This window comes from Eubalaena glacialis, chromosome 9 (genome assembly GCF_028564815.1).
Source record: "Eubalaena glacialis isolate mEubGla1 chromosome 9, mEubGla1.1.hap2.+ XY, whole genome shotgun sequence".
NCBI classification, from domain to species: Eukaryota; Metazoa; Chordata; class Mammalia; order Artiodactyla; family Balaenidae; genus Eubalaena; species Eubalaena glacialis.
In genome coordinates, this window is record NC_083724.1 from 109,285,048 (window position 1) to 109,406,943 (window position 121,896).

General features: G+C 53.5%; 5 protein-coding genes across 20 annotated transcripts; 4 read left to right on the forward strand and 1 right to left on the reverse strand.

Annotated features, from left to right (window-relative positions):
* The first annotated feature begins 7,845 nt into the window (after nt 1–7,845).
* SORBS3 (sorbin and SH3 domain containing 3) lies at nt 7,846–30,918 on the forward strand. Of its 3 annotated transcripts, XM_061200681.1 has the most exons (21): nt 7,846–8,160; nt 12,039–12,195; nt 12,456–12,573; nt 14,031–14,224; nt 15,140–15,203; nt 17,396–17,434; nt 17,885–17,978; nt 19,699–19,789; nt 20,076–20,162; nt 20,260–20,313; nt 21,075–21,161; nt 21,839–21,885; nt 22,340–22,473; nt 22,685–22,737; nt 22,865–22,911; nt 23,083–23,197; nt 25,155–25,280; nt 26,318–26,626; nt 27,433–27,536; nt 28,135–28,241; nt 30,075–30,918. In XM_061200681.1, exons 2-21 carry the CDS (start codon nt 12,094–12,096, stop codon nt 30,134–30,136), a joined length of 2,034 nt encoding a protein of 677 aa, XP_061056664.1. In that variant the 5' UTR covers nt 7,846–8,160; nt 12,039–12,093; the 3' UTR covers nt 30,137–30,918. The 3 variants fall into 3 exon arrangements, with proteins under 3 accessions (XP_061056664.1, XP_061056665.1, XP_061056666.1); XM_061200682.1 differs by lacking the exons at nt 7,846–8,160; nt 12,039–12,195; nt 12,456–12,573 and adding an exon at nt 13,014–13,064; XM_061200683.1 differs by lacking the exons at nt 7,846–8,160; nt 12,039–12,195; nt 12,456–12,573; ... (7 more) ...; nt 21,075–21,161; nt 21,839–21,885 and adding an exon at nt 21,971–22,176.
* A 3,111-nt stretch (nt 30,919–34,029) lies between these two features.
* Nucleotides 34,030–46,925, forward strand: PDLIM2 (PDZ and LIM domain 2). The gene is given in 12 exon segments (XM_061200684.1): nt 34,030–34,290; nt 34,292–34,650; nt 34,652–34,677; nt 35,794–35,888; nt 36,594–36,745; nt 38,772–38,841; nt 38,944–39,095; nt 39,250–39,328; nt 43,135–43,229; nt 43,461–43,606; nt 45,173–45,290; nt 46,340–46,925. Coding segments are annotated over 12 exon segments (1,716 nt in total). The 5' UTR covers nt 34,030–34,044; the 3' UTR covers nt 46,518–46,925.
* A 4,444-nt stretch (nt 46,926–51,369) lies between these two features.
* On the forward strand, nt 51,370–55,959 carry C9H8orf58 (chromosome 9 C8orf58 homolog). Of its 6 annotated transcripts, none has more exons than XM_061199411.1 (7): nt 51,377–51,621; nt 52,758–53,266; nt 53,579–53,719; nt 53,867–53,978; nt 54,107–54,219; nt 54,419–54,525; nt 55,053–55,959. In XM_061199411.1, exons 1-7 carry the CDS (start codon nt 51,573–51,575, stop codon nt 55,162–55,164), a joined length of 1,143 nt encoding a protein of 380 aa, XP_061055394.1. In that variant the 5' UTR covers nt 51,377–51,572; the 3' UTR covers nt 55,165–55,959. The 6 variants fall into 6 exon arrangements, with proteins under 6 accessions (XP_061055393.1, XP_061055391.1, XP_061055390.1 ...); XM_061199412.1 differs by having other exon boundaries at nt 51,378–51,621; nt 54,443–54,525; XM_061199410.1 differs by having other exon boundaries at nt 51,370–51,621; nt 53,579–53,978; nt 54,107–54,132.
* Nucleotides 55,960–56,815: 856 nt separating this feature from the next.
* Nucleotides 56,816–71,783, forward strand: CCAR2 (cell cycle and apoptosis regulator 2). 7 transcript variants are annotated; one of them, XM_061200692.1, is made up of 21 exons: nt 56,819–56,937; nt 57,811–57,906; nt 58,177–58,268; nt 58,714–58,805; nt 59,010–59,124; nt 59,267–59,396; nt 59,581–59,677; nt 64,039–64,158; nt 65,864–66,086; nt 66,173–66,286; nt 66,583–66,746; nt 67,210–67,381; nt 67,470–67,700; nt 67,806–68,024; nt 68,667–68,811; nt 68,937–69,016; nt 69,686–69,832; nt 69,995–70,106; nt 70,197–70,385; nt 70,538–70,743; nt 70,971–71,782. In XM_061200692.1, exons 2-21 carry the CDS (start codon nt 57,849–57,851, stop codon nt 71,013–71,015), a joined length of 2,751 nt encoding a protein of 916 aa, XP_061056675.1. In that variant the 5' UTR covers nt 56,819–56,937; nt 57,811–57,848; the 3' UTR covers nt 71,016–71,782. The 7 variants fall into 7 exon arrangements, with proteins under 7 accessions (XP_061056673.1, XP_061056671.1, XP_061056672.1 ...); XM_061200691.1 differs by having other exon boundaries at nt 56,820–56,937; nt 68,934–69,016; nt 70,971–71,781; XM_061200690.1 differs by having other exon boundaries at nt 56,816–56,937; nt 67,806–67,982; nt 69,995–70,385; nt 70,971–71,783.
* A 206-nt stretch (nt 71,784–71,989) lies between these two features.
* BIN3 (bridging integrator 3) lies at nt 71,990–118,639 on the reverse strand. Of its 3 annotated transcripts, XR_009702103.1 has the most exons (10): nt 118,562–118,639; nt 94,081–94,129; nt 86,556–86,596; nt 86,130–86,191; nt 83,426–83,562; nt 82,491–82,531; nt 75,685–75,826; nt 75,338–75,472; nt 72,505–72,869; nt 71,990–72,320 (listed from the first exon to the last, which is right to left on the reverse strand). XR_009702103.1 is itself a non-coding variant. In XM_061200693.1 (9 exons), the coding sequence occupies exons 1-9, from the start codon at nt 118,567–118,569 to the stop codon at nt 72,723–72,725; spliced, it is 762 nt and encodes a 253-aa protein (XP_061056676.1). In that variant the 5' UTR covers nt 118,570–118,639; the 3' UTR covers nt 71,990–72,722. The 3 variants fall into 3 exon arrangements, 2 of the variants coding, with proteins under 2 accessions (XP_061056676.1, XP_061056677.1); XM_061200693.1 differs by having other exon boundaries at nt 71,990–72,869; XM_061200694.1 differs by lacking the exons at nt 86,130–86,191; nt 86,556–86,596 and having other exon boundaries at nt 71,990–72,869; nt 118,562–118,576.
* Between the last annotated feature and the right edge of the window lie 3,257 nt (nt 118,640–121,896).

Here is a 121,896-nt window from a genome sequence, read left to right on the forward strand (position 1 = left end):
TTCCTACAGAACATTTGCAGTTCCATGAATCAAGTTTTTCTCAATAGCAAAGATTTGCTTTCTTATCCTGATAACAGGATAACTGACTTCGTGACACTATTCAAAATAGGAAAAGAAAAGCTCTTAATTGTTTTGTAAACAGATTATTATTATTTAATGTCATTATGGAGCAAGGGTGGGATTTCTTCAAATTGGATAACTTGGGGCCTTGGCATTGTCCCTTAGATCCTCTTCTGAGTAATTTTAAAACACAAAGTTTGGGACTTTCCTGGTGGTCCAGTGGTTAAGACTCCACACTTCCAACACAGGGGACGTGGGTTCGATCCCTGGTCGGGGAACTAAGATCCCACATGCCTTGGGGTGCGGCCAAAAGATTAAAAAACAAAACAAAACAAAAAAGTTTGAGGCAGCTGCTCTCTGTAAGAAAAATATTGCAAACCATGCCTACATGAGATACAGCCAGACTTATTGCTCATGGTCATTACTCAATAGTCCCTCTAGCCTCTTGGAGTAAGTAAGGCTGAAATCTGTTCCCTCTGCCCTCCCTTGTTTTATGTAAATATTGTAGCTGATCTCCAGAAGTTCTGACTGTACCATACCTATAAACATAAAACTCAAGCTCTTGAGAGTTACGTTCATCCTAACCAATCTGGGTGACCAGTCAGTTAAAATGGTTGAGGAAGAGCTTGTACCAGATTGACTGATTCATAGTATTTCTTTGTATTAATTATCAGGTTTTTTTCCTCCAGTTTTTGTATTGAAAATTACTTTCGTACCCAGAAAGACTTGTTGAGATATCATTCTAGAATCTCCAATATTTATTATAGTTGTTATAGTAACAGTGGAACCCAAGTGTTTTTCAAAGCATTATTCAGCTTTCCCTACCCCGGGAGAAAAGACTTCAGAGGGAGCGTGAACCCAGAGCCCCAGTTGTGGGAATGAGGCTCCAATTTCCTAAATCACTTGTGGTCATAAACATGGATACCACCTTGTCTGGCATCCAGGTCCATATCTTTTCTGAAATCTGCTATAGCAGAGAGTAAAGGGCAGTCTAGGGAGCCCAGCAATAGCTGGAGGAGGGTTTGGATTACCTGGAGGACACCTCCGAAGCATTGTAATGCCACAGTCCCTCTTCAGCACTGCTGTGATCAAACACTCATAGGAAAGCCATAAGAAAGGGCAGATGCGCATAGAGCAAGAAAGTTGTGTAGTCGAAAAACAGGGTTGTTACTCTTATCTTGAGTCCAGCAGAGAACTGTATTCACAGTAGAGCTTTGTGCCACTGATTGAGTGTGAAAGAGGAAACCTATATTACTTTGAGACTTGTGACCTGACCTGCCTATGTCTAGCCAGCCAAAGTGAATGGGGTCAGGGTTAGCTGCCTTCATCTATGCAGTCACAAAGGTAAAGATGATACTGGAGACTATATTCCCTCCCAGGAGGCCGTGGCCTCACGCCCCATCAACCTTGGCAAGACTTGCTAAATAACACCTTTGTCCAAGCCGGGGTTATGCATCTTCTCGTCTTCTACACCCTCATGACAAGCCGAGGTGGTGTAAGATCAAGAAGTGAGGACGTGGATGTGGATCATCCCTCTGAGCAGCTCTAAAGGAGGGCCACGTACACTGCCTTCCTGTAAGTTCTTGCCCAAATTCCCTTCACTCCCTTAACATAGCTGTCTCCAAATAACTTTTGTGTGTGTGTGTGTGTGTTCATGTTAAAGTGAAGTGCATGTAGTAAGAAGGAGCTCTACTGTAGATTTTGATTTGTGGCAATAAAGATGCGGGTTTTGTCTGTCAAAGAAACTTTTTGAAGATACCATCATGAACGCCCCACTTTTCCTTTCTCAGTGCACTGTGACCAATAGCTCTGTTTCCTAATAGAAATGTCAGCAGGCATTTTCCAAGAAAGGATCCTGGTTTTGCTTCCTAAATGAGGGGGTCAGACACATGAGACTAGCTAGTGGTGTAATTTTTTAAAGGCTTTTCTGAATGATGAATTATTTGCTTGTGCTTAGAGGTTACTGGCTTTTTCTTGCTTTTGGTTATGTTAAGGCAAATGGTGGAAATGTTATTTATTGGCAGAAACCATAAGTCTTTTGTGTGAACAAGAAATTAACTTGTTAAAACTTTCTTACTGTACATTGGAAGTCATCTTGAAAAAAAGAAGAAATTAAATGATAACTTTATTGGCTCCCTGTGTCTTTCCTTTATTTCCTTGTGGAACACACTTGTATTTGGCTCTTACCCATTCAGTAATTCCAGAAGTCAAGGGAAAGCCTGATGTTTGATGTCTGGTCTGGTCTCTGACAATGCCGAGGAATTCTCCCCTCAAGGAAAGGAATCCCATCATGATAAAAGGAACCTCTTTTCTTCACCTCTTCAGCTCCCTAGTTTCAATCTGCTTTGCTGGCTGCGGTGGTGGTTCTGTTTCTCTCACTCAGAACCCATTCCCTTGCCCTGGCCTTGTTCCTGGCACTTTGCCCACCACAAACTCACGCTCAAGTCCCAGCTCCTTCTGTGGTTTCTCCGGCAGAGGCCGCTACTTGAAGAAAAGGAAGAAAGACATTCCAGAAAATGTACAGTCTTTACAAAAGATAAAAATAAATTTTATTATAGCAATTTAATAACTTTGCACATGGTCCTAATAATAGACACAGATAAATTCCATCTTGGGAGAAGCTGAAGAAGAAGAAGAAGCCAGAGAGGAATTGAATGTGGAGTTGAACCCCCCAAGAAAGGAAGTGTCAGACCAGCCTTTGATTCCTCTGGAAAGTAGAAATACCATGAGGTGCTGTGGACTCACAAGGAAAAATAACTCCTCTGGGCAGGTGGGGGTTAGGGGATAGGCTCTTTAGAGAGGAAAATGCATCAGTGAGGGGATTCTATGAGCTATGGCAGTAGAGGCAGAAAGTCTAAATCAGGACCAGCCAGGCTTAAGTAAGGCAATTTCACCATTGGTACAGACACACCAAGGGCCACATGCGGGCTCGAAAACGAGCCCAGATTTCTCATTCCAAATGAGTTAAGTGTGCATTTTGGGATCTTTGTTTATCCCAATAGCATCCTAACTTAGTAATGTCCTTATACCTCAGCTAAACCTTCAGTAAAACGAGGTCATATTTGCCCTTATTTCAGAGTCGTGAAAAAAAAAAATTTAAGCCTGGAAATTAAGAACTCAAATGCAAATTCATATTTACCTCTCACTACATCTAGATCCAATCCCTACTTTCTTGCCGGCTATGTGTAATCGCCTGGTCTTTTTGTTTTTTTATCACAACTTTCAGGTTTTAGAAAGAAAGTCGGTTCAATTTTGCTACAGTGGATTAATAATGGTAAATTATCCTTTTTAATGTTGCTGCAGTTCAGGAGAAGGTTCATTTTAGAATTCAAGGAGGTGGGAAGACAAGGTCATTCTTTGTTTGGAGGCCAGACCTCGTGGTGTCCACTGGCCAGCAAATCAAGCCGTCTTATCTTCCTTATCTCAGTTCACCTGCTAGGAAACGGTGATGCAGACCTAGTTTTCCAGCTCCTGGTCTGTGTGCCCTTCTTTGTGGCTGAGTTAACTTGGCTGGGTTTTCCCTCTGAGGTCATCGCTTATTTATCTTTCCCTTATAAAATCTGCTTTCTGAAGAGCTGACAGCCACTTGCTCTTTCTTTCTCTCCTGAGAAAAAGAGGTTCATCCAGCTCAGTTCTTCTCAGAGACACCCCATCTGCACATTGCGCTTGTTTGCTCATCTATAAAAGGAGGGAGAGAGAGAACAGTCGGTGGTGTGATGTCAGTGTAAAGGCCTCCTTGAAGATAGACTAGATAATTGGACCAAAGGCTGAGTTCTCTCCCAGCCTTCGGGGTTTGGATGTTGCTGACTCTGAGAACCTTGAATAGACTGCTGTTACATCATGTGTGTGCTATGGAAAGATCTGTGTGCCAGGCAGGCCTGAAGGCCTCATCCTGTAATCCATGGGGATCCACTCACCCTGGCTGCCAGGCTCCAGCACTGACCATCCGTGACCTGTAATGGGTATTTTTTCACTCACAGAGATCCCTTGCTTTACAGCAACTATACCAAAACACTTGGGTTAGGCCATGCCATTGTCAGCTTCAGAAGGTCTTCCAAGACCCACAGTGGGTCCCTTGTGTTCCCCTTCTCTTGCTCCTGTTCCCATGAGTGTTTGGCCTGATGAGGACCTTGGGTAGAACTTGGCTGGCAACATTAGCAAGAGCTGGAATCAGGAGTGGACCCAGGAGAAAGGGATGGAGCCCAGGGGATGAAACAGTCCAGATCTGTACTCATGTCTCTGATGTGACTTGGTTTCAGTTCGTCACTAATGGGTCACTGTGGTCTTCCCCTGTAGAGAAGTCCAAAATCCTCAAAAGGGACTTTTGCTTTTTTAATTTGTGCTTTCTTTGCTAATCCATTCGGGTCTGCTTTGCTCAGTATCCCTGGTGGGAAGAAAACACTCTTCTGAGAGCACAAATTAAACACCTGCTCATAGCTTAACTAAAGAATATACGAGAGTTCGCTCATTCCTGTGGAGGAGAAAAGAAGGAATAGCAGATGCTCTTCCTTTGTCTAACGGGGGTGGGGGGGGTGGGGGGGGTGGGGACTGAGGCACAGAGCCTGGGAGCCACTTGCCTGCTCAGTGTCGATCTGAGTGTGACATTCGAACGCCAGACTCCCAGCACCAGACACAGACACTCCTCAAGAACTGAGAGTTCAGGTTTACGTCTTCTGGGATCCCTGGCTTCCTTTTTCCCATTGGAGAAATGAAACTGAATTCTCTGCTCACCCTACTCACGTAAATAAAAAGCTACCTAAGTGCTCTTTCCATTCATCCTTCCTCTTGGTGACGGAGGCTGGTGTTCAGAGCGACCCGCATTCCTGTATGAACAGCCAACCCTTCTCTCCCCCTCCGTGTGAAGAGCCACAACATCTATTGGTAGTCCCTGGGCTAATCATCCTGGAGTGTGGTGGGCATGGACGGACCTGAGTTGACACGGGGGCCACTGGGGGATAATCCGTGGAACAAAAGGTGGCGGCCTCAAGGAGCAGGGTGAGGGTAGGACCCGCTGCGACCAGTATCAGATAGCTAGAAAAAAACCACAGCGGTTATATAACAGTGTTTACTATGGCTCAGGTGGCCCTGAGAAGGCAGAGGCAGTCCCCTGACAAAAGACTGTGCCAGAGATGGGGAAGAGTCACAGGGACAGAGGTCCCTGTCAGGCGATAAGGGAGTTGGCCAGAGGAGATAGTGCATTGGGATGAAAGGAATCTGCTCTGTTGTTGACAACAGCTAGGTCACCTAGCACGGCCTTCCCTATCCTCAGCTTCTCCCTAAGCCATGCCAGCTCTCTGCCCGGTCAGGCCAGCAGCAAGCAGAGCTGAGGCTGGAGGGAGGAGCAGAGAAATCAGACACCTGGTTTTTGGCTGAATCTCTGGATTTCGCTACTCTTTTTCCTTTAATCTCCCACTTTTCAAAGAGGAGGGATTCTTCTCCCTAAACATGGGCAGAAAAGGAGGAGTCGGTACAGGTTCCTTAAGCTCTGTGCTCCCACCAATCTCTCATCCTCTCTCCTGTGAGGCTGTGTGTTGGAGGGATCCTGTTATAGCTCCTCCTTGGTCCAAGCACACAGCCTGTGACTCTTGAGAGGGAGAGTTATTTCCAGTGGTGCCAGGGCAAAGCAGGTTCTGACCTGAGAGAGAAGTTGATAAGCCCAGCAGGGCCTAAGCGGACGGGAAGAAGTCAAAGCAGCTTAGGAGGAAGGCTCAGGTCTCCAGCGGGGCCTACCCCACCTCCTCCTACAAAGCTGTTTACCGCGCTCCCCATTCCCATAGAGATGAGGCTGGTAGGCAGTCCCCAGCTCCTCGCCCACGGCTGCCACCACCCCTTGTGAGAAACAGGAAGTCGGGACCTTTGTCGGCTCAGCTGCACCCTCTACATTAAATATTTATCTTGGAGTCCAGGTCAGAGCCCTAGAGAATAAGAGAAGCTCACTGCTGGTGAGAGGGGGTATGGCCAGGATTCCTGGAGTTGGAAGATTGTCAGCTTCACCATCTTTGGAGAACAAGGAAGAACATGAAAGAGATGTGGCCCTTAATCGCGAGGATCCTGACAGGTGGGGAAAAAAACTGGTGACAGGGGAGGCAGGCACATACTTTGTCCCTGAGGGAGGGAAGAGGATGGCGCCTAGGGGTGGGCAGGTATCCAAGCTTTAGGAGAGGGGAGATGCACTGCTGCCTGCCCTCAGGTGGTCCCAGAGCTCCTCCCTCCTTTCTGATGCTGACTTCTGTGGGCAGGGGCTACCCATCCCATCCCCATCCCTTCAGCTTTCCTGGTGAATCAGAGATTCTTGGAAGGGGCCTTAAAGGGGATCTGGTTCAGTTCCCTTACTCAGTGCAATAGTTGCCTTTACGAAGATGCCCCACAAGTGGCAGACTTGGAACCTCTGAAATCTCTTTCTTGGAGACCTTGGATCTACTTCGGAGTATGCAGCCAGTCTGTTGCCACACTGACAGCCCTGCAGACACTGGAAGCTAGGCGGCATGCCTCTCTCTCTCAAGCCTCTTCTCAACCTAAGCCTCTCCTTCCGCTTTTCGCATGTGAGATTGTTTCAAGCTGGTTCACCACAACCCGGATAGCTCTTTTACCTGAACTGGGGAAAGATATAGCTGATAACATCAGTGATGGTAGGGATTTAAAAATATGGTTTCATCTTTCTTCATTCCCTTTCTTCTCAACTTTTGAGTTGAATGATGTGCTTGGGAAACACTCTGAAGTGCATGGTGACCTTAGGGCACCAATCTAACTCCTGGTAGATCTGCGATAAATGTTTTCATATTTTCATAATCTATAATTGATCACTCCCAAAATAAATCTGAGATTGTCCAGCAGGTATTTGCTATCTGGTTGGCTTGGGGTCCCAGAGCCAAGCCAGGGGCTAAGAAGTGGTACCCCAGAGTCTGTCCACTAGCAGTAAGCATTCATTAAGTACCCTCGCTGTAACAGGCCCTATGCCAGCACAGAGGCTTGGGGGAGAAGGGGAAGATGGGATGGCCAGAGGGGTTGGGAGCCAACTGGCGCGCGCGGGCTCTTGGGACCCGTTGTCAGAGCGGCGGGAACAGCGGAAAAGCAGCAAGATCAAAACAAGGACGGTGTATGGGAACACCAAGACCCTGGTAACCCCATCACCGCCAAAGGGACCCCGCCCTCGTCCTCTTCAGGGGCGCGGCACGCCCAGCGGGTCGCTGCTTTAGGCCGATTTCCACCCGCGCTGTCCTCCGCGGGCCTTGCACGTGTGTGAGCATCCGCCCGTTTGCCAGTGCACGCGCGCATGTGTGTGTGTTTGCACTCGCCCGGACGCGCGCTCACGCAATCACAAACTCTCTCCCCAAGTGGGCAGAGAGGCGGCAGGGCCTAAACTCGGCCCGCTAGGCCACTCTGCCTGTGCGGCGCCTTTATCTCGGCCCCAGCCTGTCTGCATCCCGGTCCCGTTTCCGAGGCCGCCGGCTCCGTATCAGTTGCTGGCTCACCCGGGTTCTTTAATCATTCCTGCCCTCTGTCCTGGCTCCGCCGTGCAGCGGCTCCCTTCCCACCCGCTGGAAATGTCGCTGGAAACTCTGAGTGGCGCTCGCCGGCCCCCGCCCTGCGGTGGGGGCCGGGGAAGCAGCTGGGAAACCGGAGAGGGCTCCCCGGGGACCCTGGGCGGTTCCTCCCGGCGCCGCCTCGCGGCCGGCCCGGCCCCCGGCAGGGCCCACGCCGTCCCCGTGGCCCGCCCGCCCGCGCCCCGACGGGGAGCACTTGCCCGCCCCGGACCGGCCGGCCCGAGCCCCCGCCCTCCACCCCAGCCCGGCCCACTGACCAGATCGCAGGGAGACACATTCCGCCGCGCGCGCGCCTCTCACGGTCCTTCCCCCCAGCGCGCGCCCTCGCCCCCCTCCCCCAACTCCGGCTCCGTCGATCCCCCTCTTCCTCCTCTGGGGCCCGGCCTCGCGGAGCCCGTCCTGACCCGGTCACGAGGGCGGACGGCACAGCCCGGACTTCTCCCTGCCCGCCCTCCCTCCCCGAGGGCCCGTCGCGGCTGCGCCAGGCAGGAGCCGCGCGGAGATGCTCCTGTCCTCTCGGGCGTCCGCAGTCCCCGCCACCTGCTCGACTGGGAAGGTAGGTGCCGGGAAGGCGAGGCGGTGGAGAGGAGACGCGGCGGGGGGGCGCAGTCGAGGAGGGACCCGCATCCAACACGAGGGGAAGGCAAGGAGCCCCTCCCCCGGGGTCCTGGTCCCAAACTCCGGGGAGGAAAGAGGTGAGAAGTCCCCCCTCAATCCAGATAAGGTGAAATTCGAGAAAACCTGTCCTTGTCCACGTGGACTTGTAGCTGGAAAATACCCCGGAATGCGCCTAGGGCCAGGCCCCCAAGGTCAGGGCAGTACTTAGAGGGAGGAAGGAGTCTGCCAACTACAGCAGGGCTACTTCACCTCTTCTAGCCCTTTGGAGCTGGCTGCTAGGGTGAAAGGCTGCCTGAATTCTGGGAGGACCCCAGGAATTTCCTGGCACCCCTGTCCTCTGCCAGATGCTGGACCCATTGACCCCCATGCCTCCATCTTCCCTGCAAGAAGTCCTCCTTATCGTCTCCTGGTACAGCCGCCAGGAGGAAAACTCAGCCCACCCTTCCCCACCCACCCCTGCATATCCTGAGACGTGCGCCCCCGGGAGCTGTGTTGGGGAGGGTCAGGCTGGGCCACCAAGGATCAGCAGCCCCTGGAAAATCAGGTGGTGTGGGCAGAGCTCCTGCCCGCCCCTTCCTACTGGAGGGCCCTTCTCAGTGAACACAGCAGGGTGGGCCGCAGGGAGAGGAAAGCAGGCTGGGTCAGCTGATGGGCAGGACTGCCAGTGCTGACCTCGCAACTTGGCCTCCGGTGGCCAGCTGGCGGGGGAGGGGTTGCGGCTAGGAACCAGCCTGGTCCAGCCCTCGGATCTCCCACTCTCCCCCGCCTCAATTTCCCCCGCAAAGGGCGGGAGAGCAGCGGGAACAGGGGTGTGTCTGCCTGTTTCGCTTTTGGTAGGAGTCCTAATTGGATCCAGCTGGTGAGCGGCCCCTCCTCCAGCCGCAGCCCTCTACTCCCCTCACAGCCAGAGGTGGGCGCGGAAAAGCTGTGTCCCCAGCAGGTCTTTTCGAATGTCAGAGGGAATCCCCACTCAGACTAGAGTCAGGGAGCTGCCCCCAGCCTAGTCTGTACCCTGCAGCACCGCACCCCGCCCATGGCTGAGCAGGCACTGGGTACAGCGGTAATCACAGCCCCCATTTCACCTTCATCCCCTCTGGCCTCCACACTTGTGCTGCTCATATGAGCCCCCCACTGCACACACACACCTCCACTGCACACACACACCCACTGCACACACACCTCCACTGCGCACACACACACACTGCACACACACCTCCACTGCACACACACACACACCCGCACTGCACACACACACCCCCACTGCACACCCCCACCCACTGCGCACACACACCCACTACACACACACCCCCCCACTGCACACACATACACCCCCACTACACACACACCTCCACTGCACACACACACCCACTGCACACATACCTCCACTGCACACACACCTCCACTGCACACACACCCGCACTGCACACACACACACTGCACACACACACCCACTGCACACACACCCACTACACACACACCCCCACTGCACACACACACACTGCACACACACCTCCACTGCACACACACACCCCCACTACACACACACCTCCACTGCACACACACACACCCACTACACACACACCTCCACTGCACACACACACACCTCCACTGCACACACACACCCACTGCACACACACCCACTACACACACACACCTGCACTGCACACACACCCCCACTGCACACACACACCCACTACACACACACACACCCACTGCACACACACACCCACTACACACACACACCTCCACTGCACACACACCCCCACTGCACACACACACCCCCACTACACACACACACCTCCACTGCACACACACACCTCCACTGCACACACCCCCCACTACACACACACACCTCCACTGCACACACACACACCCACTACACACACACCTCCACTGCACACACACACCCCCACTACACACACACACCTCCACTGCACACAAACACACCGACTACACACACACACCTCCACTGCACACACACACACCCACTACACACACACCCCCCGCTACACACACCCCCCTCCGCTGCACACACACACACCCCCGCTACACACACACACCTGCACTGCACACCCCCCCCACTGCACACACACACCCGCACTGCACACACACCCCCACTGCACACACACCCCTCCACTGCACACACACCCCCACTACACACACACACCTGCACTGCACACACACCCCCACTGCACACACACCCCTCCGCTACACACACACTCCTCCGCTGCACACACCCACCCACTGCACACACACACCCCCACTACACACACACACCTGCACTGCACACACACACCTGCACTGCACACACCCCCCCACTACACACACACACCTGCACTGCACACACCCCCCCACTACACACACACACCTGCACTGCACACACACCCCCACTGCACACACACCCCTCCGCTACACACACACTCCTCCGCTGCACACACCCACCCACTGCACACACACACCCCCACTACACACACACACCTGCACTGCACACACACACCTGCACTGCACACACACCCCTCCACTGCACACACACACACACTGCACACACACACCTGCACTGCACACACACCCCCACTGCACACACACCTCCACTGCACACCCCCGCCTACTATTCAGCTGACCCCCCTCTGTACCCACACCACCCATGCTGCTCACATGACCCCCCCCATGGTACCCCCTGCACAAGTCACATTCGGAGCACTGTGCTTACACTCCACCCTGCACACACAGCACCTCACAAGGCCCTCGCTGCCCTCCCGTGAGTCCCCAGACCCCACAGGCACGCGCAAGCCTTAACTCTCAACAAAAGTGCCAGAATTGGTCCAGCGCCGGAAGTTGGCAGAGGTTGGCTCAGCCTCTGGCCATGTCCAATAGGACAGGTGAGGCGGGACAGGTGAGCTCTCTGGTGGAAAAGCCCCACCGGCTCCTCCACGGCTGCCGGGAGCCCTCTCCCCTGACCTAACCTTTGCCCGGGGCAGAAGAACCCAGCTGGCCAGTCAGGCATGGTACTCCCAGGAAGACCCTCTGTTCAAAAAACAGCCTGGAGGTGTAGGAGAAAGCGGGGCGTGTGCGCACATCTGTGCGTGTGCGTGCATGTGCGTGACACTCAGCACCGCCTGCCCGGGAGCAGGTCCACCTTCCTGCTCCCCTGCGGCTCGGCTCCCCGCCCCACCCCTCACGGGCACCCGGAGCCCTCTGAGGCTTCAGTCCGAGCAAAGAGGCCAAAGAAGAGAGCTGATACTCCTCTGAGCTCAGAAGGAATGGTTCCCGCGGCCTGGAAATGCCCAGCGCGCTCCACCTCCCCAGAACCTTGGCCCGGTTGGGCAGTGGGCGGGTGGCCTCACCGTGGTCCGGGGCCTCTCCCCCACGCCTGAGTAGCCCCTTGTGCCCGCTGGCAAGCAGATGCCCACACAGGGCCTGGGAGTGGCAGAGGAAACTGAAACAAAGTCCCAGTGCCCAGGCCCTTCCCTGCCAGCTGCCCCAGTTCCCTCTGCCTTCGCTCTGGGGGAGAGGGCCGCGCTGTGCACTGAGAGCCCCAGAGGGGCTGGCCAGCAGGCGCGCTCCGGGCCATCCTCCCCTCCTCCCGGCCCGGCCTCCCCTCCCCCACTCCCACCCGGAGCTCCTGCCCGCGGCCTAACAAGCGGCCCATTGTGCCTCTGGGAGCCGGCCCAGGCAGCCTGCAGGCGGGTGCCCGCAGTGGCCTTTCTCCCGGGTCCGTGAGCTCCCACCCAGCTGGCCCGACCCCGAGGTCGGGCCCAGAGGGCACAGACAGCCTGGACCCAGCAGGGCTCTCCCTTCCCCCTCCCTTCCCCACAGAGGACACGCAGAGGAGCAGCTGGTACACCCGGGGTCCCCCGGCCTTGACCCAAGCATGCAGGCCCCAGCCCGCAGCTTCCCAGCTGCGCTCAGCCTGGATGATTTCATCTCCAGCCACCTCCGGGCCCATGTAGGGTCATCCCCCCGGGGGACACGGGTGAGTGAAACAGCGAGGGAGAGGGTTACTGGGGGCCTGTAGTTGGTGGGGGGCTCTCAGGACAGGTGGGGGAGCGGGAGGGTTAAAGGGATGGAGGGAGGGAAGGAGGTAGGTGATAGCTCTAGAGAGCCTCACTGGTTTCCTGGAAAGGGTCAAGCCGTCCCCACGGGGTATGGCTGTGCCCTAGTAGCCATCCCTCCCACCCGTCTGCAGAGCCCTCTGGGCCTGAGCTGCCTGCTGCTCCCGGCCCCTCCCCACAGGTGCCCGTCATCCGGAATGGTGGCTCCAACACCCTTAATTTCCAGTTCCATGACCCTGCGCCCAGGACCGTGTGCAATGGGTACTTCCCACCGAGGAGAGATGCTTCCAGGCACCCAGGTGGGTCTGCTCAGGAAAACCTGCTCCAGGAGCGCCGTGGAGGTGGGGGTCAGAGCTTCCTGGGCCCTGCCTTCTGGCTCCACCCTGGGTCAGGCTGGAGGGGCAGGAGGTAGATGGAGGCCTCTCGAGGGCCTGGGGCCAGTTAGCTCAGCTAACTAACTGCCCCTCCCGTGTGAGCCCGCTGGCCTGTGAGAGGGAAACTGCTGTGGGAGAGACCAGGCTGACACATCCCTTCCCCTCCCTGCCCCACCCAGTGTCAGAGGAAGGCCATGTGCAGGGGACATAGCCTTAGGGGCCCGGGGGACCTCCAGATGGCCAGGAGATAGCTTGGACTGGGGATGGAGGGTGAAGGAATGCGAGTGTATGTTGGCTATGGAAGGGGTGGGGCTGAACTCAAGACAGGCCCCCTAAGGGCTGCTCCGGTCTGTACTCGGCAGCCCAGCAGAAGGCCGGAGAAGCAGCTCTGGGAGCCTGCCAGCTCCTGGGATCCTGTGAGTCAGCCCTGCCTGGGCCACGGGGTCTGGGAGATCCTGGGACCTCCTGGGTGCAGGCCCACCCCAAGGGCCCCTCTCCTGAGGAGGGTGGCAACCTTTACTGAGCATTCCCTTGAGGCAGGCCCTGTGTCAAGTAGTTCATTCATTTAACAAATAGCTGTTAAGCACGTAGAAAATTCTGGGCACTGTAAAGGCACTTTACAGGCCTTATCTCACGTCATCCCTTGATATCCTGACAAGGTAAGGTGTGATTATCAACATCTTCCCAGTGAAGAACCTGAGTCTCAGGGATGCTCAGTCACAGAGGCTGAACTGAGATTCAAACCCTCGTCCATCCTGCCCTGAAGCCCTTACGTTGTTACACCTGGGGGCTGAAAGTTCTGGTGAATGAGTTTCTGTCCCTTGCTCGTTGACTTGTGTGTCAGGCACTGTCCTGAATACAGTCATACACACTAGATCTCCCTACATCTCTGCCATGACTACCCTCATTTTACAGAAGTGGAAACAGGCACTGAGAGGTTGATTGCTGTGCCCATTGTCACACAGCCAGTAGGTGGCAGAGCCCAGGTCTGGTTTCAGTCTTCGCCCCCAGCCCCAGGGCCTTTTCTGCCACACCCCACTGCCTCCTCACCTGGATTGTCTCCCCCCAGCATCCTCTGCAAGTGACGATTCCGGCTCTCATTCTGAAAACTTTTAGGACATCCCCAGCAAAGCAGGGTGGGGTGGGGACGGGCACAGATTTCTCAAGATAAAATCCATTTTCATTCACTTTAACTACAAAATAAACAGAGGCCTGGGGTCCTGCTGGGGATGGGGACATTTGGAGAGTCGTCAACTCAGACGAACAAGGAGATGTTGAAACTTTTGAACCCACGGGGATCAGTGTTCTGAGGAGCTAAGGGACAAACAAGCCCAGGTGGGACCCCTGCCCTTTGCTAAAGCTCCCCTGTACGTGCCCCACAGACCCTGCCTGGTATCAGACCTGGCCAGGTCCTGGGAGCCGGCCTTCTGGGAACCAGAAGACCCCTGCCTCCCAGCATCCCCAGAACTGGTCAGCCACGTGGACCAAGGATAGCAAACGTCTGAACAAGCGCTGGGTCAAGTATGAGGGAATCGGGCCTGTGGATGAGAGCGGCATGCCTATTGCACCCCGATCTGTGAGTCCAGGGTTGGGGCCACTGATCGATGGGACCCAGGGACCCACGCTGAGCTCCACCTCTGACAACAAAGGCTGTACCCAAGCCGTGCCAGACTAAAGCAGGGGTTCAACCATGATGGGTTTGGGGGATCATGAGCCCCATAAAATTTCAGGCACTCTTGCATGTCTGAGTTGCACAGTGGTTTTTTGGTGGGGTTCTAGACTGCCCGCCAGATTCTCAGTGGTAGAGCGCCACTAGTGTAAGGGTTGACCCTGGCAGGGACCCACCCCCCTCATTTTCACGGTCCCAGGACCTGGCACGGCACTCGTGAAACAGGTGCTGAGTAAGTTACCGGCTGAATGGGTGAACGGGAGAGTCCTGAGTGAGAAGGCCTCAAGGGGTGGCAGGCGTGGGAGGATCTGGGGGTGGGGTCCGGGCGCGGAGGACCTGCCCTTCCTCCACCCCCAGGCCTGTCCTGAGCCAGTCGCCCCTTCTAGTTCTCCACCTCCTCACCCTCAAGTGAAACTCAAGTTGGTAACATACCCTTCTGCCTCCCAGGGTTCTTTTGCGTCACAGGTGAGGCAGAGGATGTGAAATACCATTCCCACCCCATCCCCCCACCGATACTGTTGCCTTTATTTTTCATTACATAGAAACACATGTTCTGTGTGGAATCATCAGAAATACAGAAAAGCTAAGAGAAAAAAATGTAAACTACCCCAAATCTCACAGCTTAGGGACCATCACTGGTGGAGCTCCTTCCATATATCTTATTCAAACATAACATGCTACACGAAGTTATGGTTGTTAAAGATGTCACAACAGCCCACCCACTGGGGCTTCAAGGGTGGCCAGAGAAAGGACTCAGGGAGGAGAAAACTTCTGTGGTTTGATATTGGGAGGGTAGCCTGACTTTGCCTTCTCTGATCCCAGAGTGTTGACAGCCCCAGGGACTGGTACCGGAGAATGTTCCAGCAGATTCACCAGAAAATGCCGGGTGAGACACCCTTCCAGAGGCCTCTCTCTGCCTACGTGGGCTTGGACCCCTGGGGCTTGGGGAGTAAGGGGTAGAAAAGGGAACTTACCTGCCAAGGGAAGTCTCTCCACCCACCCCAGCCTCTATGATGAGTGGTTGCTAAAACAGGCCAAAGGAAGGAGCCGCCAATCTCCTCCCTGTACTCGGGGGAAAATGACCAGACACTGTCCCCGGTGTCCTCTGAGGGCCTGGGAAGCCACGAGGTCACGCATTTGTTCAGTCAGTCCCTTAACCAACTGTTGAGCGCTTGCTGTGTGCTGGGCACTATTCTAGGTGCTGAAGACAAAACAGGGAGCAAAAGAGAATGTCTCTGCCCTAGCGAAGCTTAAGGCAGAGGGGGGTCACAGAATAAACAGATAAGTATTTAACATGGCAGGTGGTGGTAAGGGCTAGGGAAAAAAAGCCGGGGGAGTGCCCAGTGCAGGGAGGCTGCCACCTCACGCAGGCTGGTCAGGAAAGGCCCCTGAGAAGTGGCATCTGAGCGGAGAGCTAAGGGTGTGAAGGAGTTGGCCCTGCAGGGCTGGGGGAGGAGCGTTGCCACTTGGGGAGCACCAGGGACCCAGAGGCAGAGCAGGCCGGGCATGTTCTGGAGCCGCAGGGAGGGGCTGGACCACAGTGAGAGGGGCACGTGTTAGGAGATGGATCACAGAGGTGCTGGGATCCGGTGGCCCAGAGCCTTTGGCTTTTACTCTGTGAGAACTGGGAGCCACCCAGAGGCTCTGAGCAGAAGAGTGAGTGACAGGCTCTGACAAGTGATGGCTGAAGAGGCTCCCTCTGGCTGCCAGGCGGGGAAGAGGTGGGGCTGGGCGGAGGTGGGGGACCAGTCAGGAGGCCTGGCTTGAATCCAGGCTAAAGAGTCTCAGACCAGGGCAGTAGCAGTGGGCCTGTCCGGAGACAGAGTCATGGGAATTTGCTGATGGATTGAAAGAGGCGAGTCAGGGATGACTTTAAACCTGAGTGAGTCGATGGAGTTGCCCTTTATAAATGCGCGTACACACAGGGGAGGCTGCGAGAGGTGCAGGTCTAAGGGGCGTTCAGTTTTCGATATGGTTCACCCAAAGTGGCAGCTGATATACAAGTCTGCAGTTCAGAGGCGAGGCCTAAGCTGCAGATGTTAATACACGGGACCCACTCAAAGAGATTTTGATTTCAAGGTTCCCCCAAGTAACTCCGATGTGCAGCTAAGGTTATGAGTCCGTGGAATAGACAGTGATCTTTAAGGTAGAAGACTAGACCAGATCACCCAGGGAGACAGAGAGACAGAGGCCCAGGGACTGAGCCCTGAAGCAGTTGGTTTGAGAGATGGGCAGGCATCAGCTGTGCAGCCTGGGAAGGGGCAGCCCGGGAGGCAGGAGGAAAACCAGAGTGGTCTCCCTGAAGCCAAGTGAAAAGGAATTTCAAAAGGAGGAAGTGATCCACTGTGACATGCTGTTGATGGTCAAGCCAGACTGCCCTTTGATCTGGTAAGGCGGAGGTCACTGGGGTCCTTGATGAGGGTGGCTCAGGCTGAAAGCCTGCTTATCGGGAACGGGAACTGGAGACACTGAGTTCCTTATGGCCGGCGGTTTGCTGCAAAGGAAAGCAGAAAACTCCAGGAGCTGGAGGAAGGTGTGGGATCCGGAGAGGGGCGTTTTGGTTTGCGTTTAAGGTCGGAACTGTGGTCGTGTGTCTGCGTGCCAAGGGGATCAAGTGGGTTGGCTGGTCAGTAGCTTTTCCTAGGAGGCCCCAGAAAGTCCTGAGCACCTTGAGGAGTGGGTCTGGGCAAAGGGGGAAGGACAGGCATTTAGAAGAGGGTGCAGAAAGGGAAAGAGGGCGAAGGGGAAGTGGGATTCCCCAAACTGACCTGCTGAGGGCAGGTCTGCAAAGGTCAGGGAGAGGGTGTGTGTGGGAACGCCGGGAGGGAGGGGCAGGAGGGTTTGGGCGAGGCCACTGACCCTGTTGGCTCGCTCAGGCCCTAAGTCAGCCAGAGGCATTTCAAGCCCTCCCAGAAACCTAATTCCTTCCCTCCCTCGGGACATTCTTCAGGCTCTGACTCAGCCCCTTGGCCCCTGCTCTCGGCAGGAGTGGTGCTGGGAGCCTCTGGGGCAGCCTCATGGGGCTCCCCATCCTCGCTTGTTGCCCCAGCCCTGACCTGGTCCTTTCTGCTCCCACAGACCTGCAGCTGGACCGGACCTTCGAGGAAGCACCCAAAGGTGAGGGGGTGAGGGTGTCCCACCCCAGCCCGGCGCCTGCGTCTGCCCCTCCCTGCAGCCACACCTGGCTTTGGGGCTCCCCAGTTGGCTGAGCTCAGCTTGAGAAGTTTGTATAGCCCATTTCCGAGAGCTCCAAATGCCCTGGTAGATGGTAATTAAGAGCCTCCGCTTCACTGTCCGGCGAATGCCTAGCCCTGGCCGTGATTTCTCTGGGCCTCTCTTTCCTCACGTGTAAAACGGGAACACCCCAGAGATGTTTTGAAGGTTCAGTAAAGAATGTAAAGCTCTTGGCCCCAAGCCCATATTTCATGGTCCAGACTATCACCCCCATTCCCGCCAGCCATCCAGGAGCACGGGTGGGTGTGGGCCAGAACCTTCAAGGGTCACCCAGGCGCCCTCAACCCCAGCTCTCACCTCCCACCACCCCTGCTTGTTTTCTCCCACTTTCAGTGGCTTCTTCCTGTGACACCTCAGCAGACTCAAGGCATCCAGGGCCCCAGCAAAGACCTGCTGCCAGGCCAGACCTGACGTCGTCTGTGAGCGGGTGAGCCAACGTGGGGAGGAGCTGCAGGAGGGCGCTGGCTTCCTTATGGGGACTGGCGCCCCCTGGTGGCCACGGCTGGCACAGTCTTGGAGCAGGGAGGCTGGCTCCCCTCCATGGCTCTGCCCCTTCTCAGGGTCCCCACTGCTCCAGATCCTCCCCTCCCCACCAGAGCCAAAGGGGAATGGAGGGCAGGGATGGACTTTGCGCCATTCCTGGTCAGGACCGCCTGTGATGCCTTTGTGGTTGGCAGCAGGAACTCATCACCCCAAAGATCCACTCATCATATGGGGTGGAGAGCAGGGCGGCCCATGACTAGGCGTGGACCTGGGACCTGTGGCCATCCACTCTGAAGCCTGGAAGAAAACAAGGGGCATAGAGGATCCCAAGCTTTCTCCCAGATGCCGCTGAGAGAGGAACCCTCCAGATAGGTCAAGGACGGAGTTCCTTTTCTCTGTGCAAACCACATGAGCCCAGCCCGGGCTGCAGGGCCCTGTAGGAGCTCAGCCCAACCTTAAGAATCAGGAGCTTCTCTGTCACAGAGTAATCAATGAGTTTCTGATTCCTTTATGGGGAGGGGGTGACCTCATCAGCATGGTCTTAACTGGGCTGTGGCTCTTGGCATCATCGATCAGGTAGAGACTAAGATTTGAACAAGATTTGGTCAAGATTTGGACCCAGAGTTCTGGATTAAAGCCGGTGTGCTGCCACTAGCCATGTGACCTTGACCGAGGTAACCAGTCTACGCCTCACTAGCCCCATCTTTTAAGTGGGCATCAGAGGGTGGTCGTGAAGATCAAGGTATATTGCAAGTCTCCACAAACATTATTATTATACAGGCTTAATTATGACTGGAGCTTCCTTAAATTAGGAACAATGTATTCCATTCTCATTATCAGTGTTATTACTGATGTTCTTTCTAAAATAGAGAATGGAGTCATAGTTACAGCCAACAAATACTGACCCTCCTGTCAGACATTCCATCATTTGATAAGCTTGGTACAATGGTTCCACTTGGTGGAAACATTCAAACTCAGCAGAGGCTGGAACATTTCAGCCAGCCAAGAAGGAAGCCCTGAAGGGGAACTAAGGCAAATGTGACAGATGACATCACTGATCCAGCACCCCAGGGAACTGAGGCCCATGGATCAGAAGTAACTTGCCCAGAGCTCCAGGGTCAGGCCTGCAGGCTCTTTGCCCTGTCCTGGGTTTTCCTGGGACTAAGACGTAGTCCCACACCGTTGGGCATTGGTGCAAGGCACTTAGTCATGGCGACCAGCTTCATCGAAGCTGCACAAACATATATACCCACAGTCACGGGGCCAGACAGAACACAAATGCGGGGTATTCCACCAAGGCCAGCAGGAAAGGGACTGGCCACTCCTGGAGCAGATGTGTGTGTCAGCCCTTCTCCTGGGTGTCTCACATATGTTCCCCCACCTAAGCTTTACCACACCCTTATGAAGGTGGGAATCATTCTCATATTATAGGTGTCGAATCAGAGACTCTGAGAATTCATTAACTTGCCAAAAGGTGACACAGCTAAGTGGTGGGGCCAGCTGGGATTCGAACTCGGAGCTTATAACGTTTTACAATTTAACACTGCTTCCACAGCCCGGAGGCAGGTGGGGAGGGGGTGCAGCTCCCTCCCCAGGATTGTGTGCTCACGCATGCCTCAGTTTCCCTAAAAGGAAACTGAAGAGATGTCCTTCCCTTTTTTTAGAAGAAGCTGGGATGTCTCTGAAGAGTTTCTTAGAAACACCTTCAATCGCAATGCTGGAGCATCCTCTTCCCTGCACCAGACCCCAAATCAGGTAGCTCGCCCAGCATCCCCCCACCACCCTCCCCGCCCCCTCCATCCCCACCCCCCGTTCCCCCCCGCCCCACTTCTCCCGCCACCACACTCTTTGGCCAGGCCCTCTGCTGCAATAGCACAGATAAGGCTTTTTTTTCAGCTTGGGGCCTGTGCAGCCAGAAGAGCCCAGAATCCTTAGGAGGGCACTGATGGGGTGGGACAGTGGCCTGAAAGCCTGCTTTTTGAGCCTGGCCAGTGTCCCAGTACCTCTCTACTCAAGTTGATGCCTACCCACCCCTATGCAGGTGTCCAGACACCGAGAGAAAGCAGACAATGTCTGGACGGAAGAATCTTGGAACCAGTTTCTGCAAGAACTAGAGACTGGGAAGAAGGTGAGTGTGGGCCTGGTTCTCTGGAATAGGATGCACCCTCAGCTGGTGCATTTGGGGAGCGAGTTCACCCCCTCTGACTCACTCGTCCCACTCTTAGCCCAAGAAACCACTGGTAGATGACCCTGTTGAGAAGCCTCCCCAGCCCATCGAGGTGAGTGCTGCGGGCAGGTGGGCAGGAGGGGAGACAGCATGTTGGGGGAACAACGAGGGAGATTATGGGTGGTGTTGGTCCCAGTGACCATGGGCAAAGGCCACAGACCCAAAGCTCTGACCCTCTCCAGTCCCATACAGTTTACCTCTATACCCCCAGCACCCAGGACAGTGCCTGGCATATAGTAGGCGCTCAGTAAACGTGTGTTGAAAATTGTGTGTTCATCAAAGCAGGAGCTGAGAAGGGAGTGATTAGTGTGGACTGGAATTGTCAGGAAGTGTTCTTGGAGGACAGGCAGAGAGAGGGGCTCAGGATGGGGGAGACACACGCAAAGGCTGGAGGGGCAGTGGGAGGGAAAGCAGGTTGGGTAGAGTGAAGCCAGGCTGTGGAAGGCCGTAGAAGACTTGATGGGCAAGGAAGTAGGGAGTCCTGTAGGCTCTTGAACAGAGAAGTAACACAACAGAAAATGGTACTGAGGCACATCAGGAAGTACTAAAGTATTACCATGGGAGTAGGGGATGGGTGAGCTGGGTCAGCGGGTAGGGCCCTCCTGACACCCTGAGACGCACCTCCTGGCAGGCCCAGAGGTAGGCAGCCTGGCCTGGCCCTGTGCCCTGAGCCTGCCCTTTACCCAAGCACCGTGTGCTTTGTCCCGCTGCCCACTGGGCTTCGCACATCTGACCTTTGACCAGCGCCCCCCACAGTGCACTGCCCCCCGCCCCTCCCCGCTGTCCAAGTCTCTCCCCATAACCCGCCGCCAGGTCCTGCTGGAGAGAGAGCTGGCCAAGCTGAGCGCCGAGCTGGACAAGGACCTGCGTGCCATTGAGACCGGGCAGCCGTCCCCCAAGGTACCGGCCTCCCAGTCCCCTCCTGGGGGGAGGCAGGAACCCGGAGCCGCGGCTGCCGGGCTTGGGTGGGAGGCGCAGGCCGACGAGAGGCGTCGCCTCCAGCCTCACTCGCGACCTTGGGAGACTTCATCCCTGTTTGCTCTCTCCTTCCTAAAATGCAGGGCGTTCACTGTCCCTAGTGACCCCTAACAACCCTCCCAGGCCGACTCCACGGCAGCCTGCCGTACTGGAGCCGGAGGCGTCCCCCGCCCCCGCCTCGCCTCGCCCCGCCCCGCCCCGCCCCCTAGACCTCAGCCCGCTGGGACGCCAACCCCAACCAGGCCCCGATTTCCCGGCCTCCCCTCCCTCTTCCGCACCCGCGGTTCCTCCCCCGGCTCCTCGCTCCTCCAGTTCCCAGCCCGCCGCCCGCGCGGGCGACTCTAGGACCCCTCCCCCCTCCCGCCCCTCCCCTCCCCCCTCCCGCCCCTCCCCTCCCCCCTCCCGCCCCTCCCCTCCCCCCTCCCGCCCCTCCCCTCCCCCTCCCGCCCCTCCCCTCCCCCTCCCGCCCCTCCCCTCCCCCTCCCCCTCCCCTTCCCCCTCCCGCTCCCTTACGAGCCGCAAACTTTTCCGGAGGCGGCGGCCTCGGCTGTGTAGGGGACCAGCGTCCCAGGCCCTGACCGCGCCCGTCTCCCGCACAGAGCTCGCAGGCGCCCCTACGGTCCCGGGAGCCGCGGCCCCCCGCGCGGTGAGTGGCGGCGGAGCGGAGCGGGGCGGGGCGGGAGGGCTGCCGGCGGGGACGTGGCGCGGGGAGGGGGCGAGTCCGGGACACTGACGGCGGGAGGAGGGGCCCGGAGCGCGGAAAGTGGCCGGCGGGGGCCCGATCCACAGCTCGCCGCCAGGGGGGCCATCCCTGGCCCGCAGAGGGAAGTCTGCCCCCAGCTCGGGACTCGGGTGGCGGCGGCGAGGGGATCCCGCCGCGCACTCCCGCTTCCCCCACCCCGGGCCGCAGCCTTTCCAGGCCTTTACCGCTCGGGAAGTAGGACATCCTGCTGAGAGCCCGGGACCTGGGAGACGCCTTGGGAGGAGGAGGCGGCGGGAGATGGGACAAGGGGGTGGGTGGGACATTTGGGCGGTCAGGGGTGAGCCGGGTAGGCTGTGAAGCTCCAGACAGGTGGCTCACTCGTGTGCCCCCCGCGCAGCCCGGCCTCCGCCTGGAGCTCCAGTTCCCCGAATGCACTTTACCAGGGTTCCTCCCTGAGCGCCCACAGGATGGCGGACGGAGGAAGCCCCTTCCTAGGTCGGAGGGACTTCGACTACCCTTCCTCAACCCGAGGTAAGAAGCAGATCCTGCTCTTGTTCTCACCCAGGCAGACGCCCACCACCACCACCAGGCACCAGATATGCTGGGGCCCCGGGGGAGGGGGCAGGAAGGTCATGGAGCCCCCTGCTTCCACTGGTCCTGGGCGGGGAGGGGGAGCAGAACCCCATCCCAGCCCTGCCCCCCAGACGTGGCCTTCCGAAGCTGAGGTAGTGCTTCTCCACAGACCCTAGTGCCTCTGAACCAGGGGGCAGCCCAGCCAGGAAGGAAGAGAAGAAGGTAAGGGGGGGTGGGAGCGTTAGGGTCAGGGTGCAAGGAGGGCCTGGGGTGGGTCCCGGTGACTGCTCTTCGCGACCTGCCAGCTGCTTGACTGAGGTCAGTCCCTCTGTCCTCTCCCCCTGCCCAGAGGAAGGCCGCCCGGCTCAAGTTTGACTTCCAGGCACAGTCCCCTAAGTAAGTGCCCTTCTCTTCCCTCTCCTTCCCTCTGGGGCAGTCTCTGGGAGGACAGAGCTGCAGTGGGCCCCCCAGAGGGTGGAGGGGACTCTGGGTGCGCTGGGCAGGGTCTGAAGGGAAGGAGGACCCGGAGGACCTCAGGTTGCTGGATGTCCTTGCTCTGGCCTTCAGGGAGCTGACTCTAAGGAAGGGTGACATCGTCTACATCCACAAGGAGGTGGATAGGAACTGGCTGGAGGGGGAGCACCACGGCCGGCTGGGCATCTTCCCCGCCAATTACGTGGAGGTGAGCAGGGCAGCAGCAAGCAGGGGCCTGGCTGGGCGGGCGCATGGGTTTGCAGGGAGTGCAGACCCCTTTAAGCATCCAGGGCCCCTCTCTCTGGAGCTGGCTGCTCCCTCACATCTGGCAAATTTCCTAAGACGTAAAACTGTGAGCTCCGGGCAGGGGCCAAGTCTCAGCCTCATTCATGCCCTCAGGAAATGTTTGTTAAATGAGGGCTAAAGGTGGAGTCCAGCCCAGGGGGGAAGAACCAAACAACTCAGTTCCTGTACCAGAGGCCACCAGCCCTGTCGGCCTCCCTCACTTTCACCACTCAGAATCCACCTCTCTCAAGCTGTCTTTGGGAAGAATTCTAATTGCAACTGACAAGAGTATGAATCGTGTGACAGTTCACAAATCACATATACTTGCGTCATCTTCTTCACGTGTATTACTTCCCTTGTTCCCCTCATTAACCTGGGAAAGTGATAAATCATCCCCCTTTTGCAGATGCACTTGCTAAGGTTCAGAGACAAGTCGTTAAGTAGAAGATCTAGAATCTGAATCCAGAGACAGGTTCTGGATTTGATAGATATAGGGCTACAGGTTATCTCTGATATTTGCATCTTTTAAGGAATTTTAAATTATCTAATGTATTGGCATAAAGTTGTTCATAATGTTTCCTGATTATCCTTTTTTTTTTTTTTTTAAATTTATTTTTGGCTGCCTTCCGTCTTCATTGCAGTGGCTTCTCTTGTTGCGGAGCACGGGCTCCAGTAGTTGTGGCACGTGGGCTCAGTAGTTGTGGCACGTGGGCTCTAAAGCACAGGCTCTGTAGTTGTGGTACACTGGCTTAGTTGCTCCGCGGCATGTGGGATCTTCCTGGACCAGGGATCGAACCTGTGTCCCCTGCATTGGCAGGCAGATTCTTAACCACTGTGCCACCAGGGAAGTCCCCTGATTATCCTTTTAATGTCAGTAAGATGCAGAGTGATGTCCTTTCTTTCATTCCTGATATTGGTAATCTGTATCTTTTCTTATTCTGGCTAGAGATTTGTTAATTTTATTGATCTTGTCAAAGAACCAACTTTTGATTTCACTGATTTTTCTCTATTTTTGTTTTCAGTTTCATTGATTTCTGCCACTTCGTTATTTCCTTCCTTCAGCTTGCATTAGGTTCTTTTTCTAGTTTTTTAGGGTGGTAGTTTAGATTATTGATTTGAAACCTTTTTCCCCTAATGTAAACATTTAATGCTATAAATTTTTCTCTAAGTACTACTTTAACTACATCCCACAGATTTTGATATTTTGTTTTTTTCACTCAACTCAAACTATTCTCATTTCCTTTGTGGCTTCCTTTTTGACTCATGGATTGGGTCATCTAATTCAGGCTCTTCATCTCATAGGCATCAATAGACCTCCCCTATCCTCAGAACGATGTCCCTGATCCTGAAGTTCCACAAAGTATGTATAGTATTCTATGTCATCAGTCATTTACATTTTAGTAGGAACTAGTTTATTAGTGTCTTGATTTTCTGGGTAGGGTGAAGCAGAGAGAGCGTGGGGACTCAGGGCACCTGGTGGGGTAGAAGGGGAGGAGGAGGAGGAGGGACACTTGGTTCTCAGCAGCAGTGAAATGGTAGATCCTCACTTTTAGGTAACCAGGAGTTCCCTGCTCCTTGGAACTCCTCATGTCCTTCTGTGCTCCAATTTAAACTCTCTCCTACTTGCACTGCTGTGGTCCACTCTAATAATGCCCACTCCACATACCTCTGATGGAAATTCTTCCTCCAGGAGCATTCTGGGACTGACCACCCCCTTGCCTGTGCTCACCCCTGGCCACCCGCAGTCTTGTGTCTGGTGTCTGTCTCCTCTCTGGTCTGGGGACAGATCTTGCCCATATTGCCTCACCCTCCCAGGAGCCCCAGGTCTGTGCCCAGATGATGCCCAAGGTGACTCTTTCTCATGCCCTTTCTTCCTACAGGTGCTGCCTGCAGATGAGATCCCCAAGCCCATCAAGCCTCCGACCTACCAGGTGCTAGAGTATGGAGAAGCCGTGGCCCAGTACAACTTCAAGGGGGATCTGGAGGTGGAGCTTTCCTTCCGAAAGGTACGGCCAGGCAGGGAGTGGGGGTGCAGGGCAGGGGCAGGTGAGGACACAGGTAAATATGTGCAGTAAAAACATTTAAAAAAAATATCAGGTGTACCCATCTTCAGTAGTATTTCAGATTTTTGTCCTCAGTCTCTTTGGATATATTTCCCTTAATTTTGCCCATTTATTAAATGTTCAAAACTTCTAGAGTAGTTGTGCTTTGTTCAAATTGCAGTTTGATAGGCTGTGAGGATCACAGTCAGCTTTTTTTTTTTTTTTTTTTTGGTGGCGAGATCCTCACAGCTTGTGGGATCTTAGTTCCCCAACCAGGGATTGAACCTGGGCCCATGGCAGTGAGAGCATCGAGTCCTAACCACTGGACTGCAAGGGAATTTCCTCAGCATGTTTAATAGAATGGAAATCTTAGAATGCCTTGCATGTAGAAAGGTGTTTTACAAACTTTTAGACAGTTATGTATATATGTTTGTGTGTGTACTGAATTGTTATTACGACATATTTTTTACTATAGATCATAGTTCGGAAAGCTTGAAAAATGTTGTCCTGGAAAGCAGGGAACTGGTCTCCCTTGGTTGATTTTGGGGGCAGAGGCCATGACTGCCACTAGCGAATGTTTCCCCAGAAGAGCTGGCCCAGGGAGAGAGGGGGAAGGAGGTGGCTGGATGGAGAGAGGTGGGGGCAGGTGGAGGCCAGAGACCATCCTTGCCAGGTCAGCCCCACTAACACTAGTCAGCATGGGGGCGTGAGGACACACCAGCTGCCCTCAGAGAGTTTGTTTTTTGATGCAGTGGTGACCGGATCACCCAGGGCGGAGGCAGGGAAGGACCCAGTCATGGCAGTGCTGGCTAATGCCTGCCCGGTGCTTCTTACCAGCCTGGCATTGAGCTGTGTGACCTCTGTATAACCTGCTGACACTCTCTGAGCCTGATCCCTTCGTGCAAGGGGTTAGGTTTAAATAACACTGTCCCACGTAGGCTCCCTCGGGTACGTGGCACCCGGGAGGGCCCTGCAGATACTAACTCCCTCTCTGTGACCAGGGGGAGCGCATCTGCCTGATCCGCAAGGTGAACGAGCACTGGTACGAGGGCCGCATCTCAGGCACCGGGCGCCAGGGCATCTTCCCTGCCAGCTACGTGCAGGTGACCCGGGAGCCCCGGCTTCGGGTCTGCGACGACAGCCCCCAGCTCCCTGCGTCTCCCCGCCTGACCAGTGCCGGCCTGGCCCATCACCCCAGCTCCCCATTAATGCCGCGCAGCCCATTTGACCCCACCGACTGGGGGGGCCGGACCTCCCCCCGCCGCACTGGCTTCTCCTTCCCCACCCAGGAGCCCAGACCCCAGACCCAGGTAAGGTGACCTGCCTCAGGCCGGAGAGCTGAGCCCTGCTCCGCATACTGTATCCCCCATTCCTGTGATGGTCTGTGCTTCGGAATCCCGCCCAGACTGCTCAGGACAGACTAGTGGGGTGACTGGGCAGAACCTTGTGTTGCAGCCCCATCCTGGCCTTGAGGACCTCACACCCTTGGTTCTGTCCTTGAGCTGCAGCCCAGGGAGGCAGGAGTTTCTAGGTAGGACCCAAAGCCAGCACCAACCTCCTGACCCTCCAGAATCCACTCTTGGGATTTCCCTATATCAGCCTCTGGGACAGGGTGTGCCATGAGTCGGGGGTCTGCTATTCACCTGCTGTGTGACCTTGGGCAGATGACTTGCCCTCTCTGGTTCTGGGTTTCCTCGCCTGTAGTATGGGGATAGTAATCCCCACTGCAGAGGTGCAGAGGGTAGTTGGTAGGTAGTAGCTGATGGGTAAGTGATAGCCATTGGTCCTCGTGCTGACATAGCCCACAGACAAGTGCATCTGCTCCTGGGTTCATCCACTCACTCAGCAAACCGTTATGGGCAGACAGAGCCAGCGCACAGGACTTCTCCCGCTCCCGGCTTTGTCCGTGCACGTGTTCAAATCGGCCATCTACCCTACCTGGGCCCAACTTCCCAGCACTTGTGAAGTGAAACACTCAGACAGATCTCCCTGTGCTGTGGGGATTGCGAGATAAGATGAGGCATCGTGGGAAGCTGCTCCTGGTGAGGTGGGCAGGCCCGTTCACTTCTCCTCCTTCATGCTTGCATGTGCCCGCCTGCCTTCCTGTGGACCCCAGAGTCTCAGCACCCCTGGGTCAGCTCTGTCCCATCCTGGAGGCTCCAGCCGTCCCCTGGAGCTGGGGACCTCATCCCCCAACACCACTCAGATACACTGGACCCTGTGAGTACTGTCTGCGGTGCTTGGTCAGGGTGGGGGGGCTACCCCGCAGGGAGTGTTGAGCACACGGACCCCCTAACCCGCTCCTCCCCCCATCCCAGGATGGAGTTGGTAAATTCCTGCTAAAGAGTGCTTGTCATTATAGTGCTTATGGGTGATTTTGGTTGGGGGGGGTGCGGGGGCGGGAGGGCGCTTGTCTGCAGTGTTCCTGACCTGTCCCTGCCAGCCCTGGGCCTTAAAGCAAGCTTCCCACACTGGGCCCCATGGCCTCCGTCTCCTCACTGGGTTTCCAGCCCTGAGTTCAGCGCGTGTGTGCGCCAAGTGTGGGAACTGGTAGGACAGATGTGAAGGCACTGGGAACTTAGAGGAGGTGGGGTTTGGGTGATTAGGGCTTGGAGAGCGGGGAGCAGGCCTGGGGAAGAATGCACTAAAGCCAGACACAGTCAGTCGCCATCCCTGGAACTGGGCCAGGGGCTAATGGGAGCATGGAGGGATGCTGGGAAATTCAGAGGATGTGGCTACCTTGGTTTTAAGACACTCCAGGCCTGGTTTGGGGAAGGGGCGAGGGCTCTGGTGGTTGCCATGGCGATGTTTCCTGCAGGTACCGGGCGATGTACCAGTACAGGCCCCAGAATGAGGATGAGCTGGAGCTGCGGGAGGGGGATTGGGTGGATGTCATGCAGCAGTGTGACGACGGCTGGTTTGTAGGTATGTGGGCTGGGGGCAGGTGTATCTCAGGGTTCTAGGGGGATGCGTTGGGGGACAGGCCAGAAGGGGTATCTTTGGGTCCTGTGGAGGATGGGCTTTGGGCAGTTCAGAAAGGGTATCTCAGGGTCCCTGGGGGGATTTGGGTGGCTGCTGCTGGCGGCCAGTGCTGGTTCAGCAAAGGTTCACGGACTGACCATCCCCCACCCTTCCGGCCGGGCACTGGCTGCTTCCCCAAAGCCAGCACTTCTGTTGCCTGCCTTCATTCCCTGAAGAGGGGTGAGACCTGGGAGGAAAGCAGACCAGCTCAGGGTCATTGGCGAAGCCAGCTGGACTCAGGGCAGCAGAGTTCCCAACCCCCAGGCCCCTGTTCCTTCCATGATACACCTCTGTCTCTGGAGCAGTCCTCGCAGGGGAAGGGTCCTATCTCCTGAGACACTAAGCCCCCGATGGAAAGGAGCAAGTCTCACACCTGTGTATCCCCACCCACCAGCTAGCAGCTAGCTCCCCCCACCCCCAAGAGGAGAGAGAGGAGAAAGATCCCGGCTTTCGGGGCTGGCCCAAGGGCAGCTCAGGCAAAGGACTAAAGCAGGAAGCCTCAGGTTGGCCTTGGCCTGGTTCAAGGTGACCAACCCAGCAGGCTTTTTCCCAGAGTGGGCAGGCCTTGTGCAGGCCTCAGCTTCAGAGGAGTGAACATCCTGCTGAAGCTCCCACTCAGCAGGCTGCAGGGCCTGAGGGGTTGGAGGGCTGGCTGCCCGAGGAGGGGTGACCACAGGGGTGGTCCCTTGACCTGGCAGCCCACCCTTTCTCATCTGAATCCCAGCACCTCATTGCTGACTAAGCTTCGGACACACCGGTAATTATGAAGCACCACCTTGTTAACAGTCCTTCCTTGGATGGGTGGGCTTCGGGGCACATTCTAATTTTACTCTGTACACGTCTACTTTTGCATTTTTTTTTACAACTCCTAATAAAGACAAGAGGAAAAAGCACCACTTTCGTGGAATAAGCCACAAGTGCTTTTAGAGGAAAGGTTTAGAATGTTCGGTTTCTCAGTCACACTGGCGCATTTCAAGTACTCGGCAGCCACATGTGGCTAGTGGGTATCATTTTGGACAGTGCAGGTCAGGGAAGGCTTTCTGGAGGAAGTAGGGGAACAGGGGAAGGATTTGGGGAGGAGAGAAGAGAGGGGAGGCACTCCGGGCAGGGGAGGAGTATCAGCAAGTCCTGCGGGCAAGATGGGCCTGGGCTGCTCAGAAGAGAGTCAGGATGGAATGTCTGCCTGCCCGGAAGGGAAGGTCCAGGACTTTAATTTCATTTTATATTCCTGTGTCTTCTAGCATTTCCCCTCCTCTACCCCAGCACACAGGTTTCTTTGGGGTTGTAGCAGACAGAGGCCTGGATTTTAGTCCCGCCTTTGCCTCTAAGCAGCTGAATGCTTTGGGGGAATTCATGTGGCCTTACCTGCCCCATCTCTAAAATTAGGGTGTCATACTAGACCAGTGAGATTCCTCCCGACTTAAGTTCTGTGATTCATCCTCCTGTGTCCTTGCTTTCCCAAGGACGGGTGGGGTTATTCAGTGCTGTGTGCAGAGTTGTACACAGTTGTTGAGTGCTCAGATTTCGTCCATCATTATCGAAATCATGAAGTGTGGCTTGTCCCATGTAAGCTTCTGCCTCTAGGGGGCAGGAGTGAGAAAAAACAAATCCTCCCTGGGACCGGGACTCCGCCTGCAGTTCTGGACACTGCCAGCAGAGGGCAGGGCTCTCACTTCCCCCAAACCCCATTCCTCTTTTAAAACGTGGGGAATGCTCTTTCTGTCTTTCCTATTTCAGGTGTCTCCCGGAGGACCCAGAAATTTGGGACATTCCCTGGAAATTATGTAGCCCCGGTGTGAGTGATCTCCGTGGCAACTCAGAGCCCAGCCAGGATGGGATGGGGAGCAGAGCACTTATGGGCGGGAGAGAGGACGCCCCCCCATCCTCCTCCCGCAGGACCTGAGCCGCTGGCATCTGCAGACAACCTCAGCAGCCTTTCCCACGGAACCTCCCTCGAAGCCCCCTGGACTGATTCCCACCCACAACTCACAAGCATTCCTCTAACAGCCCTTTTATTTCCTCCCCTACCCCACTCGCCAAATATAGAGGTCTGCTTTGAAGTGGAGACTATTTCCAGGCCTTATTGAGACCAGACCCCCGTGTCTGCCACCCCACCCTGCTATGGCGTTTCCTCTAACAGGGGCCGGCTCCCAGCTTCACCCCCATGGGGTTCCTCTAACAAGGACCAGCTTCCTAACCTAATAGAGACCAAAGGCCGTCTTTGCCTGGAAGGGATTCCTCCCCTTTCACTCCAGCTTGCCTGCCATCCCCTTTGCCTTCCTGCCTCCAGCTGGGCCTGGGAGTGAGATGGGGGATGGACGCAGCACTTCCTTAGCATTCGAGGCCTGGCAAGAGGTCTTGCCCAAAGGCTCCCTCTTCCCACAGGCTGCCGAGCCCTGGGCTGGGTCGTGCTTATCCTCCTGCTGCTGTAGCGCCCAGGAAGGGTGGGGCCTCCGAGGACTGGCCTGTTCCAGATGTATTCCAGGGAGAGTGATGTGTGCTGTCCTCCTGCCTGCCCAGCGGCCCCCAACCCCCAAGTCCCCTGTGGAAGGGAATGTAAAATAAATCTGGCTATCAGGGACCTTGTCTTCCTGTCCTTTTCCTTTGGGGTGGGAGAAGGCTCCACCTGCTTAGGGTTATGGGAATTCTTTCTGCCGTAGGGAATCAGGTAGGATGTGAATGAGTGAGTGAGTGTGTGTGTGTGTGTGTGTGTGTGTGTTTAAGGGGAGGCTGCAAAAGAACCATTATTGTCTCTCAAGATCTCAGGTCTCAGGCACGATTGGGCAGCCCCAAGGGTTGGGCAGCTGTCTGGCAAGAAGTGCTGAGAGAAGAACTAACGTCACAGGGATGAGGGCAAGGCCTGACTGTGGGGAGAAACCAGAGACGGGAGCTGAATGTGGCCTTGTTTGCCGGCTGTTTGGTTCTGGAGCTGCCATGGGGTTGCTGAACGAAATGACATTTCTGTTTGTTCTGCTCCTAATGTTTTCCTTCTGTGTGCTCCATTTCCACACTGAAGTTCTCATATGTTTGTTGACTTTCTTTTTTTGGGCTCGGGTTTTTGAGCAATCGATTGCAAGAAGCTGGGAGAGGTGGGGCACAGCTAGCCAAGGCGACTCTTCTGGGGCTTGGTGGTTCCTGTAGGGGCATAGTCTGGGCCTGGCCGGGAAGAAAAGCTCCATTCCTTGGCCATTGCTGGGAGATGAGCGGGGCATAAGGTGTTACCCACATGTTATCTGATGTAAGCATCCCAACAGGCAGGTTATGAGTCCATTTTACAGGAGGAGAGACTGAGGCAGAGAAATTAAGTTGTCTGGGTCACATCATTATAGACCTGAAGTCAGGTCTGATGACTATTGCTGCCTCTTTGCACAGTCTACCAAATGCCCATGCAGTCCTTGTCCAGAGGCCCTGGAGAAGGAAGGTCATGCATGAGGTCCCTGGGGTGGCCCTGGGCTGGGCCTCTCTTACATTCTTCCTGGCAATCCTGTCATCTAGGCCTGTCACTTAGGGCACCCGCACCCCAGGTGGGTGGAAAGAGGCGGTGGTGGCTAATTCTGTCCGGACAGGTGGGAGAGGCCTGTGAATGACAGGGCTATGGCCGGTCCCTGGCAGGCTCCTCGTGCCTGGGTGCGGCCCAGGCTCCACTGCTGGTTAAACAGCAGCTTGAAGAACAAGACCTGCTTTCACTTCTCCATCCACCCCAGTCCTCACCATGGTTTGTTGCTAGGTTGGCAGGCCCAGCCTATGCCATGGAAGTGACCGTTCCTCACGAACCTGATAGCCTGTTCTTGATACCCCATCTCAGCTTCTTCGAGTTGCTTGATGCCCTCAAAAAGGACTTCAGGGTTGAGACTTCCTTTCCTTAGGGCAGAAACCAAATCCACACCCTCTCTTTGGCGGGGCCCTGGAGCCTCTGCAGCAAATCAACCCTACGCCCTGCCTGTACATGACCCCTTCTCTGCCTTGACTTGGCATGAGGTGGGAGGGGCGGGGGGGGCGGTCAGAGCCAGAAGGGACCTTAGGTCACTGGGGATGCTCACCCCAGTGAGGTGAGTGACTTGGCCACAGAGTTGCTAAGGGCAGAACAGTATGCCCTTCTGTTCCACAGGGACATGCCCTGGGGTCCGCTGACTTTGTTGTGAGTTTTGTGACTGCACAACCCACAGAGCAGAAATCCTGCCGATGAACCTGCAGATCTTTCTAGAGACTCTCCAAGGCAAAGTCTGAGCAGAAAGAGGTGCAAAACTGAGTCCCTGTTACAAACTGGCAGGATGGGGATGGGCGGCAAGGAAAGGGAAATTAATCCATTTGATCATTCAAACAATATCCCTTCAACAAAATATTATGGAACAATCCAGGAATGGAGCAACAAAACAAAAAAAACCCACCCTGCCCTCTGAGGAAGGGGCAGCTTTAAAAGGAGGGCAGTGTGTACAACGGGAAGGTAAGCTGTGCATCATCCCCAGTTTACACAGGGGAAACTGAGACCCAGAGGGGCTGAGGAAATTGCCCGAGGTCACACAGCTGGGAAGAGGCAGACCTGGCATTTGAGGCACCCCACCACCCCAACCCACCCCCCGCCAGTGGTGCCTGCCCTACCTGCAGCTTCCTGTTCCCTCAGGGACTTCCAGTCTAGTTGGGGAGGCAGAACAGGTGCATCAGGCAAAGAGGCCACACGAGGAGGCCTGGAACTTGTTAGTGGGAGAGTGGCTTACACACACCGAGGACAGAGGGTGTGGGAGGCCAGGGACAGGGGACGTAGCTGCGCTGGAGGCGGGCTGGTCCAGGGCATAGGTAGGCGAGAGGTATGGTGAGGGCACACCTTGCAGACAGAACTTGGAGGGAATGACTCACACCTGAGGCAGGCAAGTTACAGCTGTGCCTCCAGGTGGCCTCCCCTGGAAACAGGCCAGCCTGACAGAGAGTAAAGTGGAGACCAGAGGGAGATGGGAGAAGCCGGCTCTGGTGGGCCCTGAGGTCCCCAGGGTGAGGGTTGCCAGGTTTGGCTCTGGGGGAACCATTTGCCCGATGGTTCTGAGCTAACACCTGGGGCCTCTCCTTGGCTGTCCTCTCCTGATCCCGAGAGCCGAGGATCCAGGTGGTTGGCAGAGGCCTGGGGGCAAGGGGGACTAGGGCCATTGGTGGTTGTTGGTAGTGGCCGGCCGCAGGCAGGGCAGCCGAAAGGGTGAGGGGAGGGCAGCCAGGAACGGAGCAGGCATCAGCCCGAAAGGGACGTGTGTAGCCCAGGAGGGGGCCCGGTCACTTCCAGCCGGAGTCTCTCTTCATCTCTTCCTGGGCCTGGCATGTCGCCCTGAGTGGAGCAGGCTTGCGGCGCATCTCAAGCAGGGAAGCTCTGCGCAGCCAAAGCGCCGCAGCAGTCCGCGGCCACCGCCCCGCGAGCGCGCTGGCCAGGCAGGAAGGCGGAGGGGCGGCCTCTGGGTTGGGATTTGTGGGTGTCGGGGCTGCATCTGCGCCAGCCTCGGAGCCTGGAGTGGGCGGAGGAGCCGGGCGGGCCGACCGCAGACAGACCCAGCTTGCCCTCCCCTCCCCCTCCCCGACCCTGGACTGGGGTTGGGGGAGCTCAGGGCCCCTTTGAAGGAGGGCGGGCGCAGGCGGCCTGGGCGAGCTTCGGGGGTCAGCAGGCTCAGCTGTCTGCGAAGTGGGACTCCGGGCCCGTCACCAGATCACCTCCCCTGACCTCGGGAGGATGGGGACACCCAGGGGAGGATGGCCGCAGCCTCTAGGGGGCTCTCGGGAGAGTAGCCCCGGGCCCCCAGGGGGCGCGGGCCAGGTGGCAGCGCCGGGGCTGAGCTGCGCGGAGGAGGCGGCCTCCCTGGCCAGGGGCGGCGGCAGGGGCGGCCCTGGGATCACATGGGCGGAGGCAGGTCCCGGAGTCCCGGGCGGGCTCTCCCCAGAGTCGGGCAGACGGCTGCGGCGGGAACGGCGGCGTCTTCTCGCCTCCCTCCTTCCCTTCCCTTCGTTCCCCGGCCCGGCCGCCCAGCCCGACAGGTGAGCGGGAGCCAGGTGAGCGCGCCCACCTGCGTGCGGTCCGCACGGCCGGCGACCTCCCCGGCCCCGGCGCCCTCGCAGCTCTGCGCGCCCGCGGCCGGCTCGGCGGCCGGACCTCTCCTCCGCGCACGGCCGCTCCCCGCAGCCTCGTCTGCGGTCGGCGCCCCCCGCGAGCTGGGCTTTCCCGTCCCGGGTGCTCCTCCTCCAGCCCCCAGCGTGCGCGGGTACTTTGGTCTCGGAGCTCAGAAGGAGCCAGAAGTGGGCGAGCCGGGCCGACGGTCTGGGCACCTCCCTGCGGCCCCCTGAGCGGAGTCCACTGGCCGGCTCAAAGGTCTGGGAATCCAAGGCATCTGCTAGCCGCCAGCGCCGACCTGGGGCCTGCGGGAGGGACAGAGGCTGGGCCTGGGCAAAAGGGGAAGCCGTAGGGCCGGGAAGAGGGCAGACAGCCCCGCTCGCCCGGGCGCCCTCTCCCCAGGCTCTTAAACGCGGGAAGTGGCCCCAGTGTGCCTGGTAGACTCCGGCAGCGCTTGTAGTCTGTGGCCCTCTCCAGGGGTGGCCTCAGGGTGGGCGCTGGGTAGGGTGGTGGCCCAGCCTGGCACTGCAGCTTCCTGCCTGGGTTGGCTCCTGACTCCAGAGCTAGAGGGTCAGGAAATCCTACAAGGGTCTGGTCTACAGGGACACTCCCTTGCCCAGTGGAGGGGCAGTGGGTGGGAGGCCTGGCTGGGGCCCCAGCTTGCGGGCAGCATCAGTCAGCTCGCCCTGTTGGCCAGCGCCCGGTGATGGGTGTGCCCTGCTTGGCAGATAAGCCCATCCTTCTTGCCGGAGCTGCTCGGAGGGCAGCAGGCCGCTGGCGGAGGTGGGAAGCCCAGTCTTGCCTACCTGGACCACACGGCCAGGGGCGCAGCAGGCAGCCAGGAGGTCCCTCTGAAGACCCTGGCCTCACGTGGGCGAGCCGCCCCGTCCCCCAGCCAAGTACTTGAGAGTATGTGGTGGTACCACCCCTTTCTGTGCTGTCACCTCTGTTCCCAGAGCGCTGCCCTCCCCCAGAGCGGGGAGGAAGTACCTTGTGCTGTCGGTTTTGGGGACCGGAAACAAGCACTAGGGGGACTTCGCCCTGATGGTGGAGGAGGGGAGAGGGAGGAAATGCTGACATCTACCACCTGCCAGCCCCGCCCGCCCGCCTGCCTGTTCTCAGCAAGCCCCCGTGTAGCACCCCGCCGCTCTGCTGAAGACGGGGCACAGGGGGAACTCCGAGTCCTGACTTCCCAGGGTGGGGGGGAAGTGGAACTGGGGCATGCGGGAGAGGTTAGTCACTTCCTCTACCCACCTCCACCCGCCGCCAGCCCCTGACTGGCTGCTCCGGGGACCTGTCACCCCCTTCTGCCACCTCACAGCATCCCTTGTGGGGCGAGGGGCAGGCTTCATCTCTCCAACCTTTCTCCCTCAGGTATGGCGCTGACGGTGGACGTGGTGGGACCCGCACCCTGGGGCTTCCGCATCTCGGGCGGCAGGGATTTCCACACGCCTATCATGGTGACCAGGGTAAGGGCTAGTTCCAGGAGATGGGGAGGTACCCCCAAAGTGAGAGTCTGCCCTGTCCACTTGGTCCTCACGGACACCTTTCTTTTTCTGTTTTGGAGGCAGAGGCCTGCTTCTGGGATTGTTGGCATGGGCAGGGCTGGGGCCCCGTTGCCATGGGGATGTGGTGGCCACTTCAGAAACAGGCTTCTGGAGAGTGAAAGGGAGCTGGGCCCAATGCAAGGCCTTCTCTTTTCTCCTTGGTCACTAACCCCATACCTGCTGGCAGCCATTTTGGGTGGTTATTAGAACAAGAGCCCCGAGCTCTTGGCAGTTTTCCCCTGACCCAGGCCCAGGCCAGGGAGTGTTCACGCAAAGGGCCTGCATGCAGGCAGTGCTTGCATGATTTGATTTGCACAGGCAGGGCTCTCTATCCAGAAGTATTTCCAAGCACAATTCCTGAAATTCTGCCATTACACGTTCTTTGGGGAGCCCCGTTAGAACGCCAGTGCTGAGGTGGGTGGCAGGGGGCTGCCCCTCCAGCTTTTGGAAGGGATTAGCTGATGGGCTGGGTGGACACCGGCAGGCAGGGAGAGAGATGTTAAAGGGAGATGCAGGCCAGCCTGGTTGAAACCAGCTTCTGTGTTTCTTGGGCAGGACAAGGAAATCCCTTCTTCTCCATCCTTACCTGAGTGTCACCTCAGACTACCTGATCCTCACCCCCTACAGGTAACTGAGCAGGGCAAGGCCGAAGCTGCTGACCTCCGGCCTGGTGACATTATTGTGGCCATCAATGGTGAGAGCGCGAAGAGCATGCTGCATGCCGAGGCCCAGAGCAAGATCCGCCAGAGCCCCTCACCCCTGAGGCTGCAGCTGGACCGGTAGGCCCTCCACCTCTGCTGGGCCCGCCAACACTCTTCTGCCTTCTGCCAGCCCACTGCACAGTGGCCGCCCTCACCCCTTGCTCTCAGCTCCAACCTGGCCTTCCTGGGCCCTCACGGCTCATCCGTGAGAAGGTCCCAAGCTCTAGGGCTGCAGCAGGGTGGGCTGAGGGGTGTCCCTGTGCCCAGCTGGGTGTGCAGTCACAGGCAGAGCAGGCTGGCATCAGCCACCTGGACACCTGGGTTTGACTGGTTCCCAGGTGTGCGGGGTACAGGGCGTGGGCATGAAGTGGGTTGAAGTGGGGAAAGGTGTGCCTTAGGCTGGGTCTGCAGGGCCCCTGCCTCCAAGAGGGGAGGGGAGAGCCTTTGTTCAGATCCTGGGGTGGTGAGGAGTTTGGGGGCTCACTCCCCATAGAACCACTCCGTTGCTCCCCAAGTTGCCTCTCTGGGCCCTGCTGGTGAAGGCAGATTCCCAGGCTCCTGGGGCTTCAGCCTGGGGGTGGGGGTGGGAACAGGTGGCTCCCTGGGGGTGGGGCATCCCAGTGAGTCACAGGGCAGGAATGCTGGGAGATTCCCCAGCCAGGAGAGCCCTCTGGGCGGGTCTTGAACCTGAGTCAGGTAACTCTGCTCCATGCCCTCTCCTCGAGTCCCTGCCGCCCTACGTCACTGCAGACGCTGGCTCCCGTGATGCTCTCTCGGCCCCGGCCCCTTCAGTGACTATTTTGTACCAGTCTGGCTCATGAGTGTTTGCAGGAGTGGGACCCAGAGGAGGAGGGTAGAGAATAGCTCATGGCATCTGGGAAGGGGACCAAAATCTACAAGAAGCTGCAGAGTGGGGCGGGGGAGGGGCAGGGAGCTGCTGACACCATCACTTCCTCTCGGGTCCCTCCAAGAGGGACCCAGCTCCATCAGAGAGGTGGGCCTGGCCGAGTACCCCCAGGCCTCCAGTTACACGTTGGGCAGGCAGAGGCTCCCTGTCTCTTCTTTCTTTTGGCCAAACCCCTCCTAACCTCCCCCAGTAACCCACCCCCAGGAGACCTCTCCAGCACTCAAAGCCCCAGGCAGGAAGCAGTGCTCTGGGCGGAGCCAGAGCCCAAGCTCCCCAGCTCTGGACCTAAATTCTCCCCAGGGAGGGAGGCTGAGGCTGCGGCTGGTGTGGCGTGTGGTGACTGAGGTTCCTGCTGACCTCTCTGGAAGCAGTCAGACATCCAGAAACGGTGCAGTGGGACATGGTGGGCTCATCCCTCACCCTCAGCAGCTCCCAGCCCTCCAGTCACTTCCTGTTCGAGGCTTCGGCCAGGTTCCACTGGGCAGGGCTTTGGAGGGGGGGGGGGGTCCCTGGGGAGTTGAGGAGGGGGAGCCTTGGTGATTAGCAGGGGAGCTGGGCCGCCTTGTTCTCTAAGTCCTTCAGCTGCCTGCGTGGCAGGAAGGGGGGCTGGCTCTACCCTCTGGTTTACAGGGGGCGGGGTGGGGGGGGAAGCCTTCGGAAATCACAGGGAGGGATCCTCTCAAAGGCAGAGCTGATGGGGGACAGGACCCTGGGGAGAGGGGGCAGCTGGCCCAGCCATTGTTGGCCTTTAGGAATTTGGGCAACTCACTTTCCCTCTCTGGGCTTCAGTTTCTCCAGGGGTGAAAGATAAAGGATTATTTATACACAATCAGCAGTCCAAATCAATCTACAAACTGATGCTGACCAGCGACAAAGTCTGGATGAAATGCTCCCCCCACCAAAGAAAAAAAAAAGAATAGAAAAGAAAAACCAAAGGCGAGGCAGGGGGAGGGGTGATGATGTGAGGAGCTCTTAAAAAAAATTTGAATTTATTGAATTTTTGCTGAAATGATGTCCTTTCTACTTTTTGGTGCTAAATTGTCCTTTCTTTTAAGAAATGAGGGTGGTTGTTGAGGATAGCTGTTTGTTGTGAATTTGACAAAGTTAAAAGTTGGCTACCCGATGTCCGAATGTTTTGGACATGTTCCTAATCTTGAGAACCCGGTGACACTCTGTCTCCCTCTGTCCTCTCCTCAGGCCTCAGGCTGCCTCTCCTGGGCAGACCAACGGGGAAAGCTCCCCCGAAGTGCTGGCCGCTCGCTTCCAGGTAGGACGGTGCCTCCTGCTGGGAGTCCCCCACCCTGAAGTGATGGGGGGCCCCCTTCCCTGCTCTTCCGGGCCCCGCCCTTCCAGGCCCCTCTCTCCGCAGGGCTCCAGGAGGACACACACCGACAGCCAGTCCTCCCTGCGGTCTTCCTGCTCCAGCCAGGCCTCCCTCAGTCCCCGGCCAGGCAGCCCCTTCTCCACCCTGCCCGCCGCCAGCCCCCAGGCCCCCGCGGGAGAGGTGGTGACCAGCCACAGGTGAGTGCAGCGGGTGGGCCCCCTGGCCACCAGGTCCAAGCCGGCTTCTCAAAGTCTCTGTAGCTGGGTTTAGGGGGCCCTGGGGTCACCTCTGTCTCCTGGGGCAGCCTGGTGGCGGGGCCCCCAGCACACACTGTCCATTTCCCCATTTCAGTTTCCAGAGCCTGGCGTACTCCCCGGAACCCACTACTGCTGACCACTTGTCCTACAGGGGCCGCCCCGGAAGCCGACAGGTGAGGATACCCGAGGGGAGGAGAGAGCCTCCCGTCCTGGCTGGCTGCTAGTGGTGCCCGTGGGGCTGCGTGCGGCTGGTCCCACCTAGGCAGCCAGCACCATGGTCTCCTAGTAATAGGCACGCTCCTCTCTGGAGCCGGGAGGCCAGAGCTCTGGTGAGGGTCACACCCACTGCACTGGCCCTACCCGTCCCAGCCCAGGTGTCCGTCTACCTCCTACATTCCCACCCGCCGCTGCCTCCCCCCTTCCTTCTGGCTTCCTCCCTTCTCAAGTGTTTCTCTTGGGCCGGGACCGAAATAGTTTAGCTGCTGTTGTTGGGATGACTCCCTTTGGCTGTATCTCTTGAACACATTCCTTCCCATTCCAAGCCCCATGCCCGCCCCCAACTCTCATCACCCATTCCCCCTCTTCCTCCTCTGACTCAGCCCCCGAGAACCACCAGAGAACCACCAGCCGGCCTGTGGTTCCGACTCCGGTTGCACTTGGCTTACTCTCTGTCTGCCCCCCCTCCTCTGCCCTTTTCCCCTGGACACCCCTGCCAGGTCCCACTGTCCACTAGTGACAGCCCAACACCCCCTTGGGGGTATGTCTCCTCTCTAAGGGCAGGGGTGGGGAGGTGAGGAGGGAGGCGGCCAAGAGTCCTGGGCCACAGCTGCTGGGGGCAGAGTTAGCGGGGGCATGTCCAGCCTTTGGGGTGAAGAGGATGAGGCCCAGCTGCTGGAATCCTACCTCGGGTAGATTCTGCATTCCAGAAAGCAGAGCCTTTGGAGATGACTGGGGGAGGGTGCTAGAAACTGGGGGCTCTGGAGAAGGAAAGAGCAGGGTCCTCTGGGGGCTGCATAGTAGTGGCTCCCTGGTGACCCTCTGTTGGCCTGCCCAGTGACCCTCCAGGAGAGGTGGGCAGAGAGGTGTATGTATTCAGTGAGATCCCGTCTTTAAAGAATTAAAAATGTAGTTGCAGAGATAAGATAAACATGCAAAACAATTTTGGAAAAATTAAGCACTGAGCAGTATGATCTTAATTATAAAAGCAGGAGGCATTCTGGGAGGGGATAGCTGAGTGTGGGCTGGGGTGGCCTGAGAAAGCTTTGTCAGGAACTTTGCTGGATGTCAGAGGCAGGACGGGGTAGGTTTCGGATTAGAGAACGATGAGCTGGGGAGATGGGAACGCAACGGTACAAGCAAGACCTGGCGTGTCGGGGCCTGGGGGCCTTCTCCAGAGAGCTCCGGGCTGAGACCAGCTGGGAATGAGCTTGGTCCACCCTATCCTCCTTCCTCGCAACCGGGGCAAAGGGGAGAGGCGGGTGGGACAGGGAGTGGCTCTTAAACCACAGCAGCAGCAACTTGGAAATTGTTAGAAATGCAAGTTCTCAGGCCCCAGCCTAGACTTACTGGATCGGACGCAGGGGTGAGGGGCGGGGTGAGGGCACCCATCCCTGTTCTAAGGAGCCCTCAGGGATCTGATGCACGCACAGATTTGAGGACCACCCATGTGGTGTGAAGAGGAGCCCTGAGCCGGGTGGCAGGGAGACCTGGGTTAGTCCCACCTCTACTGTGTCACTTTGGACAAGGCACCCTTCCACTCTCTGGGCCTCAGAGTCAGACCCGATGCTCTGAATTCCCTTCTTTCACCCTGAGGCCCCTGGTCATTCTTTCAGCAAATATTTGTGGAGCAGCTGCTTTGTGTCAGGCACCCTTCTAGGCTTTGGGGATGCATAGGTGGAAAAACAGAGAAATTCCTAACCCCGTGAAGCTTGCATTCTGTTCTACAAGTGAGGCTGTGGTCAGACGGCGTGGGAGTCACCAGGTCCCACAGTTCCCTCTTGGGAGTCACCGTGCACTTGAGCACCTTTAAAGGCTCTGAAAAGTCCTGCCTGTGAGGAAGAAAGATGTTTAATTTTTTAATTTCCTGAACTTACTTAACTGCAGAATTTCTCCGGGGATCCCCCTGCCAATCGTTTATTAACAGCCCCCCAACACATTTTGAGAGGGGTTGGCTGGAGACAGCTCTTGATGGACAGGTGAGCAGCTTTTCTGGACCTAGAGACGAAAGGTCGCTTCTGTGAAGGCAGGTGTCACCTACAGGTGACTGGGAGGGAGGTGGGGAGAGGAAAGGTGAAGCTGCTCCAACTAAGGGCTTTGGGCTCCTCTCCACTGGGGTGAGGTGCTCTGGCAGGAGAAAGGTGGCAGAGGTGACTACAGATGAGGTGCCCCTGCCCCAGGCTCTTGTGGCCATGGCCTTGCTGCTGGCTCCTGAGCTGGCTGAGGCTGCGCTGGGCCCAGGGCGAAGGACATCAACAGACCTTACAGAGACTGGAAGTTGCCCCCTCTGGAGAGGCACACACTTGGGTGAGCAAATGTAAAGTGAAAACAACCCCTGTCCCACTGGCCGGCATGAGGACATGGCCTGAGAAGGGAGTCAGGGCGGATTTCAGCCCTCCCTCCCTGCTGGCCAGTGCCCCCGTGCAGGGCACACGCTGGCCTGTCTAGGACAGCGAGATGGGACATCGTTCTTGAGTACCTGGTGCCAGTTGTCCTTCCTGAGTTGGCCGCATGGCAGCAGCTGGGCACCCAGGAGCCTAGGCATGGACTCCCAGCCCTGGTTCCCACTCCCCAGGTGGCTTGGATTGGCCACTTTGCCCTTCTGACCCTTAATCCCCTTACCTGTAGAAGCCCAAGAACAGAAGAAGAATGCAGGCTAGTGCAAGAGGGCCAGTGGGGTGAGGGTCTAGGGCTTTTTTTTTTAATTAAAAAAAATTTTTTTTAAACTTTTTAAATTTATTTATGGCATGTGGGATCTTAGTTCCCTGACCAGGGATCGAACCCTTGCCTCCTGCACGGAGGCACGGAGTCCCAACCACTGGACTACCAGGGAAGTCCCTAGGGCTGTATTTTTAGCACTCTGAAGTTTCTGTTTTCAGGTTAAGAAGTCATGCAGCTTTTCTACTTGACCCCATAATTCATCCCCAACTTTGAACTTTAAAATCGAGGGCATTTTCCTTTCCAGGAGACCATGCCCTCAGCCTGGTGCACCTTGGCCGGCCTAGTCGTCTCTGAGGCTGTCCTTTCCATTGGGGTTGGCCACGGAGAGGGAGCAGAGTAGGGGAGGGTGCAGAGTGCAGGCCGGAAAACAGGGAGACTGAAGGCAAGATTTCCAGGTAGAGAGCAGGTGTAGGAGCCCAAGAGGGACAGCACACATTGAGCGGGGGGCTCTGCTCTGGGGACCCGGCTCCCCAAGGCTTTGTGGGGCAGGACCAGACCTTCCAGGGCAGCCGGGAGAGGCTGGTGAGCCCAGACCCTAGCCGTTTCAGAGGAAGGACCAGAGGGTGTAGGAGACAGGACTTTTGTGCGGCCTGAGCCCTGACTCCAAGAGGGGTCTTGGCCCTTTATGTTTCCTGTTCCTCACTGCAAAAGGGTCAGCTTACTTTCTCTCCGCTTGTTCTGCCTGCCAGGCCCCAGTGTGCAACATCTTTGCAAACACATCATGTGAGATGGCAGAGGAACAGCCACGGTGGCCCCGCACACTCATCTTCATCCTGCCCCTTGCCCAGTCCCCTTAGGGCAGCAGGCTCACCCTTCTAGAGCTGGGCGCTGGCCTCCCTCCCCTCGGGGACCCAGCAGGAGCAGCTGCTGGCGACTGCTGACCCCCGGTTCTGCGAGCTGGTTGGGTGGGGCTGCTGGTCAGCGAGGGCCGGGGGCCCCCTGGTGGTGGGCCTGGGGAACAGCTGGGTTCGGCCGCCCAGATGGGTGTGCTGGCCCTAGGCCCGGCCGCTGACTCCTCCCCTGGTGCCTCTCCTTCCCGCAGGCCGGCCTGGGCCCCGCTGGCGACTCGGCTGTGCTGGTGCTGCCGCCACCGCCTTCCCCAGGTCCCCGTTCCTCCAGCCCTAGGCTCAGGTACCAGTGAGTTCTGGAGGGTGGGGTGGGATCTTGGAGGGCCTGGGAGGGGCAGGAGACAGACAGGCTTCCCAGAGAGGGATGGGGGGGGGTCCCCCCTCCCTAAGCCCCGTCCACTTTCCTCTGGCCCCCAGAATCCTTTTTCCCCCCCGGGACACTCTTTCTCTGTCCTCATGCTCGTCCCAACCCCTGGGAACAGGGCCCTCACTCCTGGCTGCCTCCTTCTCATCCCTGCAGCGTGGCCTCGGAAGGGGAAAGCCACCTCCTGAGAGAGGACTCAGAAGTCTTCAAGATGCTGCAGGAAAATCGCGAGGCACGGGTGGCCCCCCGGCAGTCCAGCTCTTTTCGGCTCTTGCAGGAAGCCCTGGAGGCTGAGGAGAGAGGTGAGCCCCCGGGGGGCTCGGGTAGGAGAAGGATGTTCCCCCAGGACACCCTGGACCCCCGACCGGACATGTTATTAAATTAATATTTGTTAAGTGCTCATCACGGGAGTGGGCTCTGACTCGTAGAAGCCACAGCCCCTGCGCTACAGGAGCTTACGGTCTGGTAGGAGTTACTGGGGTGCAACCCAGAGGTGCTGGCTGGGATCAGGGGAAGTGCCAAGGGAACGATAAATGTGGGCGGTGGGGCCTGGGTCTCCAAGGACGGCTTCATGGAGGAAGAAGAGTCTGACTTGGCCCTTGAAGAAAGATCAGGACTTTCACAAACGGCCTTAAGATGGTGGCCGGGAGCAGTGTGGAATGTGGAGGCTGGAGTCGCAGGGCTCTGGGGTGGGACTGACAGGACACTGGGGCCTGGCTGCACAGACGGTGGCCACGGAGGTTAAGTCCTGGCTGCAAGGCCTCGCATGCCAGGCCCGAGGAGCGTCCCAACCCAGGAGGGCCAGTTAAATAACGCCAGGTGGTGTGTGAGGTGCCGAAGTGAGCAGCAGAGATACAGGCTTCTGCCAGCTGTTCAGCTGTTCATTCGAGATGTTTACCGAGTCGTCTGATGGACCAGTCGTGTGCTGTGTGGAGATCGAAGGCAGTCAGGACCCACGTCTGCCCCGCCAGGAACTCTGTTTATTGGGCAGACTGGCTGCCCAGCTCCCCAGGAAGTGGACTGTGCCGCAGGAGTTCGTGTGGGTGCATGGGGAGTGGGGGTGAGGGGGGCACTGCCGTGGTCCAGGGGAGAGATGAGGAGGGCCTGGCCTGGGCAGTGGTATCAGGGAGAGAAAGGATGGGACAGTCAGAGGTATTTGATTGGCACAATCACTGGTACCTGGGGGCTGGTTCCAACTCTGATGTTTCGGAGACAAGGTGAGAAGGTTTGGAGCAAAGCTTGTCCATCACTACCCTGAGGCCTCGGCACGCCCTGGGAGGGGGCATGGGGAGAGGCGGAAGGGTGGGGTGAGGGCAGCGCAGACAGATGGTGACTTCACCCCTGGAGTCACGGGGTCCTCGGCTGCAGATGAGGACCATACCTGTCTGATAGCATCCGGGCTTCATCTTAGCGTTGTTCCAAGGCTCAGGCACAATAATGCATGTGAAAGCCCTTTGAAAACTGTACAGAGTTGCTGTGGTGCTGTTATTATCTATTATTACCATCTCTTAATATCATCATCACTGGGTCAGGAGGGAGGAGATGCCTGCTTGGCCTGACGTGTCAGACACCGAGCAGACACTGCTCAGGCTGCCTTAGCTTGGGCTAACTCAGCCTTGAACATGCTCCCTGCCCTTGACCAACCTCAGCCAAGGATCTGGGGTGATCACTTCCTTCCCCCATGACCCCCTGTCATGCCCAGGCTTACTTTAGAGGTCCGCTTGTAAGTGCCCCTTTGACAAGAGTCTCTTTGGAGCTGTGTTGGAGGAGGTGGAGTGGGCATCAAAAATACAGCCTGATGGCACTGCTGTGGACGAGCTCTGATGTGTCTGTCTGTCCTCCCCACCCTCATCCCCCGCCCCCCACAGGTGGCACACCTGCCTTCCTGCCCAGCTCGCTGAGCCCCCAGTCCTCCCGGCCCACTTCCAGGGCCCTGGCCACCCCACCCAAGCTCCACACGTGTGAGAAGTGCAGCACCAGCATCGCGTGAGTGCTGGCGGCCTGGGGGGCAGGGCACACCCTGCAGGGTGGGGGACAGGGTCCAGGACGCTCTCAGGAGGGGCCTGCATGGACCCACTAGCCAGAGACCCTGCGGGGAGCATAGCTACAGTGGATCTGTGATGGGCTCAGGGGTCACTTCAGCCTTCTTAGGATGCCTGCACTGGCTTTTTCCTGCTTTTTCTCCTCTTCCTTGATTTCTTTCCCTACCTCCCTGGAGGAGGAAGAAACGCTACTGCTTTCGATTTCTCTCCAACAATCTCAAAGCCTCTGCAGATCTGCCTCTGGATGAGGTGCCTCCTCTTGGAAACTCTTGCTGTTACTTCCTCCTCCCCCTCTTTGGAATGGGATGCGTTTTCCAGAGGTAGGCCCATTTTTCTCATTATAATGCAGCCACATTCTCTGGAAAATTGAACCCTGCCCCCCCCAGATAAATTTCTTCCGTGCACAGTGGTGAGGGTCAGATGACTCACTTTAGGCAAATCCCTAGCCTCCGTGGGCCTCCGTGTGTCATCTGCAGAACACGACACTGCCCAGCCCTGCTGTGCAGGCCCAAGGAAGGGGTCCTATACGGTGTTTCTCAAGATCAGCAGCTGGGCCTCTGAGGGATTTCGGGCCCACACCCCCAGAGTTCCCTCTTCAGGAGGTCCCTAGCCCCAGAGTTTGCATTTCCAATTCATCCCCAGGTGATGTGATGCTGTGGGTCCTGGCACTGGGACCGCATTTTGAGAATCACTGCTCTATTAACAATCCAGAAGATTCAGGATGGTGCTTGTCTGCCTTTGTGTGGGGGAGGAATGACTTTTTAAAAATTGGGGTTCTGGGGGTGTGGGCTGTGCGTTTGTTGAACGGAGATTCCTGAGGGCAGGCCTGGGGAGTCAAGTGACAGATTTTGGGACCTTACCGGGTCCTGACTCTGGGCTGGAAACTAGGCTACCTGAGAATGGGAATGGTGGCATCGCGCCTGGGGCGCCTGTCCCTCCCTCCTCCCCGCAAGGCTAATGGCTCTCTCCTCCCTGTGCCCCGCCCCCCCGCAGGAACCAGGCCGTGCGTATCCAGGAGGGGCGCTACCGCCATCCGGGCTGCTACGCCTGCGCCGACTGCGGGCTGAACCTGAAGATGCGAGGGCACTTCTGGGTGGGGGACGAGCTGTACTGCGAGAAGCACGCCCGCCAGCGCTACTCCGCACCGCGCACCGTCAACTCCCAGGCCTGAGCGCCCGGCTGCGCTCTCAGACCGCCCTCCACTCTGCGGGCACCTCCGCACCGGGGCCGCGCCAATATCAAGTTGGCCTGGAAAGGCGATGGGGGCTGGTGAGGCGCCTTCCTCCTCGCTGAGTGAGGCCAGAGGCCGGGACCTGCCTGTGCTGCGGGTGAGGGCAGCCTCACCTTCCCAGGTCTCTGCTGGATACTCTCGCGTCCCCTTGCTGGACAGGCTCTGCATCAAAGTGCGAAGTGGGTGCTGCCTTGGACACCTTTGTGTACCAGGGGTTAAGCAGGCTGGGACATGGAGATAAGTATCTGGAAGGAGAGGGCTGGGCCAGAGGCTACAGGTATTGACTGTGTAAAGTTTTCAACATACGAGCTCTATAAATATATACTGTACATGGACAAAATAAAGTAAGTGCCCCTCTTTTCTCTCCTTCCCTGCCCCAGCCCCTGGGGATGAGCTTCTCCCTACCACTGGGTGGAGAGTCTTCCTACATACAATTTTTCTCCCCTCTTATTTCCGCCTCCCTCAAACCTCCACCCTACCAGATGCTTCACCACGTGACACTCCCGACTGAAGACACCCGCTCCTGTTAGTGGAGGGTCGTGCTCTTCCTGGACCCTCTTTTAAAGATGTGTGTTTTATTGGGATGATCCTTGGTAGAGGAATGAGTTTCTCACTGGGAGCCTGAGAAGGGAAGGGATGCTAGAGGGCTGGCAGCAAACAGGAAGCAGGCCCTGAGACTCCTTCTGCCCAGGCCCGTCTCCGTGAGACAGTATCTGCGCTGGCGCTCTGTACCCCTCACTCTACTTGGTATGGAGGCTGCTTGCCCTGCTGACGCACCCAGGGGAGCTCGGTGGGCCAGAGAGGGGGCAACATCTAAAGAACCTCCTGCGCTTGCCCGAGGCTGTCTGCACCCCTTTGAGAAAGCTTATCCCCAGGAGTAACCTTGGACAGCGCTGTGAGTTAGCTTTGCCTGGGAGGGACAATCCTGCAGCGCCCCTACCCTGAGGACCACCACCCTCCAAGCCAGGGTTGGTCTGCCTGCCCCTTCCCCGGGAGCCCCAGCTGGCTTCGCTGGTGGTTGATTTGAAAGCTGCTGCTAGGCTTGCCTGCCCTGGGGGTATATTGAGTCAGGCAGGGGGCAGTGGTCCTCTGCCAGATTTTTGGCTTGATTCACCCATCACTCCCAGTCCTAATCCCAGAGGACACTTCAGAAAGGTGCATGGGTGCTGCTGGGTGCTCTAGACCTGAGTGGGCTTTATCGCCCACTCAGCCTGAGGGAAAAGATCAAAGCTGGGCTTCAGAGGGTGCTTTGTGCTATCTGGCTCTTTTGGGAAGGAATCTTGGCAGAGACTGTGTGCATTGCCTCCCCAGGCACCTTGATGTAATTTACACCTTGCTATAATTGTCTCACCTTTTGCCTGGATGGCTGTCTTTATTTTCATAGGAAAGATCAAGGCTGTCTGCGGCTCAGGAGTTGTCAGGCCAGAACTGTCTGGTCCCAAGTGGGATGGGCTCCTTGGCGCCACCTAGTGTCAGGTGTAGCCCTTGGCGGGGAGAATGCTCACGAAAGGGGATTCACTCCTCTGTAAATTCTCAGGTCCTGGCACAGTGGGAGTACAGAGATAGAGCACTTTTCTGGCTTTCCTAAAGATAATAGTCAAGTGGCAGCAACTGAGATGGCATGAATGAAATAATGTTACACGGTAGTGAGTGTAAAGAACTCGTGCGGGACAGGAGCGCCCTGAGAGTTCAGAGAGTTCAGGCTGTGGGTGTTAGAGGAAGAACAGGACACAGACAGATGGAGGAGAGAAATGCAGAGTGAGGGGGTGAGTGCAAGTGGCATGATCAGTTTAGGGCAGCGGCTGAAGGCGACACTGAGATAAGATTGGAAAGGAAGATGGGAGCCTTGAATGTTGTAAGATATGGTTTGAATTTCTCCTTGAGGCTCTGGGGACACTGAAAAATTTTCAGCAGGGAAGTGACAGGTTGGAAAAGGGTGTGTTAGAATCTTAATATGGTCAGATCCTCGCCTGTAACAAACCATGCTGGGCTAGCAGTGCTCTAAGTAATGGAGAACAAAGGGAGAGTGGAGGCCCCTGGGAAATGGGTAGGCCAGTGAGTTGTTGAATGCCTTTCGAAGACTGGACGGGGGTTCAAGCTAAAATCCACCTCTCTGTGTCAGCCAGCTCTCCTCCCCGGGGCCAGAGGGTTTCAGCATCAGAGCTCTCTGCAGCCACACAACTAGCCCGAGCTTGGGGGTGAACTTCTTCGGAAGACGGAGTTATTAGTCCATCTCATTTGTCAGCAGAGAAGGTTGGGGGCAGCCTTTGGTCTCTGCCCAGCTGTGTACACCCACCCCCTTTGACCCAGACGTGCTGGGGTGGGGAGGGGGCACCGCCCAATCATGCGGCTGTTATTTGTCCAGTGCTGTGCCCTCTTTACTTTTTCTTCATTTTGGGGAATAACTTCAGAAATGATGACAGATTCGAGTTAGAAGCGACCTGAGAGAGCATCTGATACAGCCTTCTATTAGAGATGAGAAAATGACTTACCCAAAGTGACACCAATAGATAATTCTAAAGTGCTTTAAACTCCAATCCTCATCATTCTGAAGTAGGTACTGTTGTCATCCTTGTTGTATAGATGAAGAAAGCAACGACAGGGAGGCTAAGTCGCTGGTCTAAGAGCTCCTAGCAGTGAGGGGAGGGGGCAAAGGATGAGCCAGGAGCCTGACTCCTGGGTTTCTGGTTTGCCCTGGGGTGCTCTTGCCCTTCCCTTCCAGGCCATAAGGGACGTCCCCACAGCTTCCAGCCATCTCTAATCTGGCAGGAGCTGCCCTAGGCTCTTGGCTTTGCCCTTCCTCGCACAGGGCCTAGCTCAGTGCTGAGCTGGCAGGAAACGCGCTTCCTGAAGCTGGGATTTCCCCATGGAGGCTGGGAGGCATCGAGCATCTCTGGCCTTAGCCTTAGGATGACTCTGCTGGGCTACCATGTGTCTCAGGAACTCACGGTAGCTGCTCGCCCCTCAGGTGGGCAGCGAGGGGGTGGCTGTGCTGCCCCTCCCATTCCTTGAAACATCACTCAAAGGGAGATGATTCTCCTCTGGTAGAAGGTGGGGTGAAGGAGAAACAGCCCTCTGGACGGTGAAGGCCTGGCCCAGCTCTGGGCCTGGGGCTGCCACAGTCAGGGCAGCAGAAGGCAGATGGGAAGGCAGCATGTTGGCCCCCAACTGCGAGGGATCCCAGCCGCCCTGAAGATTCTGGCATATCTGCGTGGAGAGGGGAGAATGGCCTGGAGGGGAGTGTGCCTAGTGTGTGTGTGTGAGTGTGTGCATGTGTGTGTGTGTGTGTGTGTGTGTGTTCTGTGTGTGGTTTGAGCCCACACAGAGCCTCGTGCTGAGACACTGCATTCCTGCTGGCTGGGCTTCCTGCTCCAGATGCATTCCTGCCCGTGTCACCACGGAGACTGCTTGGAATCTGGCCCTACATTCTCCAAATTCAGGACAAGATCTGGCAAAGGTTCCCTCACTTTACCTCCCCATCCTCTGACTTTGGAGGGAGGAAGCCACCTGATGGCCAGCCCTCCTCCTCTCCTCCCCAGGGAGGCCTGGCGTGGGATCTTCACGGGCTGTTGGACTTGGGTAAAGCAGTTCCCCCAGGCCCAGGTTTCCCTCTCTGTACCTGGGAAAGAGGAAGGGGGGGGCGGTGCTTTCCAGGAGGATAGGGTTGGGAGGGGGCAACCCAGAGAACCCAAAGCTAGCAGGGAAGAGGTTGGCCTGAAAAATCAAGGTGTTAAGAGAGGCTCTCATTCTTCCCCAGGCTTAGCTGTAGGCCTGTTTCCCAGAAGTTAGAATGTTGTAGTTCGTGACTCTGATTGCAGACGGCTCCTGCGTAGGGTGCTGGCAGAAGGGAAGGAGGGAGCAGGAGGTGGGCAGACTGTCTTCTCCCTCCCAGTTAATAACCACTTGCTCCCAACGCCTCCAGCTCCAGCTCCGGCCCCCTCCCCCAGAGGCTCAGGTGCAAGTTTGCACGTCCGCCACCTCCCTTATCTCCCTCTAGGGAATTTAGGTCCTGCTGGGATTTTTCCAGCCTGGTGGTCGCCTTCCTCAGGAGGCTGAGGTTTCCTTAGAGGCCACCATCCCATCTGGCCACCAGGCTGTCTCACCATCAGTGTCTGCCTGGGCTCCCAGCCCCCTTTCAGGGTGGTTGGGGGGTGGAATCCCACGGACCCAAAGAGTTTGGGGGCGGGGACCGGAGAGCATTTACACTTCCAGCACCTCAGGCTTGCCCTCCTGTCCCCCCTGTTTCACTTCCCCGGATCCTGAAGCCCCCTCCTCCCGCACCAGCCCCCAGCTTTAGGGTACCCGGGTGAGGAAGAGATGTGGGACGAGGAGGGGGTTCAGATCTAGCCCAGAACCCAAGGTGCTCTGCAGTTGTTGGAAAGGATCTTCCTGTGCCGGGAATCACTTCCCCCTTTCATCGCGCCAGGTTTCTGAGGGGCTGAGTGACTTGCCCCAAGGCACACAGCTGGGAGCGCGGGTACGCCGGTGTCCAGGTCCGCTCTCTTCCCTCCGCCTGCACGTGCGGCTCCATTTCCTTCCGCGCTCGCGTCCGGTCGCCGCCGCCCCCCATCCCCGCCCGGGTTCATTTCGGCGGCAGGAAGACAGACCCCGCTTGGAAACCGAGGGCGGGGTGACCCCGCGCCACGAACCAGACTGCGTCTCCGGGCAGGGCTCCCCGCTCCACGTCCGGGGCCGGCCGTGCGGGGCCGCCCGGGGCCCGAAGGACGGCAGATCGGGGCCCGCGCCCCGCCGGCACTGGGGGCGGGGCGGGTTGGGGGGGACCAGGCCCCGCCCCCGCGGCCCCTCTCGGAGCGCCCGCACACCTGCGCACCCCACCCGCCGTCCCTCCCCCATCCCCGCTGGGAGTGTCCGGGGGCCTCGCCTAGCCAGGTCCGGACGCGCACCCGACAGCGGCGCGGTGACGCCGGCCGGGATCGCTCCGTCCGGCTGCAGCGGCCACGGCCGGGGCGCCTTGTCGGGGCCGGGATTGGGGCCATGCTGGGCCGGCGGCGCGTCTTCGCCGTGGAGCCGCTGGGCGGCCGGGGTGAGTCGCCCACCCCGGGGCCGGCCGGGACCTTTGGCCTGGAGCCGACTCCCGCGCCCGGGCCCCTGTCTGCGCTCCCCGCCCCACCCAGCACAGCCCGCCCGACCTCGCTGCGCCCTCCTCGCCGCTTCCCTTAGGAAGGGCCCGGGGATCGCGCTTTGCCCGTTGGAGACCCTCTGGCTTCTGGCGTTAAACCGACCGCCACCTCCATCCCATTTCCTCCGGGTCCACTTCCCTCTAATTCCTGGTCTGGATCCTCCTCTGACCGGCCCCTGCCCCAGCCCGCAGTTGCGAAAAGCTCTCTCCGCGGCGGCGGACCCCTTTCCAAAGGAGCCGCGCAGGGGTGGACTTCCTGGTCGACTTCCTTGCCCACAGGGGCCTGGTTTGGCATCCCGTTCCAGCTCTCCCGCGTGGCGGGCAGGGAGACGAAGGCGGCCCTCCATCGTCTCCAGCCTCCGTTTCTGCATCCTTACAATCGGGGCACCCAGATCGCGGGAGAGCCTGGCACAGGCCAGGAGAGCTGTAGGAGAGGACAGCGAATGGGCGATCACGCTGCTCCTCCTCCTGCCCGCCTGGTTCCCTTTCTTCCGTTTAAATTTTTCCTTTTCAACTCTCCAAAACCTTCTGTTTCTCACTTAAAAGAACAAAAGTCCAAAATGGTTATAGCTATTGTTATTTTTACTACCCACTCCCCCCAGGAATTCCAGGATGGACTTCTTTTTGCATCCTGATGCCAGTTTGGGCCCAGGCTTCCCTCTTTGCGCCCTTCCCCCTCTCCCTGAGGCTGGGGCACAGTCATACTTCCCCATGGGGAGCAGTTGAAGAGGCTACCGCTCCCCAGTTATGGCTCAGAGGTCTTAGGCCAATCTCAGGGGCTGGAGCACGAGGGCTCCCTGGAAGAAAAAGTGCTCACCCCTCAAAGGCAGATATCACTAACAATTACTTTTGTAAAGGGAACCCCATTCTAACATCTCCCAGCCAGGGTTGGAGAGAGATCTGGGTGGGGCTGTGGCCGACCAGTCTCCTCCTGTCACCTCTGGCCCAGGACACTCCTCCTCAGGGAATGTCGCCAGCTGCCAGGAATGCCGGGGGTGTTGGGGCAGCCTGCCCAGCCTGATGACTGACTCTCCTTGCAGATGGGGCTGGCGAGGACCTGGCACGTGGTTGTGTAGTGCCTGGAGTCACCAGCACCTACAGACGGATCCCGGATGCCGCTCCAGGGTGGTTGGCAGACTCCTGCAAGGGGCATGGCAGGCTGAGAGCACCCGGGAGGCAGGTGCCACTTCTCAAACTGGCCTCCCAGGACTCAGGAGTGGAGATGGCGGTTGGGGACAGCTCCCTAGCCACCTCACCGGGCCTTTCTCAAGACTCTCTGAACTTTGAGCCCATGCGGAGCGCTGAGCCCCTGGCCCTTGGTGCCATGGAGCCTCCTGCCCACCTAAGCCGGCTTCTAGCCAGCCGTAAGCTGGAGCAGGTGCTGGAGCGGTCCCGCCAACTCCCGACTTCCTCTGCCAGCTTGTCACACTACCGCTCCCCAAAGCCACCAAGCAACCCTGAGTGTGAAATGCCCCTTTTTGGAGCAGGAGGACAGGAGGCCACTGAGGCAGAGAGTGACCTAGAGGCAGGCCTGGAAGAAGCAGAGGTGGTGAGTGCCAACTCTCAAGCGTGGGATGGAGATGACCCCGCTCCCCAACTTCTTCTCCCTGGAGCTCTCTCGGGGTGGGGCTTTCCTTACCCCTCAATGATGGGTTGTGTGAGAACGTCTTGCCTCACCCCGCCCCCAGCTGTGTGGAGGTGGGCAGGTCTGGGGCCTGCCTGGCACTTTGCCTGGCTGGGCACTGGGAGGCCAGCTGGGTGTGCGTCCCTCCTCTCACTCATCCTGCCCCCATCTGCTGGCCCCTTAGGGTGGGAGTCTGGTTGAGTTCAGAATTCTCCCCTACCTCACTACGTCCCACAGGTGGGGGGCTTGGGGCCTGAAGCCTGGGCCTGCCTCCCAGGGCAGGGTCTTCGCTACCTGGAACACCTGTGCCTGGTGCTGGAGCAGATGGCGAGGCTGCAGCAGCTCTGCCTGCAGCTGCAGACTCGGAGGGGCCCTGGGGTGAGTGAGCTGTGGGCAGTCGGGCCAGCGGGCAGGCAGGTGAGTGGGGGATGCAGAGGATGGGGGGGACCCCTGGAACCAGGACTCCCTTCAGAACAGCCTCAGTGCTCTAGCCAGGTCCTGAAAGCCCGTCTCTCCTGCGCACAGGATCCCAAAGAGAAGGAGCAGCCAGCCCTGGCGCCTTCACCTCCACCCTCTCACGCCCCAGGCAGTGAGGTACACGGGCAGTGGGAGCGGCTCAGCCAGACAGAGGAGACAGGTGAGGCGCAATTGTGTCTCTGTCTGTATCTTGCCTGCCCAGGGCCCCACAGGCAGACCCCCTGAGCTCTGGGCTTGACGAGTGCCTTCCTGTTCCTGGCCTTGGGTAACTGGATTCTCTTTCCGAAGGAGCAAGGACAGCTTCCGCCCCAAAGGTAGGGGTGCCCAGCGCCAGCCCTTCCAGGCTGTCAGAGGCCCTGGCAGAGCCAGCTCACACCTTTCCATCCTCCCAGGGACACAGGGTAGGTGAGGGATGTACGTGGGGGCAGGTGACAGGATGCGCTGGAGGTCGGGGGTGGTTGGGATGTGTGCTAGAAAACGAGAGGATTCCTGTTTGGAACAGGTGACTTGTCCTGGCTGTGGTGACAGCTATCTCTGGGAGCTTGGTCAGGGGTATGTTTTGGGGAGGGGCCCTGGGTGACCCTCTCACCCTCTGCTCAGCGGGATCTCTCCCACTGGAACAAGGTCAAGGTCCTGCTCAACCGGATCCGGTGGAGGAGCCCTCGACCTGCTGAACCCGCTGCCCCTCGTGATGGCTCTGCCCCCAGGTGAGTCCTGTGACCCAGCCCAGGGCAGAGGGAGGAGCCTGATGAGCTAGGATGCCAAGATTGTGCTGCCAGTTGTTATCTTCGTCCCTGCAAAATTTGAGAGACGTAGTCTTGGAGAGGGTGCTGGAAGAAACAGAAAGGAGTTAAAGCAGCCCATTTATGGATGAGGAGGCTGAGGACTGGGCTGGGGAGGGAAGTCATTTTCCCGAGGCCGCATGGTGAGTCAGTGGCAGAGCCAGGACCAAAAGCTGGGAAATCCTCACATAAGCCCAGCAAGCCCTCACCCCTCAAAGCTGAAACTTAGGTCACCTCCCTGGGTTTCCCCAGGAAAGCAAGGTAGGGCACACAGGATGCCACAGTGGATGCCGGGGGTTGGGGGGGTAGGGGTCTATACTGAATAATTCTCCAGGGGGGATTATCCCTGTCAATTAATATCCCCAGGCCTCCCACAATGCTTGGTCAACTCTGGGGCCATCGTTACCTTTGTTTCTTCCTCCTAGCCTAGTGCCTCCTTTCTTTCTCCACAGGATTGCATCAAGGGACCTCTCTGAAAGGCCTCCAGGCCAAACCCTCCAGAAGACCTTTATGCCATCATTAGTGGTTAAGAAGCAACGAGCAAAAAACCTTACTGTATGCTGAGACTTCCTGGTGCAGGGATGTAACCCCAGCTGGGGGGGAGCGCAGTGAAGTCTTCTTCCTCGCCCTCTGCCCTGTTGCTGCTTCTGGGCACTGCCAGGAAAAGCTGTTGATGCTCAGTTTTCTCTCTGAGGCGAGGGCTGAGTCTTTCTCCTCTGAGCAGCCAAGGAACCCTGGGTCCCTGAGAGGCCCCAAGGTGCAGCAGCTCTTGGGCTCCTCCCTGGTTGCCAGAAATCCCTGGGCTTAGGCAATGTGAACTTACTGATTCATCTGGCGTCCATGGAGTGCGTTTGGCGTGGTGATCTGTCGGGGCCCAGCGGGTTGCTGGGGACTGTGGGACTGTCAGTGTTGTGAACTGGCTGGATCCAACCATCTCTCTGGAATCATGCACTCAAAGAGTCAGTCTTCAGGGTGAGGTAACTGCAGAACGATGGACTTGACCTTCACTCCTGAGCAGGCAGTTACTGATCTGGAGTCCTCCCTTCCTCCTCATACTTGCATGGGCAGCCCCAGGACAGAGAAGGGTGCTCTCTTGGCTGCCTCTGCATTGAATCTTGCCTGAAGACTGCACCAGGGATGGGAGTCAAGGACAACATGGGGAACAGCAGAGTAATCTTCAAGGTCTATTCTCAGCTGCTTTACTCCTTACTAGCCTTTCCACGTCACAGCTGAAACCAGAGGCCCATACTAGCTTTTAGACCTTGACAAAAATCCCTTAACTTTTCTGAGCCATAGCTTCCCACTTAATCTCCCAAATGGTATAATGATGCTTGTCCTACCTACCTCACAGGCTTGTTTCGAGGGTAAAGTGAGATTAAACTGTCTCAAGGTGCTTGGTGAATGTTAAATGAATAGGAAAGGGTGTTGGAGGGAGGCTAGACTGGAGGGTGATGGGAAGGTCAGAGGGTAAGGGGGAACTGGGATTGCTAATGGAGACTAAAATGGCCAGTGATTAGCGGCAAGACTGTGAGCAAGTCATTTCATTGAAGTCTCTCAGGTTTCATAGCTGAGAATAGGACACTAATTCCTGACCTCCTTATCCCCCAAGGGTTGATGTGAGGACTAAAGGAAATGACTGTGAGAACTCTTTGTAAATGTATACCTAAATATTGTGGAGGTTTATCTTATTACATAGCCTATTAGGTTCCTAGATCTTCGTTAATTGAGAAAGGGGGAAAGTTTAGTCTCCTGCAGGTACCCAGGAGGTGTGTGTGGAGGGGTGTGCCGTCAACAGAAGGGTAGGGCTAGGGATGGTTGAATCAGACACAGGGATGTCTTCTGGAAATGGCCACTGATCATGCATCCTCCTCCTCCAGTCAGGAGGAGGTCAGCTGGTTCTTCTCCTCCTCCTCCTCCTCCTCCTCTTCCAGTCAGCTGGTTCTCTTGCTGCTGCGGTCTTGGGATCTGCCAGAATGAGGCATAGGTGCTCCCTTATGTTTGGGGCTCCAGCTCCAGCAGTCTTGGGACCAGGAACCAATTCTCCGAAGCCTGCTTTTCTAATGGGACACGTAAGAGAGGACACCACTGAGGCGCGGCTTCCTAACGCGCATCCGATCGGGGAAAGCGCACTTCCGCTCCACAGTTGGAGCGGGATGGCAGGCCGGGGTGGGGGAAGGGAGAGGTCAGTGGCGAGGAGGGAGGGACCATATCCGGGAGAGAGGCAGCTTCCGACCAGTGGTCGCGTTTCCGGAGAGGCGTTTCCGGTGGCGGCAGCAGCAGCGGCTGTGGTGGTTCCGGGTGTCTTTGTCCCCCCGGTGTCGCGGCCCTGGCCCGCAGGTGGGTTGGGGGGCCTTCCGCCGCCCCTCTGCCTCTTCGCCCCTCCCCTGGCCGAGGGGCTGCGAGGGCCGGGCCTCGAAGATGAACCGGGCGCGGAAGGGGCCGAGCCCCCCTTCGGCCTGCAAGTTCCGTCTCCCTGGCAACGGCCTCGGCCCTGGGGGCGGGCGGGAGGAGGAGAAGCCGCGCGCCCTCGTCCTCCCACGGTGGCCTGGCCGCGGCCCGGCCCGGGAGACCCGGCGCCGGCGGCTGCTGAGGCGGGCGCCGAGGGCCGGGGAGCGCGGGAGCAAGAGGGCGGGCGCGCAGCCGGATTCGCGTTCGGCCGGGCCACGGAGCTGTCTTCTCACCCGCCCGTCCGGGGAACAACGGGCCGGGCTTCCGGGGAGAGGGCCCACACCATCTCCTCTCCGGCAGCAGCCTCCTCCATTTTTCCGGGCCTTGCGTGGAGCTCTTTGGCGGATGCATTGAATGAATGAATGTCATCGGGGCTCTTTCCAACCCTCCACTCTCCCCAACCATCTGAGGGTGGCGTGGCATAGTGAGAGGAGCTCTAAGTTGTCAGGAGATCTGGGTGTGAGTCCTGGTTTTGTACCTACCTGGTTCTGTGGCCTCGGGCAAGTCTCAGTCCCTCCGAGCTTCAGTTTCCTTTTCGTTGAAAGAGCATAACAGTATCACCCACCACTAGCATTATCGTGAGGGCAGACTGGAACATTGTAATTTCTCCATTTCCTGCTCCTCTTCATATTCTCACCATCCGTCTCCTCTTTTTATTCTCAGTATCCATCTCCCCATTTTCCTTAAGATCCTTAGTTCCTTTTTTGGGGTAGATGGAAAATTTCCCTATGAGCTGTTAATTTATTTCTTTTCTGATTGAAGGTTTTCCCCCAAGACTCTGAAAGAGGACAGCATTCCCAATGTCCCAGTTTAAGCGCCAGCGGATCAACCCACTACCAGGGGGACGCAACTTCTCAGGTGATCACCTTTATCTCTACCTGGCCTAGTACTGGGAAGTGTGTGTTTTGGAGTTAGTCTTTCAAAATGTGGCTTTTGGGGTTTCCCTGGTGGAGTGCAATTTGCCGCTGACTTTTCTTAGGAAAAAACATCACCACAGTAGTTGTCAGCGAAACCCTGTGTGGGACATGCTTGGATCCACTTTGCTCTTTGGGTTTACCATTTCCTCTAGCTGAATCTAGTGCTTAAGATCGTAGGTGCAGTTTCTGGATTGCTTCTGTGTCCCAACAGGCGCAGCTTCAACATCTCTTCTGGGTCCTCCTCCTGGTTTGCTCACTCCTCCTGTGGCCACAGACCTGTCCCAAAATGCCAGGCACCTTCAGGTAGGTTGGGCATCCTATCTAGTGAGTTTCGGCACTTGGGACTACCCCGGCATGCGTGGTTGCCCGATGCTTTCATTCTTACATCACAGTGTTCATCCTTCCTGACACTCCTGTCCTTGGCCCGTCCAGAGGCGACTAGACATCTGTGACTGGGGAGTCCTAGGTTCTGGCTCTAGCGAGCTCTCTAGGGTGCTTCTTGGAATTAAAGAACTGGAAATCCTAGAAGAAGCTTATGACCCAAGAATCAGCATGACTCCCCCCCAGTAGATTGATTATGTCCACTGTACATATGCTTCCTTCTATATGTATGCTTCCTTCCATGGGAATCTCTGTGCAGTACTCTGATTGAGCTGGGAGTGGGGTGGGGTGGATAAAGATGAGATGCTAATGGCAGAGCATGGACAAATGCTCCCTATTACCTTTAAACTGCACTCTTCTCTTATAGGGTGGAGAGAAGCAGCGGGTCTTCACTGGCATTGTTACCAGTTTGCATGACTACTTTGGGGTGGTGGATGAAGAGGTCTTTTTTCAGCTAAGGTAGGCTTAAGGCTGATCGCCTTCTGGAAATGCTTATTGGATTCAGTTCTGTCACCATGCTGGTGGGTCCCCTATAATGCCATTGCTTTGCTGTTGTTATGCAAGGTGTGAGAAATCTTGATGGGAAGGGCCTCATAGGGACAGTCAGGGTGGCTTGGCCAGGGTTTCTCTCCTGACTGGGTCTCCTGGCTTGTGTGCTGGCAGTGTGGTGAAGGGCCGGCTGCCCCAGCTGGGTGAGAAGGTGCTGGTGAAGGCTGCATACAACCCAGGCCAGGCAGTGCCCTGGAACGCTGTCAAGGTGCAAACGCTCTCCAACCAGGTATTCATCTCTCCTTGGCATGTTTATTGGAAAGGGGTGGGAGGGAACCTTCCTTTGGTCAAGGGGTTGGGGCTGCATCTTTCCAAGGTAGTGAGCAGGTCAGCTATGGGATGCCCTGAATTTCCTGGTTACTGTCCTGCAGCCCCTGCTGAAGTCCCCAGCACCTCCCCTTCTACATGTGGCAGCCCTGGGCCAGAAGCAAGGGATTCTGGGAGCTCAGCCCCAGCTGATCTTCCAGCCTCACCGGATTCCCCCACTCTTTCCTCAGAAGCGTGAGTACCAGTGGCATGGATATTGGGGGTGTGGCTTTATGGGGTACTCGGGATGAATGGACTTGTAACTGTTAGGTTGCTGCTCTCAGAATAGAAGTGGGTATTTCATGCACTGGAAGAAAGGGACAGGAAAGTTGGGCAAATATTTAGGGGTTTTGAGTCACCAGCCATTTCCTTTCTGCAGCTCTGAGTCTCTTCCAAACATCCCATACACTTCATCTGAGCCACCTGAACAGATTTCCTGCTCGGGGCCCTCATGGACGATTGGATCCGGGCCGAAGGTAAGAGGATGATCAAGCAGGAAAGGAAAGGTGTTTTATTTTATTTGCCTCTAAGAGAATGTCCCTTTTTTTTTTTTTTTTTTTTTTTTGCCACCTGTTGACACTAACATTCTCCTTCTACAGCTAGATCCTAGTCCCTTTACCCTGACATAGGCTGACACATTGAGATGTATGTACAAATATCGGAACTTTATAAGCTGGTTCAGCAAGTAGGGATTTGGTGTAATTCATTTTTCAAAGTATCACATTGAATTTTTTAATATATAATTTTCCTTTTTATTTCTCGTGCGTAAGATTGAGACACCAAGAATCAAAACTATCAAGAAAATAGTAATTGTCCAAAAAAAGTAACTTTGCAGTGTATTTTTTAAATTGAAGCATAATTTACAATATTATACCAGTAGATTGGATATTTTTATATATTACGAGGTGATCACCACAATAGCTAGTTACCATCTGTCACCATACAAAGTTATTACTGTAGTATTGAGTATATCCTCAAAGCTGTATGTTACATCCCCATGACTTGTTTTATAACTGGAAGTTTGTACCTCTTAATACCTCTTCACCTATTTTGCCGATTCCCCCCAGCCTCCTCCCCTCTAGTGACCACCAGTATGTTCTCTATACCTGTGAGTCTGTTTCTGTTTTTTTATGTTTGTGCATTTGTTTTGTCTTTTAGTTTCCTCCAGTGCATAATTTAATTCTTAGTACCAAACGTGTTTCTTTAAATACACTGTACAGTTCAGTGGTGTGATAGACTGTGTATGTTGCACTCTGCCCAGAAATCCAGGTCTGTGCCGTGGACATGCAGGCATGGCCTTGTGTGGAGCAGGCGTGGTGGATTTGGGCCTTTGGGGCATCCCAGGCCATCCTGTATCATCTGTGAGCGTTGGGGACTGCCAGGAGCACGCTTCCTGTTCTCTCTGGCTCACACGTTCCTTATCCTGCCTTACTTTCTCCCTAGAAGTTTTTGTTTATATCCGTAGGGGTTACGCTCTAGACTAGTTTGCTTAAGACTTGTTCTAGTTCTGTCTGTCTTCACTGTAAGTTTTTATTATGAAAAGTTTCAAGTATAAGCATAGTAAGTAAAAAAGGATGATGAACTTTCATATATCCATCACCCAGTTTAAACAAGTATCAGTATCTGCCATTCTTTTTCATTTACTCCCTGCCTTGTACTTGATTTTTTTTTTTTTTTAAGGTAAAATTTATTTAGGTTGATGTGCACAAATCTTAGATGGACAGTTTTGACAAATGGAAAATCCTGTGTAACTCTCACCCCTATTAAGATACAGAACATTTCCATCACTCTAGAAAGTGTTCTCATGTTCTGGTTCTCTTTGAAATGAGAACTGTTCTGAGAAGGAAACAGCCCCCTATCCCAGAGGCCAGTAGATTATTACATGGGCTGAGAATGCAGTCCACTGAGAACATGTAAAAGGAGCATGGAGTTCCTCAGAGAAAAAGTTTAGGCAAAGTGATGTAGCTAGTCTCTGTGCTGAAGCTACTGTTTGTTCCCTCGGGATAGGTCACGTGAACACTAAGGAGGCGGGAAAGCTTTGATTGTGTAGGATTGTTTTCCACAGTGTCTCTGCTTGAAACACTCTTTCATTCTCGAGTTACTGGTATACGTTTTGCATACACCCATCTTCTTGGTCTTCAAAATTTCCAAGGACTTTCCACCTCTCACATTCTGTGAGTTTATTAAAGGCTTCCTTCAGAATCACAGCAGGTGCCCTCAGGGATAATGTAGCTCAAAATCACAGCAGGTGCCCTCAGGGATAATGTAGCCTGGGTGGAAATTAGTGGCTGCTATTGACTTTCTGCTTTAGGTTCACATTCAGCCTTTCTGTATAGCCAGTTGCATTTGATTGTCCTGGACATGCCAAGCCCCGTGCAAGACCTATGTTCTGTTACTTTGGCCATAATGCTTCAGTGTCATGGCTTCTCGAGAAAGGAGACATGACCATTGGGAGGGAGATATTACCATCAGTCAGTAGAGAGAATTTGCAGAGTCATTCTGCAAAGGGGGCAGTAGGAATGAGGTCACCCTGAGGGGGAACAACAATTTATAATAGAGTCACCCATGTTAGCGTTTGACTGGAAACCAGGTTTTATTTTGAACTTCAGGTTTTGGGGGGCAGGAAACAGTGTCTCCTTTGGATTGCTAATGCTGAGCTACTGCGGTTTTTAGACAGGGCTATCCAGCTGGATATACCGTCTCAGTATCCTGCTGGGGTTACGGAGATGGCTTCCACTGGTCATGCCTTATAACCTGTTCCTGACAATTCACAATAAGGGGAGAAAACTGGTCGTTGAGTTTACAGGATTCACTGGAACATCCACTTTAACTTGAGGTTGACAGCATTTACTGAAGAGTTCACTTCAGTCATGGGTGAGCTGAAGAGAGTTGTCAAAATGACTTTGGAACAGTTCTGTTAGAGACAGAGAAGCACTGACATCCCACAAGGGCAAGATTAGAAGGCAGCTTTTGGAGGGAGATGCTATGAACAAGGAAATTACCCAGGCAGAAATATGAGAAAAGAAGAACTTTGTGTTAAATATAATCAAGTTTGTTACTCAGGGGTGTAATGACTAGGGAAACAACCCAGGCAGGTCTAAAGGGAAAGAGTAGACACCTTCTGGTAAATATAATCAACTTGGCATTACCTCAGCACGAAGAATTGACAATGGATTTTATTTCCCTTGTGAGACATGGGGGTTTTTTCCCCTTATCAGTCTGGCATTTTATAATGGTCTAAAGGTTTTTTCTCTTCTATTATTTTTATTTATTGCCCCCATAACATAGTGATACTATAATAAGTGATTTATTACAAAAATGTATAAAGTAGTGCATGCTATTATATAAAGTTAAAAATACTATAAAAATATATCATTCCCTCTTTCCTTTTAAAGGTAACCATTTAAAAACTTTTAAATTAAAGTATAGTTGATTTACAATATTGTATTAGTTCCAGGTGTACAACATAGCAGTTTTACTCCATTTAAAGTTATAAAATGTTGGCTGTATTCCCTGTGCTGTGCATTACACCTTTGTATCTTATTTATTTTGTACATAGTAGTTTGTACCTCTTAATCTCTTACCCTTATCTTCCCCCCTATCCCCAAGGTAACCATTCTTAAAGACCTTTAGAAAATAATTTTGAAAAGCAAATTTACTTTCTGCCACTTTTTCCCCCCATGTTCATTTCTAGTCTTTATCTATATATCTGCATACTTTTTATAATTTAAATCTTTGAGTTCAGATTTTTTTATACGTTCTTACCGAACATCTGTTCCATATTGCACTGTAATCCTCATAATTGTTTTAATGGCTGTATGATTACTTATTTACTATAAAAATTCAGGATTGCTAGATACACACATGGTTTTTTTTTTAATATAAATTTATTTATTTATTTTATTTTTGGCTGTGTTGGGTCTTTGTTGCTGCGCGCGGGCTTTCTCTAGTTGCGGCGAGCGGGGGCTACTCCTCGTTGCGGTGCGCAGGCTTCTCATTGCGGTGGCTTCTCTTGTTGCGGAGCACGGGCTCTAGGTGCAGGGGCTTCAGTAGTTGTGGCACGTGGGCTCTAGAGCGCAGGCTCAGTAGTTGTGGCAGATGGACTTAGCTGCTCCGCGGCATGTGGGATCTTCCCGGACCAGGGCTCGAACCCGTGTCCCCTGCATTGGCAGGAGGATTCTTAACCATGGCGCCACCAGGGAAGTCCCACACGTGGTTTTCTTACTCGGCTTGAATTTTTTCTACTATATATATAACCTTTTTTCTTCTGAATTAACTTCCTTGGGATAAATTTTTAAGAGTGAAATTACTGGATCAAAGGGTTTCAGTATTTTTATGACTCTAATGTGTAGTGTTAAGGGTTTTTACTAGAACTGTCTCTTTTAATGAAACTTGACAGAACCTATAGCATGGTGCCATATGTATATATATCTTGGTAGAAAAAAAATCAGTTAAATTCTTTTTCTCATTTCAAAAAATTATATTAAATATAAGAAAATTATTCATCACTTTCATCTGTCAGAGGTATCCACCATTAATATTTTATTTCTTTTTAAAGCTTTTTTGGCACATTTGAGGCACTGTATATATAGTGTATATATAGTGTTCCATATAATTCTTCTTGTTTAACATGAATGGTTTTCTGTGTTATTAAAAGCATTTAAATATCCATCTTAATGTCTTTTATAACACTCTTATATGACTGTTAGCATGGCTTCTTTATCCATTTCTTTAAAGTTGGGGATTCAGATTGTTTCTAGTTCTTTTCAGGCCAGTATGTACTGAATCTGTATGTAACAGTGTGGTCTCTTCCTTCTGGTAATGGATCAACCTCCAGCGATGACTATGACTCCAAGAAACGCAAACAGCGGGCTGGTGGAGAGCCTTGGGGTGCTAAGAAACCAAGGCATGACCTGCCTCCTTACCGAGTCCATCTCACTCCCTACACTGTGGACAGGTGAGTGGTGAGGCTGGGGTGGGGGGTGAGACTTGTAGCTGGTAACGGTTTCTTGTGTAAGTGAGATATAGTCTGGGAGTAAGAGCGCGCGTGTGTGTGTGTGTGTGTGTGTGTGCGCGCGCGCGCGCTCATGACCTTTTTGTTTCATTTTTGTTTTTTTAATGTGACAGATTTTTTACTTCAAAATCTCAAGTTCTGACCAGCATAGCACCACTGACATGGGTGCCCTTGATAGAACTTTATGATTTGATCACCAGAAATTGTTATGCCAGGCTATAATTAAGGCTTATCAATCAAAATCCAGGTACCCAATACCAGTTATAAGTCAGGTAGAAATTGTGGGTCATAGGAACCCTGGGACTGGTTTCCCAGGGAAGCTCTAAATTATTTTTTAAGTGCTACAGCATGTATGAGGTCACTGGCCCGCAAGCTTACTTCTCACACGTAGAAACTGACTGACTGAGAAGTAGATGAGCAATTCCAGATTCCATCTAGCAGGGGAGATGCAGGGCTCCAGCTGCTGTATTAGAGATAAGGCCCCAAAGCCAAGTCCACCTAAGTCCGAGCTGAGGTGAGGGCAGCCTCCTGGCACCTCCTCCTCAAGATGGCAGGGAAGGAGGGCTGCCACTGCTCTTCCCCTGTCACCGCTTCCTCTCCCCAGGCCCAGGCAGGGCCTCTTATTCTCCATGCTGACCCACCTGCCTCCCAAGGTTAATCTGATGAGATACTGGTCCCCACATCATCACCACTGGAGGGGTGAATATAGAGCCTCCTCATGTGGTCAGAACACGACTGCTAACAATTAGCCACACACACACAGCTGTGTTTTTTTTTTTAAAACACAACTGGAAACCTATTGTACATACTGTTCAGTACTTTGCTTTTTCACTTGTCTTGGAATTTATTCCACGTTAAAGTTTATTAGACTGATCTCATTCTTTTTAGCAACTGCACAGCATTCTACTAAATGGATGGACCAGAATTTATTTAACCAGTTCTCCTTTTAGTCTTTAATTATCCTAAACATTGTTGTAATAATAAACATCCTTCTCTGTACATCTGCGTGGACAGGTGCAAGCATTTTATTGAGCTCAATTCCTAGAAATGGCGTAGCTGGCTCACAGGTCTGTCAGCCTCGACAGATACTGCCAGGCCTCTCACGGAGGCGGTGTCGGTTTACGTTCTCACACGAGGTGTGAGGCTCTTGCACCCCAGCCGTTGCCAACGCTGTGTTATCCAGCTTTGTGATCTTTGTCGGTCTGATAGGTGAAGAGTGATACCCTGATTTGAATTTAATTATGAGTGAGATTGAGCATATTTTCATGAGCTTCTAAGTCTCATTTCTTTTTCTAAGTTATCTGTTGCTGTCAGTTTTTCCAGTTTTCTCTTAGACTTGTGAACTCTGTTAGTGACTTGTGGGTTCCTTTTATATTAAGACAGTGACTCTTTTCTCTGTCACATATTGCAGATGTCTTTTTTTTTTTCCTTCCCCAGATTGACTTTATTTTGCCACTAGAGGTTGTAATATTTTAGTGGTCAAGTCTGATCCATTTTTATCTTTTCAGAAGTGTCTTACTTAGAAAGCTCTACTTTTCTCAGATTATAAAATAATCTGCTCCCTTTTTCTTTCAAGTCTTTTATGGTTCCATTTTTAAAAATAATTTAGTCTTTGCTCAATCTGGAATTCCTTGCTTTCTTCCCATAGCCCCACCTGTGACTTCTTAGAACTCCAGCGCCGTTACCGCACCCTGCTGGTTCCCTCAGATTTTCTGGCTGTGCATCTGAGCTGGCTGTCGGCCTTCCCTCTGAGCCAGCCCTTCTCCCTCCATCATCCAAGCCGCATCCAGGCATCTCCTGAGAAGGAGGCAGCTCCAGACGCTGGTGCTGAGCCCGCGCCCACAGACAGTGACCCTGCTTACAGTTCCAAGGTGAGTTGGCTGGGGTCCTGCCTCTTTGTCCCGTCGTTGGAGGCTGAGAAAGCTCTCGAGTGTCTCCTTTCTGCCGTCCCTACCAGGTACTGCTGCTCTCTTCCCCGGGGCTGGAGGAATTGTATCGCTGTTGCATGCTCTTCGTGGATGACGTGGCTGAGCCAAGGGAGACGCCAGAACATCCTCTGAAGCAAATTAAAGTAAGAACTGGAGCCCAGGGGGCAAGACTCGCTCACTGACGATGTTCGGTTCCTGCTCAGGAACTCAGAGAAACGGGGTTCCGGGGCTGAGATACCTGTCGTTTTACCAGGAGGACAGCGTGGCTGAGAGATGTTCTTTCTTATCAGAATTATGTGGGGTTCACATTCACGGGTAGAGATACCCCTCCCGCCCCCAGTGTGGCAGACCCTTTGTTCCCCACCGGCGGCAGGTTGCCTCCCTGTGGGAGACCCATGTGATTGGTTTTTCGTTTCTTACCCCTGGTCTCTTTTTGCAGTTTTTGCTGGGCCAGAAAGAAGAGGAGGTAGTGTTGGTGGGGGGCGAGTGGTCTCCTTCTCTGGACGGCCTCGACCCCAAGGGCGACCCGCAGGTGCTCGTCCGCACCGCCATCCGCTGCGCGCAAGCCCAGACCGGCATCGACTTGAGTGCCTGCACCAAGTGGTGAGTGGCTGCCCGAGCTGTTGTCTGTGGCTGCCCAGTGAGTTGGCGAGACCCAGCAGGGAGCCAGGCTTCTGCTGGGCCTTTCTGACCTGTTAGTTCCCGTCTGTCCCCTAGTCCCCGCTCATCACCCCCTCCCTCCAGCCCTTGCAGTGGTCGCCGTGGTCGTGAGCACGGCGAGGGGTGTGTAAGTGTGTTGAAGGCCAGCTGACCCTCCAAGGCTCGTCAGATGTGGCCCCCCAGCCACATTCCGTACTCCTTGTTGCCATGGCACCTCGGATAGTAATTGTCTGCTTACTTGTCTCTCCCCACTGACTAACCATTTCTTGAGGACTTGGTCTATATCTTTTATTTCTGTACTGTCAGAGCTTGGCACACAGTATGTGTTCATTAAATGCTGATTGGAAACTGAAGCCCTCACGAATGTCATGGGTCAGTACTGCATTTTTCCTTTTGCTGTGAGCAGGTGGCGCTTTGCTGAGTTTCAGTACCTGCAGCTGGGACCCCCGAGGCGGCTCCAGACCGTGGTGGTGTACCTGCCGGACATCTGGACCATCATGCCTACTTTGGAAGAGTGGGAGGCCCTGTGCCAGCAGAAAGCTGCAGAGGCAGCTCCCCCGCCCCAGGAGGTGCCAGTGGTGAGGCTGAGCCTTACGAACACGTGGGGAAAGTAGGGGCCCTAACCCCTGGACCCAGTTGGTCATAGCTCTTGACTTTTCGTCACAGGAAACAGAGCCTACAGAACAGGCAGCTGATGCATCAGAGCAGGCAGCAGACACCTCTAAACAGAATGCAGAGAATCCGGAGGTCACTGCACAGCAGGAAATGGACACCGATCTCCCAGAGGCCCCTCCACCCCCTCTAGAACCTGCTGTCATGGCACGCCCCAGCTGTGTAAACCTGTCCATCCATAGTATCGTGGAGGACCGGAGGCCAAAAGAAAGGATCTCTTTTGAGGTAGGTGTAGGAGTCTGGGGGCTGTGGGGCAGGGCGTATAGGATGGCGGGGTTTGGAACACCCCATTTTTTGATGCTCGTGACCCCTTGTTGCCTCTTCCACCAGGTGATGGTGTTGGCTGAGCTGTTTCTGGAGATGCTGCAGAGGGATTTTGGCTATAGGATTTATAAGATGCTGCTGAGCCTTCCTGAAAAGGTCGTGGCCGCACCTGAACCTGAGAAGGAGGAGGCGGCCAAGGAGGAAGAAGCAGTCAAGGAGGAGGCCAAGGAGTCCAAGGATGAGGTACAGAGTGAGGGCACAGCTGCCGAGTCAGATGCCCCGCCGGTGAGTACCTCTGCCCCCGTGCACGGGCACTGGGGCTGCACATGGTAATGCTGAACAGAACTGGGGCGCTGTGTGGCACCAGCGCTGCTCAGAGTGCTTTATGGGTCTTCTCTCATCACCCCTCGCTCACTGCGCGCGCGCGCTCTGTGGCCCTGGTGTGACTCAGGTGAGGGGCGCTTAAGTCTCACACGTGGCCACACAGCCCAGAGGTGGTTGGTGTACCTGGGAGAAGGGAGGCGGGCCTGGAGCAGTGAAGGGAAGCGTGGTTGACACGGCAGCGCGGAAGTCTCCGTTAATAGGAACGCTTTGATGGGTACGGGTGTTTTGATTACCTGACGGTTAACTAGAACACTGCATTTTCTTAAACATTTCTAAAGCACGTGGGTCTTCTTCCTGCCTAAATACTGTCAAGTAAACAAATTTCTTACGGGACTGAGACTGACTCTTGAGGAAAATCCCAGGTGTCTGGAACTCGCCCTGGTCTGCTCTGTGACCCCCATGTAACGAAGTATGTTAAATGAGACGTTGCATATGCGCCTTCGGCGCGGTGCCTGAACGCGGCTGACGCACAGATGTTAACCGTTGTTATTGTTGGTAGTCACAGGGGCAGTTCCTCTCATCATCTTGGTCTGCTTCTCCTAGAAGGAAGACGGGCTTTTGCCCAAACCCCCATCTTCTGGGGGAGAGGAAGAAGAGAAACCCCGGGGCGAGGTGTCCGAGGACCTCTGTGAGATGGCCCTGGACCCAGAACTGCTGCTCCTGAGGGACGATGGGGAGGAGGAGTTCGGTATGTCTGGCGCCTGCCCTGGGTGGCGGCTTCCTGGCTCTGTGGCTCCCGTTCTGGCTGTGTGTGGAGCCAGTCCGGGCCTGTGTGCTCCCGGCTCCAAGTTCATCTCGGGCTTTCTGTAGCAGGAGCCAAGCTGGAGGATTCCGAGGTCCGGTCGGTTGCCTCGAATCAGTCAGAGATGGAGTTCTCATCCCTTCAGGACATGGTGAGACCTCTGTGCCTTTCTGGGTCTCAGTGACAGGGAAGCTTAGCAAGGCCTCTGCCTCACTCCTGGGAAAGGGGTGCTTTTCCTAAATGACCTTTGGCATCGTCTGATTGACGAAAGACAAAAGGTGGTTCTTGGCTTATGGGATGGCATGCTCGTAGGATCGAGGAGAGCACTTCCGTATCTCCATCAGGGCGGATCTGAGCGAGCTGTCTGACCTGGGAGCACCCAAGGTTCCTCTGTGTGTGACAGCCCCTGGGGCGAAAGTGCCCCAAAGAGGCCTTTGGTTACAGGCCAAGGGACTTGCCTGGCCCAGGGTCAGGTCTCTAACTGGAAGGGTGTGAGTGTGTCAGCCAAGCTGCTTGATTTTTTTTTTTTTAGACTTTTCTTTTTATGTTGGAGTATAGCCGATTAACAATGTTGTGGTAGTTTCAGGTGCACGGCAAAGGGACTCAGCCATACATGTACAAGTATCCATTCTCCCCCAGACTCCCCTCCCATCCAGGCTGCCACATAACACTGAGCAGAGTTCCCTGTGCTGTACAGGAGGTCCTTGTTGGTTTTCCATTTTAAATATCAAGCGGCTAGATTTTATAAGGGCTTCGTCCTGGGTGATTTAGCATCAAGGGACCTGTTTGTAAATCCTGTTCATCCTTGTTTCTCTTTTAGCCCAAGGAGCTGGACCCCTCTCCTGTGCTCCCTCTGGACTGTCTTCTTGCTTTTGTCTTCTTTGATGCCAACTGGTGTGGCTACTTGCATCGGCGAGACTTGGAGAGGATCCTGCTTACCCTTGGGCTCCGGCTCAGCGCAGAGCAGGTGCCTTCTCATGCCCCGCCCTAGGCCTCTCTGAGATGCCTCGCCTGACATCCTTGTGTGCACGCGCGGCTCGGGATGCTGTGGTTCTAGGTTCTTGCACGGTATTGTGGGGGGACTTGCACCTTCTCATCCGTGGGCATCTTGGGTGTGTGCTTCCTACAGGCCAAACAGCTGGTCAGCAGGGTGGTGGCCCAGAACATCTGCCAGTATCGGAGCCTTCAGTACAGCCGCCCGGAGGGCCCGGACGGGGGGCTCCCTGAGGAGGTGCTCTTCGGTGCGTACTGTGCTCTGCGGCCTTCTGGGGACGGCGGAGCAGGCTGCTTTCTCCCGGGACCATCCCTGAGTCTTTTCACGGCCCTTCTAGGAAACCTGGACCTGCTCCCTCCTCCTGGGAAGAGTGCCAAGCCGGGCGCTGCCCCTGTGGAGCACAAGGGCCTGGTGTCCCACAACGGCAGCCTCATCAACGTGGGGAACCTGCTGCAGCGTGCGGAGCAGCAGGACAGCGGGCGGCTCTACCTGGAGAACAAGATTCACACACTGGAGCTGAAGCTGGGTGAGTGGCTGGCGGCGCGGGGGCCTGTCGCGGCCGGGCGCAGACGCGAGGAGACGAGCGGGAGGCCCGCCCCTCAGCCCCTCAGGCCTGGAGGCCTCTCGCCCTACGCTCCCCTCCTTAGCTTGGCAGTCTTTCCTGTCTTCCCCCGCCAGAGGAGAGCCATAACCGCTTCTCAGCCACTGAAGTGACGAATAAGACACTGGCCGCAGAGATGCAGGAGCTGAGAACCCGGCTGGCCGAGGCTGAGGAGACGGCCCGGACGGCGGAGCGACAGAAGCACCAGTTTCAGCGGCTGCTACAGGAGTTCCGAAGGCGCCTGACCCCCCTGCAGCTTGAGGTGCAGCGGATGGTTGAAAAGGTGAGCCTCCTGGGAGAGCCGGCCGCCGGGCGGGGAGGCTGGGTCAGGGCAGCCGGCACGGGGCCGGGCCCAGGTTCGCCTTGCCTCCGCCTCTATCCGCTAGTTTCTTATGGAATCGATCAGTCAGCAGCTGGCACCCTGGAGTCTCCCAGGAGGAAGTGCTCAGTAGTCCTCGGCTCTCGGCCCTTCCTCTGAGTCCCGATTCTCGTTACATCTGTTTCAAACAGGCAGACAGCTGGGTAGAGAAGGAGGAGCCAGCACCTAGCAACTGAGGGGCCTGGTGCAGGAGCTGCCATCCTGTGAGGTCAGCGATGGAGCCTGCTGAAGTTAGAGCCCTTTTGGTTCTAGAAAGAAGCTGGAGCAGGACCTGGGAGCCATAGGCAGGGGTGGCTGACCCCTGCGCTCGGCCTCTGTAGAGGAGCTCAGGCCGTCAGGGTGGGGTCTGTCTGTGCCGTGTGGGACGGATGAGTGAGGAAGCCGGTTCCACTTGCAACTAAATCCAACATCTTCTGCACCCCTCGAATGTCATTTTGCCCTCTACCTTGGGATTCCTCCTGGGGCCCTTTCGTCTTGTGCTTTCTCCTGTCCTCTTCCAGTTTAGAATAAGACGGGAGGAAAAGGCTTTTTGAGTCTGTTATAAGGTCTGATGCCAATAAACTGAAGAAACAGACGCGGAAGCTGGCTGGGGGTAAGAGCCCCTTCCTCCGGATGGCACAAATCCTGCCAGGTTACAGGAGCAGGTTCTGGGGGGAAGGGTCTCCCGCGGCCACCGCAGGAACGGAGTCAGTCAGTGCTAGCGAGCGTTCAGCGTTGGGCAGTGTTTGCCAGTGAACACTGCGTTCCAGCCACCCCAGACTTGCCAGAAGAAACCAGCACCTCTTTTCCCTGGCTCCCCGTGTTCAGAATGTGGTATTGGCTCTGGCCCAGCCTTTTCCCTGTTCCCCGTAAGTCTCGCCTCTTTCCATAATCCGTGGTTTCAGTTTGACTTTGTATATAAAGTGTTCTGTTTTTTTTTTTTTTTTTTGGCTTTTTGTTTTTTAAATAAACCAAAGTCAAAACAAACTAAGTGTCCTCCGTAACTCTCGCCTCGCCCCTCTTCTAGGTCTGCCTGTGCTCCGCCCTCCTCCCAACCCTCAGCGCAGCCTCTGGGCTCTGCTGCCTGCTGCTCGGGAGAGGGGCTGCTGCGGGGTCTGGGAAGGACTTGGGGTGGCTCCTCCCCTTCTCTCTTTAGTTAGTTACAGCACAACAATGTACAGACATTTTATTGAAAACTTTACTTGGAAAAATAAAACCCCAAATAATCAGGTGAGACATAAACCCACTGTTGTTGCTCTGAGGCCTGTGACTCGGTCTGTGACATTTTTGTGGGGTAGGCTGTTGACACGCGTTGAGTCCCAGCTTCCTAGGGAAGCTGCAAGACTTGGGGCTCTGCCCTGCAGTTGACCCAAAGTCTAGAATTGGGCAGAGCTGGCCGCTGTCTTGCCGAGAGGCTGGGGTGAGGGGCCCGTTGCGGCTGGGAGACCGTGGCTTTCACGTTGCCCAGGGCAGTGTCGAGGCCTCTCCCAGAAAAGGCGAGTCTGAGGTGAAAAGGCAGCGAGGGTGGGTGACTCCCCAGGGTGGCCCTTTTGGAGGTAGACGTGATCCCAACCATGCAAGCCAGGCTAAGACCTCAAGGGAGCAGACAAGAGCCCAGGCTCTGGCCCTAGGCCAGGATGCACTTTGGACGGTTCTTTAGGGCCTAAGACAGTCTACACTGCTTACCTGTCTGTGGGTTCTTGCTACGACTGGGGAGGCGAGAGCCTGCTCGGGGCTCCTGGTGCCAGGCTCATTCCCAAGGGCTGGGGTGGTGGAGCAGGAGCTGCCACTATCCCCATCCTTCTCCCAGGCAAGGGCCCTTTGCTGCCTGATGCCCGAGCCTGAGCTCGTAAAGCGTAGGCTGGAGAGGCCGCCGTGTGCTCCAGAGTCTTCGAGGGCCGGGCTCAGTCATCGGCCACGATGGAGAGGGCTCGGAGCTCGCTCAGCCTGGCCTCATTCTCCCGCTCCCGCTGCTCGTCAGGGCGGCCGGGCTGGGCAAGCTGCTGGGCCAGGTCTCCGAAGATCTTGTGCATTTCCGAGTAGTACACGACCTGGGGTGGGAGCAGGAGGAGGTCGGCGGTGGTGGGCTCCAGGGCACCAGGCCCCGCGGCACGCCCCCACCCCCCGGGGGCACGGCAGGTGGATGGGCGGAGGGCCGGAGCCTGTGGGAAGCAGGGCGCAGGGCTGGACTCCACTCTTCCCTCCACCACCGCCCCTCCCCTTGAGCTGCGTGGCAGCCACAGCCCCGGCTCCTTCAGGAACATTCACTGCCCACTGCCTGGGTAGAAGAGGGAGCGACAGGTCCTTGGTGAGGTGGAGGGGGGGCTCTGCCTTCGAGCTCTCCAAGCAGCTGAGGGGGAAGGGCTGGGGGGTGTGGGTGGATCCTTGGCGGGTCCTGGGGGCGCCAGTGAGTCAGGCCCTGTGACCAGGGGCTAACTGCTTTACAGAAGCTAGGAGAAGCTCTCATCCGTGAGAGAGGGCACAGCAGCTCCCAAAGCCCTGGGCCAGCCTTAGAAGTAAAGGTGAGAGAGGGAACACGGTTCCAGCCTCCGTCCCTTCCCAGCTCATCCCAACGCCAATCAATCACTGCCTTAGCTGCAGAGCCAGGAAAGCAGGGCCCAGAGGCCAGGCTCACTTCCCTGTTTCCCTCTGCACAGGCACCAGAGGTGGGATGGGAGAGGCGCACAGGAACGAGGCGGGGGCAGGCCGAGGAATGGGGGGACCCATCGGCAGCCCTCAGATGGCTGAGGGCTGAGCAGGCCCAGGGGAGGAGGGCAGGGACCGTTTCTGCCTCAGTCTCCACCTCACGACCAAATGAAGTCATGTACTTTCAAGAAAGTGTTCCACACCACTCAAACACCCCTAAGTGTTACCATCTCCAGCTCCGAGCTGTCTCTGGGGAGAAGGAGCTCTCTTTCTCTAGAAACCTGGAGTGCCATTATTGGCCAGGCCAGGCCGTCTTCCACACTCCCACAGCTGGGCTGAGGGGGAGCTAAATCAAAGTCTCCGAACACTGTCGTCACCTGAGGGGACGGGGCCCCGGCTAGTGCTGGGGGAGGGAGTGGGATGGCCCCCCTCCCCCCAGCTCCCTGCCCTGAGCCGCACTGCGCAGGCTGAGTCACTAGGAATGCTCACTTCTCCAGTGACTAATGGCAGCAGCACCCGCGGGAGGGGGAGGCTGGCGCTGACGAGGCAGTAAACAACCCTCCGCCACCCTGCTGCCTGGTTACAGGGCATCCCTGGCTCCCAACCTGGGCAGCCTGGAGCTGTCTCCTGCGAGCAACAGGGTGGAGGGGGCAGGGCAGGTGGCTGCGGGTCCGGGAGCAGCGGCACAGGACAGGGAAGTCACAGGTCTCCTGAAACACACCGTCCCCGGCCCAGGGCGAAGCTGCTGGAAGGAAGCCCGCACCTCCAGGGGCAGTGCTCTGGGGGCAAGCGTGGGAACCTTCACGTCCCTATGCACGTAGCTCTCTGCCTCGTTTTCCCTGAGTCCCTGGGGACACGGTCACTAACAAGTCCCGGCTCCAACATCAATCCTGCTCAGGGGTCCTGATCCCAAGTGTCCTGATCCCATGATTCCCATGGGGTTTGGTGTTCTCTGAAGACGCAGGCTGGGAGGCAGGAATCAGGCTTTTCCCGAGTATCTGTGATTGTGGACTCTGCAAGAACGAGAGTGCCCACTGGAGGGCGCCAGACACCCAGGCCCAGCGCCGAGGCGGGCTGGAGGCAGACGGGGACATGTTGAGCCTTCAGCTTTGTTACCTGGTGGGGAAGGTGGCAGAATGCTGAGCACCTGCAGTCACCTGGAGGGGTGGGGGTGGGGGGTTTCCACGTGGAGAAGACCTCCATGGGGGAGGGGGAAGGAGGGCAGGAGCCACACTTTGTCTCTACACCCCTGAGTAGCAGGAGGCATGTGATCTCGGCCCCGGTGCTTCCGCGGTGCACGTGTCCACCTGCGCCCAAGCCGAGCGGGCCTGCCTTTCCGCTGGAAGATGCACCACGGCCTGGCGCCCAGGCGGGGGCCCTGAGCATGGCTCTCACCGGGGTTTAGGGACCCCTCCAAGGGTCGCTAAAAGTCAAGACACCCCCTAGTCTTCCACCAAAAGAGAAGGGCTAACTAGGGAGGGGAGGGGGTGCAGGGTCCTCGGAAAAAGGCCTTCACCTGTGGCCCCTGTCCCTGACCTGCCTGTCAGGGTGAGGCGCTGGGGGTGTGGCCTGGTCTCCTCCTGCTGCTCGTGGAGAGAGAACTTCAGCGAAGAACTCTTGGATGACAAGGGACCTCATGCAGAAGTTGGGATTAACCAAAGAGCAGCGGAGGAACCGAAACAGGAATTCCAGCCCACAACCGGGGCGCCCTGCATTCCTCCCTCGGGGGCGGGGCTGGGGGCAGAGAGTGGCTGAGCCCTGCTTCTGGTGTGGGGACCAGGGCGGGGCTGGCATGAGGTGGGCCTCCAAAGCCCGTGACTGCCTCCCGAGGGCAGAAGTGTTGGGCCATCCTGCGGGCTGGCAGCGGCCTCACCTGTGCGCGGATCAGGGACTCAAAGCTGGGCTGGAAGTAGTCCAGTCGGCTGCTGTAGAACCGCGGCATCTCATCCAGGAGCTGCTTGTTCTTGGCCTCAAAGTCATCCCGCACGGGCCGAAGCTCTTCTCGGGCCTGAGGGGCAAGACCCTGGGTGTCACAGCTCTCGCTGGCTCATCCAGCTTCCTGACTGGGGCACGGGGGACGGGGTGGGGGTGGAGGTGGTGTGTGTGTGTGTATGGCGGGGGGGTCAGGACATCTGGTGTCTTGGCCCCTGGGTGAAGGAGGAACCTGCTTGGTGGGACCACGTGGCCCCCTGTCCAGCCCCAGCCCCTTCTCCCCGGTACCTGGTGGAGTTTGGCCAGCACCGGCCCTGTCTTCTCCTTCTCCTCGTACTTCTCCACCTTGGCCTGCAACCTCCTGTAGTCCTGCAAGGCCTGCTCCCGCCGTTTCACCGCCATGTTGAGGCTCGGGAAGACACTGCCAAACCTGCCGGACGCAGCGGGTTGGAGACGGGCCTGTTCCTGGAGCTGCAGGCTGGCAGCTCATCCCTCATTCAGAAATACGTATCGAGCGCCTACCAAGTGCCAGACTCTGTTGTAGATCTTGGGGATCTTGTTGTGAACAAGATAGACGGGGCCCTGGCCTCGGTGGGGCACAGGCTGAGAATGTCGCCTCGGGGTAAGGCCAGGGGAAGGAAGACAGGGTAAGGGTGGCTCCACTGACCTGGGTAAGACTCAGCAGGTCATGCATGCATGATGCCACTCATGCTGCCACTGCCCTTTAGCCCCCACCCCACATTTCAGAGACCTGTGCTACAGCGTGGAGGAGCTGAAGACTCCTTGGAGACTTTTTAAAATTTTTTGACCTGGTACAAAAAGATTAAGGTTCTATTAATTAGCATCAGGCATCTCAGAAGAAACAAAAGACAGATGAGCTAGCAGAGCCAGGAGAGCTCTCTGGACAATCACGAAGGAACAGGGGTGGACAGAGCTCAGGAAGCCATTTGAGCAGAGGGAGGCAGCACCCCTTGGGAGTGGGCCTGGACCCAGGGGTGCTCCGGGAGCTAGGCCAAGGGCAGCCGCTCTGAGGGCTGGTATCAGAAAAGCTGGGAGATCAAGCTTCTGTCCAACATCTTCCGTTAAAAAAGTGAAAAAACTGAGACCAGGGAGATGACACGACTTGTCCAAGGTCACAATTAGGTAGTGACGGTCCAGCAGATAACTCCAGCGTCCCAGCCGTCCCTCTGGCACCTCCCTACCACCTCATGCTGCCAACAGCAGGTGACAGACCTGCAACCGAAACCTACTCCCATATTACTCAGCCATTAAAAACGAGTGAAGTGATGCCATTTGCAGCAAGATAGATGGACCTGGAGATTATGATACTAAGTGAAGTAAGCCAGACATAGAAAGACAAGTATCATATGATATCACTTATATGTAGAATCTAAAATATGACACAAATGAACTTATTTACAAAACAGAAACAGACTCACAGACATAGAAAACACACTTGCGGTCACCAAAGGGGAAAAGAGGGGGGGAGGGATAAATGATAAATTAGGAGTTTGGGATTAACAGATACACACTGCTATATATAAAACAGATGAACAACAAGGTCCTACTATATAGCCCAGGGAACTATATTCAATATCTTATAATCACCTATAACAGAAAAGAATCTGAAGAAGAATACATATATATATACATACACATGTACATACGCATGTATACACACCTGTATATATACATATATATACATGTATATACATGTGTATATATATCTATAACTATATATAAAAAACGGAATCACTTTGCTGTACACCCGGAACTAAGACAACCTTGTAAATCGACTACACTCCAATAAAATGACGACAAGCTACTCCCAGCCTTTTCTACCAACTCTGCCGGAAAAACAGGAATCCTCATGTTCTACTGTTGCAACGGCCAAACCGTCAAACCAAATGTTTGAGGAAAACGACTGCAGGAGCTCCTCCTGCCCCACCAGGACTAAAAGAACCACAGGGCAATGCTAGGGTGGCTGTTCAGAAAGAGCAGCAGCAGAGGCTCTGGCATTTCTGGCACCGTGGGCATCATCTTTGTGACTAGGATCCTCTTTGACTGGGAAGGGCAACACAGTCTTGGGGTGGACCCAGGGCAGGACCGCATCTGGCACCGTGGGCATCATCTTTGTGACTAGGATCCTCTTTGACTGGGAAGGGCAACACAGTCTTGGGGTGGACCCAGGGCAGGACCGCATCCCAGGCAGGAATGCTGCATTCTCCTTGACTAACGAGTGTGGGAGGAGGCCAGGCCAGCCTGCAAGCAGGTTTTCTGGAACTGGACAGAAGATGGGGCAGCTTCCTTGAACACAAAGCCCAAGGGGCTGGAGCCTCTACCTCGCAGCTGGGAGCCCGAGTGGCCGGTGGAGCTCTGGCCTCAAGCCGAGGTGACGGCGCAGTGGTTATTCGGGGGGGTTGCGAAGCACACAGAGGGAGACCCAGGACCAGGAGCAGAGTCGGTTCTTCCCAGAGCAACTCAGAGAAGATGAAAGATGGGGCAGGAAAAAGCCTCAACAAATCAAGAGTCCAGGGGCTTCCCTGGTGGCGCAGTGGTTGAGAATCTGCCTGCCAATGCAGGGGACACGGGTTCGAGCCCTGGTCTGGGAAGATCCCACATGCCACGGAGCAACTAAGCCTGTGAGCCACAACTACTGAGCCTGCGCCTCTGGAGCCTGTGCTCCGCAACGGGAGAGGCCGCGACAGTGAGAGGCCCGCGCACCGCGATGAAGAGTGGCCCCTGCTCGCCGCAACCGGAGAAAGCCCTCGCACAGAAACGAAGACCCAACACAGCCAAAAATAAATAAATAAATAAATAAATAAATAAATCAAGAGTCCACGTGACGCAAGAGTAATGAACACCTCTGCCAGAGAACAGAGGATAGAAACTTGACTGACGCATAATGCCCCAAACAAAGCTATGGGCCCAGGCAGCAGAGTTTGATGAAACAGATAGAAAGGCCACTAAAGCGGATTCTTCTCACTTTCTGGGTGTCCGTAATGGGCTCACTACGTAGCTGGAGATGCTAACGCGGGCCAGACCACCCACGCTTCTCTGAATCCTCAGTCGCAGGCCCCTGCGCACTGCAATCAAATCAACACCTGAACGATTGCTCTGCCGGGCAGAAGACGCAGGCCTACTCGGTGCTCTGCAAACTGGACCAGCCACCGCCAGGACACAAGGTCCCCCTGGGGTAGGGCTGAACACGCCTGGGACGGCTGAGACCCTCCGGGGGAGCTGGACTCACTTCACTGCTTTTGCCTCAGGCAGTGCTACGACGGGGTCTCAGATGCTGGGTGAGCCCCTCTCCCTCCCGGTGGAGAGGCATGTGGCTCAGGGGAGCAGGTGCACTTGGGCCTGGGAAGCCGCCACGCCACCTCCCCCTGCACCCCAACTGGACGAGGGCCACCGGCAGCCACCCCGATTCTCTTGTGCGCAACACCCGCGGCTCGGGTGGCCCCAGCGCCCCGGCCTCCGCTCCCCCTTGCTGGCTGCCCGGGAGGTGCTGGGTGGGGGTGGGCTCAGCGACAGGACAAGGACGAGGCAGGCGGGGAGTGGCAGGCAGAGTTTCATCGCCTCTGCCGGGGCGCCATCCCGTCCTGGGGAGGAGGGCAGCACGAGTAAGGAAGGAACGTGCGGGGTGTTGTACAGCTCGGCACGGGCGTCAGCCCGCGGGTGGTCAAGCAGCTCTCGATACTCTGACCCCGGCAGCACTTGGACCAGTGCTCCTAACCCTCTTCCCCCCGTTGTCCACTGGGCTTTATCTCCAGGGCCAGGGTCGGATACAACAGCAAGGCTGACTACCACATGCTGGGACTGGGCTGGCCTACAGAGGATGCAGAAATCCAGCCCCAGGGCAGGTCCTGAGCCGAGGAGGAGAAGGCATGGATCCAGGGCTGACCGATTTCCAGGCAACCTCAGGGGACGGGTGTGTCCATAGGACACTACCTTCAGCCTTCCGGAAGCAAGGCCACGTATCCTCTGGGGGGAGGAAGCGGCTGCTCTGTGAGGCCCGAGGGAAACTTTCTTCAGCACGCTGACTTCCACCTCCCACGGCAGACAGCACCCTCAGCTGAACCCAGAGGCCGCGGAGGGCTCAGCTCCATGTCTGCCGCTGCCGAGGGACGTGACTCCTTGGGCCCTGGGCCTCGGAACCGCCGGGGTAGGTGTCACGTCCTTCTCACAGTAAAGCAGGGAAGCTAAGGTCAGGCAGGGGAGATCAGACAGTGTAATCGGAGGTAGCTGACAAAAGGGGGGCGGGGACCAGAACTCTGTAATCCCTGGCTCAGGTCACTGCCCCGCTGAGGCCACACCGCCTCGTTTTCCACTTAGAAGTAACAGGAAGAACTCTGCCAGCTCCACGTGCCGGGGGGTATAAACACCAGGGTGCTGTTTGGGGAAAGGGGCTCCTGGCAGCAGACACCCCTCCTCGTGTGGGGTGCTTTAGTGCTGCCCCTACCTTCTCGTCAGGGCAGGGAAGCTGCAGGGTGGCAAGGACAAGCATAGGCTGGTCCCCAGAGCCCGGGCCCCTCCCAGACATGCCCCTGGGACCCGACAGGGTACCTGCTGACTTGACCTGACAAGGATGGGGTGATCCAGCTCTCCCTGGGGCACCAAGTCTGCACTTTTATGGGGCTGCCATGAAGGAGCAAGGCTGCGGGCCCAGAGCCTCTGCTCAGTGCCCGGCATCCCCCTGATAATTAGTGGTGAGGGGCACATGGGAGTCCCTGGGCCAGGACCCAGGAGGGACTCTGCCCTCCACATACAGCACCACTCCAGCCCACGATACCTCCCTCTCCGCTCAGGGAAGTGCCCGGCTCTGCCATTTCGAGAGTTCAGCTCCGCTCCCGCTTCCGCAGAAGGGCAAGAGACTTGGAGGCACAGGCCTGGCCCGTCCAGGGCTCTCCCCACTCCACTGCACTGCCCCGCCTCGGCCGTTTTCATTCTGGTCCGTTTCTCGGGGGACGCCGCATGGCTTCTGCGCTACATCCTAAGCTCCTAAAGTTTGAATCGCAGAGAAGGGAGGACAGGGCTGGGCCTACCCCAGGCGCTCCTGAAGCTCTGCCCGTTTCTTGCCTGTCCTAAGGTGGGACAGCAAATGGCTGGCTCCTCAGGGTAAGCGTGGGGTGAAGAGGCAGCGAGAGGCGGAGGGAGAGGGGGAGGGAGGGAGGCTGGCTGGGAGGTGGGCTGCGAGCAGCCGGCCCTGGTGGGGAATGCCTGCCATTCCTCAATCTGTGCCCACACAGCCGGGATCTTCCACCCACCAGGAAAGGGAAATTGAAAGCATCCCCATCCCACCATGTGAACACGGCCCAGAGACCGGGGGATTAGAGGCCGAGCCCGCTGGGGGGAGGCCGGGGGCGGTGGGGTGGCCATGTGGCAATGTTCCTCATCAGAGGACCGGAGAGCTGCAGTTTCCTGTTTCCGGTGCTGGGGTCCCTGGGAGCTTCTCTCCTGGCAAGAGGCGGCAACAGGCAGTGCTGGGTTTATGTGGTTGGGGGAGATCGCATGTCGGCCACGGGATGCAGAGAAGCCAGCCGGGTAGGCAGGCAGGCAGGCCTGGGGGGGCTCGGGCAGAGGTCAGCGGATCTGCTGCGGAGATGGTGCCCATCCCCTCGGCCACTCACCCACCTTCCTGGCAGGTGGTGGGTGGCTGGAGTGGTGGGAAGCAGCCGGGATTTCTCTCCATTTGGCTCCAGAAGCCAGGCATCAGATTTCAAGCCCGCCTCGGTGGTGGTGAAATCAAGGCGGAAGTCAGTCCCCCAGTTCTCTGGGCCGGTGTCCCCTGCCTAGCTCGGCTGGCCGTGCATGTCCACGGCAGCCTCCGTGGCAGCCCCTGGGACCCCCGTGCGCAGGGTCTGCTCGGCTCGGGGTCCTTCCCACCCAGCTCTGAATCCTCAGGCCTGGAGACAGGGTCACAGAGCTACAAGCAATGGAGCTCCTTCCGACGCCTCCCTCTTGAGCTACTGGCCTCCTCAGCACCCTGCTCCTCACATGACCCTGCGACCTGGGGCCGAGCAGGGGCTGGGGACAGGGGCCCAGGGCAGGAGCGGGGAGAAATCCCTGCGGGCCAGGTTCTGCCTGCCCTCCACGGCTGAGCCTCCAGACAGCCCAGCTTAGAAAGAGCTTTCCCTAACCCCACCCCTTGGACCTGAACAGGGAACAAGAGCTCAACAACCTGAACACCAGGGGCCAGAGGATCAAAACCTGCTCTCTTCATCGCCCTCCGGGCCCTGATCCAGGCCTCATGGTAATTAGCACAGCCTCATTACCCAGGTCCTGGTGAGGCAACTGCCAGGGACCACCACGGAAGAGGTAATAAAGTGCAGCTGCTGGGCTGGAGCGGAAGCCTCTCTAGGCCGGAGCCGAGCTGGGAGAGGCCAGGGAGGAAGATGAAGTGATTCGGGAGCTTCAAGGCAACGTTCCTGCCTGTCTCCCGCCCAGCGCCGCCCCCCTAGGGGACCCAGGGAATAGGCCTGTCTGATCACTGACCAGAGCCTGCTGGACAGAAGATGAGTCTCACAGAAGAATTTCTGACCCTGGCAGGTCATGAGTCAGGGGACCTTCCCAGGCGGGACCCTGCTGCAGCGCCCTTCCCTGTGTGCGGCCCCCCAGCACCCCCCGTGCCCCCCCCGTGCCCCCCCCCACCCTGGCTTCAAAAGCCGAGTGTGGCAGGCAGCTGCTTCTCCCAACCCGGCTGAGCGAGATGAAAGGCCTCCCTCATCTCCGTGGAGGCCCAGCCAAGATCTCTGCTAGCTTAACTCCACAAGCCCTGGTCCCACTGGTTCTCGGTCAGGAACAAAGGGACAATGGCAGAATGACCACAGGAGCGCCGGCCGGCCACTGTGGAGGATCAGACAGGCCCTGCCGCCACTGAGCGCACCTGGCCAGGCGGGTGTTCTGGAGCTACCGGGAGTGTCAACCGCAGGGCCACAGATCAGGGAGCCGGTGTCCGCTGGAGGCTCCTGTCCACCCCGTGTGAGTCTGGGGACAGGCTGCCAGAAATGATATTAGGTCCCCAAGTGGCTGGTTGACCTGCCTTTCCAGCAACTGCCCTCAGGCCTGGGGTCCCCCCGATGACCTTTACTCACTTTTTTAAGGGTTCAATCACAGTCTTTTGTATCTGGTTCACCTGTCAAAAGAAAAACCCGATGGCGTCAAAATTGGGGGGAAGCCAGGGCTTCCCTGGTGGTGCAGGGGTTAAGAATCTGCCTGCCAATGCAGGGGACACGAGTTCGAGCCCTGGTCCGGGAAGATCCCACATGCCACGGAGCAACTAAGCCCAGGTGCCACAACTACTGAGGTGCCACAACTACTAGAGCTTGCAAGCCACAACTACTGAGCTCGCGTGCCACAACTACTGAGGCCCATGTGCCTAGAGCCCGTGCTCCGCAACAAGAGAAGCCACCGCAATGAGAAGCCCGTGCACTGCAACGAAGAGTGGCCCCCCGCTAGCCACAACTAGAGAAAGCCCGCGAACAGCAATGAAGACCCGACGCAGCCAAAAATAAATTTAAAAAAAAAACAAACAAAAACTGGGGGGAAGCCAGACTCTTCCCAAAAGGGGAGGCTCCAAGTTCCTGAGAAGAGAAAGGGGACAGGACAGGGGTACCCCGAGAGCCCCAGGCAGGGAGGAGACACCCCTAACTGCCGCTGGAGCAAGGCAGAGATGACAACCAGGGAGCCTGAAGGGTGACAAGGAGCACCGGCCTTGTCCCGGGTCAGTTCTCATCCTGTGAAGCCGACGATGGCCTTGCTCAGTGAGGAGGCTGGGCGGGCAAGTCTGAGGGGCTACAGGCGTGGGTGGGCAGAGCTGGCCTGAGTCTCCCTCGTGGCCTCATGTGAGTGATGTGAGCTCGTGGGAGCCACGGGAAGCAGCCGGTGCGGGGGCAGGGCGGCCAGGCGAGAGCTCACAGGGCTGGGACACGCAGGTGTCCAGAGAGGACACCAAGCACCGATAAGGACTCCATGCGGCGCTCCACCCAGACAGAAGCCTCGAGGAGGGGGAGACCAAGACCCCAGTCACCTTTTCCTGGTTGAAGGCATCCATCCGCTTCATGGCCGTGTCCAGGGCTGTCACCATGTTCAGAAAGTCCTGGTCTTGCTCGCAGAGGGGATTGGAGAGCAAGTCCAAGGATATCTTCACAGCGGATTTGGACATGGCTGTAAGAAGTCAAAGCTCAGTGAACCAATGACAGGGCAGGCTTCACGGTCTTGTCCTCAGGACTCCCTGTCGTCCTTGGGGCCAGAGGCCTGCACCCGGACGACCTCCATCCATGGCCACAGGCCATAAACTACACAGTACCCCAGAGGCACAAGACACCAGTCCTTATGGTGTAATGTGCATTTCTGATGCGGCTCTGGGTAATTCTTTTGAGCAGATTTACCTGTTGCCATGACTTATTTTCCAAACTCTGGATTATAACAGAATCATCTGGGTGGGAAGCTGTAAGGAATACATTATTTCTAGCTCCAAAGATTTATTTCAGTAAGCCTAGAATCCAGGAATATGCATTAAAAAAAAAAAAATTCTCCAGGCGGTTTGGACGTGAAGCTTGGTTTGGGGTTCCCTCACAGAAAGAGTAACATGGTATCTACACCAGAGAGGCAAACCTACTGTACAGCTAGAGACAAGATTTTAGGCTTTCAATAACTCAGCTTTGCCACAGATGACACCCAAAGAATGGATGTGTTCCAATAAAACTTTATTGACAAAACTAGGCCGGATTTGGTGTGGCGAGGCAACCTGTTGGCAGCTTTGGAGTTCTTGGTCCCATGAGAGTTTTCAGGCCTCCATTACCAGCAAACGAAATCCTAGAGGGGCAGGAAAGGCTGGGGAAGGGCCTTGCGTGCCCCACAGTGTCTGTACCAGTTTCAGGGGCTCACGGGAAAACGTGTTTTTGATCTATTTCTTATTATTTTATGTCATTAAATTTAAGATGCTATTAACTGTAAGACATGCCATTATTGCATAAACCGTGAAGGAAAAAAAAATGCTGCCAATGAAACCAGAGCACACTGCTAAGTGTTGTATACCTTGATTTCTCTTGAATCTGGGGGTGTGCTGCAGTCCCCTAGCAAAAGGGCAAAATATGAGAGAAGACTGGAAATGTAAACTTCCCAGAGATGTTGAAGCAACGAAGGGAAAAAAAGTAAAGTGACTCTTAAAAAAAAGTAAAGTGACTTTGTAGGCTTAGGAGCAAACTCACGTGTAATTTGACTGGATTATGAAACGGTCACAGAGTGCATAATTAAAAGATAGAAAACAAGGACAAAACTGGAAATGTTTTTGAAAAATTTCTTCCCCTAATTTTTTTTTTAGTAGTTGAGGGAAAACCCCCCAAAAGTCAGGGGTTGGGAGGGAAGACTTTCTTCCCAATTTTCCTTTTCTTTCCTAACGCCTCCACATCTTCACGCCGATGTCTCTTTGCTAGAACCATCTGAAGTCAATGAACGGCGAGTGTCTGCGGGGCGGCCCTTCATCCGGGAGCCCCACCCCGAGACATCACCGGCCTGCGCGAACAGAGCAGGGTGCCGTGGCCTCCACTCTCCTCTAGAGCAGCTCACATCCCTGTTCTACCTCTACAGGGACAGGGGAGGGGCATGGTCAGACCAGCACAAACCAGGAGGCTGGCGGGCTTCGTACCTTAGGGAGCCCAAGAGTCTTGGACCCCACGTGGGTCTCTAGAGCCCTAACACAACCTGGGAGTGCAGGGGTCGACAAGGACCTGGCAGGGTCTGGTCATGCCTACTGGATCTAATTTTGGACCCACAGCTTTGGATGTGAGATCCTGTCCAGGCAGCAGCTCAGGAGTTTCCAAGACCAGGAAAGGTATAATTTGATTCCCCCCGACTGTGTGGAGCAGTGGTTCTCAAAGTGGGGTCCCCAAGCCTCACCCAGACCTGATGAATCAGAGAGTCTCGGGGTGGGCCGGGCGACCCACACTGCAGCGGGCCCTCACTGACTCTGATGCACCAGCCAACAGTGTGCGAGGCTCTCTGGCCTGGACGGGGGGATGCAGGCTTTGGAATGGGCGAGGGCACCACTGTTTCAGGAGGGCTTCCGCTGCCCAGACTCCACTTCTGACTCGGGACAGCAGCGGCCAGAAATCCTAGGTGCCAGGGGTCACCCGTTTGTCCTGATTTCTTTGTTAAAAACCTATACTCTCTACAGCCAGACTCCAGTTCATGGATCCCTGACGTTCTGTCCCTTCCGTTCACGCTCTGAGAGTGCAGCTGTGTGGAGAAGCAGGAAGGAACAGAAGCACAGGCCACAGCATTTCCCTACTAGGAAGACAGCGGGGAGCCACAACGAAAGATGGAATCCAGGCAACTCAGAACTCACCACAAAACAAATAACGGACAGACTGAAAATCAGACCCGTGGCTTGCTACACACACAGTCTGGAGACGCCGGGGTCAGAAGCAGGGGCGGTCGTGGCCAGACCCCCCCGCCCCGCCCCCGCCGTCCTCTGGAGGAGCAGTGGCGGGAGGCTCCAGGGCGCAGACCACGGGAGCTGCCCTCCACCGGCCAGCGGTGGCTGTTGCTGCCCCAGGGAAAGCAGGGAGCGGTGATCTGCTAAGTGAAGGGCGACCTCAAGCCGCTTCTCAGGGACATCTGGGGGCGCCTACTAAGGGCACTTCCTTCTGAGCCAAAAGGGACTGAGCGAGGAGGGCGTCCACCTCTGCCCCTCCCCCGTCCAGGCCGGGCACGGGGGACGGGCTGCCTACCCAGGTCGGCGTCTGTGCTCTTCTTCATGTCCTTCTGCAGCCGCTTGGTCTGCTCCTCCAGCCTGCAAGGCAGGGGCACGGGCCTGGGGACCTGGCATCACCCACCTGCTTCTGCCCCCGTTCTGCCCGTCCCCCTGAGCCGAGCCCCACGCGACACTCACGTCGCCTGCCAGGAGGAGGAAGGGCCTGCTCTGCGCGGATGTCCCCACTGACTGAAGGGCCACCGCGAGCTTGGCGCGAGGCACCCAAAGGCTACGAGTTAACGACTGTCACAGAGCCACCACCCCGGGGGAGAATTTCTGGCAGGTGGTGAACTGAGCTGCCCTCGGCTCCCAGGGTGAGCGGACGAGGCAGCCCGGGCAGGAGGCTCTTTTCCTTCTCGGAGCAGCCCCCTCCCTGCCCTCCCTTCTGGGGGTTGACACTCACTGCTGGAGTTTTCCATACTCCCTTTCAAAGTCTCTTTCCACCTGTAAGGGAAGCGATAACTCGATCACTGGAGGAATGACGGCAGGCTGGAGAAAACCTGTCACCTACGAAACTTCCTCCCCGCCCTCCCCGCCCCCCCTTCTGCAGAAAACACCACCATCAGTCCACACAGGCGCCAGCACACCGTTCACGACACAGAAGCCCTGTGTTCCCAAATTAATTAACTGTTTGATTTAGGTCAAAGGACGCCCCTCCCAGGCGGGCCAGCCAGGCAGGTACCAGCAGATCCCGGCTCCACCGCAGGGAGCGAGGCTGGGCTGTGCTTCCTCCCCTCCCCTGCGGGGTCCGGGTAAGGGGCTCAGAGTGTGACAGAAACTCATCATCGGGGAAGAGGCAGGGCATGGAGGAAAGCGGGCGGGTTGGAGTCCGGTCCTGTCCCTGCCGCTCAGCAGCTCTGGGGCTGGAACGGGTCACCTCCCCTCCCGGTCCTGGTTTCCTCACAGGTCCAGAACCTGCTACGTTCAGGGTGGATCAAGAAAGACCAGGTATCCCCGCTCTGTGCGCTGGGATGCAGCCATCACAGATATTATTATCGACTCAGGCAAGGCTCTCTAAATTCTGGATGAGTTATCAGATTTCCCTGATATTTAGACCGAGTGGGTATGCGCCCTGACCCCAGTTCTTCGGCCTACAGGGCAGGTGAAGTCAGGAAAGTCACTTGCACTTCTAGAGCCTGAATCTCCCCATCTGTAAAGTGGGGCCCAGGCAACGGTCTCAGGAGAGTGGTCTGTGGAGTCCTGATGTCTGAGGGCCAGTAGGAGGACGGAGCCCCCGCCTCTGCTTTGTCCTCTTCCAAGGAGGCCGAACAGCTCCCTGCATGGCTTGTTGAGGCACCACACGCTCCCATGACCGGCTTCTCCTCCATCACTCACCTGGCAGGCAGGTGCACTGACAGCCTTCACCGCACTGAGGTCACTGGGACAGAGGGGGAGTCACCTGAGCAAGGTCACACCACTAGTAAGCGGCAGGCCTGGGGTCTGAACACGGGCCAGGCGGTCGGGCTCCCAGGCCTGTGCCCTTTACCGTCATTCTACCTAAGGGGGAAAAGCTCTGGCTGATGAACTAAAGCCATGACCTATGAGAGCATCTTCCTGGCGGCTGCCCCGAGACTCCCGCCAGGGAGAGCCGTAAATCCTGACTATCACAGGCTGGAGGTGAAGGAGTGTGAATTTGCAGTGATCACCAAAGCCCCGCTGCGCCTCACCAGGAGTCTTCTAAAACCCCATTGGCCTCATGCTCCAGGTTTGGATTAAGGTAAATTTGACAGTCGTAGACTGGCAGAACATTATTCGGGCCAATTATTTCACGAGATAAATGAGAATGCCACCCAGAGGGGGGAAGTGATTTACATCAGGACACAGAGCTAGTGTGTGGCAAAGCAGGGCTAGAATTCAGACTCTTAATCCAGGCCTTTTTTTTTTTTTTTTAAACCGCTTTCATTAATCCCACAAACAGTTATTGAGCACCGATTAAGTGTAATGCATTCTGCCAGGTGCCAGGGGTACACTGGCGAATAAAACAGACATGGGGCCTTCCCTGGTGGCGCAGTGGTTGAGAGTCCGCCTGCCAATGCAGGGGACACAGGTTTGAGCCCTGGTCCGGGAAGATCCCAGGTGCCTCGAAGCAACTAAGCCCGTGCGCCACAACTACTGAGCCTGTGCTCTAGAGCCCGCGAGCCACAACTACTGAGCCCACGTGCCACACCTACTGAAGCCTGCGCACCTAGAGCCTGTGCTCCACAACAAGAGAAGCCACCACAATGAGAAGCCCATGCGCCACAACGAAGAGTAGCCCCCGCTCGCCGCAACTAGAGAAAGCCTGCGCGCAGCAATGAAGACCCAACACAGCCAAAAATAAATAATTAAAAAAAAACCAAAACAGACACAGGCCCTGGTCGGGAGGTCAAAAGAACAAACACACACGTGACGGGGGGCTGTGGGGAGCCCCATGGAGGGCAAGGAAGGGCCCAGTGAGGCCTGACGCAGAGGCCCTACTTAGCATCCGACCTCAGGGCTTGACAACGGGGCTCTCTTGCATGGAGATGGCTCGCCTTCCTCATTTGAACTGTAAAACTTAGAAGCAGAAACACATGGTCTTCCCCTTACATTATGATCCCAACATCTGGGACCTTCCACAAAGTTGTGACGTAAAATTCATCACTGGGAATTCCCTGGCAGCCCAGTGGTTAGGACTCCGCATTCTCACTGACGAGGGCCCGGGTTCAATCCCTGGTCCGGGAACTAAGATCCCAAAGCCATGTGGTGCAGCTAAATCAATCAATCAATCAATCACTGGTGCCCTAGCCTCCTGCCCTACAGTCTTTTCCTCTCTTTTCAACAGACCCACTCTTTCTCCATCTGGGAACCCAACATTTTTATCCTCACCTTTTGTATGACCCACCAAAAGATTCTCTCAAGAAAAAATTCATAATTCACTCCCGCTAAAGTGCATGTGCCTGATAAAAGTTTAAAGTGCTACCTAAGTCGGGGGATTTGTAGCTGGACAGGAATCAGAGTCTTAGCTGAAGGTCTGAACAGCTGCTGGTGTGACAGCGGATGGGAGATTTGTTCTGGAGCAAATGGGCCTCGCCCCGTCCTTTGGAGTCCGCACTGAAGTTAGTCTAGTCCTTTTCCAACAGCGCCCGGGGGAAGGTGGTGGAGGGGAGCGAGCAGACAGAAGACATGAACTCTGATACTAGATGAGGAGCTTTAGAAACATTTCCAACATTTTGAGCCTCGGTTTCTTTTCTAATAAAATGGGATAGTTTCACTTGGTCTCAGCCCATGGGAATTTCAGGTGGCTGACAAGGCAGTGGGCTGACAGCATCAGCCTCGCTGGCTTGTTTGCAGGATTAACGAGCAGTATGTGTGGAGCACAGAGCACAGCGCCCGGCTTACACACGGGGTCTCCCTGCTCCCCTCCACTGGGGTGGTGAGGGGACCGGGGGTCTGAGGAGGCAGACCGGTCTGTGACCCTCTGGCACAGAGCACTCGGTCAGCTGGCAGGTGGGGTAAAGCCTGGGCCCTGTGCCTGGGGCCACAGAGGGGCCTCCCTCCGCTGGACACGTCTCCTTTCTTACTTTGTAGGATGTGACAGCTCAGCTGAGTCTTTACGTTGCACAAGTATTTTTTCTGCCGAAAAGATGAAGTTGAAACTAAGGATGCCTTGGCCGGGGTCCAGCTCTCCTGAAGACCAAGAGCAGAGGGCAGGTGCCCTGGTGGGGGGTGGGCGAGAGGGGAGGCGAGGGCCAGGCTCCCCTCGCTCTCTTGCACAATCCCCAGCGTGCTGTGTGGGATGTCAGGGAACACCTGGTCTCCCGGGCTGCCACTGCTGGGACTTGCACAGAGAAGGACCGCAGGTTTCCAACTGGCTAAGGAGAAACTCGGGGTCTCAGGCTGGAAGTGGAGAAGCGTGTCGGGGTGGGAGCTTGAGTCTTCTGCTCTCCCAGCTCAAGGCCATCTGACAGCCTAAGAGAAGGTCAAGAACGCTTCACCTCTTTTGTCGGTAGCCAGCTGGGGTTGCTTCCATAGCTCACTGCTCCTGAGGTCTCTCTCCTCCCCAGGGGAAAGATCTGAGAGGCACAGCACCGGGATTCTAGGCCCTCAGACAACGGCTGAGGGGATCAAGGGACACGTTGGAGCCTCATTCCAAGGTATATCCGTGCAGAGGGAAGGAGCCAAATACAAAAGATCTGAACATCTTTGGATGCTTGATGCCTTTGCCAAAAAGGCAACTGGACCCCAGTCAACAATGCAAGTGTAAACACATGTGCACGACTGTCAACAGGTCAGGGTGGGCTGGGTCAGGCTGGCGAGGTCAGTGCAGGGAGGATCAAGCACCGAGACCGCCTCAGCAACCCCTGCATTCTCGGAGGCTCAGGGTGGCAGGAGGGGCCGTGCTGCTCACAGCTTGTCCCCAGGGCCTAGGTCAGGCTGCCACATGGCAGGAGCTTGGTGGTTGTTAAGTGAATAGTGGGCTGAGTTCCCACCCACTCACACTCATGGTGAAGGGAAGAGGGAGGCCAGCAGGCAGGGCCAGGCTCTAATCCCGGGGCTAAGCTGAGCCAGATTGGATCTGAGGCAGAGCGAGCCCTGTGCCTTCTGAGAAGCTCCTCTTCCAGGGCAGCTCAGGGTGGAGATCGGCCTGCCTTTGGTTTGTTACAAAGGGTCCCTCCACTTTGCACATGAAAACCCTTCTCAAGTGAAGGCGTGACCTGCCGGGACTCCCATCTGCCTTGACCTTTCAGAGCGCCTGCCTAGCTGGGAATCTAGGTGTGTGCGAGACCCAGGGAAACCCTTGCTTCAATGTGCGAAGTCTTCCATCATCCCGGCTGCAGAGGGAGGTGCAGCTTCTCTTTGCCGTACCAAGATGCTCCAGCTCCTTTATGAGCTGGGGCAGCGGGAGGGGACTAAGCAGAAGGTTAGGACTGGGAAGTGGGGGAGTGTTTGTCCTTCCATTTCAGCCCCAGTGGCCAGCCCCTGCAGAGAACACGCCCTTCCAGCCAAAACCTTGACAATACTGGAATCTGTGTTAATAACCTGGGCACAGCAGAATGGGGAGGGCAAACGCACAATGTTTTCTTTGTGTCTGACGGTTGGGTGCCTTGAGCCAGAAACCTCCTGAAACTCCCTGAAGATAACATAAGCTTTTCTTCCCATGACAGGGGTGCCACAACTTCCAATAACCCAGGCAGCCGCATCTGCTCCCCTCCCCGAGAGTGCCTGGACAGGAAAAATAGAGTGCGTCACCCATGTTCGGGGGCAGCTGCCAGAGATGCTGAGACAACTGCACAGCCTCGGCCTGTTTGGGGGCCAGGAGGGGGCTTGTGGCGGGGAGGGTAGGGAGACTCCGAAGAGGCAGGGTCTTGTTACATAGACTTCAGTGCCTCTGCGGAGTTGAGGAAGCAAAGGACTCTATTCCTCGTGAGAGATCAAAGGCCCAGCCTACCATTTCATTGTACTGGGGAATCCAGCTGCTTGGGACAGGCTGGGTCCTTGGTGGTTTATTAAGAGTCAAATCAGCTATCTTCTCATAATGCAGTTAATGTTGACTGAGGGCTCACTACGTGCCAGGCACTGTGCTAAGTGCTTCATATGCATTACCTCATGTAAGACGCATAATATTTACATCAATGACATAGGAGCTAGTATCATCCTCACTTCACAAAGGAGAAAATGAGGGCTCAGGGAGGGTAAGGAACTTGCTAAAGGTCACGGACAACACGTGGCAGGGCTAGGATGGGAATCCAGGCAGGGAACCTTCCAAATCCAGCTTCTTAACCGTTCCTTGATGCCCAGTCTGTCTGGAGGAGCTGATGCCAGGTGTTAGAGGACTACAATTCCATCCCAAACACGACGGATGCCAGGAAGGGAAGAGGGAGGCCACGGGCCCATCCACAGGCACTGAGATTGTCCATCTGCCTTTCCTCCGGGGAGTCCTGGCCACCCCTCAGAGTAAAAGACCTAGAGACCTTTCCAACAACAAATTCTGGCAAGGAAGCTAGAAACTGCATGCTACCCTATACTTTTCCGTGGAGAACAAAGGCTATTTCCATCAAGGTTGGGGTGTTAGGAGAACTTTTTGTTTGTTTGTTTGTTTGTTTTTTGGTAGTGAGTGCTGGGAATAAAAGACCCTTCTCGAAACCACTTCCCTTTCAGATCTGCCCTGGATTAAACTCTGGAGACTCAAAGCCACACCTTCCCACTTCCTGTAGCTGGCTGGAGCACGCCCAGATTCTTCGCGCTTCAGCTGAGAGCCTCCACAGCTGGTCAGCCTCTGCATGGGAGGTAAACTCTGAGTCTGTCCTTGGCCTGCCTTTGCTTGAAAAAAAGGGAGGGCCCTTTTAACGTGGACCCATTTCCTTTTAAGTGACCTAACTTTGGATTTCCCAAAGATGGAGCCAGTGCTCAGATGCGTGCTGCACTTCCCCTCCCGCCAAACCCAGTTCAGAGTCTGGAGCTAAGGAGGGCCAAGGTTATAAGACAAGAACTGTCTTATAAGCGGCTGGGACGACAGTCCAGGGCCTCCAGCAGGCTGACAGTGCTAAGCTTACAGATATAGTCTCTCACGTTAAACCCTCAAGAGCCTCACCCACATTGGTGGGTGAGGGGTTGGAGAGGCCATTTTTTCCCCCAAATTAATTAATTAATTAATTTTTGGCTGCGTTGGGTCTTCGTTGCTGCACATGGGCTTTCTCTAGTTGCGGCAGGCGGGGGCTACTCTTCGTTGCAGCGCGTAGGCTTCTCATTGCAGTGGCCTCTCTTGTTGCGGAGCACGGGCTCTAGGCACGCAGGCTCAGTAGTAGTGGCACTCGGGCTCAGTAGTTGTGGCTCACGGGCTCTAGAGCGCAGGCTCAGTAGTTGTGGCACCTGGGCTTACTTGCTCCACGGCATGTGGGATCTTCCCGGACCAGGGCTCGAACCCGTGTCCCCTGCATTGGCAGGCAGATTCTTAACCCCTGCGCCACCAGGGGAGTCCTGTGGAGAGGCCATTCTTGACTAGAATTCCAAAACCTCAGGAGATCTTCACAGCCCGAGTGAGCTCGCGTGAAGCTATGGAAAGTGTATGAAATGGAGCCTCGAACTTGAGTTCTAATTCCAGCTCCGTCAGAATTAGGTTTATGACCTTAGAAAGTCACAGCAACTCCACGGGCCTTGGTTTCCTCATCAGGAAAACTCAGAAGGTTGGACTGGATGATCTCTAAGGGCTTCCAGTTCTTTTTTTTTTGGCCATACTGCATGGCTTCCAGTTCTTTTTTTTTTTTTGGCCACACTGTGTGGCTTGCAGGATCTTAGTTCCCCAACAAGGGATCGAACCTGGGCCCCCTGCGGTGGAAAGAGTGGAGTCCGAACCATTGGACCGCCAGGGAAGTCCCACAGTTCTAACTTTCTGAGAATCTAGATTCTCCTCCTCTTCCATTGTGGCGATAAAATAGAGATAAAAACTGTGGACTTACAAAGCAGTAGGATTCAATCATGCCCTCCCGGTGAGTGGCTCTGGGTCCTGCCTAAGAATGAATGTAGCAGCAGAGAGAAGGGGACCTGGACACCCCAGGGAGGCTTTCTGGCCTTTTACACAGCCTGAGGGGGCGGGAGATAGAGGCGTGGGACGTGGGGCTCCCGTCCTTGGCGGGAGCCTATGCCTCAGGAACCCTTCCAGGAAAGTGCAGACCGTCACGCCAGACCCCAGTGCTGGGCTGTTCAGAAGCAGGGTGTCTGTCCTCACTTTGTAACCCACCTCTTCCACCTGCCCAAGGAAGGGGAGGGGCCCAGGCTGCCCTGAGGGAGGAAAGTGTCCCAGGATAGGAGGGCCCTATAAGCCCCCGCCTGTGTGAGGTTCTAGAGCAGCACGCCTGGGAATAATAAGGCCTGGGTTCTGCCTCCCCAGCCCCACGACGCACTGAGTCAAAGCTCCGGTTCTACACAAAGGCCACGTGAGTCTCGGAGTGAAAGAACTGGTTACTCACTGTTTTGGGGACAATCTGTTTCTTGGGCTGCCCAATCTTGAAAGGAATCCTGTAAGACAAAGAGTCAAAGAGGAAGGTTAGGAGAAATGGGGAAGGATGTGGCTGAAAAGACTTGATGAGGTATGGCCGCTTCCCCGCTGGAAGGAGTGCCTCACTCCCGGGACTCGTACCACGTGCCTGCGGGTCTAGGACCATCAGCAACCAGGCTGGGCTCCAGGAGAACGGTCCCCCGTGGACAGAATCAGATGGAGGTGCCCCAGAGCATCTTTCTCTGCAATGTTTACACACATTGCAAAGGTGAAGGCAGGAAAGGTGAGATACTGTACTAGTAACGGTCACTACAAACCTTGTGTCTTGAGGAGCTGCGAAGTCAGAGGTTGCAGGCTCACCTGGACAGCTATCATCCTTGAAAACATGCCTTTAAAAAACACCACAAAGCCCACTATCATCTGTAGCAGGTGCTTCCCTACTTCTCTATAGAGAGACAAACTGTGGAGGGCTTCTTGTGGGGCCGGGGAGAGATGACAAATTGTAGGGGCACTGAGGACCAGTCAAGCTGGGTTATTTCCCGCAAGAACTGACAACATCTAAAGAAAGTTAGCTTGGAGAAGAATCTGAATCCAGCTCAAGTCTGCCTTGAACTTGCTGGCAAGCCCTGCACCTCAGGTTCTCCACTTGGAAATGGAAGAAGGCGTGGCACAATGGAAGGAAGGTCATGGTCGAGGAGTCAAACCCTGAGCGCTAACCCCGCCTCCACCCCTGAGGAGCAGGCTGCCGGGCGCCAGGACTTAATTTCCTACTCTGTGAAACAAGAGGGTTAAACTGGGTAATCTAGAAGCTTCCTTCAAGCGCTGAAAATTCTACCATCCTACAGTTCTGAGAATTAAAGAAGCCACAGTGCATCCCAACAGCTACAGAAACGCCGGCTTCTCCCACCAAGGTAGGAGTGAGTTAAGCCTCCCTGGCTGGGATCAGCTCAGGGAAGAGCCCTGAGGGTGCAGGTTGGACCCCACTCTCACTGCTCTCCTTCCAGTGCTCAGGACCAGTGGTCCCTTCCATTCAAACCTCCCGCTCCCACGGCTTCCCCCCCACCCCCCTCCACCAGGCCCCTCCCTCCACACCCCCCTCTCCCCGAGCCTGGCTTCTCTTGGCCCATACTGACCAACACTGCTGTTAAGCCCAATGGTATAATTAACCACCGATAATAACCCCAGACAACGATCTGGTTGAGAGGATGGGCCAGCCTGAGTCACAGCAGTTTAAATTTAATTTCTGGAGGACATCCTGTTTATTGTTAACCCAGCCCCGTAATTTGGGAGCGTTAACCCTTTGGGGCTGGCTGATTCACGTGGCTTCTGTAAACAAATAATCTCTGGCTATGTAATTACCAGGGGAAGGTAAGGAATGGAATTGAAAAGGAAAGAAAAAATGAAATTGCCATTTCCCTCTCTCAGACCTGAAGAAGAAAGGTTAAGGGGAGAGGAGAGCCTTAGTCCTCTCCCCCTCCCCCCAGTTACTTTTGCCCAAATCAGGGACTCGAGTTGACTGACACAATGGTTTTGGACAGTGAGCAACTGCCCGCAAGGACCATTTTGGTAACAGTGCAAACGAGGTCCTGGTGGCATTGCGAAAAGACTGATCGGGCTCTGTGTGAAGCATGTTGCCGTATAAAAAGCTCTGGACCAGGAATCAGAAACCCTGGTCTCCGCCTCTGACTAGTTTCTTAAACAAACTATAAAACAAAGGCGCTGGACTAGGTAGCCCTTTCAGCTTATCTAAAACTTGAATTCTAAACTGAATCTCCATTCCAAGAACGTGGCGAGCAGGACGAGCATTCTGAAGAATCCTCAGAGCGGTCTTCAAAGTGATTCCAACGTGGCGTCTAGTACTACAGGCTAGCTACAAAGGAATTAGGAACTTAGATTCCATTATTTGTGGTGCCACAGCCTCTCTCTAAATCTTAATTTAGAATCACAGTATTTTTAGAGCTGCAAGTTACCATAGAAATTTTTCCAGTTCAACCCTCTCATTTTGGAGATGAGGAAGCAGATCTGGAGGGGTTCAGTGACTAGCCCAGGGTCATTCAACAACAGGACCCAGAACAAACAATCAGGGCTGCGATTCCTTGTCCAGTTTTCTCTCTACCACTCAGAGTTTAATACTCTTTCACACAGATATGTCATATGTATTTGAAGGAAGTAGGAAAAAAATCATCTGGTCAAAATACCTAATCTTAAAATACTATGGAATGTAGAAAGGGTTCATTGTTAAAAGACTGGAAATGAAAGAGGACCGTGTTATCCGGAGAAGGAGGCTGGTGCTGAACTGGGTGCTTCTGCACAAATGGGAGGCTGTGTGAACTGTGTAGAAGGAACCAGGCCTCTGTAATCTCACTGCAGCTACTGACAATCACCTATAACTTTATCATATGATTCTGATTAGTTTTCACCTCACCTCTTCAAAAGCCATCTCCCTGCCTGAAGAATGCCTTAAAAAAAAAAAAAAAAAAGTAACTTTTGATTTGAAAAGTTTTAGATTTACAGAACAATTGTAAAGACAGTACCTAACTCCATATATCCCACACCCAGTTTCCCTTATTATTAACATCTTATATTCGTATGGCATATTTGTCACAATTAGCAAACCAATCCTGAAATACTAAAGTCTACACTTTATTCAGATTCCCTTAGTTTTCACCTAACGTCCCCTTTAAGTTCCAGGATCCCAGCCAGGTTGCCGCATTCCATTTAGTCATTAAGTCTCCTCAGACTCCTCTTGATATTTTCTCAGACTTTCCCTGGTTTTGATGACCTTGACAGTTTTAAGGAGTGCTGGTCAGGTACTCTATAGAAATGTCCCTCAACTGGGACTTGTCTGCTATTTTTCCCACGACTAGACTGGCGTTACAGGTTCTGGAGGGAAGGAGTGAAGTGCCATTCTTGCCACATCATACTGAGGGTTCGAGCTATCAACCCGACTTCCTACTGCTGATGTGAGTCTCGGTCACTGGGCTGAAGCAGCCTTTCCCAGGATTCTCCACCATATGGTCCCTTCCCCTCCCCCCACCCCCCTTTGGAAGGAAGCCACTGGGCACAGCCCATACTTAAGAAATGAGGAGTAATACTCCACCTTTTTGCGGGCAGAGTATTGGCATAAGTTATTTGGGATACTGCATGGGAGATTTCTGTTCTCTATTTATTTATTCAGTCACTTATAGCAGTATAAATGCATCGATATTTATTTTATATGGATTATAATCCAATCCTACTTTATTTTGTTGCTCAAACGGTTCCAGCTTTGGCCACTGGGAGCTCCTTCAGTTGGCTCCTGTGTCTTTCTGACATACCCACATCAGTGTGTGTGCGTGTGTTTTGTTTAGTACTTCCTTGTTTTCTGGACTATGAGATGCTCCAGGCTTACCCTGTACATTTCCTGAGCCAGCCCTAGAACTGGTCGAGGAACTTCCTAAACCAGCAGTCACTGTGCCTCTATAATATGGTCTCACCCTGCCTTTTAGTTTCCCTTCCCACTCACCCAGTACAACTACTCTGATTCAGCCAAGTGGCTGTTCATTTATCCCCGAAATCTAGACGCCTTAGAAACAACTTCCTGTCCTAAAGTGGGAGGTCCATTTTTTAGTGCCAACATGTCATTAATAATTTCATCAGGACAAAAGGCATAAAGCTTGGACTGTCCAGGGCAACTGGGACATATGGCCACCCCACCCAGAGGGAACCTTTCACTTCTCCTGGCTTCATCAAAGCTGCTCTGAGCCCCAAACCTTGCTTACCTTCTTCAAAATGTCTACGACTTTATTAGGCATTTTAAAATATTCTACCTTTTACAGTTGATTACAGTTCATCTCTTTAAAAAGTAAAACATGCTCAACAGAGAAAACTGGAGAAGTACAGAAAGCCTAAAAGAGAGAGAAGAGAGGGAGAGAGAAAGACAGAGAAGGAAAAGAAAAAAACCCAAAATAGCCCTCAGTCTCATATTGAAAAGATAACCAAGGTTAATATTTTGGTGTTAATTATATTTTAAACATCTGCAGAAAGAAAAAAACCTGAAGCAGATATGCCAAATGTTAGTAGTTAATTCCGGGTGGTGAGAATATGATTACTGTTTTCTTTTTTGTACTTTCCATATCGCTCAAATAAACTGAAGAAAAAAAATCCCTTAAGTTTTTTTCCTTGACTATAAAAATAACACCTGATCAGTGTCGAAAACTTGGAAAACCACAAAGGACAAACACACACACACAGATACAAATACATAAAATCCCAGAGAAAAAGTAATACCCCAAATTTCAGTGTGTACAGCATATGCATATTTACACAACTTTTAAAAAATAAAGGAAACATATATCAGGAGTGTTTTTATATGCCAATACACAAGTTTTCATCAGCCTCTTAAGAGCTACCTAGTATTTCACTAATCAACTGTATCACTAGTTTTCTTTTTGTAACCCACATGGCTTATGTATCATTTCAACTGCCTCAAGTTTTTCTTCTATTATAAACAAAAACCAACGGCTAAATCTTTGGGTACATCAAGGATTAGTCACATAGGATAAATTCTTTTTTTAAAAAAATTAATTAATTAATTAATTTATTGCTGCATTGGGTCTTCGTTGCTGCATGCGGGCTTTCTCTAGTTGCGGCAAGTGGGGGCTACTCTTCACTGCAGTGCGCGGGCTTCTCATTGCGGTGGCTTCTCTTGTTGTGGAGCATGTACTCTAGGCGCGCAGGCTCAGTAGCTGTGGCTTGCAAGCTCTAGAGCACAGGCTCAGTAGTTGTGGCACATGGGCTTAGTTGCTCCACGGCATGTGGGATCTTCCTGGACCAGGGTTCGAACCCATGTCCCCTGCATTGGCAGACAGATTCTTAACCACTGTACCACCAGGGAAGTCCAGGATAAATTCTTAGTATTGGAATTGCTGGGTCAAAGGATACATGCAGGTTCAAGGCTTTGATTCGCTTGCCAAATTGCCCCTGAGACAGACTGAAACAGTTTACATTTTTTTTTTTTAAATTTTTTTATTTTTTGCGAGGGCTTTCTCTAGTTGTGGCAAGTGGGGGCCACTCTTCATCACAGTGCGCGGGCCTCTCGCTATCGCGGCCTCTCTTGTTGCGGAGCACAGGCTCCAGACGCGCAGGCTCAGTAGTTGTGGCTCACGGGCCCAGTTGGTCCGCGGCATGTGGGATCTTCCCAGACCAGGGCCCGAACCCGTGTCCCCCGCATTGGCAGGCAGATTCTCAACCACTGCGCCACCAGGGAAGCCGCAGTTTACATTTTTTAAAGGATTGAAATCATTTACCACCAGCCCCAGGATTTTTTTCCTGTCTTAACGTTTACCTTTACATTTTGTACATGTGTGTGTTTAATGTACAGAGGCTTTTAATTAGTATGAAGTGAAACTGCCCAAATCTTTTTCCTTTATGATTTCTTCTTTTGGTGTCATACTGAGAAAGACCTGTCTCTTCCACTCCAACACAGAAAAATTTCACCTAGACCTACAATTTACTTTTATGATTTCCTTCTACTAATCTAAGTTTTGCTCTTATCAAAGTTATACATGTGCATAGTTTAACAAGGCAACAATGTCTGCTAAGTAAAACATGAGGTTCTAGGCTCCCCTAAACTCAATCGCCTGTGATGAGCACTTCTAACGTGGATGGTTTTGTTTTGTTTTTGATATGTACCTTTGCATCGCTAAATAAAAATGCGTGCATTACCACCCTGTGATGATTAGGTTCTAGGCCCTAGCTATTGACTTTTTGTCTTGGAAGAGGAAGATTTAACTAAACAAAAACACACACCTCTTTTGGGTCTTCACCCCTATTACCCAAAGGCACATTTGCAACTCTGCCTTCTCAATAGAGGTATACTGTGATCTGGTTAGAGCTATGCGAAAAACACTACTAGGAACAGAACATGGTTTGTTTTCCTTCCTGCACGTGGCAGCCAGCAGACTGTTCAGCTTCAGCCAAGCCTTCAGGAGACTGCGGAGTTCCCAAGCCAAAACCCCCAGCTGAGCCACTCCCAAATCCCTGACAATCAGCAACTCGTATTATTGTTGGGAGGCACTAATTTGTGGGGTAATCTGTTCCACAGCAATACAGAACTAAGAACACTGCACAAGTTTCCCTAAAAATAATTTTTCCTTTTCTTTCATATGCTTAATCTTCTAGATGTTTATCCCTAATCCTCTCTCTGTTGTCTAAATCTACTCTCAATACGTTCATGCGTATCAGGTGTCCTATCATTTTCCCTTCCTGAAGCAGGCTCTACTGGAGCCTTGGACCTGCTCGGGTCTGGACGGGCTGCCTCCACTCTGGGCTCCCCTGTCACCATCCTCACACGGATTCCTTCTTTCTGCCTCTCTCCTAGGATCTTTTCCACCTGGATTCTGTATCTTCTCCTTTCTTGGTTTACTCCACATCTGGGTGGAGAAAAAGTGTGAGGGAGATCATTTTTGAGACTGCGCAACCCAAACCCTTTTTATCCTATCCTCACACGAGTTAGTTTTGACTGGGTATAGAATTATAGGCTGGACATGATTTCTTCCAGAATCTCAAAGGCACTGCTTCACTGGCTTCTCATTTCCCAGTACCGCTGTGGTGGTGAAGTCTGAAGCCAATCTGATTCCCAACCTTTGTATGTGACCTGCTTTTTATTTTCTTCATGCCAGCTTCGAGGGTCAGATGTGTGTCTCCCGTGGTGCAAAATTTCACAACAATGTACCTTGTGGTCTGTTTTTATCCATTGTGCTGGGGGATACACAGGACTCTTTCGAGTTGGCAATTTATAATCTTTAGTTCTGGGATTAAAGGAAACTTTGTTGCTATTGACCATTCCCCCCACACCCATTTTCTCTGTTTCTTATTTCTGAAATTCTTATAATTCTGATGCTGACCCTCTTTGGCTGGTCCTCTAATTTCTCTATTTTTCAATGTTTCCTTATCTTTTAATATTTCTAAAGAGTTTTTCATTTCTGCTGCCATGTTTTTAATTTCCAACAGTTCTTCCTAATTTTCAGGATGTCCTTTTTTTTTTTTTTTAAATGGTACCCTGTTTTTATTTCTTGGATGCCTTATCTGAAAATCTTAATGATAGCTTTGAAAAAAGTTTCTTCTTCCTTTATAGTCTCAGTTTCCCTTCAAGTTGCTTTTTTTGTTTGTTTTAGTCTCCATTTTTCATATTAAACATGTCCCTTGGATGAGTGGTAATTCTTGGTTGTCTTCTCCAATATATGACTGGGGACCAAAAGGCTGACTAGAAGCTATGAGTACATGAATAATGTCTGTCTATTGTGTAGGATGATCTGGCTGAGAAGTTTTTTGGGGGATCCTTGATGCCAGTTTGTACTCTTTTCTCCAAGGGAGGTAAAATTCCCTAGAGAAGATTCTTCCACTGTCTTGCACTGGGAATAAAGGCCCAGCTCACTGTTCTGGGAGCTGAGTAGAAGAGGCCGTGTGTGTGTGTGTGTAAGAAGGTGTGTCAGCACTCCACATGCATTCATCCACTTCATCCTCCTATGAAGTCCTGCCCTCACCTGTGCTTGAAGCGGATCTGGGTTTTGTGGGCCTGAAGCTTACACAATATTGCATGCCCTTTAAAAAAAAGAGATTACAAAACTGCAAATATAAAAATAGGCCTGAAAGTGAATGTTTATTTAAACAGAGAAAAGAGCATTATAAATTACAAGTTATAAAAGCTGACAAATAACATGAACATCAGAAAATCAAAAATAACCTAATATTTTTATTAATCATCTGCCTGACACACCTTTATATTTATTTCTCCACATTTTTTTGGCTGCACAGTCTATGATTGCCTCTTCATGTGACACAGAGTTGATAAATCATTTCCTTAGAGAGAAAAGACAGATAATTCAGCCTTTTCTCTAGTAGCGTTGATTGAAATTTGTTTCCTATTACTGACAGTTTAGAAAAGCTTTTTTTTCCAGCTTACTGGTAACATATAAATATAATATAAATTTTAGGATTGTTGTAAAATTTAGGAAAATCTCATGTTTCTCTCATAAATAAACTGTAAGATTTCAGGCCACATTTCAAATTTTCTTGTACAATGACTAATCTTAAATGCTCTCTGAATTAATGAGAGCAACTGGTCTGTTACTGATGTCCTAGTAGGAGGGTATGAGTTTTATGTTATCTTTGTTATGTCTTTCATGTTAAATCCACTAGAAATTTAAATGTTTTAGCAATATGTTCATATGATTTGCTCCTCCTCTTCATTAACTAGATCATCAGATAATCATCACTCCTATCGAAAACTGATCTTATTCTCTTAATGAATTACTAGCTTTTGGTACAATGTGACAATGTTTTGTTACACTTTACATGATTTCAGAATAATATCTATTGATTTCATTCTCACCTTTGTCACTTTTGTTTTGTGTTCTACTTTTATCCAATTTTTCTCTTAGCTATAAAATACATTTGAAGATGATCAAAAAAGGTATCCTTTGTTTGTTTCCAACTCAGGACTCTAATTTCTCACTTGTTTTATGTTTTCCAAAAATGTCTTTACAAACTGAAGTCAAAACAGCATACTCCCAATTCAACAACTCCCTCCAATCCTGTCCCATCCCAAAAAGGGTCTAGGCTACTCCAAAGCTGCCTGACATGAAGGGCAGTATAAAGAAGAAAAAGAAGGACCTAGAGATTGTCATACTGAGTGTAGTCAGACAGCGAAAGACAAATATCATATGATATCGCTTATATGTGGAATCTAAAAAAATGGTACAAATGAACCTCTTTACAAAACAGAAATTCAGAAATTGAGTCACAGATGTAGAAAACACCCTTATGGTTACCAAGGGGAAAAAGGGGGGGAGGAGGGATAAATTGGGAGATTGCAATTGACATATACACATTACTATATATAAAATAGGTAACTAATAAGAACCTATTGTATAGCGCAGGGAACTCTACTCAATATTCTGTAATGAGCTATATGGGAATAGAATCTAAAAAAGAGTGGATACCTGTATACGTGTAGCTGATTCACTTTGCTGTACAGCAGAAACTAACACAACATTGTAAATCAACTATACTCCAATAATTAATTAAAAAAAAAGGAGGAAAGGAAGGCAGAGATATTCTTAGCTGAGTGCAGTATAAATACATTTTCAAAGTTTACAGAAACACAGGATCATTTGAACACATGGCTAGGGTTCCTTCTAGGGCCCTGGACAAGGTCCATGTAAGCGAGGGGCCCTGAGGCTTAAGCTTTATTAGTTTCACACAGTAAATCCACCTCTGTGCGTCCTAGTAGAGAAACTCCCTGCTTCACACTCTCCAGGGGTGGGGCCTCTTCATTCTTCTGCTAGGGTGAGGTGGGGACAGTGTTCCATAAAATGGCGTTGGGCAGGAGATGCTAGGACTCTCAACTTATTCATAAGCAGCTTTCAACCAATCCTCCTGATCCGAGTGTTCGGCTTCAGCCCACTTCTAGAGGTACCTAGTGTCACCAGTTCCTGAACCTTTGAGGATTCTGTGATGTAAGTTCTTGGTTTTCCTAAATGCCAGTTCACGATCTGGCTTTCTGGGAACTGCCAAGTCAGTTACCCCATGTAACTGCATTCCAATCCCCAAATGCTGTCAATGTCTCTTCTATTCTCCCTGAATTGGTAGGTTTATGACTTAAAAAAAATCACCTCACTGTGCTTCTTGTGGGATTTGTGAGGGAGATAAAACTAGATGTACATTATTATACATTATAATGTATAATGTGTTATACATTATAGATGTATATGTATTATATTATTATATATACCTAGTTTTATCTCCCACACAAATCCCACAATTTGTCACCTTTACTCAGAAACTGCTTTATTTATTAATTTTAAATAACAACTTTATGAGATGTAATTCACATACCATAACATTCATCCTTTTAAAGTGTACAATTTGGTGTTTTTGCTGTATTCACAGAGTTGTGCAACCATCACTACAACTAATTTTATTTTTTTTGGCCACACTGCGTGGCTTGCTGGATCTTAGTTCCTTGACCAGGGATCAAACCTGCTCCCTTGGCAGTGAAAGAGCGGAGTCCTAACCACTGGACTGCCAGGGAATTCCCACCACTAGCTAATTTTAGAACATTTTCATCACCCAAAAGGAAACCCCATATCTATTAGCAGTCATTCACCATTTTGTAGTGTAGTAGAAAGACACTTTCAGTCCCCATGGATTTGCCTATTCTGGACATTTCATATAAATGGAATTATATAACATGTGGCCTTTTGTGTCGGCTTCTTTCACCTAGCAAAATGTTTTCAAGAATCATCCCTGTTGTGGCATGTATCAGTGCTCCAGTTCTTTTTAATCACTGAATAATATGCCATTGTATGGATATACCACATTTAGTTTATCCATTCATCAGGAGATGGATATTTGGGTTGTTTCCATTTTTTTGTATTATGAATAATGCTGCTATGAACATTTGTTTTTGGGTGGACATATGTTTTCATTTCTCTTGGGTATATATATCTAGGGCTGAAACTACTGGGCCATATGGTAAATCTAGGTTAAAGTTTTTGAGAAACTGCCAGAATGCTTTCCAAAGTAGTTGCACCATTCTATATTCCCACCAGCATTGTATGAAGGTTCCAATTTCTCTACCTCCTCACCAGTACTTGTCACTGTGTCTTTTATTTTAGCCAGTCTAGAGGGTATGAGGGCATCATTGTGGCTTTGATTTGCATTTCTCTAATGATTAATGATGTTGAGCATCTTTTCATGTGTTTATTAGTCATTTGGATATCTTCTCTGGAGAGACATCTATTCAAATCGTTAGCCCTTTTTAAAAATTGGTTGACTTTTTTTTTTTTTTTACTGTTGAGGTGTAAGAGTTCTTTATATACTGAGTACAAGTCCCTAATCAGATATATAATTTGCAAATATTTTCTCTCATTTGTGAGTTGTTTTTTCATTTTCTTAATGGTGTCCTTTGAAGAATAAAAGTTTTAGATTTTGAAGAAGTCTAATCTATGTTTTCTTTTGTTGTTTGTGGTTTTGGTATCATGTCTAAGAATTCTTTGACAAATCCAAGGTCATGAAGATTCACCCTTATGTTTTCTTCTTAGAGTTTTATAGTTTCAGTTCTTATATTTAGGTCTTTGATCCATTCTAATTTTTTTATATGGTGTAGGTAAGGGTCCTACTTCACCTTTTTGCATGTGACTATCCAGTTATCCCAGTACTGTCTGTTGAAAAGACTATTCCTTCTCCATTGAACTGGCATCCTTGTTAAAAATCAACCGACCGGGGCTTCCCTGGTGGCGCAGTGGTTGAGAATCTGCCTGCCAATGCAGGGGACACGGGTTCGAGCCCTGGTCTGGGAAGATCCCACATGCCGCGGGGCAACTAGGCCCGTGAGCCACAACTACTGAGCCTGCGCATCTGGAGCCTGTGCTCCGCAACAAGAGAGGCCGCGACAGTGAGAGGCCCACGCACCGCGATGAAGAGTGGCCCCCGCTTGCCACAACTAGAGAAAGCCCTCGCACAGAAACGAAGACCCAACACAGCCAAAAATAAATATTAAAAAAAAAAATTAAAAAAAAAAAATCAACCGACCATCAGTATAAAGGTTTATTTTTGGATTCTCAATTCTATTCCACTGATCTACATATCTATCTTTATTGCTAGTACCACATTGTCTTAGTTACTGTTGCTTTGTAGTAAGTTTTGAGATTGGGAAGTGTGAGTCCTCCAACTTTGTTCTTCTTTGTCAAGATTGTTTTGGCTATTCCGTGTCCCTTGAATTTCCATATGAATTTTAGTGGTTTGTTTTTTATATTTAAATCTTTACTCCATGTAGAGTTTGAGTGTATGGCTAACCAGTTGTTTTAACTGATTTAAAAAATAATCCATCTTTGGGACTTCCCTGGTGGCGCAGTGGTTAAGAATCCGCCTGCCAATGCAGGGGACACGGGTTCGAGCCCTGGTCTGGGAAGATCCCACATGCCACAGAGCAACTAAGCCCCTGCACCGCAACTACTGAGCCTGCGCTTTAGAGCCCGCGAGCCACAACTACTGAAGCCCGCCCACCTAGAGCCTGTGCTCCGCAACAAGAGAAGCCACCGCAGTGAGAAGCCTGCGCACTGCAACTAGAGAAAGCATGCATGCAGCAACAAAGACCCAATGCAGCAAAAATAAATAAATGAATGAGTTAAAAAAATAATCTATCTTTGAAAAATCATTTTATCAGCATTAAATACTTCCGTTCTATATCATAGATCTGTCTACTCTTTTGCCAATAACACGAATTTAATTATTTAGGTTTATAACAGCTCTTGATACCTAGTAAGCAAATCCCTTCTCATTACATTTCTTTTTCAGGTAATTTCTTGGCTATTTTAATTTTGTTTTCATATTTAAGATGAAATTCAAAATCATCTGCTGTGTTTCCCCTTCCAAATCAGGATATTAATTACTGAAAATACATTATATTTATAGATTAACTTTTGAAGAACCTACATCTTTATAAATATTAGGTTTGCTCATTCAGGGCCAAAATATTTCTTTCCAGTCATTCAAGTCTTTTTATTATGTCCTTTAGTCTTAAGAGTTTTTTTCACATAGGTCCTCTACATTTATTTAGTTAAATATTAACATCCAAAAGTAACACTTATCTGTGAATTTTTTTGCCCTACACATGGTCTTAGGTACATTCCAAGGAATTTTATATTTTTGGTTATACTATAAATGGATTCTCTTTTTCATTTCATCTTCCTAGTACACAGGAAAGCTACTGGGTGTTAAATATTTACCCTACAACCAATCACCACAGCTATACACCTAACCTACATAGCCCAAGAAATTTGGCTGGGAAAAAAAAAAAGAACTAATTGTGTTTTCCAAGTAGACAGTGATATCATTTGAAAATAATTGTAAAAATTCCCTCTTCTTCCCCAATATTTAATACCTATTTTTGTCTTGTATTACGGCATTGGCTAAAAATTGCAGAAAAATGTTTCTAACTTTAGTAAGAATACTTCAAGTTTGATCTTTCACTATAAAATACGAAGAGGGCTCCTGGTTTATTTAGGAGGCTAATAGTAAGGAAATATTTTTCTGTTTCTAGTTTATCGAAAGATACAAAGACTGCATTTTTGAATTATATCAATGCCTTTTCAGCATGCATTTGGTGGACCAGTTGGTTCTCCTACGACCTAGTGCTGTGACGAACCGTGTGAATACATGTCCTAAGACTGAGCCATCCTTTCATTACTGAAGTGAGCTCTCCTTGGTAAAAGGTACAGGTTCATTAACTTTGATGTGCATACATCTTGCTTTCTGATTATGACACAAAAGCACCTCAAGGGTAGGGACTCAATGTTATGCTTCTCTGCAACTCCTGCCAAGTGCTGTACTAGGCACAGTGCTATTTTCAACCTTTTACTGAATGAACAGTCAGTAAATATGTATTAGGGGCCTCCTTCATGCCTAGCACTACATGAGGTTCTAGGGATATCAGGATGAATAAGGCAGACTCATTCTATGATCTCATGGAGCTTATAGTCTGGCTTCATACACATAGTAAGCAGGGAATGAATGATTAAATGAATGAGTAAAATGAGTCTATTGGCCCAGGGGCCCTATCAAATACCACACTCTAATTTAGGGTTCCTGAAAAAAGCTACTCTTAGATCAGGCTATATAAAGAACAAAGAAAGGTAATATCATTGTCCTTGGTCTCCCAATCCTTACCTGAGTAAAATAAGACCTAAAAAGGCATCACCAGCTACAAGTACCAGCCTGGGTCAAGGGAAAGTAAATTCAGTGGAGACCGAGAGAATGGAGCTGGCCTTTGGCACTGGCAGTAAAGCCTGGCGAAGTTATCAGAGTATGGGTCAAGGGAAAACATTTTCAAGAGCCTGAGAGGAAATATGAAAGGAGAAGAGTCTCCTGGGTTTATTCTCAGGCTGCCAAATAGCAAATGTACTCCACTCTGCCAGAGAAAGAGCCAGAAAACTGGGGCAGGTGCCCTGATGGAGGGATCGGATTCTCTGCCACTGAAGTGGTGAAAGATGGCGAGACGAAACAGCAAAGCAACTGCACGTCAACTGACTCTTCTGCCTCTTCTTCTCCTTGACCTCTTGATTTCATCCTGCGGTCTAGGCCGCCGCAGGAACAAAGGGACGTCCTCAGGAGAAGTAGCTGCTTTGGAAAGTGTGCGGCAAGACTGACAGCATCAGAGCATCTCAGAGCAGTGCTGCCCTGGCACGGCTGGGGCTCTGGGGCAGGGGGCGCTCACCGGGCTTCCAGACTTTTGTTCCTCCTCCTCCTCCTCACAGCTTTCCTCAGGGCTCTCCCCCTGGAATCGGGTGGGTAAGTAGAGATCCAAAGAGGAGACTGGGCTTGCTCCCCAGAGAATCTCTACGTTCTGGAAACCATCACGAAGGCTGTGAGCTCCCGGCCCCTGGAGTAGGATTCTTTACTTTGTTCTGCTTGCCATTCCATAAATATGAGCACCAGAGGGCAGGAGGAGGGATATTTTGGTCTCGGCAACAAGATGGAGAAAACATTTCTCTCAGCCCTACCCTTCTCCAACCCCCAACGTGCCCCACCTCAAAAAAGAAAAAAAAAAGTTTTATGTGTACAGAGGGAAAGGGGGGAAGAAAAAGGGTTCTATTTTCTTTCACAATAAAGAAAAGTCAACAGGATGTTCTCCAAAGCTACAAATATACTTTTTCAAACAGTAAATATCTCTATTAGCAGCATGATGCCAGTTGGCTAATCCTGTCTGTCTCAGGAAAACCTTTCCCCAAAAACTGCTCTTGGGTAATGTCTATTTACAAAACCAGCTCTTGTGCATTTTCGATTTGCTAGGTTTCTCAATCTTTTGTTTCCCCACCCCCTCCACTGCAGAGGCAGAGACGAGAGGCAGGCCCAGATGGCAGCTGGGTGGGGATCCCCTGGTCACTCCAGCAGATCCCCCGAGCCCTGCCTTCTTTGGAGAGTCCTCCACTCCATTACCAAGAACAGCTTAAAGAAGCTAAAGCCTACCCCCTCCTCCCTGGCCTTCACTGGGCCTCCAGAATTTGTTTCTACTGAGCCTGAATGGGCCGAGGCCTGGCCCGGGGGTGGAGAGAACCCTGGAATGATTCAGTCTACCCCACCCCGTATCCTCCCGGTATCTCCAGCTGGGCAAAGATCACAGTTTTGGGGGTGGGGCGTGGGGGGAGGGGAGGGAGGTGAGAACGAAGGGAGGGCTGAGTAAAGAGTAGGAGGCAGCAGATAGTGGCTGAAATCCTGGCTCCCCGGGGAGTGGTCTGGGCCTGAGTCACTGTCTCGGCAAGAGCAGGAAGGTGGGCGAAAGGCAGCAGCTTCTGCAGGCTGGAAGGACAAGCCCCTCCTCCCCCATCCTTCTGTCACTCTATCCTCCGGTCGCTGCCTTCTCTGGTCTGAGGCCCCACCAAGGCTACCACCACCTTGACAATCGGAGAGAAAACAGTGGGCCCGGGCCAGGGCAGGGTTTATGGAGAGTCAGCTGGCTCCGGCAGAGCAGCTGCTTGCTGGATGCCATCCTCTCTGAAGGGCCAGCTGGCCACAATGCCCGGGGCCAAGGAAAGTTCAGTCCAAGCAAGGACGTGAGAGACCCCATCAGAAGGGGAAATGGCTTGAGCTGTGAAGGATCCATTTCCAGTGCCTACGACCATAGCCTCTCCAGCCCCACCTCAGTCCTTCCCCTAAATTAGCTGGATCCCGAACCAGAGCACAGAGAACACCACTCTCGCTTGCCACCAGTCCGAGGAGGTATGTGTGTGTTTAAAAATAAAAGGCACGACTCTGTGACTTGGCTGATTTGTTACTTGACCAGAACAATGGCCCAGCTCAGCTGTGATCCCTCCTTCCCCATGCTCCCGGGGCTGACCTCTGAAAAGGAAAGACAGAATGAATCACAGAATGTTGAGTGAGATCATCCAATTAAAGCGACCATTTATCGAGCATCTACTATTGCCAGTTTCTGTGCTAGGTGCTTCCGATATGTCAGCTCATTCAAAGTGCTGCCCTCCCGTATTTCACCCAAGAGACGGCGCACTGGATGAGGGGGTGGACTGTGGAGCCAGGCTGCCTGGGTTCAAGATCTGCCAACTGCCAGCTCTGAGACTTGGACAACTTACCTAATTTTCCTGTGTCTCAGTTTCCCTGTCTATAAAACAGGATCATAATATACCTATTTTATAGGGTCGCTGTGAAAGCTAAATGAGTTTAATCTTTAAAATCGTTCCCAGCCTACAGTAAGCAGCCTGGGAATATCTGTCGTAAAGACGATGGTGGTGGTATTTTGATGATGATGATCAAACTGAGGCCCAGATGGGGGACTTGCACAAAATTACACAGAGGTAAGTATGGTCAGGAAACCTGAAATGGTTGTTTTCTGTTTGGGGAGCACACAGTAGTCCCTACCATAATCACCACTACCAGGTCCAAGTTAATATATTTGCTTAAAATTGAGTGGTGACTTCCTCGTGAGTAGTAAAGGGATTTGTGACACAAGTTTGGAGGCTGATGGAACATCCAAAGGTCAAGAAAAGAGAGGAAGGAAGGCAATTCAGGGAGGTGGTTTGGATTTTTTTTTTTTTTTTTGGCAGCTCTTTAAGAAACTCCTAATATTTGACAGACAAGTTACTACCTATTCTCATTCTAACCTGTTAAGAAGAGGTAGAAACTCGGTTTTCCCATTTTATAAAAGGGAATCAGAAGACATTTGGAGGTGAAAGACTTGTCCTGCCTACTGAACAAGCCAGAGAGAAGCATCCTATGGCCTGACTTCTACTCTGATGGGTTCACAGTGGCTGAGGGCAGACAGACTCTGAGAAGCACCAGACCAGCTGAGGCAGTAGCTCTAATCTCATTCTCACTTCTGTCCCTTACCAACCAGGAATCTTTTTTTTTTTTTTTTTTAAGAATAGCTTTATTGCTTTGCCAGGCAAAGGGGGACACAGTGGGCTCCTGCACTCGGAAAGTATGTGTCCCAACCCAGGGGAGTTTGGTGAGGAGTTTTATGGCAAGGGTTCAAGGGTGGGATTGCTGATAAGATTAGGGGGTGTGCGGGGCCTGTACTCCTTTAATCTGGTCTCAGGTGATCTTCTTTTTTTTTTTTTTAAACTTTGGGTTTATTTATTTATTTATTTATTTATGGCTGTGTTGGGTCTTTGTTTCTGTGCGAGGGCTTTCTCTAGTTGGCGGCGAGCGGGGGCCACTCTTCATCGCGGTGCGCGGGCCTCTCATTATTGTGGCCTCTCTTGTTGCGGAGCACAGGCTCCAGACGCGCAGGCTCAGTAGTTGTGGCTCATGGGCTTAGTTGCTCCGTGGCATGTGGGATCTTCGCAGACCAGGGCTCGAACCCGTGTCCCCTGCATTGGCAGGCAGATTCTCAAACACTGCGCCACCAGGGAAGCCCCCAACCAGGAATCTTAAAAAGAGCTTTCACTCCACCGTTTCCTCTTCTCTGTTGAAGGTTTGGCCCCTAGAAGCGGAAAGAGGGCTGGGATGGAAACCCACTTCTAGGCCCGCCTGCCTCGGTCATCCCCAGCTTTTGGCCACAGGAGGTAATAATTCTCCTGCTATGAGGTCAGCCTTAGCCATGATACTGGTCAGGCTAGGCATGACGATAGTTACAGAAATATTGGAAACACTCAGAAAATTATAGAGCAGAGCACATATAATAAATACTCATGTACCCACCACCTAGCATTGTCAAATTCTAACACTGAGCCATACTTGCTTCAGGTCTTATTCTTCAAGCAGTACACCAGCACAGATACTGCTGAAGCTCCCTGAGTGTTCCAGCCTGATCCCATTTCTTTCCTTCCCTCCCTCCTGTTATCCTTGAGGTAACCACTACCCCAAATTCAGTGTTTATTAATCCTATACTTTTGCTTCATAAGTTTGAATCCATAAGCACAACATAGTGTTGTTTTATAGATCTAAACTTTATACAAATAGTACAGTATTGAATGTATCATTTCCAAACTAGCCTTTTACGTTGGGCCTTATGTTTCTGAGATTTGCCCCTGCTGATACACATGGCTCGACTTCATTCATTTTGACACTGCATATTTTGCTAAGTAATGATACCATGTTTTATTTTCCCATTCTTCAGAGGCTGGACATGTATAAACAATGAAGCAGCGGACATTTCTGCTCAGGTCTCCTGCTGCACAGGTGCAGAAGTTTCTCTGGGTGAGGGGTAGGCCCGTCTTTGACTGTGTGAGGTACTGCAAAATCTCCCAGCGGCTGTATCAATTCCCCGCCCCGCCACCCCACTCAGCGGATGCCAGTTCTCACTGCTCCTCATCCTCAGATACTTGGCATTGCCAGGCTAAATTTACCATTTTTGCCAGTCTGATGGCTGTGAAATGACATTTCGTTTCTCAATGTTGGTTTAACCTGCTCTCCCTGATTACTAATAAATGGAACACCTTGATTTAGGCTTTTGTCCACCTGGGTTTTCTTTTCTATATAAAGTGGTTGGCGGCTTTCAAATCTATGCAATAAGTTCTTATGCAGAACCAGCCAGCTTTCTTTACAGCCGCCCCTTCTGTATTCCTTATTTATAACCAATGACAAACAACCAAATAAACAACACTATCTTTACCTGGCTGGAGTCACCGGTATGAGCTTCTAGTCTGAATATTTGTAATAAACTCCTAGATACACCCATCCCTCACCGATCATTTACACTGCTACACATCATTCCATTGTAAACATCTATCAAAATCAGTCATGAAATCAACTGAAGTGGGTCATTCTTTAAAAAACAAAATAGAACATAGTAGAAAATATCTGAGTGCATTGTACCCATACAATGTGAAACTTATTTCGTGTGTGTGTGTGTGTTCGTGTGTCTGTTGATATCAAAGGCATTTCTGACTGCAAGTTGTGGTCAAAAAACTTTGGAAGCCACTGTCCAAGGTACCCCGCCCCCAACTCTATTCTTTCTCTTTTCTGAGTTATCCTGCAGACCACTGCCAAATGAACCTGACAAAAATCATTGCTTTTGCCCTGCCACTTCCCTGCTCAAAAACCTTCAATTTTCAGAAGGCTAGGCTCAATTTCAATTCCTCAGCATGGCACTGAAAGTGCTTACAATATGGCCCCAACCGGAGTGCCAGCTTTCATTAATGAAGCTTCTACCCAAATCACTATTTACTAAACCCAAGCTGGCCTCCTGACTGCCTGCCCCCAACACTCTTCACGCATTCTGTCTCCACACACCTTTTTCACACCATTCTTCTAACCTGCACCCTCTCTCTCCCGTTCCCCACTGCAACAGGACACGCTCGCTAAGTCAAGGTTCAGTTAAAAATCACATCCTCTGCTTGAAGTCTTTGATGCTGCCACAGGGATGTTTAGCGATCTGCTGTCATTCTTGTGAAACTCTGGTACTTTCCATACACCGGCCGAAGACAAGGATGGATTCTTAAAGCATTTTGAATGTCTCCCAGTGTTTAGCACAGGCCCTTGTACATTAAAAACTGTTCGATATGCATTAAATCAACAAAGATTCATTGAGCACTATCTGTGTGCAACAAACTATACTGGGCTCTACTTAATAGATTAGCCACCAGAATAATGGTTTTGAGAGAACAACTTTAATAGTTTAACTGCCAATTTGAAAGCTACCTCAACACATTTACTTAAAAGTGTAATATACAAGAAAACACCTTTGACTATGAAGCTGTGGGACTCAAGGTACTTGACTCTTTCCAACTACTCCAAAATCGGGAACAGGTCCCTTCCCCCCTTGTTACGAACGGCTGAAAGAAGAGTTTTACATTTGTTCCCAAAACAATGTTGAATATAGAATCTCATGGGCTCCTCATGGGGTCCCTGTCTTCTAGGCATTACTATGATCTTTACACAGGAGGAAGAAGCTTGGGGAGAGCCTGGCCTGTCCAAAGTCACAGAAGCAAGTGATAAGGCTGCCCCATGCAGGGAGGCCCCAGAATAGGAAGAAGCTGAGATGGTCCAGAATACCTGGAGGTCTGCAGGACACAGGACTTCCTCTATCACTTTACCTGTGAAAACTGGTCACTTCCTGTAATTCACTACCAACCTGGTGGTGTCAATACGGCCTAGCAAAGTCAGACAGCTTCCTTTGGGATCCAATCAGCTTGGGACTGGTCTTCCACTTTCCTAATGTTCCTGTTTAAGCACAGGGAATACTCAGGAGATGCAGGCTTCAGTTCCAGTTCTGCCAGGTGAGTGAATTCGGATAAGTTGTCAAAGGGAGATAATCAGACCTGACCTGCAAACTTCAAAGGGTAGGTGTGGGGATGATATCAGAGAATGGATGGGAAAGTAATGTGCAAAGTTAAAAGCACTATATGAATGTAAGATAGCACTGGTGATGCTAGAGGGGAAAGAGCCTCCATCGAGAAAATGTTTGCAGTTGCATGGATGGTTCTCTGACCCAGCAGTTTACCGTCCTTTCTTTATATTCCATCCACTTCATTTGACGATTACCGATTAGGTACCCACTATGTGCAAGACAGTATGTGTACACAGAGATGGAGAAGCTGTAGATCCTGCTCTCACGGACTTTACGTGGGAGAGAGGCGCACGTTTGTGATGCGTGGATAGCGTGGGAGTACTACAAGAGAAGCACCATGGAGTTCGAGAATAAAGGAGTTTGGGTGGGGGATGGGTGGGGAGGGGAGGGCAGAGAACTGAGACAGCCTCAGAGAGCCTCGGAAGCCACTTCTTCATGTTAACAACAGCACGCTTAGAGGCTCTTCACTTCAGGAAGTGGCCAGTAGCTTTTGCACATTTTTATCTTAAATTTTTTCCTGAGTGAAGGCAAGTCAGTAAATGGGAATAAAGTCCTCATTCATACATTCAGTAAACATTTACTGATTGCCGGGAACAGCGCTAGGGATACAGTGGTGACCAAGAGACAGCCTCTGTTTTCAACAGCTCATGGACTAGTGGGCTGACTGAAAAGTAAGCCAAGAATTCAAGTACAGATGCTAACGGTGGTCAGAGGAGGGGCACCCCACTCAGCTTGGCAGGGTGTGGGGGGCCGTTCAGGGAAGACCCTCAGAGGAGCTGAAGCCCGCCCTGACTCTTTAAGGATGAGTGGATGTTGGCCTGGGGGATGGCGGGTGGGGAGGTCAGGGGAGTAAAGGGCATTTCGGGCAGGGGAACGGCACGTACAGAGGAGCAGGGGCACGAGAGACCAGGAAAAGCTTGGACACAGGAGTGAAGGGGGACAGCCAGATCCAGAAGGGTCTTATAAGCCATGGCCCAGAGTTAGGCCTTTATCCTGAAGATGATGGGGAGGGTATACATGGTGAGAACAGGAAAAAAAAAAAAAAAAAAAAAAAAAAAAAAGATGTTCCCTGAGGAATACCAATATTTAAGGGGCAGAAGAGCCCAGAAGAGTCAGAAAAAAAAATCGCATCCACAGGGTTTCCATTCTTTTCACAACAGGTCTGGGTGACAAAGTATCAGCTGAGCTTATCCATTCCATGTCATAATTGGAGAAAACAAGACAGAGGAAGATCAGATGCATAACCAGGCCACACTGTGAATGAGGGAACCAGAGCCTGAACTCAGCACTCCAACTCCTACCAAATTTATCTGCACTGACTTTAATTTCCTTCCTTCTGAGTCAAACTCCTGAACCTCTAGGTATAGGACAATCTCCTCCAGCAGTGCTCCTTTTTCCTCGTCATTGAAGCCTAAGATCACCATGAAGGTGTGTGGTTCCAAGGAAGGCTACGGGTCCTGGAGACAGCTAAGCAAGATTAAGGTCACTATCCTTAATTCCATTTAATTCTCCCTCCACACCATAATAAAGACACACACACACACACACACACACACACACACACACACACACAGGGAGAGAGGGGGTGACATGGAGGAGGAGGGGAAAGAAAGCAGCACTTGGCTTGGGGCCAAGAGGTGGACCAGTGATCTGAGATGTAAACATCAAATGCCTTCCTCCGAGCAGAGCCCACCACTGGGCCACCTTGCTGAAAAGCAGATCGGTGGACGGATGGATGAGTAGATGGTACAGGAAGGCAGCAAGTGCCCACTAAACAAACAGGCGGTGGGCGGGCTGCATGCACTGAGGAAGCAGAGAACAAAGACCTCTCACTCTTCATGCAAAGTCCACAGTGTGCAAAGGGCACCAATATTGGACATTTCTCACTGTGACATTTTGAAAGCCCAGCCTAGCCCAGAACAATGGTTACCCTCTGGGGACCATGGGCCGCGTATCCTTAGGCCTTATTCGACGATGGCTGGCATATCCCATGTGCTTGGTGAACTTGACCTTGGGCATCAGCCTCCCATGACGGCTCTACGTCACTCTGGTCTCTTCCCCCACTGAGAATTCCAATCACGGATGAATGGATGGATTCATTCTGGGAGCAGGAAAACCACTCCAGGAGTGAATCAGAAGGACGCAGCCCTCGTCCCCTTGCCAGCCATTGAGCCAGGAACTGAGTGCAATTGTGTGCCCAGGCGCTGGTGCTGTTCCCCTCTCAGGGAGAGAGGGTCAGGGGCCATGCAAGAGATGACGTAGAAGCCCTCTAAGGAGGAAGAGAAAGGAACCTCAGCTTTGAGGGACAAAGCCACCCTTTTGGTTGTGACCCTCAGTCCAAGGAGGTGCCAAGATGTGTGTGTATTGTTAAATTAATTCTACTGGATAAAATCTCAGCTTTGGCTGGGCAGTTACTTGTCAATTTCAATTCTCTCCAGCCTGAAATAGGCTACTAGTTTTTCAGAAAAAAGATTTCTGTAAGACAGGTGGAAACAATGCATCTCAGATCAGCCAGAGAATCCTCTACCTTTAGTGGTCTCTGCTCTACTCTTCTCCTGATTTGTGAAGAAAAGATCGATTCATTCTTAAGAATTGTAAATGCCAGTCTAGGCAATGTAAAGCACCTGTACTGTCTGCTTTTTGAGACATTAGGTAAGAGAACTCCAAAGATTCAAGATGCAGCAGGCAAGAAGACATCTACATCACAAAGTAAAGGGACCCAGGTTGATCCTTTAAGGAAGTAATTCCTCTAGGAAGGGGAATTGAAGGATTGCCACTATGCCCATCACTAACTAGGTTATAACAAGACGCCAAAGTTAGCTTTTTAAGGCTCCAGCCCCCTGTCGGCCTCCTGGAGCAAAGGTGGAGGGAAAAGGAGCAGCTCCTGCTGGGGCTTGTTAGGGGATTGCTCGGGGCTGCCCTCCACGTGCTGGTGCTGATTGTCTGACATCTGTCGGTCAATCTTCTTCTAAGAAGCAGGGGGGAGGAGGGGACAGAAATGGCTTATATTTTACACTACAGAGCTGTCCCTGACACTGAATGACATCAGTTGTTTGTGGCCAGAGCTTAGTCTCCATTGATGGCCAAATGTGAGCCTGCAAGAGCCTTCCTAAAGAATATTCTACCATCTTCACTCGTTCATAACTAGCTAACGCATAACTAGTGCACTTTTCGTAAAGAAACAGGCTAGACTCTGAGGAGAGAGTGGCAAACGTGTACCCTATGCTAACGTAACTTGGATTCCAAAAGGACTGATTCATCTTGTACATCTCCGGGGGTCAATGCATTCATACAAGCACACTTTAGTTGGATGCCCTGAGGTTTGGGTTGTGGATATATAGGCCCTTAAGCCTGAAGGTAAGGTCCTTTGGGCAAATGGAGTCTTACAAAAGAAATCAACCATTGAACATTATCAAGTGTCTACTATGAGCCAAGTATCATACAGTTCCATAGCAACGCACGTGCCAGATCTGGAGTTGTGACTACTACTCTGAGGCTTCCTGGCTTCTTTTCTCATGGCTTGATAGTTCCCATAACATTTAAACTTACTTACGTTAATTTAACAGCGAAAGCAATGAGTGGGTAAGGCCCCGGAAAAAAATTAGTCCAATCCCATAATGGGAGGGCGGGTGTGTAATTCTGGCCCCTTCCGAAAGAGAAGCAAGTTTTGTCTCTTGAAGACTAAGTGGGGCAAAGGCTACTCATCTGAAAGCTAGGGGTTTTGATCCATGAACTGAGCTCAGACGGCCAGAGTGAGGGCCACCTGGCAGTGGTGGAGAGATGCCCACGGGGGAGAGAGAAGTGGATATTTCTCAACGGATATTTAGTAAAGGAGGTAACAGGGGCGTCCCTCACTTCACGCAGCTGAGAGAAGACGGACGGGACCGGCTCCTTGGAACAGAGTCAGGAAACAGACGCGGGATACCACTCTAAAGGGATCCCCCGCCCCACCTCCCGGTGAGGCCTGCCGAGAGCTGGAGCCTCCAGGAAAGCACCAGAGGAAGGCCCCTTGAACGACCCCACGGGCTGGGGCTAATCGGGCCCTGCTCCGGGGCGGAGGGTCCGCGGGCAGCGCGGGTCAAGGGACTCAAGTCGGACGGACGCAGGGCAAAGCGCATTGCAGGCCGGGGGCTCCAGCTGACCCCGCCGCCTGGGCCCCACTCACCAGCTCATGGTCCCGAACCTGGCCCTGCAGCCGGGGTCCTCAGCTGCAACTCGGTCCTGGGGGATCGCTTCCGGATTCAGCCAGTCTCCAGGAAGTGACGTGGGCCCCGCCCCCTCTGCCCGGAAGAGGCGGGTCTGGAGGGCGGGGCCAGACGCATTAACCCTTCCTCTGCCGCTTGCTTTGGCGGAGTTGCCCTGGCCCGCGACCCTCGCACCTAGGCTTAGGGGCTCCAGAGGACTTAGCCTGTGGCGGGGGCATGAGGACCCCTGGGTGCGTTTTGTGCCTTAAACGCTGACTTGGTAAAATTCTCCTCCACGGACTACACGTGTTGCTTAACCGGGGATTGCCTTAGTTTTTCAGTTTGTAAAGAGATTTCTCATCCAGGGACAGTAGCAGTAATTAATTGTCTAGCGGGAGCAGGGGCGAAAGGAGCGATGAAGGAGTGGGTGTGAGGGAGACTTACATTCACTGTACGGTCTTTTGTATCTTTTAAATTTTGTACCCTGTACGTAGTTACCTGTTACAAAGAAACAAATGGATCTTTTCGCTCCTCCAAAATGGCACAGGGCTCTGAATAGAAATAGAATAGTGCTTTTCAGGTTGGAATGTTCTGTGGATTTACTCAACAAAAGAGGACAAAGAGTAAGGGTTGCTCCCAGTCTTCCAGTCTTCCCTCTGTGCTCCGCACTACAGAACCCAAATGATGTGAATGGTTCCATTTTTATGCTCATTCATTTAACACATATTCATTGGGCTCCTACAATGTGCCAGGCACTGAGCTAACTTCAAGGATACAACCATGAAAAAGCAGTACGGATCCTGCCCTTATGCCCTCCCAGGGCTACTTACCTGGAGGGAGAGATAAACAGGCAACTAAGTAATAATATATGATGGGAAAGAAAGTGCTGTGGCAGCCTGTAAGGCCCCCTGCCCCAAACTGCACATGGAGTTTTAGTGAAGGCTTCTGGGAGGAGCCAATGGGTAAGCCACATCCTGAAGGCAAATCAGGCTGGCCCGGTGAGTCTGAGGGGAGGGCTGGGGAGGGTCCAGGCAGAGGGAACCTATGGTGGCTGAGAAGAGGACTGAGTTCCAGGCAAGCAGCTCACTTGCCGTGGGTCTTCCAAAATTCCTCCTAAGCTGTTCTGGTCCAAGTTGGCTTTCTCACCCTCCAAAACCTCTCTGCCTTAGAAGAGAGAGCAGCAGGCGGTGAGGCTGCTGGTAACTGCTGGGCCCCCAAGGGCCTTCTCTCTAGGAATTCTGCTTCAAATGGGCTTTAGTGTTATAAGGGATGCTTGGGGAGTAGTTAAGCTGATGAACTAGAGCAAAGAAATGTATAGTTTGTTCTGACCTCCCAGGTCAGGGTGGAGGGCTTGGCCAGGGGGAATAGGGGAGCTCAGAAAATTGTCCAGGGGAGGTAGTCTCTCATTTATATTTTCTATTTCCATTCTTGAGTGGGCCCCCAAGCACATCACACAGATCAGCTTCATCACCATTGTTACCCCTCAGGAAACAGGCCAAAATGAGCACTAGAGCAGCCTTGAAGGGTAAAGAGGAAGAAGAGAAGTCACCAAAGGGCAGCTGGGGCAGAGACTGTGGGCAAAGGGAGGGACAGTCCTTGCTGCTTTGCACGGGGTGTGATGAATGGACGGAGGGTGCAGTGTGTTTATGAGGCTCCTGGAATTTCAGCGCCTGCGGATGGCTTCCCCACCTGCTTCCTCCTTTCCCCCTACTCTGTCTCCCCTAGTTATTGCCCCACAGTGCTAAAGAATTTCCAAGTGTTAACCTAGGCAACCGCCATAACCCAGGGCAAGTCTGTTTCAGGGCTGTGGAGTGGAAACCACATCCTGCAGGGCAAGAATGATGAGTTCTAGATTAAGAATCTGGAGGAGTACTGGGCTCTAGTTCTTTGACCCTACAGCTGACAAGTCCCATCTCCTTTCTGGGCCTTGGTCCCCTCATTTAAAAGATGAGCGGATGGATCACATCACCAAAGTCTCCAATATTTTGAGAATCCAAGTCAACTCTCTTGTTGACTCCAGAGGCCCTCAGTAAACAGGAGAACGGGGAAGGCATGTGAGATGGGGCCCGAACAGAGAGGCAAACCCAGAGAAGTGAGCTGGTCTGAGGAATCATGGATGTCTTGGAATGAAGCCGAACGTACCTTCTGGGATGGAAGGATTCAGACTGAGGCCCTACTAAGGCTGTGCTGCTTACTTTCAACCCCAAACCTTTCATGTAGCCCGCAGGACTTTTGAGGGAACTAGGAAGAGTGCTGGCTTCCTGGGAGTCTGTAAGGAGAGTGCCTGCTCTGAGCTGAGCTCCGTCTCCTTACCTGTGGCTCATTGGCTCAGCTCGAGGCCTGCTGGGCTGAGGTTGGATGCTGGGCTGAGGCAGGCATCCTGCTATCCTGTGGACCCACAGGCTTCCCTCCGTGAGTGTGGCATGCCATGTATTGATTCCTGGGGAGCTGAGCATGAGGAAGCACAAACTCCTGCCCCTGTTGGGGAAAACTCAGCGGCAGGGTCTCTAGACCCAGGGCTGGGAGCTATGTCTTTCTCTTCTGTAACCAAAGGACAGCACAATACAGGTTGACCCTGTCCCTTCAGCGGGTGGGGTGGAATAGAATACAAGCAAATTCAGTTTCTAAGTGGAAGCAGAGAGTGGAGGAGCTTTGGGTAGAGGTAGGTGCTCCTGGTTTCAAGCCTGGTGACTACTGCTTTCTCCCCAGAAGCCTAAGCCAGAAGTTTAATGAGTGTTCAGGTGGCAGAGATCCACTTTAGGGGACAAAGCTATTTACCAGAGGGAAAGGAGTTGAAGAACTACTAGCTCTGCCATCAGACCCCTGACTTCTCTTCGGAGCTTTTCACGTAGTAATTGGTAAGCAGCTGCTCCCCATTGACCCTCATCTCTGAGCTTGTCATATACTTCCTCTCCCAGCTTCCCCACACAGAAATCTAGGGAGTGCTGGAGTGCTGTGCTGAGGATTCTGGGGAATCTTCTACTGATGGAGAAATTCTGTGATTGATTAGCAATGTCTGCCATGGATGAGTAAGGGGAATGTGATGGTATACATTCCAGTTTGTTATTTTGTTGTTATTATTTTTATGAGTTAATTGAGCACTCACGATGTGGCAGGCAGTATTCTAAGCAGTTCCTGTTTAATCTTTACAATGACTCTACGAAGTAGGTACTGTTATTATTATTAGCATGAAGCACAGTCAATAAGTAGCAAAATGGAGACTCCAACATGGGCAACCTGGCCCATGGCCGGGTTGGGGTGAAGGGAGGGGGCAGCACATGACCAGATACCTAACTAACAAAAGATCTGGCACTCA

What these genes read in the sequence shown, in the direction of transcription:
- BIN3 (XM_061200693.1), bottom strand. An exon ending in AACAGATTGTCCCCAAAACA is followed by an intron (nt 86,597 to 94,080) that starts GTGAGTAACCAG and finishes CTTCCCTTACAG; the next exon opens with GTGGAAAGAGACTTTGAAAG. An exon ending in ATGCCTTCAACCAGGAAAAG is followed by an intron (nt 82,532 to 83,425) that starts GTGACTGGGGTC and finishes TTCTTTTGACAG; the next exon opens with GTGAACCAGATACAAAAGAC.
- C9H8orf58 (XM_061199407.1), top strand. Translation starts at nt 51,573, where the DNA reads ATGCTGGGCCGGCGGCGCGTCTTCGCCGTGGAGCCGCTGGGCGGCCGG. An exon ending in GCCTGGAAGAAGCAGAGGTG is followed by an intron (nt 53,267 to 53,578) that starts GTGAGTGCCAAC and finishes TACGTCCCACAG; the next exon opens with GTGGGGGGCTTGGGGCCTGA. An exon ending in CGTGATGGCTCTGCCCCCAG is followed by an intron (nt 54,526 to 55,052) that starts GTGAGTCCTGTG and finishes CTTTCTCCACAG; the next exon opens with GATTGCATCAAGGGACCTCT.
- CCAR2 (XM_061200685.1), top strand. Translation starts at nt 57,849, where the DNA reads ATGTCCCAGTTTAAGCGCCAGCGGATCAACCCACTACCAGGGGGACGC. An exon ending in CCCACTCTTTCCTCAGAAGC is followed by an intron (nt 59,397 to 59,580) that starts GTGAGTACCAGT and finishes TCCTTTCTGCAG; the next exon opens with CTCTGAGTCTCTTCCAAACA. An exon ending in CCGAGTCAGATGCCCCGCCG is followed by an intron (nt 68,025 to 68,666) that starts GTGAGTACCTCT and finishes TGCTTCTCCTAG; the next exon opens with AAGGAAGACGGGCTTTTGCC.
- SORBS3 (XM_061200681.1), top strand. Translation starts at nt 12,094, where the DNA reads ATGCAGGCCCCAGCCCGCAGCTTCCCAGCTGCGCTCAGCCTGGATGAT. An exon ending in CTGACGTCGTCTGTGAGCGG is followed by an intron (nt 17,979 to 19,698) that starts GTGAGCCAACGT and finishes CCCTTTTTTTAG; the next exon opens with AAGAAGCTGGGATGTCTCTG. An exon ending in CCAGGAAGGAAGAGAAGAAG is followed by an intron (nt 22,738 to 22,864) that starts GTAAGGGGGGGT and finishes CCCCCTGCCCAG; the next exon opens with AGGAAGGCCGCCCGGCTCAA.